The sequence below is a fragment of the Cyprinodon tularosa genome, unplaced genomic scaffold (genome assembly GCF_016077235.1).
Source record: "Cyprinodon tularosa strain WSP-4 unplaced genomic scaffold, ASM1607723v1 ctg287, whole genome shotgun sequence".
NCBI lineage: Eukaryota > Metazoa > Chordata > Actinopteri > Cyprinodontiformes > Cyprinodontidae > Cyprinodon > Cyprinodon tularosa.
The window spans coordinates 198264-324689 of NW_024038993.1; the positions used below are offsets into that span (position 1 = coordinate 198264).

At 38.5% G+C, this 126426-nt stretch overlaps 6 protein-coding genes across 11 annotated transcripts; 2 read left to right on the forward strand and 4 right to left on the reverse strand.

Annotated features, from left to right (window-relative positions):
* The first annotated feature begins 5035 nt into the window (after positions 1-5035).
* Positions 5036-11143, forward strand: LOC119787102 (ras-related protein Rab-40C-like). The gene is made up of 6 exons (XM_038290732.1): positions 5036-5724; positions 5812-5872; positions 5955-6015; positions 8350-8427; positions 9967-10189; positions 10744-11143. Exons 1-6 carry the CDS (start codon positions 5571-5573, stop codon positions 11064-11066), a joined length of 900 nt encoding a protein of 299 aa, XP_038146660.1. The 5' UTR covers positions 5036-5570; the 3' UTR covers positions 11067-11143.
* A 3699-nt stretch (positions 11144-14842) lies between these two features.
* Positions 14843-20247, forward strand: wfikkn1 (WAP, follistatin/kazal, immunoglobulin, kunitz and netrin domain containing 1). Its single transcript, XM_038290717.1, has 2 exons — positions 14843-15314; positions 18059-20247. The coding sequence occupies exons 1-2, from the start codon at positions 15066-15068 to the stop codon at positions 19565-19567; spliced, it is 1758 nt and encodes a 585-aa protein (XP_038146645.1). The 5' UTR covers positions 14843-15065; the 3' UTR covers positions 19568-20247.
* Positions 19653-26455, reverse strand: mettl26 (methyltransferase like 26). The gene is made up of 6 exons (XM_038290718.1): positions 26121-26455; positions 25783-25945; positions 21739-21798; positions 21589-21656; positions 20339-20417; positions 19653-20235 (listed from the first exon to the last, which is right to left on the reverse strand). Exons 1-6 carry the CDS (start codon positions 26312-26314, stop codon positions 20179-20181), a joined length of 621 nt encoding a protein of 206 aa, XP_038146646.1. The 5' UTR covers positions 26315-26455; the 3' UTR covers positions 19653-20178.
* Positions 26456-27095: 640 nt separating this feature from the next.
* LOC119787108 (girdin-like) lies at positions 27096-61867 on the reverse strand. Of its 3 annotated transcripts, XM_038290739.1 has the most exons (29): positions 61588-61867; positions 57975-58066; positions 56735-56840; positions 55657-55726; positions 55024-55082; positions 54851-54934; positions 54625-54765; positions 51467-51642; positions 46992-47073; positions 44118-44276; positions 43837-43983; positions 43535-43679; positions 42047-42664; positions 41756-41961; positions 41454-41648; positions 40207-40328; positions 39974-40112; positions 38579-38752; positions 37232-37393; positions 36831-37108; positions 36556-36699; positions 36292-36478; positions 36006-36151; positions 35635-35727; positions 34961-35160; positions 34420-34500; positions 32520-32726; positions 32346-32411; positions 27096-29686 (listed from the first exon to the last, which is right to left on the reverse strand). In XM_038290739.1, exons 1-29 carry the CDS (start codon positions 61648-61650, stop codon positions 28650-28652), a joined length of 5379 nt encoding a protein of 1792 aa, XP_038146667.1. In that variant the 5' UTR covers positions 61651-61867; the 3' UTR covers positions 27096-28649. The 3 variants fall into 3 exon arrangements, with proteins under 3 accessions (XP_038146667.1, XP_038146668.1, XP_038146670.1); XM_038290740.1 differs by lacking the exons at positions 57975-58066; positions 61588-61867 and adding an exon at positions 57208-57254; XM_038290742.1 differs by lacking the exons at positions 32520-32726; positions 34420-34500.
* A 2189-nt stretch (positions 61868-64056) lies between these two features.
* Positions 64057-96047, reverse strand: pld5 (phospholipase D family member 5). Of its 2 annotated transcripts, XM_038290708.1 has the most exons (11): positions 95917-96047; positions 95605-95775; positions 80047-80183; positions 77262-77445; positions 76951-77059; positions 72251-72378; positions 70165-70362; positions 65974-66125; positions 65654-65819; positions 65465-65555; positions 64057-64661 (listed from the first exon to the last, which is right to left on the reverse strand). In XM_038290708.1, the coding sequence occupies exons 2-11, from the start codon at positions 95749-95751 to the stop codon at positions 64405-64407; spliced, it is 1569 nt and encodes a 522-aa protein (XP_038146636.1). In that variant the 5' UTR covers positions 95752-95775; positions 95917-96047; the 3' UTR covers positions 64057-64404. The 2 variants fall into 2 exon arrangements, with proteins under 2 accessions (XP_038146636.1, XP_038146637.1); XM_038290709.1 differs by lacking the exons at positions 95605-95775; positions 95917-96047 and adding an exon at positions 81974-82232.
* Positions 96048-104599: 8552 nt separating this feature from the next.
* Positions 104600-122311, reverse strand: cep170ab (centrosomal protein 170Ab). Of its 3 annotated transcripts, XM_038290727.1 has the most exons (20): positions 122185-122311; positions 119186-119332; positions 119004-119093; positions 118430-118508; positions 118173-118231; positions 117274-117436; positions 115854-115991; positions 115269-115724; positions 114815-115179; positions 114617-114736; positions 114393-114525; positions 111944-113356; positions 110475-110718; positions 110102-110210; positions 109764-109925; positions 108984-109072; positions 108533-108626; positions 107454-107505; positions 107125-107301; positions 104600-105544 (listed from the first exon to the last, which is right to left on the reverse strand). In XM_038290727.1, exons 2-20 carry the CDS (start codon positions 119288-119290, stop codon positions 105516-105518), a joined length of 4077 nt encoding a protein of 1358 aa, XP_038146655.1. In that variant the 5' UTR covers positions 119291-119332; positions 122185-122311; the 3' UTR covers positions 104600-105515. The 3 variants fall into 3 exon arrangements, with proteins under 3 accessions (XP_038146655.1, XP_038146654.1, XP_038146653.1); XM_038290726.1 differs by having other exon boundaries at positions 104600-107301; positions 122190-122311; XM_038290725.1 differs by having other exon boundaries at positions 104600-107301.
* Between the last annotated feature and the right edge of the window lie 4115 nt (positions 122312-126426).

Below are 126426 nucleotides of genomic sequence, written 5' to 3' on the forward strand. Positions count from 1 at the left end.
ATGCATAAAGGGTTGTCACCAAAGAAAGCTCTCAGCATTTAATCACTTCTCACTTTAACAGGGTACTAGTGAACACGACTTGAAGAAGTATACCATCTAGAGGAGAAATGCAGAAGCTGCGGTTTAGTTAAAGAACTCTGTATACTGTACCTCCTTTCCAGTTGGGATGAAAGCCGACTTTGCAAGAGTATAACAATCAACAAAAATAGATAAGATAAATATTTATGGTAGGGGCATATTGGATGATCCCATCACCTTAAGGAAAAAAAGTCTAACTTGTGATATTTGCACTGCAGTGGAATGTAATGTCATTTCCCTTAAAACTGGACCAGTTGACTTATAGTTGAGGATGATTTTGATTCAGTTCAATTCAATTCAGTTTATTTATACAATGCCAATTCCCCAATTGGCAAAGCATGCATGTAGCGACAGTGGTGAAAAAGGAAAACTCCCTTTTAACAAAAAGAAACCTCCAGCAGAATCAGGCTCAGTGTGTGTGGCCATCTGCAGAGGCCGGCTTAGGTTCAAGGAGACAGAATTAAAGATACAAAAAGAAGCAGAAATACAAAAGGCACCTGTAAACGAGCTCCACAGGTGGCCCCATCCAGGAAACACGCAGCGAGGCAGACAAGCTCCGAGCCAGCCCCCATGTTAGAGGATGAAAGAGAGCACATCCAGTTAGTCACAGTCAGAGAGACAGGACTACACTGAAAAAAAGGCCAAGCTCCAACTTCTATAGAAAAGGCATTGGTGGCAGCAGCACAGCTGATATTTCTCTCCAGGATGGTGTCACAGCCAAACCGGAACAGACCAGATGAAGCTACTGTGAGAAAAAAAGCTGAGAGAGGAGTCTAGTCTTAAAAGTAGACAAGGTGTCTGTCTTACAGACTAAAACTGGTTATTGGTTCCACAGGAGAGAAGCCTGTTAACTAAAAGAAGCTTCCCATTCTACTTTTAGAAATAGGAATCACTAGTAAACCTGCAGATTGAGAGCAAAGTCCTCTGTTAGGAACATAAGGAATGATGAGATAAAGCCAGGCTTTAACAATTAAGGCTTTAAATGTGAGAGGGAGTATTTTAAATTCTTCAGAACTCTGGGTGCAGCATTTTTTTTAATCAGCAGAGGGCTTTTAACAACCGACTTCCTGATAGTGGACAATCACAATAGTCCAACTTTGAAGTAACAAATGAATGTGTTGTTTTCTCTGCAAAAATTGTCATTATAGGTGGAAGTTAATGACCCATCTGAATCTCCTTACGACCATTACACCCCCCAGGTGACCTCCATGGCCAGTCCAGTAGGAGGGGCCTAAGCCACCTTTTGTCCCCGTAATTCTTTATTACACCTACAATATATTAATGTAGGTGCTCTGGAGGCCTATAAACATTCACAAATAGGGCTCAGACAGGGCCTTGTACTTGGATAGCAGGATTTTCAAAAGATTCAAAGTCACCCAGGATCACCTTTCTACCATTTAGTGAATCATTAGTAATAAGTAACCTAGATATTTTTTTGTAAAATTGCCAGAATACTTCCATCTGGGAGCTGGTAACCCTGGGATACATACTTTTGTATACCTGGCAATACTTTAGAATATGAACTAGACCAGGCATCCCCAACCTCGGTATGCGAGGCCCGCTGTCCTGCAGATTTTAGAGGTTTCCTTGCTCTAGCACAGCTGATTTTAACTGAAAGCTGATTAACAGGCTTTTGGTCTACTGCAATCATTATAATCAGCTGTGCTAAAGCAGGGAAACCTCTAAAACCTGCAGGACAGCGGGCCTCAAGGACCGAGGTTGGGGATGCCTGAACTAGACATACACTACTTCATTTTGGTAAGGGATTCAAAGTATAGATGAAATGAGTAAATTTGTTTTGTGTTGTCTTTTGCATTGTACTTATACAAAGGGCAGGGAATTTATAATAACACATGTCTTATGAGATTTATTGTTTTCTTGCTCTTTGTTCACTCATGTCTTTGGTGTTTTGTGTGTTAATGACAAAAATGCATCTCATATTTGTAGGCTGTTAAAAGACTTAAGATCAACTGATACATTTGAAGCACCTATGTTCTTCTTACAATTTGATATGGTTTTTTTCTCTCTATTTTAAAGTATATTATCCTAAGTCTTTCTAACATTTAAACTTATATCATATTGTTTAAAATAAATTATCGAATTTAATGAAATTCTGCTTTTATCTCGAAAAATAAATGGCTGCATTACCATTTAAAATTATTGTATGGGAAGTGATGTAGTAAACGGGTTGATGGGAGGTCCATGTTCGAGAACGGCATGTTTCTAAAAAAAAAAAAAAAAAAAACATTTCTCCACTTCACTTAGTGAGGAAACAGGAAGCGATTGTTGTGGGATGGAAGAAGGAAATAGGGAAACAAAGAAGATTGGAATAGCATAGAGTAAAAAAATTAGAAAAAGTGAACCCTTTCTCTCATACTTTGGTGGCCTCCGAGAACTTCCTCCAACATTGCATTAGATTGAAAGATTCTATGGTTTCAATTAAAAAGCTGAGCATACACAAAAGCTTACTTTGTTGGACAAGAGGACCTTGGAATGCAGATCGAGCTATTCACCTACTGTTTTAATTTGTTTATTCTGATGCCTGCCCACATTTAACAAACAAAAACTGAAGTCTACTGTCGGTGCAGTGTTTTTTTTTTTTTTTGGTTTGTTTTTTGATTCATTACAATCACAACTATTGTAATTACTTTTGGGTCCAGTCTGGGTGGGGGGAGGGTGTGGTTTTTCTGAATGTGTATAAAGTCTGAAAAATGGAAAGTCTTTTGTAACCATAAAGACTATCTATTGTTTCTACCTCTGACTTTTCAATAAAAAGATTTGGGAAAAAAAATGAGAAAAAGTGGAAAAAGCAGAAACCAAATGAAGGGGAGTCTCATTCAGAACAATCAAGTGATGAACAATCTAGAAATTCCACAGAAAAACAAAATTATTACAAAATCCACAATATTTAATCAGGGAGGCTCTTTTGCAGATTGGAATCTGATGAAGTTCCGAAAATGATAAAAAAAAAAAAAACTTGTAGAAGTCCAAGGTGCCAAAATATTGTATAGTGGAGACGCATTCATAAACTGAAGAGACAGCGCTCAACAAGGCAAAGCTATACGGATTAACAAGGTCAAGGGGTAAAGGCTTCAGTGGAGCTTGGTAGAGAACAAAAGGATTAGCAGGAGTGTCATTGAAGGAGTTCCTCTAAAAGTAACTGACCAAGAGATTCTAGAAAATATAATTGGTGCAAAAGTAAAAGAAGTGAAATTGTTAAAAACAACAACAAATAGAGAAAGGTGTGACAGCTTAGAGATGTTGATCATATTTGAAGAAGAGCAGATACCCAGTAAGGTTTTCATTGGATATATGAGCTACAAAGGTGAAAATGTACAATCCTCCACCTCTGAAAAGCTTCAAATGCCAAAAAAGTGGTCATACAGTATAGTCAAAGTATATAAGGGAAAACAATGATTTGGAAGGTGTGCTGGAGAGTACGTATATGGAAAGTGTGGTAAAGAAGTTCAAATTAAATGCTGTAACTGTGGTGGAGAACATACTGCTGCATATCAAGGTCGTAAAGTGAGCAAAAGATCTGGAGATACAAAACGTGAAATTGGAGCTCGGAATAAGTTATGCTGAAGCTGCAAAAAGAATCCCATCCCAGTCAGAAAGACCCAAAGCAACATATAAGCAAATGACAAGTGCAAAACCTCTGGAGGAGTGTCCCAACATTGCGCATATAGGCGTGAGAGGAAATGAAAAGGCTGACAAGAAAGTTAAAGAGTCGACAAACCAGAATGAGAGTGATATGAAAATGAACATGAATAAATCAGAGGTTAAAATTGTTATCAACCTCTCGAAACCCACGTTTGAAAGTGTTTACAAATAATAACTCAGAATGCATGAAAATTACACTGGTAAAATGTTTACCAATATAGACATGTTAGACACCATTGGAAAGCTTAGATTCCCCCCAATTCAACTAACTAGATTATTTTATGGACATAGCGAGCACCGAAGCACAATTAACACAGATATAGCAGCATGTCAAAATGTACCATGACAAAGCAGCCACAACAAGCAAGCATGTCTTTATAACTGCTGTTCAAAAAAGACTTATTATTTTCGAGAATAAAAAAAACAACTTTGAGTCTTGTTTGAACTGATGCAGCTTGCGTGTTTTACTCACCCAATTTTTAGGTATATATTTAGAAATTAGAAGGTGTATCACACATGTAATTTGGGCTTACAGTTCGTAAGTTATTTGCTTTTCCATTTGGGTATGCAAAATAGGCAAGAATTTCCCAAAATGAGGTGGATATTAAGAGGGTAAAAGAAAGATTCAAGATAAATGGCAAAAACAGTGGGAAGAAGAAATAAAGGGAAGATGGCTTCACAGAATACAAAGGAAGGTGGAGAAGCTTGAGGAAGGAATAGAATACAGTAAAGAATAATAACTAGGCTAGGGTTGGGACATACAGGACTTAATTCAATGTTACAGTTAATAAGGGAAACATTAAAAAGGAAGATTTGACGTCTCTGAAGAAACTGAAACAATAGTACCTGTAGGAAATATATTCAAAGAATACAATTGAAAAAGAGTCTTAGACATGAAAAAGAGCAGTTTAGTCAGGTAAACATTTTAAGGAAAAAAGCTTATGATACGTCTATATAAGAGTCTGTTTCATTATTTATTGGAAACAGGATAAGTTTTTGTATTTTTATGAGCATCTTTTTTTTTTATCCACTGCCAACCACCATTAAAATTAAGAAGAAGGCGAAGAAGAACACGACTTAGCAAACGGTGTCACTAGCATGTGCATATACACACATACTCATTTATATGTGAGTTTGTGTGGATATAGATTGATAGATAATATGCAGATTGGTGCATATCATTGAGGTATTAATTAATAACTTCCCTCTGACATCATTGATGATCACACCCCGGTCTGGTAGGTGGCGCTAAATGCACCTTAAGTCGATTGCCACCCACCAATAGAAAACATAAGAAGAAGAAGAAGCATCGGCGTCACTGCCCTGCGGTTCCCTCACAGCGTCGGTACTGTCGGAGAGGCCTTGGTTTGACTTCAACATTTTATTCTTTCTCTGATTAAAACACGGCTTACACAGATCGTTGGTTGATTTAGTATAGTTAAATGCTAGAGAAGACGAGGTAGTTTTAACTTTACCGCTGTTTAAATAATGTAGCGCTAACATTTATCTTCGCTGGCTAGCTAACGGGTAAGCTAGCAGCCAATGTTGTTGTTTAGATCGCTGACTAAAACGAGAGTCTAATACTAGACGCCTGGAATAATATTTGTGTATTTAAGTTCGGTAAGAAATATCATGTATAACGCTTAAGCAATAGAGGCAAACAAATAAATATTTAGATACTAATTGGAATACTAGCTAGCCAGCGCTAACGTCAAACAGCTGTCTACTGGCGTCCGCTGACTCTCTGGGGACCCTTCGGGTTGTCCTTTAACACCGAGCCCACTGATAGTTCCTGGGGAGCTTCTAAAGCTCTCAGTAAACCTGATCCAATGCGTGGTATGATGGGAACTCAAACCAGTCCAGTCAAGAGCTACGATTATCTCCTGAAATTTCTCCTGGTGGGGGACAGTGACGTCGGTAAAGGCGAAATCTTGGAGAGTTTGCAGGACGGATCTGTTGAGTCTCCATACGCCTACAGCAGTGGTAAATATCTGTTATTGGGTGCTTTATAGTCGGTTGCCTAGAGTGAAATTGGTAATCTAATTGCATCTATTTTTTGTACGCACATAGGCATTGATTACAAGACCACCACTATTCTTCTGGACGGAAGACGAGTGAAGCTGGAGCTATGGTGAGGTTCTAGACTTATTAAATTACCGGTCTGTTGTGGTTCCATCATTTTGTTTAGATCCACGGTTCTACATCTTTAACAGGGATACATCTGGGCAAGGCAGGTTCTGCACCATCTTCAGGTCTTACTCTCGTGGAGCACAGGTAATATATAAAGACGTTTCAATCTGTGTCTTTATTAAGTTACATGTCCAACAAGTTGATTGCATCAGATACATGTTCAAATAGCCCGTATGCTCATTTTATGGCATAACTGGCATCATTTGCTTGGATTCATGTCTGATTCATAAAATCTTGTGTGTATTGGCCAACATGTGGCTCTGTATGTCTTATGTGTTCGTAAATAAGGATATAGCTGTATATAGTTGTTTACATTCCAAACTTGTACTATGTTAAGGTGATGTAATCTCCGACAACATGGTTTTAACTAGGGCTGAAATAATTAATTGATTATTAAAGTATTGGTCAACTAATTTTGTAATTGATTGTTAACTGGAGTGTTGACACTCTTAAAACTTGACTATACCTGACAGAGCAACACACTTTGAGCAGTAATTATACAAAAATTGTAAATAAATTTAAACATTTTGCATTTAAGAAAAAAAAAAGTCTTTTCTATCAGTATGCTCTATCCAGAACATATACTTTGCGATCCTTAATTGATAAATCAAAAAATGTTTGACCGAATAATCGATGAGCCAAATTATATTTAGTTGCAGCCCTAGCTTTATTCACAAATATACAAAACAAAGTTAAAAATAAATATATGTTTTTTGTATTCACACTATTGTAGCAATCTAATAGCGCGGTCCGCAACCTGGCTGACAGCAGTTTATTGTTTTGGGCTTTAAAAATAAAAAAGTAACTGTTCTCTCAGAACTTTAGAGAACTGTGCCATGATACAGAACATCAAGCTTTTCCATCTAACATAAATTCCTTACTTTAGTGAAAAGTAGAGTTGTCAAAAGTATAGATACTCAAAAAAGTATCGATACTGAAATGTTGTATCCGGATACAATACTCGTTTTTAAAAGTATCGATACAGTGTCACCATCCGTGGCAACTAAACAGTCATTCATCTAAAGTGCAGAATAGAGGAAAATGCACTTTCAGAACACTGTGTGATTGAATAATTCTGTGCACTTTTCAGTTTCAGACCTTTTTTTTGTAAGAGGTGCAGCTGCTGAGAATTATTTTTGCTTGTTAACTGGTTTGGCTAGTGTCATTGCTATGTGTGCAAAGCATAGCCAAGGAAGGAACACTTAATTTTATAAGTTTTTTTATCAAGCTTGCTTAATATTGTGCACAGCAAACAACCTCAAAATATTGTTCTAATTATTTATTGTATTTATTTATTTTATCTATTAATGAAAATATTTCTTTAGAATTTTGGAGTCTTTGTTTTTATTGTTGTGGTATCGAAAATGGTATCGAGTATCGAATATTTTCCTTAAAATCGGTATCGAGTTGAAAAGTTTAGTATCGTGACAACCCTAGTGAAAAGAAGTTGCTAGAGGCAGCTGAATAGTTGCTAAGTTGGACACAGTGTTGGACAGTCGTCTAGTTTTTCCAGAGGCAGGAGAGCGTAGTGTTGGTTTTCAAAATATATTGAATTTTAATATTATTCTGATTATGATTAGTGTCTGCTTTACATTGTTTTAATGTAAATGTATAGAAAATCATTATTTGCAAGGTGTGGCGGTGCCTTTTGATCAATTTGAAGTAGAGAAAAACTGCATTTTGAAAAGTACATAAAGAGCTGCTGCAAATGGTCAAAATAGTAAAGCTTAACTACTGCTTACTGGAGAATGACCGATGCATGGGCTGATAGTTTAGGCCAGTTCTTGTTTTTATATCAGTTACTATGTGCAAGCATTTGCCAATTAATTAATTTAATTAGTAGCATGCCTTAAGATCACAAGCAGTGCATACATTGCTGCTCCCCCTATTTCCTACCCATTCTTAATGTTTTGGTTTTTAATATTGTTGTTTCTTCTTTTTTTATATCTTATAGACTTATGTAAGAGTAATTGTGATTGGCCTTAAAAAAATTCTGCATCAGTCAATCTCTACCGTTCATGCAAGTAGCATTCATTTTGAATGCGGAACTCGGGTACCATCCTGTTGCAACCAAGTTTCTGACTTGAATTTTAGACTTTAAGGGTCATTCCAGTTTAAATTTTCTTGAAACTTGGACATTTGGACTTCCATTGATAAATCCCATTGTTATGGGGGTGTGACACAGAATTTGTAATGTAGATAAAGAGTGTTGGTTAGTACTTGGAAAGAAAAAACAGTCAAACTTATCCAAACCAATTTTAAGATTTTCTTTTTTTTTTTTTTTCTTTTTTTTTTTGTTGTAATAAAAAAAAATACCTTTTTGACAATTTTTATCCGATACAACTGTTGGAGCTTATGTCCATCCTTATTCACAGTAAAATCCTCTAAACTATTGATGTGAACTTCTTTTCTGGTCAGGGCATCCTGCTTGTATATGACATCACTAATGGCTGGTCGTTTGATGGGATTGATCGCTGGATCCGGGAAATTGATGAGGTAATCACCCTAACCTATGCACAGTTGACTGAAAAACGAACTTACTGTTACTGACTGTGCATTCCCTTGCAGAGATATTCACCTCCCTTGAGCCTTTTTCTTTTTTGAAGCAAACTTAAGTCTGTGATGAAATTTTGCTGGATGATAAATCGTCCAAACGTGGCATAAGCCAGATTGATAAGTGTAATTCATTCTGAATTCGACACAGATCGATCAGGGAAGCCTCCTGTAGAAAGTGCTCGCAAAAGGGAGGAACATTCAGTAGTATTCTCCGAGCTGATTGAGTACCTGCCTCCCATGTCATTTTTTTTTTAGCCAATCACAGCAGCAGTAGCAGCTGAGACAAATCACTTTTTTTTATTTGTTTCATGGAGTTAACTGATGAATCAAAATTTTACCAAATCCGGTTGGGAGAAACGCATAAACATGCAACATAATCTTCCTGTCCAAAAAGGTAAAAAAATTGCCTCCTTTTGCTCATCTTCCAAAAAGAACTGGAGGGTATTCCAGCTGTTAGCGCAGCCATGTTTGTTTTGCTTCAGCCCTCCATCTCTAATTGATGCGATCTCACTATACGTGTCACTGGTCCAAAACATTTCTGTATCGAGGCGAACACTTCTGCTGGCTCCTGACAAGATGTATTTTCAGGAGTTTGTGAATTCACAAATCTTATGACAATTCATCAGTTATCCCAGGACTGACTGTGGTAAATGATAACAATGTAGTTCAGTTTGAATCCAAATTGCTCCAAGACTGTAGCTTTCTAATTCTGATTTAAAACCAATTCCTTCTGTTTACCCAAATTTCAACTAGCATTTCTCTCTGACTTGCTACTCCTCAGTCATGTGGCTCTCACTCTAAGGAAAGGAGAGGATTGGTGGGTGTATTTAGTCATTCAGTCTAGTAAAAAGATGGAGATGCAAGGTATAGAAACAAGCATGTCCACGGAAATGATTGAGCTAAATGATTGAATTATTTATCACGACGGATCAAAGCACACCTACACAAAGCAGAGAGACTTGTAAAGAAGAAAATGGTGTTTTAGAAATGAAAATCTGAAGTGCCTTCTGGTATTTTTGCATTCAGCACCCTTTAATAGACCTTATAATGAAGCTTTCCCTTTTCTTAAATTTCTGTTCATTGAAGTGTTCTGATTTGTAACTGGACTGTGCTTTAGCTACGTCTCTACAGAGAACGGGGAACATCTTCAGTCTGTAGATTAGCAAAAGCTGGAAGAAATGCACTAGATAGTGGTTCCACAAAGCACTAACCAATGCTTATACTGAACTTATGGATAATTTTTCTTTCTTTTTCAACTTTAAACAATACTTTGTGGTGATCTCTTGCAGTGATGTAATAAAAGATGCTGCTGACTTTGGTTGTTACTTTAATTGTTTTGTTGTTTTTTTCACAAGAGATTGTTTTTTCCTTACTATCCTAATGTGGTTTGAAGTCTATGCCTAGAAGATGAGTGAAGTCATTCAGTAGGTAGAAGTGACTGAAACCCAGAGTCACAGCAGCTTTTCCTTTGTCTTTCAGCACGCTCCAGGCGTTCCCAGGATCCTTGTAGGGAACCGGCTTCACCTGGCCTTTAAGCGGCAAGTGCCTACGGAGCAGGCGAGGGCTTACGCTGAAAAGAACAGCATGACCTTTTTTGAAGTCAGCCCTCTCTGCAACTTCAACGTTATCGAGTCCTTCACTGAGCTGTCGCGTATCGTGCTAATGAGACACGGGATGGAGAAATTTTGGAGGCCCAACAGAGGTGAGTCTGTCAACCGCTTTTTTTTTTTGTGTGTGCATTTTTTTCTGTTTCAAAATGAACATAATAAAAAATACATTATTGAATATTTGCAGAGAAAAAATTCTTATACAGATTATATTTACAACTTTTTTTATTTGAATATAAATTGAGAAAGTTTATGTAAGTCAAAACTGCCACAATTTTTACAAAAAATTAAATGAGAAAAAGGTTTTAAGTGTGAAAAAAGTTCTCTGATGTATGCCTCTATTGGGTCAGTAACATTTACTGGAGGAGAATGGAAAATTGAAATAAGAATAGTAAAAACAAAAAGGCTTCTGTTTTTATTTTCTATTGTCTTTAAAAGTAAAGTCCAAAGTTTTTATTCTGCTGGCTAAAATTTCCAAATTAAAAGCGTTAAGAAAACTCTGACATGGTTCAGAAAACAGTCTCACACATTTGCCTTACTAACAGAACGATGCTTTCTTATTTAATCTAGAAAACACTACTAGTCTTATGGCAAACTAATTGAATACCTTGTTTGGAAAAACTCTTATCCAAGTTAATCTTTTTCACAGTCTTCAGCCTCCAGGATCTCTGCTGCAGATCGATTGTCTCCTGCACACCAGTGCACCTCATCGACAAGCTGCCGCTTCCCGTTGCAATAAAATCCCACCTTAAGTCCTTCTCTATGGCCAATGGCATGAACGCCGTCATGATGCATGGACGCTCGTACTCGGTAGCTAACAGCACAGCTTCAGGTGGCAGTGGCGGTGGAAGCAAAGCCAACAGTCTCAAACGCTCAAAGTCCTTTAAATCTCCTCAGAGTCCACCAAAGTACTCATCATCCTCGTCATCGTCCACCTCCTCCTCCTCCAAGAGCAACTGTAAAATCTCATAGTGACAGAGGGCGGTGGAATCTTCCCTCCACTTTGCTGATATTGAAGCTGCTGCTCCAAGAGATCATGAGGCTGATGAGATCACACCAGTCAGAGGTGAATCAAGAAATGAACTTATTTGATGATGGGGGGTGAAGCTGGGCTGAGGGACTGATTTCTGTTCTCCTTTTGCTCACCGATGCCACCTTGTGGATGTTCGGTTAAATGTTCTCTATCAAGTAAAGGATGATTTCCTGGGGACCAACTAATGTGAATCAATGGTTATCGCTCACCAGTTAACACTACAGATGATTCCCTTCTGTGAGGCAAAATATTGTTTATTGGTATTTAAAGCTAGACTTGAAGTTATACGTGTACATATATACATGTATGTTTGTAAATGGGTGGCTTTCATGTTAAAGAGCTTCTGATGTTTTATGTCTTGCTTTGGCAGACGTGCTTCAATATTATGTGTCTTGTGGCCTTTCTGTACAGGAAAAAAACTCACAGCTGATGTGCTATTTATTCAAAGCTGAGTTTGATTTTTAATGTTTGATAATGAAGTGGAATTTAATGGAGAGAAAAAAAAACTACAGCTCCTGGTTTTCAAAACTATTAATTCATCTTGGACCGCTCATTGGTTCACTTGCCAATACATGATGTCTTGACTTTTTAAACCTCCTAAATATGACCGGCTTTTTTTATTTACTTTTTTTTTTTAACTATCAAAGGCATGGTTGGTTTTTATTTCTGCGCAGCTCTTATTAAAAACACACCTTGTACAAACTAGTGCACTGTTTGGTATTTTTCTCTGGTCTGATTCATTCATATTCACTTTATTCAGGGGATCATTTCCATACCCTTCCGTAAGGAAACCGATGTACGATATATTAAGTTTTTGTTATGTAAATTTAAAGGGTATTGTTTGTTTCAGCTGTCTGAACAGCAACAAGTGGAGGTGGGGCAGCTATAGCAAGTTTGATAATATAACTTTAACCCATTATAGGACAAGTTACTGTTTTTGATCACTTGCCTACCCCTTACAAATGGAGCTTCAGTGAGTTCTAGAAGCACTAGATCTGTATCCAGCCATTCAGCAAAGTTACTGCTACGTGGCTATACATCTTATTTTGGCATTTGACCAATTAGATGAGCCCTAAATTGATATACAACAAACTGTAAATTAAGCTGGAGAAAAAAAAGAAAGGTAAAAAGCAAATTGAAAAGATAATAAGCCTAGTTAAGAATTACATTTAATTTTATAAACCAAAAAATGTAAGTGCCAGTATCGGCATTAATGCCTCTAAGGTTACGTTGGACCAGAAAAGGTTTCTTTTACACTTTTTAATGAATTTCTTATAGAAGCACTTTTGTTATTTTTCTTAATATATTCAACCAAGTTTGTGTTTGTTATTACATTGACATTAATTTTTGACATAAAAAAATCCATATTTTTTAATGTTACAAAGTTAATAAGTTCTTGTCCTGGATTCCAATAACACTATTGGCCTGAAATTGGGATTGTCAAAGTATTTCACCGATTGCCCTACAAAGAGTTAAAACTGTTTAACCAGAGAGCAGCCGATGATGCCTGCTAGACTCCATTCTTTAAGATTTCCCCATATTTCATTTGAAGGCATTTCAGAAAGTGACAGATGACGTAATTTTTTTTTTCATAAACAACATGCAAAGTGTTTTCTGTGATCTTTTCTGAAATATATAAATGGAAACTAAAATATCATCTACTCCATCTAAAAGTCAAATACCAAGCAGATAATGTTGGTGTTTTAATTATTTCAGCTCTCATGTTTCCACGGTTCCTCTTCATGGCAAGTGTGAGATCAGAACAATGCTCCAGAACCATATTTGCACATTTAGGCCAAGATGATTGATCCAAATGTTAGACAGATGTCACTGAAATTACTTAAACATAAAAAGATGAGACAGGTTTTATTTATTTCATGTATAATTTTCTCTCCAATTCAAACATGTATCAGAGCCCCTGACTGTGGGAACTGGGGGAGTCATTTCCCCCTCTTCCCCAAGGACGTAGGTTTGATTTCAACTTTGGTAGGGACACTATTGATCTGATGTCATTGGTCCTGTGCAAAAATATGCATGTTTTTTTTTTTATGCTATGAAAAGCAGCATTTCTTGCTACATTTGTATAAATTTTATAAGCGCTACACACACTAGATGCTGTTTATCGATGTTTGAAGCATCACCAGCTGAATGAGGAATTATGTTTTTTTTCCACTTTGAAAAAGGTTTGCATTTGAAATTACCAGCAACTAAGACAGAAAGCAAATCTGTGCTTATTTAACAAAATATAGTCTAAATATTTCTGTTATATGTGCATTTATCCTGTTTTTTTCTTTTGAAGATATAGAATTGTGCAGAGGTAAACCCCACTCTTATCTTTCAAATATTCTCTTTGTATCATGAATCAAAGCAAAAATAATAGATTAAAAGGATGCCAAATAAATTTATTGTATTTACATGTGCACTGGAACTGACACTGAGTATTTAGAATATTAATTTCAGTCTACAAGTCATCAAGGCTGTAGGTACTCTATTTAAACCATATCATGAATTTCATCTTTGCCTGAAACAATAGGAATAATCGATTATTGAAATGTCAACAAATTTAGTAATTTATTAATCGTTAACTGGAGTATAGAGACTCTAAAAGTCAGTCCTTGAGGGCCACTGTCCTGCTGGTTTTAGAGTTTTCCTTGGTCCATTACAGCTGATTTTAATTAAAAGCTGATTAACAGGCTTTTGTTGAACTGCAATTGTCATAATCAGCTGTGCTAAAGCAGAGAAACCTCTAAAACCTGCAGGACAGCGGCCCTCCTTTGGGGATGCCTGCTCTAAAACTTGTCTTTAGCTCACAGAGCGGACCCACTTACAGCAGGGTTATACCAAAATTGTAAAAAAAATAAATAAATAAACATTTTGCATTTTAGACCAAAAATGTTTTCGTCTGTCAACATTCTCCATCCAGAACTCCTCTACTGCTGCAACAGCTATTGTAAATTATAAACATGTTATTCACATCTAATTGTTGGTAGGGACATGTTCCTATGGTCCCTATGCAAATCTACGCCCATGCTCCTTCCCTTTGTCCAGTGCAGGGCTGCTGGTGTTAAAGTGCTTTAAACCTGTGGGTGAGGGGGAGCTGAATTGATTAGCAGCTATTGGCCAGTGAGGGATAACCGAGGTGGGGTGAGGGGAGGGGGTCAGAAGTCACGTAAAGGTTGCAGGGTCACTGCCAATGAAAAGATGAGCAGGAAGGAGGCCTGCAAAGGAACCGAGGGGGTGGGTGGGGGGTATAACAAAGCTGAGTCACACCCTGCTGAAAATGAGGCTCTTTACGCCTTCCCACCTGGCCGAGGCATCTCTGAGCCAAGCGTCAATGAGGCCTCGGTGCTAAACTGACCCCATGTCTAGACAAGAAAAGGGCGCAAAGGAAGACACGCTGCGACACACCCTCTGTTTGGCCTCCTTTGCACTGCTGGGAAGAAAATCATGAGAAATTTACGTATCACACCAATAATCCACTATATTTAAATATATAAAGAAAATGCTTTGTAATTATCACGTTAATGGGTTTCTCCTCTAAATATGCCCCATTTTTTCTTCTCAATTAGCCGACTTTGATGTTTTTACTATGTTTGTGCAGTTGCGTTGCTCTCGGTGCTGCTTCATAAGAGTTTCGGACCCTGGTCGGCCATGGGGGGGGGGGGGGGGGGGGGGGGGCGGGGGCTGCCCTCTCCACCTCCATTCCCACTGCCTGCTGCTGCCTCCCCTCTGTCTCCCACTGTGGACAGTCTGCGTCCTCCTCCTGTCCCTCAGGGTTCTCCTCTTTGTCGCTGTGGACCTTAATTATCCGGGGAGCATATCTTAAAGCGGCCCAATTAGCACGCGCTCATTCCAAAACTCATCAAACATCACGCGCTTTTTTGTTTATTTATTTTTGTTCGTTGGAGGGATGGAATTACTGGTTGAAAACAGCCACAATGTCTGAGATATTTCTCCAACTTTTGCAATTCGGGCTGTCAAGAGACAAAAGGAGGCAAAACAAAGTGCCGTGGACGTGGACGCGCGTGTTATTGTGGGTGCTTTTGATGTGTAGTTGTGTGGATGTTTCTCTAAGTGGTGTGGCAGGATCCACGGCTGAACACGAAGGATTTTGTCCAAACAAGCTGAACTCTAATCTTTGGGTTGATGCGCAAAGCACCTGCGAGAGGGAATGCAGCGTCGATGAGGTGAGATCCCTGAAAGCAGTGAGATTATAATCTAGATTAACGTTTAGTTGATTCATTTTTGCGCTGCTTGACAGAGGCGTAGCCAGGAAATTTTAAAAAAGGGTGGCCAGGCAATAACCAATGTATACTGAGGGGTGGCCAAAAGCGGATAGGCACCAGAAACTTAGGGTCAATCTACACTGTTCCAAAAGGAAACAACAACATCCATATTTTCTAAATAAAGACAATTTTACAAATAGACGCATATATTTAAATATATCAAAATTAAAGGTGTAGTGGACAAAATTCTTTCAGTTTTGAGCTCTGTGGCGACATTTTATTAATCGTCTTACTTACCTACTTTTATTAATAATCGTTCTGCATAAAATTAATATTTACATGTACTAATATCTACTTAAAATGGATTATTGTTAAAGTAGTTATTTATCTCTGATTTTATTGAAGAATCCTAGACAACTTGCAGAGACATAATTTTCTCTTTACCCCATATGACACAAAATCTAGTTCTGAAAGGAGCATGATTTCTATATTTATCTTTAATGTTAGTATATTGATGCGCATAATTAACCACACTGTTTTTGTTGTAAGGTTATTGTTTAAATATAGAAAATTAAAATGTAAAATAAGTTAGACCATTCCATTTGAGAGTATACCGTCTGTATTAAAGGGAGAAAATGGTAGGGGTGGCCACAGATTGGGTAAGGGTGGCCATGACCACCCCTGGCCCCCCATCTAGCTCCGCTGCTGCTGCTCCACAATAGAAAAAAAGAAAAAATTCCAAGGTTTGTTAAAGGCCTGCTTTTTCCTCTGACATTTTACTCCCACAAACGAGGGGAAGTGAAAGGAGAATCCAAATATTAACCCATTAACACTTCCGAGGCTTCCTGAGCTGGTTGAGGTACAAATACATTTGGGGCTAAATCACCAAGTTCCTTGTCAAGGCGCAAAATTATTGGCTTAATTTTGTTGTCCCTTTAAATCTGCTAATAACAATAGTTGTCATTGCAAGTACAAATTACCAGATGGTGAATAGAGATCTGTCTAGGGACAAAATAGTCAAAAAAATAATCCTGATCATATTTATTTAAACAACACTTTAGGAACTAAATACTTGGGAGTGGTATGGTAGCATACCAGGAAATTGGATCCTAAGTTGGCTTCCAACCTTTAGCATTTTAGACAACTTTACCATTATCAGGTGGGGGCAACTAGTGCTGCAATCGCAAAAACCATTATGCTGATTATGAAAGTTGAATTCCTCATACATGCCCCATATGTCTATTCATGGTAATTGCAAATGAAAAGAAACTAGAGCTGCACATCATCTTAAATGGAAATCATCTTTAAAACTGCATTTCTGCACATGGTGATTTTGCATCTCCACTTTGAATTCAACTTATTGTGCAGATCATGTTGCTTTATTTGTGCAGATGCACATGTACTCTTATCCAAAAAAAAATTCATTAATTCCATCCCTGCAAACACTCATATTGCAATGCTGTTTAATTGTGCAGCCTTTAAAAATACTTCTTAGTATGAGCTGACATAGATGCATATACAGTATAGGTGTGGCTAACCAAACTAAATGAGAATAACTAGCGCTTGGCCATGAGTATTCACCTTTGAAAACTAATGACCTCCAGCTTCACCTCCTGAAGCAAGAAACCACCAACAGGTCTGTCAGTATTTGATGGCTGCTATTCCTCTGTTGAACAAGTAATTCAGCAACAAACATTAAAATAAAAAAAAGCATCACACAATTTATATAGTCTTATTTGCATATCTGAAAATTTTAAAAACAAAGGTCTAGTCTTAGCTCTAGAAAAACAATTTTTTTCAGTAATTTAGCTTCATACTAAATACTTTACTTAACCACAGCGTGTTGTACATCAGTGATACAACTGAGCAACAAGTAAATAAAAATCTATAAAGAATGAACACAATAAATTAAAAAAATAAATCTCAATTTCAATAATTTTTATTAAAGTACCGGTAAGTATATTAGAACAGGACAACACAGACACACAAAGGACAATTAGGCATACACATACTGATATTGAAAGGAAAATTCACAGAGACCAATTAATCATGAATTTCTCTAGCTATATAAAAAATCTATATAACATTTTGATTATTTAAAATATATCAGTAAACATAACAGAAACTGTGAGATGTAGACTTCTTTAAACTGAGTTGACTGAATAATACTGACGACATAAAAAAAATAGGCTACTACTTTTCTATAGGAGGTCCTGCAATTGAAACATATGTTAAAAGGGCCTGATGCAGCCAAATATACACAGAAATTAGTAAATGTTTGTACAACTTTATTTTCTGAGAGAAAAAATAAAAAATAAAGATGAAGCTTGAACTGTGCCATTTATTTTTACCTATTTCCTCACTTTTTGTGTGGTCATGCTAAAGACCCACTTGTTTCTGTAGACAGGAGAGGCTGCAAGTAGCACAGCATTCTAGAACATTCCATGAAAAAAAACATGATGCATATTTTATATTATAGACCTGTGCTTCACAAGGGTAAAAACAATTCTTAAAACACTAAATTCACGTTTACGTGTTAAGCAGTAGACCTTTGTGTAAAGTTTTAAAGTAATGTAGCTTTATCTGTTGCTAATTTTCATTTTATTTGCATGGAAAATCTGCTTATCATACATTTGTACATATATATTTTTTTAATCTATTAAACTGGCTTTTTGAATGCTGATCTGAATTTTCTGTCTGCTCAGGACTGCGCAGAACATGAGAAATGCTGCACCAATGTGTGTGGCCTCAATAGCTGTGTTTCTGCACGTTTCTCTGATGGCACCCCTGCTCAGCCGGGTGGGAAGGAAGGAGACAGTGGAGATAATTCCTCCATTGCAACCTGTGATGGTTTCATCTGCAGCCAGCAGGGGGCGACCTGTGACATCTGGGATGGACAGCCCATCTGTAAGTGCCAGGACCGCTGTGAGAAAGAGCCCTACTTTACCTGTGCGTCGGACGGCCTCACTTACTTCAACCGCTGCTACATGGACGCAGAAGCCTGCATCAGGGGAGTGACTTTGACTGTGATCCCTTGCCGTTTCTACCTCGCTGGTCCACATACGAGTCCTTTTCCTCTAGATACAACAGTTTCTCCAACCCCCACATCCTCCCAGGAGGACCCAATGCCTCCAACGCTGTACTCTAACCCTCACCATCAATCCATCTATGTCGGAGGCACAGTTAGCTTTCACTGCAATGTGATCGGCGTTCCAAGGCCTGATGTGACGTGGGAGAAGCAGAGCGAAAGGCGTGAGCGGCTAGTCATGAGGCCAGACCAGATGTATGGGAATGTAGTCATAACCAACATTGGACAGCTAGTGGTGTACAATGCCCAGGTCTGGGACACCGGCCTATACACATGTATCGCAAGGAACTCTGTCGGAGTTCTCCAAGCAGACTACCCGCTGTCTGTTATCCGCCGAGCGGATGATTTTTCAGAGGATCCTGAGTTGCCCATGGGGCGACCGTTCTCTCCAGCAGACTGCCTGGCTGAGGTTGACACTAAAGTCTGCAGCGGGGAGCGTCACGTGGACTGGTATTACGACAGCAAGCTGGGCTCCTGCATGACCTTCAGCAGTGGCGGCTGCGACGACAGTCGTAATCGTTTTGAGACGTACGAGGAATGCAAGGCGTCCTGTCAGAGAGAGGGAATGGGGATCTGCTCCCTGCCAGCGGTTCAAGGTCCGTGCAAAAACTGGGAGGCCCGCTGGGCCTGGAATTCCTTGATGAAACAGTGCCAGCCGTTTGCTTACGGCGGATGCCAGGGAAATGCCAATAGCTTTCGCACTAAAAAGGAATGTGAGGCAAACTGTCCGCAGGCCAAACGGAAACCATGCAGGACTTGTCGGATGAGGGGGAAAATGATGCCCACCTTGTGCCGCAGCGACTTCGCCATCGTTGGGCGGCTAATGGAGCTCATCGAGGACCTCGATTCTGGTTTGGCTCGCTTTAGCCTGGACGAGGTACTGAGGGATGAAAAGATGGGCCTAACTTTCTTCAACACTAAAAACTTGGAGGTGACCATCATCAAGATCGACTGGAGCTGTCCCTGTCCCAACATCACCATGGAGCACAACCCCTTGTTGGTGATGGGTATGGTGCAGGATGGCATGGCTATCATCCAGCCAGACAGCTACGTGAAAGCCATAACTGAAAGAAGGCTCCGCAGGCTCAGGGATGCCATCAATAAAAAAGCATGTGAGAAATTGTAGAGAATGATAGGACACAGTTGCAGATATTACAGTCTTCAAGAATATAAGTGACTACACAATATTATTTAAAGTAAGAGATCAGATGTAGGTAGTCCAAGAGAGTTTTTATTACATTCAGGATATTGTGAGCTATTTATGCAGAGTTATAATGCTATTTTAAACATTACATTGATTACAAATAAAAAAAGATATGCTGATTAAAATCAATTCTGTAACATCCGGATTAGGACCCTTCCATATCAGCGGTAGTCTGTTTATGTTATGTGCTCTTAAAAACATTTTTGAGTGTATTGCTCGTATAGTCACATCTTTTGTTGTGTGATGTACATTTTCTAATATGTACTTCTAAATAGCACTTATGCTTAGTAACTAATATAACAGCTAAGTCTTAGGGTAGAAACAGTACATATTGATGTAAGGGTTTAACTGTGCAATACATGATAGTAGTTTGCCGTAAATAATACCAGATTAAATAAATGAGTGTCAAGTTGTTATGATCCCATGTGTTTGTTATGCAGGCAACATATGTTATTCAGGCAACAATTAGATGATTTAAGTAGAAGTTAAGGTGTTTAGACCGCCCTGCTTCTTAGAAGGATCACCTGGACAGCTCACACCAAACTCTCTTTTCTGAACAGGAGACATTTATTGTTTGCTGGCATTTCCACCTAAAAACAAAAACAAAAAAAACCCAAAACATTTTCTTTTAGTTTAAAAACAGACATTTGATTTAGCTTTCAGTTTCTTTCTTTCAATTCTGCAAATACTTACTATTTTCTCCAGGAATAAACCATTTTTTTGTGCCACTGAATCGAGAAATGAGATATCCTTCAAGCCCCATTCTGGATTCCTGCGAGATTAAATATTAAGTTAAAGCAAGCCCTACATGTTTTAAGAAAGTTGTTTCTAAACTACAGTTGGTTAGATACAAGCGACAAATCTATAGAGAGAGAAGAGAGTACTAAAGAGGATTTTTTTTAATATTCTGACTAATAATGATTTTAAAGTATGACTTTAGGTAATCTGTTTTTGCTAATTGTTTGGTAACTTTTGTGATACATTTTTAATTTCAAACCAATGTTCTTCTATTCTGAACAGTGCATGTATACTGAGATAATTAGCGTGGCATTCAGAGTCCTGCTATGCCATGAACAGTGATGTTACTTTACTAATGCTTAAACTGTTTTTTATTTTCTTTATATAAACTGACCATGTGGGAACAAACTTTCAAAGCTCTGTCTATGAGTGCCCCCAAGTGGTCTGATAATTGTAAAACAATAAGAAAGTCGGTCAAGAATCCAGCATACCAGTTTGAGTAAATCAAATTCTCAAGTACTGCATGAGATTTTATAGAATCATTATTGGCTCACTGCTGTGACCTCCAAGTAGGAGGCTCATTAATTACATTACTGTGGTGCACGTGCAGTATACATGATGTTTAAAAGCTAAAATCCTCCTGCTTTACAGCTTAACTCATAATCAACTTGCATAATTTTATAGAAAGGTAAAGTTGGAGCTCCTTAATCTCCCATGGCATTATTTTTTACCCCCACAGCAATGAAGCAAAAGCAGAGGAATGCAGAAATGCAAGGGAGAAATGAGGATAGTTTTTGATGGATTCTGGCCAAGAATCATAAGCCTTCAAATGTGTTATAATTACTTTCTTCAGATGTATTTAGGCCAAAATAAATTGAATTATACACATTATGTAAGTTTGTCAAATTTAATACAATTAAGTTATACATAAGGCGGTAAAGATTTGGGCTGCATGGTGGTTCATTTTGTAGCACTTGTAGTCCTTGAAACAACGAGGTCTGTATGTCTCTGTGTGGTCTTAGGTGACTATTGATTGAATAATTACAGAAAAAACTCAACTTCAAAGAAATATACTTTGGTACACAATGGTTGAAATTAGTGTTTAAATGGAGGAAATTTACAGCTTTCTTTTTATTATGCATTTTGCAACAAGCTAATCACAAAGTGAAAGTGCATTTATTTCAATAAACAACAGACCACCTTACCTCTGCCTTAGACTATAGTCAAAGTCCACATTGCTTTGGGGGGTGATCTGTCCGTTTACTGCATACGGCTGAGAGAGTATCCAAAAACCTTTATTAATCGTTAGGGGTCATGAGCGGTTCTACTAAAGGCATGAAATGTTTTTCACTTACCCCGTATGTCAACAGAAGACCCTGTGGCTTCAGCAGCACTCCAGCCCCTTTGAATAGACCCTAGATGAGAGCAGTGAGGCCTTTAGGCTACTGGAATTACATCACATGAAGTGGAGGCAGGAAAATGGAAAACCACTAAAACCTTCTTGTGGAGAGCTGCCTCCAGTTAATATCTGAGAACTCGGATCTGAAGAGCTGCAAAGCAAATATGCTCAAGGGGAGCTTTATTCTTTTCGTGACTTAATCATTTAGCCAAACCAGGTCAGTTTATTAAAAGATAAAAAAAATACCATGCACAATTTAAAACACTAAATACAACCTCTCTTCTACTGCAATATTATATTCAGGTCTCCTTTGAAACAGAGGTTGTTAATCTCAGTGGTGACTTTCTTGGAGAAATAAAGGCTTATTAAAGGGATCATAGAATGAAAAACCGAGTTTACATTGTCGTAGATAAATAACGATAGTTCAGTGGGTGAAATGGACGTAGAGAGAAGTTCAAACCCCATCGATACCTCTTTTCTCTGCAAATCTCACAATTCTAAACTTCCACCATAAAACGGGCGAATCCAAACGAAGCCCCGAGTTGTACCTGTGGTAAAACGTGCAGCTTTACAGCAGCCTGATGTAAGGCCATTGGTGTCAACAGCCACACACTGCATCTTTCATTTGGAGGTCTATGGCTTGGCGAAGCTAATAACCCCTTTTTTAAAGGAGGAAAGGAAGAAAAAACAAGGGTCAGATAGGAAAGGGCTCACAGATAAGAGAATTTGGGTACAAAGTTTTTTTTCTTTGTGGCGAGACCTCAAAGCAAAGCCTGGATGCTAAACTGATGCAGACCAAAACTGCTAACCTCTGTTAGTGTTACCATTGTGACTCTAGAGTAATTTTCGGGGTTCCATTATAAAACATGGAGAGGCTTAATCACCTTATGAGCTCAGAAAACCAAACAAAAAAACAGTTTAACCTAAACGCAGACTTACACCTAACTGATTTGTAAAGTGATGGTGTAGTGGTTTGAGCAGTGCTTGTGCTCTGAGAAGGGTGCAAGTACCCGGTTTGATCCCTAAAGCTTGCACTCTGGGTTCCTGAGCAAAACCCTTAACCCCACAATGCTCCCGGGCGCCACACAATGGCAGCCCACTGCTCCCCAAGGGGCGGGGTCAAATGCAGAGAGTGAATTTCCCCATTGTGGGACAATAACGGGATTTTCATCAGAACTTATATTTTCATCGTAATTAAACAGAAAAACAAAAAACAGCCCAAATGAATCAATCATGTACATTAAATTTGTAAAAAAAAAAAAAAAGAGAAAGAAGTAAAGGACAATAAAAATGAAATGATAAAAAAAACATATACTAAAGCTGTGTGTTTTTTGACATAGAGCTGCCCTACATCTGGAGTTTAAATGGAAGCCAATAATCCCCATGTCCCTTTAAACCCATAAATCATCCTTTAAAGTCTTAATCTGCCTAAAGACCAAACCTCTCCAGTAAAAAAAAAAAAGCATGAAATACTTCTATAAGATAATATAACATGAAAATGTAAAAGAATAGCTACTATTTTCAAGAATAAATAAGCCCTAAATGGTTGTTTTTGCTCATACAAACGGGGCCTTTTGGGTGCCATCTTTATGTCAGTTTGAAAATTGTAACCTTTTTGGGGTTAACTCGTTAAATTTTGCAATATCTGGCCTAAAACTGCCTTAGTGTTGACCTATATGATTTGAAGAGTTCCTGTGGCTGTTGAGCTTTCCTATTGGTTCAAAAGTAAATGTCTCCATTCCAGCCAAGTGCTTGGATATAACAGTGCTCCCGATTTACCTCAGAGTTTGGAAATGGGAGCGATGTAATCTCAGAAGTGGTAGAACTCAGTTTTATGCTTGTGGATGTCCATCTATGGACATTATAACCCACATGGTTATAGCCAGAACATTGACAAAAAATCACTCTTCTATGTGTTGCTTCAACTTCAGAGTATAAAAAGAACACACCATTTCCCTCAAACTTCAATTCATGTGGAGCCAGGAGTTGAATTGAATTTTTCAGGTGAGCATTTCCTCACCTGTTAGTGTGGTGTTTTATTTTAGGTACTTGGACTATGTAGTCATGTTAGATTCACTGCTGCTTTCCCTCATCCCGTTCACACCACCGATTAACTCCCTCCACTCGTCCCCACACTTGGCCATTCCGCTCAGTGTATCTTAGTACTGCCTGCTTTGGTGGAAGTTTTCAAAATCTGTCTGGGGGTGAGGTTATTTTACAGGAAATAGAGTAATAAATGATGAAATAATTATATTCCCTTTTTCGAACGAAAAAATCATATTTATTTACGGACAATATAATTAATTACATATTTATTAAATAAATTCTGTATTTCCAGTTTTAATAAATTAAAGACGCATTTAAATCATTATTTCACAATTTATTCAGTTACACCTGTCATTTAAATCCCATATCAAAGGGGTTTCTAGAATTTCATGAGGCAGATATTTTAGTTATCAGGCTCCTCTCCTGTGGAACCAACTACCAGTTTTAGTCTGTGAGGCAGACACCCTGTCTACTTTTAAGACTAGGCTTAAAACTTTCCTTTTTGATAAAGCTTATAGATAGAGTAGCTCAGGTTATCCTGAGGTATCTCAATAGTTATGTTGCTATATGGTTAGACTGCTGGAGGACATATGGACCTCTTTTCGTCATGCTATCTCTATTCTCAGACTCTGGAGAATTTTTTTGTTCAATCTCTAAAATTATGCTCTCTGTTTTTTCTTATAGTAGCTTAAAATTTGGTCTGTTCCTGTTTGACTGTGAGACCATTTTGTAGAAAAATATCAGCTGTTCTGCTGCCATCAACACCATTGCTTATAGATGTTGGAGATCTGCCTGTTTTTTCTCTGACTGTGACTAACTGGATGTATTCAATTCAGTTTATTTATATAGCGCCAATTTGCAACACATGTACTCTCTTTCATCCTCTGACATGGGACCTGACTCGGAGCTCGTCTGCCTGGCTTTGTGTTTCCTGGACGGGGCCGCCTATTGACCCGGTCGACAGTTGCCTTTTGTATCTCTGCTTCAGACTCATTGAACCCCTGTTGGCCTCGGCAGATGGCTGCTCACACTGAGCCTGGCTCTGCTGGATGTTTCTTCCTGTGTAAAAATACAGTTTTCCTTCCCACTGTCGCTACAAGAAATCAGCTGGTTTTCCTTAGATAGAAAACTTTGAATCAATCTGACTGTACGATCTGGTTGAACTGTCTCTGCCTTGATTAAGGCTATGTTGACACTGCAGGCCTTACGATTTTTTTGTGAAATACCTTTTTTTTTTTTTTGTGTTGCCGTTGACATTTCCAAATATATGCAACCTGTATGTCTACAGGACTGTATGACTGCAGTCATACAACACAAGTGTCCCGCTTGCGTAGTAGAGCAGGCAATGACGTCACAGGCCTGTGTGCTCTGTGTTTACGGAAGTAAACGTGGATGGTAGCGCTGGAGCGCATCTAGCGATCTTTCATAACCATAAAAAACACAATCTTCTCAAGATGGTTAAACATAAATATCGCTCTCCGCATCTTCATTCACCATTTGTCTGGTACTAATGGTGTTCAGGTCGGACGAATGTGACCTGGCCGTTCAGACATATTTGAAAAGATCAGATTCGTATTAGAATCAGGACCAAATAGCCAAGTGGCCTGGGTCGCATCGGAACAAATTGGATCTGTGTTGTTCAGACTGTCATTAAAAGATCAGATCCAGGTTGCATATGGTCCAAAAAAATCAGATTTGGGTCACTTCAGGCTGCAGTGTGAATGTAGCTTATATGTGTTGTGAATTGGCGCTATATAAATAAACTGAATTGTAGTATAAAGTATAGTATAAAGGCACCCGTTATCCTCCATACTCATCAGCCTTAATCATTCAACATCCAAAACGCCTTAGTTATAAAAAAAAAAAGAAGAAAAAAAAAGTTTCTATGTATTGAGTGTTAAACAATCTCTGTATTTTATGGACATAAGAAGCTAAAATAATTGAGCCGCCTGACCTCAGTGCAGGATAATGGAGAAATATGAATCATGTTGATGTTGAGGACCAGGTCAAGGCTTTCAGGCTGAATCCCCCCCCAGCACTGGTGGGGCTGGGAAGCATCCAGATGGATGGCAGGCTTCACATTGTGCAGCTGGTAGTGAGCTCTGTAGGCTTCTATACTGAAAGTAGAACGCACACATTTACAATGATACACAAAGCACCGATTAGATCAACGGAAAATGACTTTTCAAAACTCACTGGCGGTTTGTTTTAACAATTAGATAGACTATAATACATGAACAACACCTGTAGGGTATTTATAACCCACATATTACAGTATATAGCTGTGCTTACCTGACTAGAGACTGGCAGTCATACTCAGAAGGTTGCCAAATTATATTCCTCAAAGCCTTTGCGAAGTGAACGACATGCTGCCCGGTGCCGGAAGATATCTCCAGAGCCTGCAGGGCTCTCTCATGGTTTACACTCTCCCGAAGCACCGACAGGATAGGTTCCTTGTTCCTCTCTGCGGCGGCGGCGTTCAGCATCGTGCCAAAGCCCGGGAACAAGCGCTGAGTTGTTCGATAGAGTTTATGTAACCACTCCAGTTGGCCGAGCGGCGATGTACCCCACACAAAAACACCCACGAACCTGTAGGTTTTACGTTTGAATTGGTCACTTCCGCATTTGGTCACGTGCGAGGTGTAAAAGCCAATCAGAATGTGGGGGGGCGGACACGAGGACTTGAGAGTAAAAACACCAATTTGTAACCTATTTTTATGTTTTTATTATAGGAAAATACCATCCAGATGCACATTTTATCACAAATAAACTGTTATAAGAGGTTGCAAGTAATACTTTAGGAAGGGAGACAGAACATTTAATGAGGTTGTACAAAAGAAGAAAAAAAAATCAGTTCAAAGGATAGTCACAAAAAGTTAAGGTAAAATAAAATATTTATATAAAATAACAATTACAATAAATAAAAATAAAAATCAGAAAGTGTAAATTGTTCTTTTCTGTTTAGTCGTGGAACCTGGAAATATGAGTTGGGTTCTTAAGCAGTTAATTAATTCAACGCTTTGTTGATACCTGTCAACAAAAGGTTTTCGTACACATGTACTCTAGCTATTGCACATTATTCTTCAAGTGCAGATGTTTTATTTCAAATAAAAAGATAAATAATAATAAATGCAAATCTCTCAAAAAATATTAAATTTTACCTTATCTTAATACTTTCTAAAAATGCTGGAGGGATGCTGGAGGTTTTGTGGATTCCCATTTTGCAACTTTGAACTTTTATTTGTTTTCCACTGGTCTGATTTCAGGAGAAATGGTGATGCTTCTGCAAGATGTTTCGTACTGACTAAAAGTCCCTTATTACAGCAAAGGAACTGGGTGTTGTAACTCCAAATCAATAATATCTAACAGCAGGAGTTTACTTTGAGTTTTTTGGGTTTAAGGGTCTCCCATTATGCAGAATTCACATTATACAGGTTATGTGTCCAAAACCTGTGTATGAGGTTCACAAATGGGGGAAAAAAACATGTCCCTTATGATGTCATAAGGGGAAATAAGCTATCCAGAGTAGCAGCATATCCGCCAAGCTATGGTCTTCATCTAATGTATTATTCCGCTCCTCTAGCCACTTCCTTTACAAACTCAAACTTAATGTCATGGTAGCGGGTTGTGGGGGCGTGGCCTTCCAGGGGATGGCGTGTGGGGAACCAAACAGCTCATCCACACGAGGGCTGAATAAGGAGGTTTTTGGTACACGCTGTCTGGCTAATCTGAGAGGAATTTCCCAGCAAAACTTAGAAAAACATGCTCAAGGGGCTTTCTTTTTTAAAATGTACAATATTTTAGGACCTTTAATACAGTAACCTGGACGAAACAGAGCTCTGGAATAAAAGATATTTACGTTTTAAACATCAACTGGCTATCGCCAGACCCCTGAAGAGATTGCTGCCAAACTGAGCTAATAGATCAGCTATTTAATTCTGTGTTCAAACAGCAAATCAATAAAATACGAACTGGCCCAAAATGACTGGAAATCACTCCCACTTTGAAGCACCATGTTTGCTCAAATGTACGAAATGTGGAAGGGAAAGGGAGTGACACTAAGCTGTTTTCGATGCTTTAAGCTAGGTGATTTATGGCAAAAAGAGATTTGAACAACCAGTTAATCTGAAGTAGTTCTGAACAACCTCCAACTGGCAGATATTTTTTGCTATCAAATTGCCCAGTAGATCAAAGAACGGTGTTTTAAGTTATTGTCAGTACAAACACTGCTTTACGGGGGGTCAAAAATAAGTACAAAACGATTACTCTCACCATCCTCAACTGCATAATGAGATGTTTCTACAACATCTTCAAAACATTGTAAAGGGTGCAGAAGTTTTGTATTTGAGCTTCTGATGGATTATGTCATATAACATAAATGGGGCACAGAAAGCTGTGCAACACCTGTTAGTGAAAATTAAACAGTATTGCAAAAATAATGTGGTGGAGAACACTATAATCTGCTGCTATGGCTCAATGTGATTGTCTTTCCAAGTGGCAAATGAAAGCATGTTAAGTTGGGTTCATCATCTTTCCAGATTTACGACTCGAGATAAACAGAACAACACTTAGCTCCTAGTCTACTGCCTGAATACATAAATGTGCTAGATTAAAAACAACTATAGTGCTAAATACAATAAAAAAACAAAACAAAAATAGTCTTAACGTACTTTAGCTATGCCTAATTTAAAAAAGAATTAAGGAAAAAAAAATATCTGAAAATCCATTAGGAAAAATAAACCTGATGACTTTGAAGTAACCATGAATGTATGTGTTTAGTGACTGCAAGGAGACACTGCTGTTTGAGCCCTCCTGTAAGATCTAGCATATTGCTTCGGTTTCCTTTTTTTCAGAGCTAAGCAATGTTTGTGGTGTCTTCTCAGCAGTTTCTTGTCTCTCAACGAGAGAGGTACTCCCTGAAGATGGATCAGGACAGAAGAAATGTGTGCGCATGTCAATCATATCTAGGATGGCTGTAGTGGTGAGTTCAGAATCACTGAAGATTGTGTCTGAGAACACAGAGTTAAAAGTGAAAGACGAACCAAGGGATGGCTCCTGCAAACTGGATTCATAGTGTTTTGTTGGTACAATAACTGCTGGATCCCGGGGAGGTTTGGCAGGAGGAATGGACTCCGGCTCCCTGTTTCCTGAGTCTGGGTTTCGCTCTTCCTTCTGAAACTCTATTTGCTCCAGCGTAGAGTTTTTTTCAACAGTCTGCACTTGGTCAGTTTGGAAAGTCCCCTTGCATTCACTGCCGACACTCGAGCGTCGAGAAGAACCCTCTGCTGAAGAAATCACACTGCTGGCCCGGGGGAGACTTCTAGGACACCTGAACTCTCCCAATTGTCCCTCTTTCACGAGAGGGGTCGAGAAGCAGTTCAGGCAGCCAGACATAGAGGATGATTTACCCTGAACATACAGCACTGTGATTGGGGAACAAGCAGAGGCTTGCGTTGTTTCAGCTTTCAAGCTTAACCTTTTCAGTTCTGAGTTAGTTTTTCCTGTACCGCATATGTCTGATGAGCGTCGAAACCCTTTTCCCTGACACCCCCTTTGGATGGTTTTTGTGCCTCTTGTGAGCCAGAAGTCCTGAGACAGCACTGGATCTCTTTGCCTTTGCAACCTATCTGAGTTCAGGCTATTGTCAGCTTGCATGGTGGAGGTTTGGTCCGCAGGCTGCTGCAGCTGTGAATGGGGTTGTGGGGTGGACACATCACTGGGTGGTTGATAGGAAGAGGAGTTAGGTGAGGGGGGCTTCTGGACAGGACTGCTGCCGTTTGACCAAGGCTCATTCTCTAGGCTCAGGCTCAACTCGCCGCTGCTTTCACTCCGTGCTCGAACTTGAACTGCATCCATCCCTGGAAATTCACATAGATAGAATAACTGTTACAGCTTTTAATTAATTTATAAAATTATCATAAATTGATTCAAAACATTTTACTCCTTAGACAATATATTTCTATTGGGCTTATGATATGGCACCACATTTCAGTTACAACCCAGGTAATCCCTAGTTACATGTAATAAATTGGATGCACAAATGGAACGTATAATGATAAACTTAAGAAACTGAAGTACAGGATGGCATAGAAAGCCGGTGTAGGTACCAGATCTGCTCGGGTGGTCAGATCTGCTCGGGTCCTGCACATGCCAGTGATGTTACACTACATGATTGGTGAAACGTTGCCATATGATGTAAAACATTGTGGTTGCCCAGACAACGATAATAATACCACACAGAGTCGGGAGCATCTGTAGTGTTGTGTTGTGTTTGTAGCATGTCTAACGATCGATGAAGTTTTACCTGATCGTTAACAAAACTGAAAAAAAAAATGTTTACGGTGACCAAAGTAACTGCAAGACCGTGGTGTAAAGGGGAAGAGCAGGGTAGCTTTGTGACTAGCTGCGTTCAGTAGCTAACAGGTTAGCCTCTTTTAGCTGTGCTTTTAGCTCGGTCAGTTAGCCATATTAAGCTACACTACTTTGAATTTTGTGTCAACAACAACCGTTAGTTCTCTACAAGTAGAATAACTGTTTTATTTGTCTAAAATCTCTACGAAAGACATTTTTAAGATGCCCCATTTGTCCTCCAGTGCCCTCAGATCTTAATAAAACAATGAAAATAAGCTGAGACTTTTTTGTCACCTTGTTAAATGCCAGAGCTCAGTCTTAGAGCGCACTTTCTTTTACTTTCCTTCAAGACTGACAATGATTGTGTTCTACTTTTGGCTACTTCAGATCACGAATGCAATGTAAAATAATAGCAAATATAGGTAATAATATCCTGAGACTCCAAAAGAGATTTGATCCTTAAATGCAGTTTTTCCCGAGTGGAATGGCCATATGTTGACGGGGACCCGATCTGCGGGGACCCGAGTAGATCTGGTACCTACACCGGGAATATTGCTGATATATGCCACCAACCAGCAGCAGGTCAGTTCAGACTGATGGCCTAAAAAAATTTGTATTTTTACACACGGGTCTCACAAGAAGGTCATTGACTCTAAGGTCTCCATAGAGTTGAAAAATATTCGGATAGGAGTGAAGTTTCAAATAGTTTTTATATTAAGCCTTTTTGGTATCAGCAAGAGGGCCAGTTGCAGGTGTATAAATGAAACCTTAGATTTCAACATTCACTTATAAAAACACACTGTTCTGCTTATATAACTTTAATAACATTATTGCGAAATTTTATGCACTGTACACATCGAAAGAACACATGCCTCTCCTTTATGACATGTTATACCTTTTTTGGCTCTTGATGGCAGAATAAATAGCTGTGACAGGACGGATTTGGTCGCAGGCGTTGAGCAATATTTCTACATTTCTGAATGTTCCACTTAGTGTTTTCTTAGGACAAAATCTATTAGTATACAGAACATTTCACAATAAACCATCATCAACAAGGTGATCCCCACAAGACTTGTCAAAGACTTATTTGGGAGCTAATTAACTCACTGAAACTAGTAAGTGCATTTTTTCAAATAAAACAATAATTAATACGCTCAACTAAGGTGACCTACATGATTTGTCACTGCACCAGACTCCCTAAAATAAGTTAAAACATGTTGTAGCTTGTTTAAATTCAGCTGCAGAACATTTGAACAACCCAATAAACAATTGGAAGAGTATAGTTTGGTAAGATGGGATGTCATTGCAAACCATGGTTAAAAAATGGTTCTACATGCAAGAAAAAAAAGAAAAAAAGAAAAGAAAATATCCTTATAAAGGGGTCAGAGCTTCATGATATTGGCTTTTTTTTTAGCTATAGGCACTGGTAAATGTCCGTCAGTAGAAAGGAAGATGATTAGAGAAATATTCTGGGACATCCTTTAAAAACTTGCTGATTTAACATGGCTAGAGTTCTGAGCTAGACAATTATCTAACTCTACAGCTTAGTAATTTGTCTTCACCTATTTATAGAGAAAGAAAATACAGTTGCTATAAAGCCGACTCATTTTCCTGACTATGATCTACCTTATGATTTATGGAAATAACTTAAGATGGCAGTGCATTGAAGATGTCTGCATAAACTTCCAAATTAAAGTAAAATGCTGTGGAAGAATTAAACAACATCCCATCTGAGTAATAAAGGTGACTAGTTTCACCATACAGGTTTGAAGCAGTCATTAACACCCAAGGCTTTTCTGCTAAGAATTTAACCAGTTTCAGGTGACTTGTTTAAAATGTCTTATTCCACTGTAATTTAGGGATTTATATTGGTTGATGTTTCGAAATGTGGTTGGAATTTTACTGTTAATTGGACGGTCCTGTGATCAAAAAGCATAGCATTAAATGCGTTCCATATTCAAAAATTGGCGAAGTAAATTATAATGGCCAACAGGGAGCAGCAGGGTAGAGCTTCCTCTGTCTAGTTGATGGCTTCCATGATAAGCAAAGAGATTAATTCAAAACAGGGTCATGATTGCAGTTTGAGGGATTTAGTCTAATTCCTGAGCTGGCTGCACATCTGCAGGCTGACGGAATCCTCTAAACAGGAATCAAGAAGGTTTTTACCATGGTTTGGCATCCCGTCGCCATCATCACATCCAGATTGCACAGTGCTGCCACTTGAATCTTTGTCTGTATGGAGCAAAAATAATAAATCACCACAAGGCAACAAGAACACAATTTACAGTTTCAGCTTCTATAATTAAATCTGACACAACAGCAGTTTCTGGATTCCTCTACCTGTCAGCCACTGCTCAGAAACATGTAGGCCAATGTCAGGGGTTTTGTTGCGGTGGTCAAATGGAGAAGTTGTTGGGTGATGATGATGGAGGATGGACAATGTGGAGGTACTGAGAGATGAGGTCAGCAGCTTCTCTTGGCCTTTGTCCACATTAGTGTCCTGCCTTGCTTCAAATGAGGTCAATGGGTGGGATAAGCTGCTCAAGGCTACATTGAAGGATGAAGGGGTGGTAAGGAGTGGATGAGGGGAATGGACAGACAGGCCAAACTGTTATGCATGCTAGGTCAGTTTTGCCCTCTGATCAAATGAGAAGAACAGAACTTTTGAGAGGTGATTTAGATGCAGCTGCCACCTGGAAGGGCAAAGGCATGCAGCAGCACAATGTTCCTGCAATGCAGCATTTCTTTGTTTTCTCCTGTTCTATTAAATCATGGTTAGTAGTCTCTGCTGCTAAACATAAATGGCACTCAAAGCTATAGTTATTTAGAAAATGAGTAAAGTTTTAATGAAATGAGACTAGAGGATCTGTGATGTCTTTATTACTGCTAGTTCTGGAGAATGTCCCAAAAATATCCACAACACCTGAAACTTTTATGCAGTGTTTTGGGTTACAATGACTAACTTCTTTGTATTGCTGGGATTTTCTGTATTAGGCAAAGCAAATGTATAACAATTCATATGCAACCCCAAATGCCATGTTTATGTTTGAATGACCGGACCCATGTACTTCTAGCATACACACTTGGACCAAATTGTTGGTGCCCCTAATTTAATGAAATAAAAATCCGTAAAGGTCACAGAAATAATTTGAATCTGACTAAAGAATTAATAGGTAAAATTTATGTGAGAATGATCAAATGAATATCAGACATTGCTTGTTTGGTATGTTTCAAATGAATTACTAAAAAATAACTCATAAAACAGACCTGGACAGATATGATGGTACCCTTAACTTAATATTTTGAGGCAATCACTGCAATCAAACAATTCATGTAACTGCCAGTGATACTTCTGCTCTTCTCTGCAGGTATTCTGGCCCACTCTTAATGAACAGACTTTGAAGGGTGCCTTTTCCAGGTAGCATGGTTTCAGGAGGACTTAGGTCAGAAGTCATAAGAGGCCACTTCAGAATAGTCAAATGTTTTCATCATAGCGATTCTTGGCTTTTTTTTAGCTGTGTGTTTTGAATCAATATCCTGTTGAAGACCTGTGACTGAGACCAAGCTTCCTGACACTGAGCAGAACATTTCTCTTAAATCCATTGATAGTCTGAGATTTGATTGAACCCTGCAGAGATTCAAGATACTCTGAGTCAAATGAAAGATACTCTGACTCAAATGAAGCAAAGCAGCCCCAAAGCATAACAGAGCCTCCTCCATGTTTCCTAGTAGGGACAGTGTTCTTTTTTTAATATGCTTCATTTTTCCACAAACAAACATAGAGATGATTTGCCATGCTAAAAAGATACATTTTTGTCTCATTTGTCCATAGGATGTTCTCCCAGAAACTGTGGGGCTTGCCAACATGTTGTTTTGCAAATTAAATTTTTAAATAATGGTGGCCTCCCTTGCTGGATAACATATTTTTAGAGATAACACAGAGAAGAGGGCTGAGTATGATGCACACCTCATGTTTCAGCTGTGTTATGAAACATTAAAAGCCATTTAACGTCATCCTAACAGTTCTTTGCTAACTTTTAATGGTTTAACAAATAAATAGCAATCCAATGTCAGGAGGCATGTAGTGTGATAAAGTGTTGCAAGGCACCATGTGCAATAATCAAGCACAAGATGACAGAGTAGCATAAAGAAAAAAAGGTAATTCTGAAATTATCGCTATAAAAGCCAAGTCAGAGACAGGTTAAAATGAGAGCAGGCGGCAGACACTGTTTTATCTTACACAAAGAACGACGGAAGATGGACTTGACTCTGTCTCTCTCCTTTAGCCTGTTCCTTAAACGGGGAAAGTTTTTCAGAGCGACTTTTTCAAAGCAACAGAGTGACCACAACAGACAGATGGCGGATGGGTGACAGGAGGGAAGCAGGAGAGGAAACGGATTCCAAAGGTTGACAGAGGGTAGAAATAAATCGATATAAACAACAAAAGAGACAAGAGCAGGACAGTTAGGAATATTGAAGAGAACACACACACACACACACACACAAACACACACTCACACACACACATTAAGAAAAATGAGCCGTATTCCAGGAAATTGCATGCAAGATTTACTTGATCTGAAACACACCAACTTATGCTGAGAGAAAATGTTCAGGTGAGCGTTATTCATATCTAAAGCAATAACAATGTTATAACAACTATAATAACAATTTTCCTATAACTAACAGTCAGATTTCAGTGGTTTGATTCTTTAAAATGGGAAATATCCTCTCTGACAATCGCAGGCCTGATCTGGTGAGTTTCAGACCCACATACTCACTGCTGCTACGCTGCTGTGTGGTAATGTCTCTGGCTAAAGTGGAGGCCGAACATCCAGATCCATCAAAGCTGATGAAGGAGCTATTGTCGTTGGAGCAAAGGTGGTGCTCCGCCGCAACCACGTGTGGGGTGTCAGGCTCGTTATCACGGCTGCTGGATTTCATCAGCTTCTTCAGTTTCTGAGTTATCCAGTTGCCACGTCTGTGATTACACATAACATAACTGTTACACAAGGTGGCAGGGTAATAGCCCTGATTGCATGTTAAATGGCAACCAGTAATAGTGGTGTTGCTCTTGATAATTGCAATGTTAACACCCACTGGCATGCACCCATGTTTTTCTTAATCTTCTTTATGTTTTCCATCATCACAATTTGCCAATTACTTGAACTTGAATGTTTTTGAATCCATATTTGAAATATAGCAAACTATGAGAAACTAAGCATCTAAGCAGTCCAGAGAGACTGTGATTTACACACATTTATATTGAGATGACGATTGCAGGTAGATGTATCATTCAGATCTATAAACCATGGAAAGCAAACCTTCCAAAATTACAAACTGAAATATTAAGCTAATAATAAAAAGCAAGAAGCTGCCAAAATCAAACATTTCTTCTGATAACGTTTAACCTAAGTATCTTGCAGAGCATGTTTCAGTAGCAGATGGTGCTTACCTGCGAGGAGGTGAGGGCTCATAGAACTTATACTGATCCATTATCTTCTCCTCCAGTTTCTCCTTCTGCCTTCTCAAGTCATTGAGCTTGTCACTGAGCAAATATGGAGACATCTTTAAGATATTATTTACATTTCTTTATTGTGTATTTCTGTCACTCATAATTGAATCTTTCCTTTTGCTGTAAGTAACATTTTCATTGCCAAACTACTAATTCAAAGCTAATGTTTGATGCTGCGTTTGAACATGTGCTAATTATTTTTTCTTAATTGTGAGTACATCTGTAGAAGGATTTTTAAAGCTGGAACTGCCAGACAGGAGGCCTAGAGGCAAACAAATTAGGAGATTTATTATTTTTTTTGTGCTACTTACATGTATTGTCGTTCTTCAACATGAAACAGATCCTTGCTTTCCATATTCTGCTCCAACAAGGTTCGGTTCTGCAGCATTAGCGTCTCGATTTGACTGATGAGATGCCGATTTTCTTCCTCAAGGTTCCCTTTGAGCTGACTCAGCAACTAAACACCATAAGTAGACATCTTTAGCTCACTGACATCTAGTTATACAAAGGTTGGTAGATTAAAAGCAATGAAATAATCATAGAGGACTCATTTAAAAGCTTGTAGAAGCCCATTCATAGATGGTGTTTTTCTTGCACCTCACACTGGTTGGCCAGTTTTGTGGAGGAGATGTCGAGATCCTGAAAGTCCTTTTTGTGTTTGGAGATGTCGGCCTCCAGCCAGGTGTGCTTCAGGTTGGCCTCGTTCAGCTGGCTCTTGAGCAGCTTGTGTTCATCTTTCAGTGTCTCATTATCGTTTTGTAGCTGATGGTACATTCGGCTGAGCCTTTAGTTAAAGAATCATAGCAACATCAGTGCTGGTTGGATACTCCGGGGTCTGTGTATGCTCTTGATTTTTCTTACCAGTCCTTCTCATCACGCAGTCTGCAACATTCAGCCTCTGTTGACTGATGCTGTTCTTTATCCAGAGAGATCCTCATCTGCTCCTCCTTCAAGGTTTTCTCCAGCTCCTCTAGTTTAGTTCTCTGCTGCACCAAGTTGTTATTCCTTCAAATATCACCCAACAGAAGTGCATAAGTACAGACCAGGAAACTTTGCAGTACACCATAATGTAAAAAAAAATCCAAGTGTATGAAAATTACAGTATTTTGTTATTAATTATAATTGGTCTCTCTGACCTGTCCTGCAAAGTACGATGCTCCAACTCTAGTGTGCGGTGGACATTTTTCAGACAGGTATGTTTACCCATCAGAGCCTCATACTCCATGGCTTGTCGCTCGTGCAGCACCGTCAGACGCTCATGATCTCGCAGAAGTTGCTCGTGAGCACCACGCAGCTCTTCCCGTTCCTGTGTAGCGGTGTCTCGCTCACTTTCTATTCCTGACTTTTGTTGCTGCAGATGAGCGTTCTGGGCCATGAGGGAGGCACTCTGTGAATTTAGTGTTGACTTCTCTACCTGCAGAGCGAAATACTCAAGTTAATGTTGACTAAATGGCTTGTGTGGTTTTGCTGGCAATGGATAAATGTTATCATCCAGTGTTTTAGTTATTTCATTATCTAAGGAGTTCTGAGATGGGACCTGGAGGTTTGCATTGAGTGTCTGCAGGGCTGTGTTGCTTTCTTGCAAGGAGGCAGCCTGCCTCTGCAGGGCGAGGATTTGAGCCTGCTGGCTGTCACACTGACTCTCCAGTTGTCTCTGTTGGACCTGCGCAGCCTGGCGCTCAGCCTCTAGAGTAGCATTCTTCAAAAGAGACAAAAAGGAAATGATTTCTCAGGTATTCCTCAATATACTCTAGTTCAAAAATACTCTTTTTGAATCACAGAGTAAAATGAAATGTAGCTGTACAGTGCATCCGGAAAATATTTAGAGCTGCACTTCATCCACATTTTATTGTTACAGCCGTATTTAAAATGATACTAATCTCTTTCCTCAAAGTTCACCTTGTTTCAAAAATGAAAGAGTTTTTTAAGATCTTTTTAAATGTATTAGTCAAATAACTCACTAGCCACTAAACACAACAAATGCAATGCTACTAAAAGTGAAAAGTTTGACATACTTACCATATATATATATATATATATATATATATATATATATATATATATATATATATATATATATATATATATATATATATATATATATATATATATATATATATATATATATATATATATATATATATCAGAGTGAAATCTAAATCTAAATGTAAAATATAACAATATTATAATATACAAATGTGCTATGGGCAAAAGTCAATATTTACGGATTTATGATAAATATTTTATGTCTTCCTATCCGCTTGGCTGTTTAGAATAAAAAAGACCACCACACTGAAAATACTTTACCTTGTAAAGCTGATATATGAGGCATACCTAATAACTTATTTGTTTCTGTCCTACCGTCATAAACATGTGGATTTTAGTGGTTCAGTCAGGTGAGACTCAGGCTGAGCATTAAAAAAACAATGGATGAATATATAAAAAAGAACAACTTTGGTTCACATTTAAGCACAATAAAAAATTAAAACAGCAATGAAACTTCATTATCCTTTAGACACAATCTATTTGTAGTTGGACTATATTGATTATAATCAGATTAAATCCCAAATTGTCCAATTTCCATAAAGTGCAGCCAATCCTGTCATGTTCCAATCCTGCTCTGACCTATTTAAGGCCATGGTGAGTGGAAGGCTACCACAATTTCGCTGGTTTGTGTGTTTGCGTAACGGGGGTAGCTACACCCCAGTGGGACCATTGATCTTCCTAAACATGCATGGATCAATTTCTAATAACAGAGAGGAGACCTTTTTTTTTACTGTAAAAGACCTCTGGCAGAATCAGATTCAGAAAGGGCAGCCATTGGCCTTGATAACCGTAATACCACAGCATCTATCCCATTTATTGACAGAAACAAACTACCTACACTTCTCTCGACTTCAATGAGGTGGTCTTTGAGCCTCAGCAGCTCTCTGGTCGCTTCTTGGCTTTCACGCAGCCACTCGGTCATAGCCTTGTTGGTCTGTGCTGGAGGGCTGGATCTTAATGCCGTCTGCTCTTCCTCCTGCCGCTGTTGCAGGGCCTCATAGTTCAGCTTCACCTGTCACATTTGAGAGGTTTAAAGCTCAAATGATAATCAGCTAATTCTCTAGAAGGAATTCTCTGTTATAATGTCCACCGCAAACCTGGATAGGTTCACTGAAATTAAAACTTACAAGGAAACTGATTAATACTAAAAACTGGAGTCACCTTAATCACTTTTTTATGTAAGCAAAAATATATTTTTGTCATTTATTTTAATTTTAAGTATTTCAACTTTAAGTTAATGTGTATAGCTTCTTTTTAAGTCCAGGTAACTAAAGATTTATTAAAACCAGTTACAAAATGATAAGAGAAATTATGCTTGTAAATCTCGGAAGTTACTTTTAGTAAAACAATGTGGTTAGTTGACTGAGGACTGAGTCCATTATGAACTTGTTTAGCTCCGCTAACTTAAAATTTCTGCCCATTTAGACAACATTTGTCTCACTTTATAGAGTTTATAGCTACCCAGAGTGCAATTTTTAGCATAATGTATTACTTAGAGCTGCACCTAACAATCATTTTGCTCATAGATTAATCAGTCAGTTTTTTAATGATTAATTGATTAATATTTCGATAGCAAAGATTCTTTAAAGAATACTTACTACAGAACTTAAACTGGGTGAAACAAAAACTTTGGTGCATACTGATGGACAAAAACATTTCTTTATCTAAAATGCCAATGATTGTAACAGTAACCATACTTACAGTGTTGTATTTCTGTCCACGCCTACTGCCAAATAGTTTAGCATAGAGGTCACAATCTGATGTTGATCTCAGCAGTCTGAGCCTGCCTCAGGTTCCTTATTAGTGAGTGAACCATCTAACGCTTGGTGAATTCTGCTTCACAATGACAGGAAGAGTCGACATCGAAGGATCGAAAGGTGACATCGCTATGAACACTTTTTTTGGATGGACTCAACTTAAATACGTGCAATCCTCATGGTCCTGCAGTTTACTTTACTTATTTAAGATTAGTTCAACAAGTTGATGTGAATTGAGCTCTGTTAACTTAAAATATTTTAGTACACTAAAAATTAGGTTTTACAGTGGTACAAACATGTAGCACTGATACCCACTAAAAGAAATTGCTGGTAAACTTAAGGGGAGGACTGGACTTTTTTTGCTACATTAAGAAAAGCTAAATATTTAATTTTACAGAACATTTAGACTGTTTTGATTAAATCTGAATTGTTCAAAATTTAATACACAAAGATCTGAGATATTTGACGTCACTTACAGTTTTCAGCTCTTTTTGAAGCTGCTGGTTTAGAAAGGAGGATTCCTGCAGACGAGCCTCCAGAGCAGCCATCTTGTCGTCTTTAATTTGCAGGGACCTCTTCAGGGAAAACTCCAGATCTGATTCTAGCATCTTGACTCTATCTCAGGAGAATAGCATAAACTGAAATAAAGTCTGAACATAAAAAAAAAATGCTGAAAATGTAGATGTTCCTGCGAATAGTTTTTATGCACCTGCTATCTGGTGCTTCCAGCTGTATGCTTTCCAGGATAGGGACTTTCATCTCCAGCTCAAGGGCCAGTTTCTCCAGGTCCCTGTCTCTCTGCTGAGTTTTTAGCTTCTCGCTAACCAGCTCCTGAGGTGGGATATAATTTTAATCAATGCTGCCTTGGAAAACAACTACAGGTAATAGTCACATTTAGTCACATTGCAGAACAACTTTAATGTACTTTACTTGGATTTGGCAGACCAACACAACACAGTGCAGAACTGTAATATGGATATTGCCTTAGAGGCTAAAGCAGCTTTAAACTTATATATATTTTCTTTTTGACCCATCTTCTGGGTTCCTTGATCTTCATAATGATTTTTGTTCATTATTATTCTTCACTAAATGTCTGGCACCTTCATAGAACAGTTGGATTTATTTTCATTTGACCTTAATTTACAAGAAAGTCCTGAGGCTGCCTGTTCCTGTTCTGATCTGTTTGCCTGACCTGTCTTCCAACTCCTGCTGGATTGTGTCTGTTTACCAAACCTGGAACTGCTTTCTGACACCGTCCTGGATTTCCCTTTGGTACCTATTCGGATCTCTGTCTGTTCTGGCCCAAACTCCTGTGTACCTTCTTGACACCGGCTTTTGCTTTTCCCCTTAGGATGATCCTGCCTTCCTTTGTCTGCTGAGATCTGATCTCATGGTTGTTCACCGGTCCCATGGGCTTCAACGTCTGCGACTCTCTGGGCAGCGTCCGCCACGTCTTGTCGTAAGCTGACCGGCTGGAACCAACTTTGTCCTCTGAGCATGGACTGCACTTTAAGACCAGGTTAGTGACTCACACGTACATAATCTTCCTCCAGCAGATTATCGTGGTCACTAACCTGCAGAGGTTCATGCAGAGGTTCCTGCATTAGACGCCCTAGCTTTTCACTGTAAATCCGTCTCTTTATTTAAACACTATATCATACTATCTGTTTGCCTGAATACTGGGTTATTTTTTCTGAGCCTTGACAATGAGGTTTATATTGATAAAAAACGTGAAACCATGCCATATCCCACTGAGATCATCCTGCATTTTTTTTGCATTGGTTGAACACATTACAATTCAATACAATATTTTAAAGTCAGATGTTATAACATATGATAAGGTTTAAAGCATATTAATTATTTCATAGATAACAGTAATGAAATGTTCACATTCAGATTTGTTTTGTCTTCCTGTCAGGATTTCTTGTACTGTCTAATAGAATATGTTGTCTTCACCTCTCTGAGGGTTGCCAGGGTCTTCTGGTCGATAGCAGCTTGTTTGGTCAGCTCTCTGTTTTCTCTCTCCAAGCTTTTCACTCTCTCAGACGTTTCTCTTAACCCTTCCACCTCCTTCACTAGCAAACGCATTTCTCTCTCCAAGCTTGCAATGCAAGCATTGCGGCTGTCTAAGTTGGCTTCCTGAATTTCAGCCTGGGAAAGATGAAAAATTGCAACTATTTTCAGAAGAGGACCACTGTATTTTTATAAATTATTTTTTTGTTAGCATTGTATTAACAAATATAATTTGTGATTTCTACCTGCTGTTTAAGCCTCCGATTTTCTTTCTCTAGTTGCCGTTTGTCTCTCTCCAGTGAGGTGGTTTCATGCTCCAGGTTCTGTTTCTCAGTTTCCAGCTGCTCTAGATGTCTTGCTGAGATCCGAAGTTTTTCAAATGATCCCTGGAGTGCATGGTTCTCTGCTTCCAGCTCTTGAACCTCAGCTTCTAAATGCTGAACTTTACGTTCTAAAAAGAGAAAAGTAAAAAACAAACTTTAAACACTTGTTTTGATTGGCTATGTGACTACATAAGGTGACGTTACTGAACATACCGCTATTGTAGAGAGAAGTTTGTAGCTGCTGGTTAAGCGTGTCCAGACCCCTACATTTAACCTCCAGTCGTTGTGTGTGCTTGCTAGTAGCGGAACGTCCTGGGAGACCTGTGGAAGTGCTATCATGGTATGGGCCTCCGTTCTGCGAGCCTGGGTAGGGATCACATGGTCTAACAAAGCCATGGAACTGATTATGGTTATTTTCTAAGATTTCCAGCTGTGATATTCTGTCCTTGTCTGGATCCTGTAGGTGCCCGTTCTCAATGCCACAGTCTGCAAGATCTGCAAGAAGGATCTGAGTTTGGCCTCCCTCCAGCTCTTTTGTGACGAGTTGCTGTCGGCAGTTAGAATCTCCATTTTGGATCTGCAGCCTTTGTGCATCGGAGGGGTTTTCAGTGACTGAGCTGAAGATTTTCGTCATTGAGGATTGCTCTTCTAATGATGTACTTTGGTGGGTGTTGCCTGCTAAATGCTGAATGTGTTTGGTCTTTCTGCATCCGTTATGAAGTGCAGCTCTCAGATCCTCAATAGTCCTCAGGAGCCTTTGGTTTTCCTTCTCCAGCTTTAAAATCTGACTTTGGGTTCTCTCTCCGACCTCTTCGCTCAATGTCTGCCGCTCTTTAAAACAAACACACCACAGCTTGTAACTTTGTGGCTCTAAAAACATAATTGATACTAGCCTTTTATCTTATCGGTCAAGTTTTATAAAGGAACCGTTTTTTTTCAAGTAATTCAAATAAACAAGTGGTTACACTGTAAATGAACATTTTCAAAATTATATATCATGGGAAATGTAGGAAAATTGCTATTTAAACTGATTATCAGGGATTTAACACTGATAAGTCAAAGGATTATACTGTAGAGCAATTGCAGGAAAAGTAAACCCACAAAACAATATCTAAACTGCCCTGAATGACTCGGAAGCCTACTTTTGATTAATGGCAAAAAGAAGAACTATGTTGTGATTAAATGAAGTTTTCAAGTTTGAGTCAAATTTTCATTTATATATATATAAAAAAAAGCTACCCAGAGGTTGAATGGGACTTTGGTTCGCTATTCCTGAAATTAAAATTTACTAGGGAGCTATTAATGAGGAAGTTGCTTCATTTTTGTTCAGAGAGGAATCGGCCTGGTTAAATTTTAAGCGACATCAAAGGAGAAAACTGGAATTCTGTTGTTCTTTGAGGCGTTTCAGAAGCACTGAAGAACGTCTTCAAGAAGCAAAATATGAAAGCTGGTGTCCTTGTACTGGAGCACTTATGTTTGTCAACCTGCACCACTGGAATGCCTGGTTAAATATTGATTCTCTGTACTTATTTTATGGCATTGAAAAATTTTTTTTTAAATTAAAGGTTTATTAAAATAGATATTTAAAGGTTAACATAAAAATGAAGTCAATCTGAGAGACCCCATTGAAAATATCCTGACTAAATCTCATAACATTTGCTCCATATAACACCCACTAACAGAGACCCTGATTGTCGTCACCTTGGGAGTTTTCTGCCGTTTTAGAGAGCTGCTCCAGCTCCCAGCCTAGATGTTGCGACTCTTCCATGCTCCTCCTCTGTGCCAAACACAAAGCCAGGTTCTCCTCCTGAAGCTCCTTCATCCTCTGTATGTCTGCTTCTTTCTCCTAGAGTAAACAATTGTCAGCGCACAACAAAAATGAAAAGAATAGAGATTGTAAAATAGTCTTCTGTATAACCCTCTTATTATTTTTGGACAAATATCCCTTTCTTAGCAGGGGAAACTGAAAAGATCTTGCTAATTGTACATAAAACATGTCCAACCTGCTCCATGTCATGGAGGCGGGCCGTTAGCAGCAGATTGTGCTTCTCCAGCTGGTGGATTTTATCTGTTCGGGACCTCCAGCCTTCCAGCTGATCCTCCAACACCTCCTTGGTCTCTTGGAGGACCCTGTTGTCCTCCTTTAGCTCCTGTTAAATGTAAAAGAGATTCATATAATTATTCAGTTTAACATTTTGTACCTTAGATCATAACATCATGTTTCTTTCAAACCAGTGTAAATAAAAGTAAAGCATAAGCTGGAAACAAGTTCATCTTCCTCCACCTCCACTTTGGCTTTATAGAACTCCATCTTGTGCAGCTGCTCCCTGTAGCGGCCAACTTCGCTCTCCAGCTTGTCCGCCTTCATGGCTCGCTCTCTAAGGGCATCAAGCTCGTCCCGGTAGGTACGGGCAGCGCGGGCATCTACTTGCAGCTGGGAGTTCTGGTTGAGGGTCACACACATCATTTCTTTTTAGAGCCAGTATTGAACACACATTAAATACACCTTTTCATTTACAAACAACTGGATATTCACTCTACCATGTGAAATTCAAAAAACCTCCTTCCTAATGCAATTTATAGATATCGTAAAACAGAGTAACAAAAAAATATATTGTATTATTTTCTTTGCATCAGTCAAACAGCTCAACAATCCTAAAGCTCACAGTTTGTTGTTGGAATAAATAAAGATAATAAGAATTGATAAAGGATTTTGATGTGATACATAATCCCCTTATACTAGGGCTTGATCCGTATCCCCTTGATCCGTGAATTTAATAGTCCATAGATCACTTGAGCAATTCACTTCAAGAAGGCTTAGTCAGTCCAGCTGGTTAAATGTCCTCTGTCTCCTGTAAAAGACAGACTTTATTAATGGGTCTATTTAAGAATCCAGTCCTTGTCTCGATCCGAAGATAATGAACAAATCCTTTTTCGTCCTGAATAATCTCTTCAATTTTTCCAGTTATCCAGGAATTCCTTGGCACAGAGTCATTCACTATGATCACAATGTCTCCTGGCATAAAATCTAATTTTGGGTTGCACCACGTCTGTCTTTGTTGGAGTTGTGGAAGACATTCCATAATCCATCTTTTCCAAAAAAGATCTGACATACATTGCCTCCATCTGCTGTGAGCATATATGTCATTGTTTTGAAAACATCCTGGTGGAAGTAATGGTGCCATATTAGGAAGCAACAGGTGGCTTGGAGTAAGTGCTTCAAGGTAATATGGATCTTTAGAAGCCTTTGTGATGGGTCTGGAGTTCAGACACATTTAAAGTTGAATTAAGAACTTTTCTCACAGATCTTATAAGCCTTTCCCATATACCTCCACGATGTGAGCCTGTTGACGGATGGAACCTCCATTTAATACTCTTTTCCAGCAGTGTATTGTGTATTTGACTTTGATACCAGTCCTTTATTGTCTCTTTCCTAACATTGAGCTCTCACAAAATTGGTGCCGTTGTTGGATCACAGTTCTTTTACTTATACACGTCTGGCAATAAAACGACGAAGGGCATTGATAAAAGAGTCTGTCTCCAGTGATGATGCAATTTCAATATGACTAGCTCATGAGGCTAAACATATGAATATTACACCATAGATTTTCATTATAGTTCTTCCACATTTGACTGGAAAATGTCCAAAGTACTCAATTCCAGTGTATGGAAATGGTGGTTCATCAGACATTACTCCATATAGAGGCAAGTCTGCCATTTGCTGTTGTCCTGGCGAAGCATTATGCGCCGACACACAATACATTTAGCCACAGTTTTTATGATTAGTACTGTGACTCCAGGAATCCAGTATTTTTGAGGCAGTTTAGACAACATGTGGTTACGACCCCCATGACCCACCCCAGAATGAATATGTTGAAGGATTAGGTTGGAGATGTGAAAGTCTTTAGCCAGAATTACAGGATGTTTAATTTCTTCTGGCATTACTGCCCTGCCGAGTCATCCACCAACTCTCAATATACCTTCCTCCTTGCACAAAGGAGCAGATACAGGTCCTACTGATGGGTTGTAGACCTTCTATGGCCCTGTCCAGCTCTCCTGGAGTAACTGCCTCTCTCCTGGAATCTCCTCCATGCTCTTGAGGTTGTGGTGGTAGACACAGTAAACCTTCTGGCAATGTCACGTATTGATGTGCCATCCTGGAGGAGTTGGACTGCCTGTGCAACCTCTGTAGGGACCAGGTAGCGCCTCATGCTAACAGTAGTGACAGTGACCATAGCCAAATGTAAAACTGGTGAAAAAGAGTCAGAAAAGATGAGGAGGGGAAAAAATGTCAGTGGCCTCCACCTGTAAAACCATTCCTGTTTTGATGGTCGTCTCGTTGTTGCTCCTCTAGAGCACCTGTTGTTATTTTCATTAACACCAAAGAAGCTAAAACTGATTAACAACCCCCTCTGCTACTTACCTGACCAAATTAATATCCCAGAAGTTTTATTAACTTGATGCGGTACTCTGATTACAAAGTGTTCCTTTACTTTTTTTGAGTAGTGTATTTTGTTATGCGTCCAAACCAGTCAATAAGTATCTTGCTCATGGTAGGGGGATTGGTAGGGGGATTGAGAGGAGAGATGTTGCTGTCTGGTTTGCTGAAGTTGCACAATTAATCAGAAGAAGTTACAATTCTGAGCTTTATAAGGACTTTTTTTTTATTCTCAGAAACAAGGTTTTTAAAGTGTAAGATTGTTGGTGGAATATTCAATTGTTTTGAGCGATTCTGCACAGTAAGTTAAGGGTTTATTTCAGTGAGAATTTATTTTCTCTATATGGTCTACTGTATGTGGTGGTGGCGTTCTTTCTATTCTTAACCTTCTAGAAAATTAACAGGGCTCCCTTAAGAATGTGAAATTCCCTGTTAAGATGGGCCTTGTTACAACTATTTAATGATTCAATGTGAGTGTAAAAAAAAAAGAGATAAGATTCCAGCACACACATGCAAAGTTAAAGAAACATTCACCTTCTCGCATGGTTTTCAGTTTGACATACTCCAGCTATTGTGGGGTTTTTTTACTCTCTCTTCAGTTTTTAGAGCTTATTCCTGCCCAGTTGTGTAACATCTAATCTGCGGCTTGTCATTCTTTGTGGTAAATGTGCAAGAAGTAACTTGTAAGCTGTCACGTCTTAGTCTTCAGTGACTTCCTACCTCCTGCTGAATCCTCTTCAGTTCACTCTCCATGTTTTCCAGCTCATGTCTGCAGTCAAGTATCTGCTCGCTCTTCTCCTCACTGTTGTTAAACCACAGAAGAGAAAATAACAAAGACAGGCTTAGACCATGAAAACCAAACTTTTTCAAAAAGACAGATAATGTGTTATTTTAAAGAGATTATATCAAACACACTAAATTTGGCTAAATGTATTAGCAATTCATTAAAAGGACAAAGTAAACATGTGCCTGAGATCACTTTTTGATATTTTCTTATTTGCTCAGAGGCAGCTGGATGTAGAGCTGGATGCATTATCCCACCAACAAGAGAGGATAATACGGAAAAGACAACTGGATGGAGGGAACTGGTGGAATTGAGACCTGGATTGGATCGGGGTTAATACGCAACTCTATATGTGTGTGTGTGTGTGTGTGTGTGTGGTATCCACTGAAATAGACAGCAAATGTGGGTCAGTCATAGTGCACTGCAATATAACCTGCCAAGCAGGCAGCAATGTGGGCCAAACTCTGCAGGGCATCTCTTATCCTGCAATCTCTGCCTCATTCACTCTGGACCAGCAGCTCCAACAGAACGGGGATTTTACTGCTCATTAATTACTGGTTCAAGATAAAAAATAAAGAAAAAGTGATTGGAGATGCATCAAATAATGAACAGAAAATTGATCTGTTTAGCTGAAATGTGGAAATAAGATTCTACTTGTGTTATAGTGGCTTAAACAACTAATATATGTCAGTTATCTGTTTATTGAAAGGTCACAGTATCTTTGCTATTCTGCAAATAATCAGCAAATGGCCATAAAAAGATGAGTTTAGAGAAGCGTTACTTTCAGCACTTCAATTATATACATTTGGCCACAGCTACAGTTCTGTGAAAATATGAGCCTGAATGATAGCTAGCTCAATAGTATACAGTGTAATCAACATATATTGTCACCTAGGTATGCAGTCTAATCCTCTAATGAGTGATATTGTGTTCTTCTTGTGATCTTCTGCTTATAGATGCTGTATCTTCATTATTATTTCTTGCAGTTTTGAGTCATTTTAATTTACTAACTGCTTTAAATGCAAATGTGGGAAAGTTAAGACAAGTAGGTATTTTTTTTGAAGCCATTGCTACATTTATGAAGGTGATTCCCTTTAAATAATGGAGTCCTATTTTTACAAGCTACTAAAAGAAATTGGCTACATTGCAGGCTCCCATGTCTACATTTAAGGTAAGTAGAAATTTCAGGTATATCGATCTAACAGTTTCTGGTCAACATAGAAAGTAAATAATACAATAAAATGATTTAGTTGATTTTTCTTCATAGACTTTTATAAGTTCAAAATAAATACCGCATATGTTGTGGGTGTGAGATTATGATACTCTGGTGAAAGGATCCTTTTATTTGATACTATTGATAATTTCCTTGTACAGCACTTGACTGGTTTAAATCCTACATGAAAGACACTGACTTATATGTATCAGTAGGGAACCTTAACTAAGACTCCAGCAAAATCACATGCTGGGTTCTTCCTAATCAGAATCTACATGCTTCCTTTAGCTAAGACTATAGCAAATAACACCTGTTACCATAAATATGCAGACTACACACAGCTAGATGCTTAGAACAGATCAATATATGATCCAAAGTTGGCTCACAGCTTCAGCTACTACAACAAGAAACTACTGATTAGAGAAATATTGAGAAATCATAATCTTGATAGAAAGATCAAACCTTCAAAGGCAGTTACTAAGTCAGCCTTTTATCACCTGAAGAATATCTCTATGATTAAAGCATTAATGTCCAAGAGGAAAACACATGCATGAATTTGTCTTTAGTAGAATTGATTACTGCAACAGTGTTTTCATTAGTTTGTCTAAAAAGTCCATGCAGCTGATCCAAAATTCTGCAGCCCGAGTTCTCACTAGAACTAAGAAAGTAGAACACATCAGTCCATTTCTGAAGTCCTTCCACTTACACCCTGTAGCTCAGAGAACAGTCTTTAAAATCTTTCTATTAGTCTATAAATAATCGAATGGATCAGTACCTCAATTAATAACAGATTTGTTGTCAGTGTATTAACCTCCCAGCCCACTCAGGTCTTTTAGTTCCAGTCTACACTGTACTAAGATTGGGTGATATGTAAAATTTTTCCAAGTGATTTTCATCTGTCTAATTCATGCAGGTGAAACAGCCCCTAAGAGCGCCTCTTCTGTTCCACTCCTAATATTCTTAACCACCTGTGCACACTGCTAAAACCCAGTTAGCTCCAAAAAGCGTATGTTTCATTCAGTGGGAATAGTTTCCTCTTTTCCAGTTGTTCTATGTTATGAGACATTGTAGTTTTTATTTTTATTTTTAATCTTTATTCATTTGTTTATCTGAATGAGCTAAATCGAACTGACTGAAAACTGGGGTGGAGATTTTTTTAATTTATTAATGGAAAGTGCAGAACTTATTTATTTATTTTTTTACAGTTTAATTCTGTATTTGTTGTAATAAAAACAAATCTGTAACAGACAGAGTGGCCTCTAAACACAGTTCTAAAACTGCCTCTCTCTTGTTCTGGTTCAGCTGTTTAGAATCCTTATATTAAGAGTTATTTACAGTATTTTCACGACTATAAGGCGCACTTAAACGTCTTTTTTTTCCCTCAAAATGTGCTGTGCGCCCTTTGGTGCGGTGCGCCCTATGTGTGTTGTAACTGCGACTTTTGAGACCACCTCATTGAGGAGATGATGAAAGAGTGGCTGAATGTAAGGAGACCAGGTGTTTTTTTTCCACTCATCACCATCGCTGTTAATATGTAACTCCATGCGTGCCCATCTCACAGCTGATGTGAAAAACATGGGGAAACAAATTAACGCTGTGCTCGCTGTTCAACCGCTCAACATCGGTGTGAACAGGACCCAGCAGGTGCAGCAGAAGCAGCGAGTTTACATGCAAAGTCAATGGTTGACGCGCGTATAGGTGCAGCAAAAGGTCCCGCAGCCTTTAAGCATCTGACGCACCGCCAACGCGCTGCTGCTCGAGATGGAAAAATTGAAGTTTTGCTGCTGGACGCGCCGCATCAACCAATCAGAGAAGCTGATCTGGGAGCTGACAGCGAGACAGACACAGCGCTCTGATGACATTAACGCAAATGAAAAAGGCTGGATGGATGAGGAGATGATGAAAGCGTAGCTGAGGGAGGTGTATGTGAGGAGACCAGGTGGTTTTTTTCCACGCATCACCATCGCTGTGTGCCCATCCCACAGCCGATGTGAAAAAAAAGGTGAATCAAATGAACGCTGTGCTCACCGGGTCTGACAAAGGAACTTCAACCGCTCGACATCGGTGTGAAGCGGCCGTTCAAAGTAAGGCTGCGAGCGGCGTGGGAGCGATGGATGACAGACGGAGACCACAGTTTCAGGATAAGTGGAAGGCAGCGCCGGGCAAGTTACGCCACAGTTTGCGGATGGATTGTAGATGCTTGGACTAACGTGTCTGCTGGCTCTGTTGTTCCAGCTTTTGCAAAAGCCGGCATTATTTCTGAGGAGCTGCGCTGCACGGAAAGTGACTGACAGCGAAGAAGGGGAAACTGGCATGTCTGATTTAGCGCAGCTGTTTAATTCAGAAACAGAGGATGATGACTTTGATGGGTTTGATTAATACTTTGTAATAAATACATGAATAAAGCACAATCATACTCAGTTTTGCTCCCGCTCTATTTTTCTACCTGAAAACTTAATTCAACAGCAGCCTCTGGGCCGGGTCTCCTCCTCTTCACCGCGGTGGCTGGCAGGTGTTTTTTCATCTAAATAATCTAAATCTTGCAGCTATATTTGCTGTGATCAGTGGGAATAAAGTAGTTTTAATATGTTTTTAAGTGAGAAAGGCCACCTGAAAACTTCATAATTGCAGTCAGTTCATCCAGATTATCTATTTCTGTCGGAGGCGCTCAGACCCCCACATACCAGCGGTGCACCGACAGTAGAAATCCCTTCATCAGCAGCCTCTAGGCTGGGCAGCCTCCGGGTTTACCACGGAGGCTGGCAGGTGTTTTTCATCTAAATAATTTAAACTGCAGGCACCAGGATACCGGTAATAAAAGCGAACAAATTCCGTCGGCAGGTTTCAGGATTTTAAGTTAATTTAGGAGTGATCACAGCGCTGTGTCATCTGCGATGTGTCTGTCTCACGGCCAGCTCCCAGGTTTGATTAATACTTTGTAATAAATACATGAATAAAGCACAATCATACTCAGTTTTGCCCCCGCTGTATTTTTAAATATGCAGTAGAGGTATTTAAAGGTAGTAGAGGACATGTACCTGTATATAAAAGACGCGCCCTATAGTCCGGTGCGCCTTATGTGTGTGTTAAATACAGAAATGGGACACATAACTGAGAGTGCGCCTTTTAGCCTTATGGTCGTGAAAATACGGTATGTCAAAATAGATCTTTAATTTTTTTTACCTCTGGCTTACTTACACTTCTTGTCTAAGTCGTCTGATCTTTGCCTTAGAGTCAGCCAGCTCCACTGCCAGGTGCTGCATCCCTGTCTGCTGCTGCTGAATGCTTGGGGAACAGCTTGCAGACTGCGGGCTGGATGGGCTGCTGAGCAAGGTAACAGTTCCTTCTCTTTCCTGCATTAGTTCCACTATTGCCTGCAGAGATGAAGGGAATAGAATTCGGGCTGTTAAAAAACATTGCACCTCAGTTTTCAACTGTTTGTTAAATATATGTACCTTTAAGTTATATAGAAAAGTTGATAAAGAATTAGTAATTTCATGCTAATTTTGTATTTTAGGTAATTTGGATTGAAAGTCTCAACAGTGAGCAAAGATTTTTGAACAGATCTGTTATTTTGTTTGTGTTACGGCCCCTGGCCTTTTAAGACTGTGCAGGCTTTTTCTTATGCAGGTTCAGCTCTGACAGAACTCCCTTGGTGGCTGCCTGAGGACTGCAGTGACATGATTGGACCAGCAGAAGAGTGTCAAGCCAATCGGGGTGCTGATGAGGCCCACCTGCACCTTATAAAAGGCTCCTGAAAAGCTTTCAGTTTGGGGACAGCTATTAGGAGGGTTTTTGTTAAGCTGTTCCCCCATCTTGTTTTGCATCTGTTTTTGGGAAGAAAGAGCTCTTTGCCCTGGCTTTGTATGTACTTTTCTTAGTCTGCTTTAGGTGGACTTGTTCATGCTAGTAGCTTGTGTTTGGGAGGTTTGGTGCTCCCTTTGTCTTTTCATTTGGTTTGTTTTTTGTGTTAAAACTTAGTCTGACTGGTTTTTGGCAGTTTGTAATTTTATTTGCTCTTGGCCAATCTTGAATCTGTTTGCCCTTACATTTTTTGTTTTGTTTTAACTGAGTTAAGCTATATTGTGTTTTGGGACTGTTTAACCATCTTTTTTTGTAATAAATAATTTTTAACTTCCCCCGAACTACTCCAGACATTATTTATGTTGCTTCCCCAAGACCCCTAGACCTTGGGGGCGTAACAGTTTGATTTTTAAAGATGACCAATATGAATTTTAGCCAGTCCTGATTTATTTTAAGACCTCTTTTTAAGAGCATTCAGAAAAAGTATCATTATTCTTCTTGCAGCAAAGGGGTACTAACCATTTATGGAAAAGTAGAGAAGGTGATAATAACTTGGGAAGTAACACTGACAGTCAATTTTACATGTTGTGCAAATGGAATAGACAACAGGTGGAATTATTGGCAACTAGCAAGATACACTCAATGAAGGAGTGGTTCTGCAGGTGGGGAGGACAGACCACTTCTCAGTACCTATACTTTCTGGTTGATGAATTTGGGTCACTTTTGAATGTTAGTGGTGCTTTCACACTCGTGGTAGCATGAAACAGACTCTACAACCCACATATGTGCCTCAGGTAGTGCAGCTCCTGCAGGATGGCATGTCAATGCTAGCTGTCGCTAGAAGGTTTGCTGTGACTGTCAGTGTAGTGTCCAGAGGCTGAAGGCGCAATGAGGAAACAGGAGACATAGGAGACATAGAAGAGGCTGGAGGAGGGCAACGACGTAGCAACAGGATTGCTACCTAAGCCTTTGTTCAAGGAGGAACAGGAGGAGCACTGTCAGAGCCCTGCAAAATCCAGGAGGCAACAAATGTGCATTTGTCTGCTCAAACGGTTAGAAACCAACTCCATAAAGATAGTATGAGGGCCTGATGTCCACAGATTGGGGTTTTGCTCACAGCCTAACACCCTGCAGTACGCTTGTCATTTGCCAGAGAACACCAGGATTGACAAATTCACCACTAGCACCCAGTGTGCTTCCCAGATCAAAGCAGGTTTACACTCAACACATGTGACAGACATGACAGAGTCTGGAGACACTGTGGAGAGTGATCTGCTGTCTGCAACATCCTTCAGCATGACTAGTTTGGCAGTGGGTCAGTAATGGTGTGGGGTGGCATTTCTTTGGAGGGCTGCACAGCCCTCCGTGAGCTCGCAAGAGGTAGAATGACTGCCATTAGGTACAGCGATGAGATCCTCAGACCCTTTGTAAGAGCATATGCTGGTGCGGTTGGCCCTGGATTCCGCCTAAAGAAGGACAATGGTAGACCTCATGTGGCTAGAGTGTGTCAGCAGTTCTTGAAAGATGAAGGCATTGAAGCTATGGACTGGCCCGTACGTTCCCCAGACCTAAATCCGATTGAACACAACTGGGACATCATGTCTAGATCTATAGACCAATGTCATATTAGACCACAGACTGTACAGGGTTTAGTTTTAGTCTAGATCGGAGTAGATCCCTCAGGAGACCATCCATCACATCATCAGGAGCATGCCCAAGCGTTGTGTATGGAGGTCATACAGGCACATGGAGGTCACAGACAATTTTGTGTGTGACCCCAAATCCAGGCCTCCATTGATTTATGTAAATATGATTTCCAAAATGATGATTATTGTGTCATTTTGTTGTCAGCACATTAAACTTTGTACAGAACAAAGTATTCAATGAGAATATGTAATTGATTCAGATCTAGGATCATTTATTTGAGTGTTCCCTTTAGTTTTTTTGAGCAGTGTAAAATTCTAGAGTGGGTGTTGTTTAAAATGAGCACAATCAATATGACCAGATGTATTCATTCTATTTGGATAATAAGTTTAATTAAGGTTAAAAATCTCTTGAACAGCATAAAAGTTTTTTTCCCCTATGGGAATGTGTTTTTAATTTAATAGATAGATATGGATTTGCGTGGTTTGGTCATTAGAATATCATCTGCATGTTGACGAAGGGACTGGACTCCAGCCACTGCTTTACACGTGGAGTCTGCCAAAAAACAAACACACATCCCATTCTTTGAATATCTGCTCTGCATCTACAGACACATTTTCACCTTTTTTAAGACATGCAAAACTTATGAAAATCAGTCCCTATATGTCTGTAGAAGACTTTTGCTGTTTTTTTCTAACTAACTTTAACTCATAATATTTCCCAAAGGCTACCAGCATTTTGTCATTCAGGTTGATAGGAAAAAAATCTGTTTTTTAGGATCCAAATAGACATTCTAATCGCAGTGTCAGTCAAACTAAAATTTACTTTGTCACTGCCTGATTCTTCTGTGCATCTTTACAAAGCGATATAGAGTAACTTATAGAGAAAACATTCAAGTAAAGCTGTACCTCCAGATGGTTGTCTCTTTGGTCCAGAACGCAGTGAAGGTGTGTTGTCAAGTTCCTAAGAACAGTTTCCATCTCCTCTGGCTGAACGTCACCGGTGTCCAGCCACTGCAGATCCAGCACATTTTCCTGACTGTGGGTCAGCTTTTCATCAAGAGAGGAACAGTCAGTAAGAGAAGCGAGAAATGGACAACATGGATTAAGACAAGAAGGAGTAAATATCCGATACCTCCTGAATATGTGCAGCTATTGCAGCTTTCGTATCAAAGTCAAGTGTCTGGATCCTCTCGATGTACTCCTCCTTTTTCTCACACTGCAAACAAAGAAATAAGAACTAAGTTCCTAAAGGACTTTATCATGACACACAGCACATAGGTACCAATGTGTCCACAGCAAAATTACCTGAACTGCACAACCCAACAGTAACAGCAGAAGCTTCTTCATTTCTTCCAAACTTTGTTCTGCAGAGTAAAAAAAAAGTAAATGATCCGGTTTGAATCCTCTACAGATCATGTAGGAAAGATTTCTACCATGGAGTTCATCTGAGTGGAGATTGGGCTGGTGAATATGGGTCAATATTTTCCAGACTCTTGCTATAACAAGCCAGTGCACTTATTAGACTGATTGTGCAATTGAATAAAATGGTTCTGGAAGGAAAAATATTGACTGTTGTGGTTTTACAATTCTCTGCATCCAGAGTCCTATTAATTACCGTTCACTGCAGGGACATTCTGTTTTAATGTTACATACATCTTTTAAGAACAAAAAATACAATGATTTCATTGCATGACCTTGTTTAAAAAAAAAATTCTCCAAATTGAGTTATATGATAACGTTGAGTTCTGCGTTATCATTTCTAATTAGTTGCGAGACTGAAAACTCAGATCTTGTGACTATCCAGCTTGCAGCCCAAGGTTATCTTTTGTGTTGAGCATCAGTAAAACAAAGAGGGGGTACTGAGATCCCACCCATGTTGCAAAGGTCCAACAGAATATGAAGAACATAAAATTTGTGAGGAGTCTTTAAGAAGCCTACCACAATAGGGAGTCCTGCCAAGCAGCAATACATCTGGCAAAGGAATCATGATTAACTGTTTCAGATGATCCTGCAAAAAAGAAAAGAAAAGAAAACGATGGAGAAGATAGAGACTTTAAAACAGGATGCATTTTGTCTTGGGAAAGCCAGGTTTGATCAATTTCTAGACATATAGATGAATTATTCAATATTTTTGGTTCACATGAATGCAGAAACCAAACTAATAAATATCTTTTAAAGTTAGTCTAGCTTTGTTTTTTTTCTGGTGCAGCACTGCAGAAAATTGTCTTTTGCTATAGTTAGCTTATTTTGCAAACAGCCCGAATAACTGCTGACCAGGGTAAGGCAAGAATACCAAAGGCTTTTCAAAGAGGAACAAAATGTTTTTATAATGCAAGATGCGGTTTTATTTAGTCTTTAATGCAACACTGTGTTGCTTTTGACCTAAGTATGAGCTTAATTTGAGATATATTCAATAATATTTCAGGTCAACCTTATGGTTATAATGTTACAACTGTTTCAGTTCTAATGCATCACCAATGTTGCAGCTTTGAAAATTTGCTGATACTCATATTGACCCGATATGATGCCGACTGATGTAACCCAATATTTAGGTTTCTGGTTTATGTCCCAACGATATATTATATTAATATTGGATCAAGACACTCCTAGTCAATATACAGTTCTACAACAATTTAAACCTAACAGTCATATTTTTAATTGAGGTAGGAAACCGAAGAATCGGAGAGAACCCATGCATGCACAGAGAGAACATAAAAAGAGTGCCAGAGCAAGATTATTCACAAACTCATTTTAAAACAGGTGCTCTATCAAAGCTCTATCAGTCAACAGCTGTATTCTGTTCATCTTACTGCTGTGTTGTAACCATCTTCTGGGACGATTACACAGCATTTAACATGCCCATTTGGGCCAGACAGCCACAAAACTGGCACCCCAATGTAAAGCTGGAATAGCACTGGAGACATGTAAGGATCCAATTCAGAAAAATGTTACGAGATAACGTTCTTTATATCATTTGTAACAGAGAAAAGGTACCAGGAGACATCTAAAAGCTCACCAGATAATAGCCCCTGATTTGTTGGACAAGGCAGTTCAGGTTCTGGATCCTCTGACCTGGATCTCTGCAGACTTTATTTGCTGACTGATGTGCAGCTGAAGGATTTCTGAAAATAGAAAGATATGAAGCAAAAATTTTAAGTGAGATAAAGTATCTGCTGTTTGCAAACAGAAAAAAAGCACAATGCAGGCTGTTATGCATCTGGCCCCAGAGCCTTCCATAAAAACATGACTAAGGTCCCCATTCATTCCCAACTTTAGCTCGTGTGACATCATCGACTGGGGTGGTTTTGAGCCTAATGGAGATGTTTCATCACACACTGAATTTGCTGTTTAGCAATTGGTGATACTGGATTGAGTACTGAGAAGCTTCCAGTTGAGTTAATGAGAGCATGAATCCTTAATGATCAAAAACATGTCATTTGGAATCACAGTTTTCTTGCAGAGCGGTATGCTCATGCCTGGGCTGCTTACCTTGCATTTCACACTGTCTGTCCTCTAGCTGGACCCTTCTCTCCCATCTGTGTCCCACTGCTACTAAACTGCAGGTCCTAATCCCAAAAGGGTCTCCCAATCCGAGGGATTATCCCGCCTCATCCCCTCCCTTCCTTGCAACATTGTTTTTTACACTAGAAGCGGTTGGACAATGAGGGGGGTTGAGTGGGATGAATGCTGGCAAAATGGTATGAGTGGAGTGTGAGGTCATCAGGAGCAGTCTTCTTTTTCTCTTTGAGTCGTTACTTTGCTCAGACATGAAGGCAAAACACATGAACCCTGTCAGTTAGGGCTTTTGATAAAAGATGAGGGTAAAACTGCCAGAACAGAAGGCCAGTAAATCATAATCTCTTAAGTAGCATCTTGACAGTGTGAATGATGTCCATTATGTTTTGGCAGATCTAATTAGTTTGTTTTTCTGCAGCCAGTGTGCTCAGCCTTGCTGCATTACTTTTATTCTATTTCTAACTTTTTCTGAGAAACACTGATGTGTAGGTAATACGGAAGTTATATTTAAAGTCTGTTGCTGACAACAAAGATCATCTTTATTTCTGCAGATGGACAATACCAGTACTGTCGATGTCAGCATGCAGAATGATCCTGCACCATCAGTAACTGAATTAGGCTACATTTCCTCTCCTAAACATCTACAATGCTGAAAAGGTACACGATTTCACGCACATGTTTACGATGCTACTAGTTTGAAACTGTGATCTAAAGGTATTGACATTCATAAGATGACTTACATTTTAGCCATTATCTTGTTCAAAATGACTCCATCCAGTAGGTCAGAAAAGTCCAAGTGGATGCCCTCATCAGATGGAATAAATGTCTTCACCTGCTCACAAAACAGAGATACAGAAGCTCTAAGACTATTTTTTGAACCCCAAACTTGCATAAAAAAAACTTGATTACCTTTAAACCAGTAAAAATAGTGTAAAAATTATTATTTTTTTTTTTTTTTAGATGTAATGCCAAGAGTCAAGCTCTGCACAATGGGAGATAGGGCCTTCCAGGCAGTTGCCCCACAACTCTGGAATGGCCTCCCAGAGTCCCTTAGGGTCCCACAGAGTGTGGAGGCGTTCAAGAAAGGCCTCAAGACATTTTTATTTAAAAAAGCCTATGAACATTAGTTAGTATTTTATCTGTGTGGTTTTATGGTTATTTTACTGTTTTGTTTTTACTACGTATGTTATTTTACTGTAATGTCTCATTTTAACTATGTATACTGTTTTTATTATACGGTTTTGTTTTAACTATGAATTTTGTAGCACTTTGAGATTTTTTTAAATGTAAAGTGCAATACAAATAAAATGTATTATTATTATTAATCAATTGTTCTGAGTTGAAACTGCATAACCGAAAAGGTGCATAAAAAAAATTATTATATTTGAATCATTGCTTATAATGGGTATAATATCTTTTGCTGTTTTGTATTGCCTATGAAATAAATTATACCACAGGAAATATTACTCAGTTTAGACCAATCAATCATACTAGTATGACCACTGATAGCTGTATCTTTCTATCTTAACATTTTCAGGTGATTTTTAAAACGACCCGCCCTCTCCTTTTCTTAAATAAAAATGCTCATGCACAACTCTATACCCTCTCCCAAGAGGGAACGCCTGTTAAACACGTGCGAGAGCATGAAGGAGGCCATTTCTCCTTGTGCACGCTCTGGTTAAAAATAGCTATTTGCATTGCTCATACAAGCTTACTTTCCAAAAGATTTGCAATTTTTCCACCATGTCAGACTCACCACCGGTAAGAGAAAATGGGAACAAGCACGTAGGACGGCCTTACATAAACATATCACCAGAATGATTGACAATTAGGGGGACCACTAATTTTAATTATCGAACCCGAAAAAGAACATCCTCCCCTATACCTGTAGGAGACTCCATAGTTGACAATGAAAAATGAATTACGAATTCTAAACTGCTTCACCACAGTTAAGATAACATTTAAGCAGAGCGATTAGAGCCTTCTATCTTTTTCTTGTAAATGAAAAAAATACATTCTCCTGGATTTTCAAGTAAATCCAAGTGGAATATATTCCCTTTATATGTATCCTTTCTTTTCTTTCACGGTTCGGATGCACTGTCTGTCTCCCAGCCAGCTTCTCTGATTCATTGATCTAGGCTACCGTATCCAGCTGAAAAAGTTCAGATTGTCAAACTCCAGTATCTGATTAGAACAAATTTGATTCAATGGGACATCCAACATAACAGGATATCAGGCCAAGACAATCCGATAAGAGCAGTGGCAACATTCTACCAAGCAGACCCAATCCCTCTAACACACAAACACGGCAGTATTATGTCTCTCATTATTGGGCCAGAGAGGAGAAGACTGGACCAGAAATCGGAACGATTATTTTTTAAAATAATGGATCCTTTATTATTTATAAGTGGCAGCACGTTGCTGGATTAAGGTTGTGTGGGGTCTCAGGAAAAAATCACATGGGGGCTTTATTCCTGTTAAAAACATCAGCTTTACTAACAGCAGTTTAATAAAGATCTCTGATAGATTCTTGGCCCCATCTAGCAGACAGAACCAATAAGTACCTGGAGAAAACCTGCCTATGCTGTGGGAGAATTTGCTAACTCTATGCAGAAAGACCCCTTTGTCGGGGCTCAAACTCAAAACCTTGCTAGAAACTCTAGTAAATAAAATGTAAAGTCTATTATCATTATCAATAGGCTCACATGTTTATCTGAGGCTCATGATGGTTTGGGGGACCTAAGTAGCAACAGAGTTTATTTTATGGTGACTTTGGGGTGCCATTTTTTTGGGGGCAAATAAGAAAACGTGAATACTTAAGCAAGTTTGATTGATTGGGAAGATCTCAGTCTGCTCTGGTCAATCCAACATAAAAGACCACTGAAAGACTGAAGGTAAATTGGCCAAACTTTCTTAGATCGCAAAGGCCCACCGATGCATGTGAGGAGAAAAGGCTGACATGTATGGTCAGGTCCTTAGTATGATTTCCTGTAGTTCAGACAACTTAATAAAGATATTATTTATGTAATTTTGTATAACTTTTATCTAACAGAAAAGACTATTTGAGCTCAAAGATCTGATTGAAAATGCATTTTTATCTCGAGACAGGCAGGAGAAGCACAAAAAAAAGTTTTTAATGTTTAAAACATTTGATATGCAATAATCAAGACAGAGTAACTATTGAAACATGCTGGAAAAAACATCCAGGCTAAAAGCAGGTCTAAATGAAAAATATGTAACCATTTTAATAATAGAACCAGGAACATATTGAAGATAACTAGTTCCTAAACATTTAAGGAACTAAACATTTTGCAGTTTATTTAATGCACAGGAAAATATAACACTTCATAGCCCAGAAGAGACCTGTCCTGTAATGATGGAAGCACACCAAACTATGTCATATAAATTAAGATATACCAGCGATTCATTCTCAGGCAGACAAGGATGGCCACTCAGCCCAAGCAGACCTTTAAAGCTTGAGAGATGACTTTGTGCTTTATGATAGCCAGAATCTAGAGTGTGTAAGTGAATGCTGGTTCTGATACAACGCTGTCAGAATGTGAACTCGTTTGCTGAATATCGAGCTGTGTAACCAACCATAGGCCAGGGTGCCAATGCTGATCATGATGTTAAACCTAATCAGAGTGTTGTATACATCAAATGTCCACAGTTCCTTAAAAGAAAACACAACAGGAATACATTGTATATTTAGAGTAGCTCAATTCAGATTTCTTCCCTTTTTATTTGTGTGGTTTTATTTGATTTTATTTGTCTTCAGTGTTGGCTTGCTAAGTATTTTTGAGTGAATATTATTGTCATATTATTATCATATGCTTAAATTATTTTATGCACAATTAAAACTAAATAGAGCAATCAGGGTTTGCCCCCCCTGCATCTTTCAGTCTGCAGTGCACAGATATTATTTATCGAGTTGATATATTTGAAAATGTATGTAGCCTATATGTGATTTATAAAGAGATAATAGAAGCTGCCAAAACTAAATCTGCTTTTTAGCCAAAGGGGCACAGCATAAATCGTAAATATTATAGTTTTTAAATAGTCTAACTAAATCTGGATATAAACTATATCAACTTTTTATAAAGTTTAAACTAGATTTTAAGGTTTCTTGGTTACTCAAAAACTTATGATATATTTATTGTATTATTATGCAACTCATATAAATACATTACCTCAATATTCTGACAATAATTAGATGAAAAAATGTATTCATAATGTTTATGTTTGATTTATAGGCAAAATCAAAGTATTAGAGTAAAGCATTCATAATATCCATTTACAAATTAATATTTTTTATCTGGAAAAAAAAAAAAAAAATTTTATATTGCTACTTACCCAAGTGACAAGGGGGCTCAGCATGAATTGATCCAAGGAAGCCAGGAAAACTCCACTCTCCATCGTCCCAAAAGGCTTGTGTTTTATCCCAACAGGAAGTCCAGCTCCTTTCAATCTAGATTGCGACGCTTATTTGGAGTCGTTCCCTCCATGTCATTTGGGAAACATACGAGTTGCATTTTTCTTATCATAACTAATATATAATAAAGGTTTGCGCATTTGATCCCAAAACAACAACCAGACACAAACAGACATCCTTCCTGCCAGATTGCTGCAAAGGCATCTGCCGTCTGTATCCTCCCCTCTCCTCCCCCTCCCGACCCTCCTCACCGGGACAATCCGCACTGATATGTCAACGATATTTAAACAACCGAACAGCAACTAAAATAGCAAAACTATTACAAATAAAAAAATGTATATGTATATAATAAAAATGTATCCTCTTTGTTTTTAAGTTTCTACGGCAAACGTGCTGTTAGAGCGAGCTGGTCGTTTATCTGTTACCATGGAGACCAACCCACTCGTCAAAACAACCAATCTCTTATCCAAACAGACAGGAGAGAAATATTATTATGAAGTTTCTTAGTGGTCCACATTAATCACTGTGAAGGAAAAAGGAAATTACTGCAGCAAACTTTTGCTGCAAGGGGCTGTGGTTTGGTGAAACGATGGCACCATCTTGTGACCACAATTAGAAACCACACAACTAGTGTTTTAATGTTAATATATACTTTGTATGTATCTGGTGTATAGTATATTGTTAACTTTTTGCTTAAATATTAATCTTATATCACAAAATACTGAGTACCATAATGCAGATTGTAAAGGGGGAGCCATTAAGCCTTGTCCTTCAACTGTCTCTTCTTGGTATTGTTCCTTGCTTCTAATCAGGGGGCCACCAGGAATTTGGGGCCTCGTGAAAGACAGTGATATGCTCGCCCCACTGCGGGGGGGGAATCATCTGTTTATATGATGGAGATGGGAGAAGGACAGTTATATTTAATGTAAATATCTTGCTAAACATCTACTAGGGTTTACCTGATGTTAGCCCTCTGAGGACTATGATGTTTCCTTAAGTCTGGTCTGGTTGATAAAGGTCAATTCTCAGCTCGGTGTTCCTCTGTGTTATTTACAGACACACAACAGGCTCATTAAATACTAGATTAATCCTGATTTATTTTTTCTTGAAAACTAAAAATGAAAGACAACAAAATAATAATGAAAAACTTGCAATCATGCTCTGTTTCTGACAACATCTTTACTGATGTGATTCCCCACCGCCAGTTAGGAAGAATAACTACGTAGTTGTATCGAGCAGATAGCTATATTATTTTACTCAACGGGTTAATAATCTATTGCTAATTTGAGTTATTTAGTTAAGAAACACTTCTGAAAAAAACGAGAGGGGGGAAAAATTGGGTCAGGGTATCGGATGCCTTCTCCGTCTCTCTTCTTTCTCCTTCCTTTCCATTCCTTTTTAAAACATGGCTGCATTTTTATGTTTTTACCACACTGCTGCTTATTTACAAGCTTTCATTATCACTACGACAAACATGGTGTCAACATATTCATGCTTTGTTTCACTGTTTACTTCTGAAAAATTAGAGAGAACATGAACAGTATTTATTTTACTACTGTATTTTCTTTTTATAATTAAAAAATATAGCGGGGCGAATATTTTCTACTTCTTTTACCCCAATCCCCCCCTTACCCCTTAGTCAAGGGCCCTTAAAACCATCCTATTGTAGGCATTCTTTTAAACCAGCATTTCAGATTATGCATAACTACGGAAATTCTTATTATTTCATGTCCTGTTTTTTAAATGAAAGCCTATGGTATTTTGACACCATATGCACTATCATGGAATTTTCGCTATCTTATGCATTTTACAATTTAATTAGCCGACAACCGACACAGTTTATTCCTATACTTACAGACAATATGTGGGTTTTCTCCCATCTTTCCTGTCATTGCAAATACCAGTTCAGCTATCTGTTTCTGAAATTTGTGACAGTTAGTTGTGTGCATGTGACCCACTTGCATAACCCTCAATTGTTTGTCACCCAAACTGCGCATTATATATTAATGGATTGTACTGGTGGAGGGATCAATATCAGCAAATTAGCTCTAAAGCTAATATCAGCCAATGCTGATCGCATGAATATGATATTGTGCATCAATAATATGTGAAAAAATGTATTACCCCTCAACCCAATGTTTGTTTTCTGCCATCCCCAAACAAACAAAAAAAAAAGACAGACAAAGGGAAACCTTTTTCATTCTGATGGTTCTCATGGTATGAAATAATCATGTCAATCTGTGGATGTCATTTAAGGGATGCAATGGGTTACACCTAGAGGTTACATGATGTGAAATTAAAAAGGATTAATTCTTTGGTCACCCAAACAGTGTAACTGTATAAACCTAAACAAAATGAAAGGAAATGATGGATCGTTAAGGAAAATCGAATATAGTTGGTCAGTTTACTGGGCTTCAGAAACAGCACACATTCTTCTTATGATGTTGCTTGCATATATACTGTTGTGCAGTTGAATATTGATTGCATCCATCATGCAGAAGTACATTCTAACATCCCAGCTTATAACTCACTGAGTACATATATTAGCTGCCACTCTTGCATTTTGCAGCTGTGTCAAAGATACATTTTGATTGAATGTTTTACATTAATGTAACAAAGTTACAATAAGGTCTATTAGTATGGATTTACACTTCCATAAGTGTACATGTACATTTTAATTCTGCAGTGCTCAGCATATACAGCATTTAACTGAATGTGTTTTATTGCACATTCTTAACTTATAAAGGTTCGTTCCACTCATGCTCCTCCTTGGTTTCCCAGTGATTTTTAGACCACTGCAAGAGTTTGTATTTTCCCTGCTGATCTTTGCTCCTTGGTTGGTTCTTTGCATAACGTGATCTCCAGTCTCTCTCAAATGAAGATTTAATATGTTCTAGGATTGTGGCTCCTCTGTCTTTGGCACTGTCCTTCATTCTGACAACCAGTCCAACTCCTGCATTTATTGCAAAGTCGCTCCCGACCCAGTCATGGTTTCCTGTGGACGAAATGGAGGGGAGATTTAGCTTAAGTAGCTTATCTGTAATATATAAGTTAGCTTATCTGTAATATTTCTTATTATAATAAACATGTTCTTTTTACAACATCAGAAAAAAATTTGAATATTTTACATAGATTCATTAATACTTTAATGTATCTCTTGTTAAAATTCATACCCTATATCTCAGTTGTTTTGCCTGCTCCAGGCTGTTTCAAATCCCCCATACTGATTTATGAAATAATCAGTATACATTTTTGTAGGATATGTAAAGAAAAAATTTGAAAGCTTACAAACTGTAAACACATTATAGAGCGATTGTAATTTTATAGCTTGAACTTTTCCACATTTTCACATATTTTATGGAGTTTTATAGGGGTTTAAGGTGATAATTCAAACCAACCGAATTTTTGTTTTGCATTTTTTTTTTTTTTACATCCATCCACAATTATTTATTAAGGGTTGTGGTGGGGGCAGTGCCTATCTCCAGCGGGCTATGGGTGTTAGGCGGGGTGCACCCTTGACTGTTGCACGGCAATGCAGAGACACACAACAATGCAGACACAACTAAGGAAAACTTTAGCAATGCAAATTAACCTAACAGTCATGTTTTAGGAATGTCAGGGGAAGCAAAAATACCAGGAGAGAACCCAAACATGCACAGGGAGAACATGCAACTAAATGATTAAGACCCGTCTGAAATGTTATTGTCTCTTCTTTTAGTATTCCCCTCTATATATATAATGTTTTGCATTTGATTTACAAGTAGTATCCACAAAAAAAAAATCTTTCACATAACCTACCAAGGTATACAGCATTGTCGGTCACCATGTACTTGTTATGATTGAGTCCCAGTTGAAAGTCATCATTCTGCTCCTTGTGGCTGAAAAACTTCTGTGATTACAGGAAATAAATTTGATTTTATTCAGTCAAGGAAAAATTGGAAAAAAGGTAGAATGAATAGGTTGCAGCATACACCTGCATACACCTACCACCTCCAGGGAACAGTTGTGAAGCTGCATGCAGAGAGATTTCAGTGAGGTCACGAAATTAAAGGTAAGGGGATGAGTTTTCTTCCAGAAGCTTATGAGCAGGCGGACCTTGACTCTCCGGAGCATCACAGCTTCTCTGATCAGTTCATCGATAGTTGACCAGTATCTGCAGACAGTTTTGGAAACAAATCATCCCTCGAATAAGTCATCTAATAACCTATGTGTTTTAAAGAAGATGCTCAAACACAAACCAGATTCATAACTACTAAAAAAAAATAAGACAATAATCTGAATTTCAAAGCTTTTCCAAGTTTACATACCTTGTGACAAAAGTTCCTCTGGAACTCCTTTCTAACAAAGGGAGATAATCGGTCACAGAAATGTAGATAAACGTCTTTGCGCTCTGGATGACTTGATAGATGGCGTCTAAATCTCTGGTGCGATCTTTGGGGCAGAAGAGTTCAGGGGAGGTCTGCAGAAAGGATGCAGCACTTTGACATACACACATCTAAACATTACAGAAGAATTCAAGATTATCCAGGTCAGCGTTAAAAGAACTATCTAAACATTATTTTTTTGTTTCTGTGTTTTTATTCTAGTCTTAGTGTGGGCTATGAGACTTATGAACTAAACTGTTTTTTTTTTTTTTATTTCTCGAATAGAGAAATTGGCAGGAAACCAACAATGTCCCCTTCTGTAGCCAGGGATTATTATTAGAGGAAGCAGGGCTAAAGAGGCATCTGGAGCATCCAGAGTCCTGTGACAGCATGGCTCCATTAGCTTCTATGGGATAAATGCTGTGCTAAATACAACTGATAAGGTTTGTATAGCTTGGAGAGAAGCCAGAATAATCACAGTCAAATTAGATTATATTACTTAGATAGTCAGAGTCAGGATGTAGCTCAGTGGGATATTGACAAGATAAATCATCTCCTGTGTGCACGTGTTGTTAGGTTGTAATGAACGGTTTGATAAAGGCAGTCACAAACAGGATAAATATAATAATTTTTATTTCTTATGGAGTCAAAAAAACAGTGAAGAGTTTGTATCTATCCACATATTATGCAGTGAATTAAGGTAGGTCTAAATTTAGTGATAAAAGTCGTAGCACTATTAATCGGTTATAAAGTAAAGACAGAATTGGATTCGGTGTATTCAGGGACTACCCTTTTTGAACTGGATGTGTGTACTTGAATCCTTGTGCAATAAAGGCCTTTGATTTAGGTTGAATGAGTTGTGTAAGGCTATATTTCTCTTAAGACTTATAGTAAAGTAGATCCATGCAATGACATTTTTTTTATATTAACTCTTCTTGAACCATGTTCTTTTTCTCTCTTTAATAGGGAATTTGGAATATTTCTTGTATTGATGGATCATGCTTCTGTTGTAAAATGTATTTTGTGTTCTCTGTATTAATCCTTTGTGAAAACAGCCCTTAATTTAGATAAGAAACAAATCCAAGTAGAGATCGATAGCGTATTTTATCACATATATATATACAGTGCAACAGCCAGTTACAAGTTACTTTTTCCAATAAGTAACTTTGTAAATAACTCAGTCACAGCCCTACCAAAGAAACTATTTATTATAGAACGTTAACTATGCCGTTATTTTGATGATATATAGTTTAACTTACTTCCTTGTTATTGTAACTTTAAATACAACTGTAGCATTTTAGAATTTAAGTAACGTTCCTGAAAATAAAAGTAATTCGATTACTCTGTTACCAAACAAAATAAAGTAATTTATCCAATAGTGACCAACACTGTTCACAACATAAAATATTGTGTATTACAAATCTTAATCACATTGTCAGTATCATGTCTTACAAAACTGTATCACATAGTATCATACTGTTTAATTTTACATTACCTTACATTAGTATTGTTTATTTCCTTTCACCTCCTCCACAGCAACTCATTACAACTGGCTCTAAGACTTGCTAAAGTTTTTACACTGGATTTCCTTCCTGATGGAACCCTTGGTCTCCAGCATCACATTAATAGACTTTAACCTCTTCTAGTGTTGCACCGATACCAGTATCGGGCGGACCCCGATCCAGCACTAAAATGGTGTTATCGGTATCGGTGTATTCCAACAAATAGGGCACCAATACCTTTATGAGACCCAAAGGTTTATTCAACTATTGTCACCCATTCCAGGTAGGCAAAAAAAAATTCTACTGGATTCACTTTGTATTAGTCTTTTTCCTGCTTCACAAAGGTAGATAGCAGATATTGGTATCGGGGCCAAAAAATGGCACCAGGGAAACAACCTCTTCTCCATGGGGACTATTTATATGGCAAAATGTGTAACCATATATTTATTATGGAATACCATGCTGCACCATAGTGCATTGCTGTGTATTTTGTTGTTTGGCATGTCATTATAGACATTACATCATACGTACCACACAAGATTGTGTTGCACTAAATTGTATTGCATTTTATGGAAGTGTAAGATAAAGTGCTGTAATGCAGTATATAATAACAGATCATGGAGTTCTGTGCAGTGGTCTATTTCTTTAAGATATTTATTCCACGGTTTTAATATGTATGAATATTCAGTATATGCATTGGAATTATTTTGTATCTCATTATATTTCATCTTATTGTGTGGTATTGTATCACTGTATGTGTTCTGCTGGTACAGTGTTCTGCTTTATTGTTTTGCATTGCATCTGGCTGTTTCCTGCAGTGTCCCTCTCTATTTGTTCTTGCTGTATGTGTGATCTTTTATATGAACCTGAGTTACATAAAATCATTAAATTGTAATTGGAAATAGCATTTTTCACTAGTCCTGAAAAAATGTATTTTGCCCTTTGTATGTATGCTTAATTTAACCAGCTATTGTCTGAATGAGATTACAAGCTTTTTCAAAAGGGTGAGAAAGGAGAATTTATTTTTTCTATCATTGTGTCAGATGTGTGTGTGTGAGTGTGTGTGTGTGTGTGTGTGTATATATATATATATATATATATATATATATATATATATATATATATATATATATATATATATATATATATATATATATATATATATACACACTGCCTGGCCAAAAAAAATGTCGCCACCTGGATTCAACTAAGCAAATAGGTAGGAGCCTCCTATTGGATAATTACTGCATGGGAGATTATCCTTTTGCTGGCAAAAAGTTATTTAACCCCAACTGGTGCAATGACTTGCTTCTCATTTCCTAAACAACCATGTTGAAAGACACATCCCGTGGTCGTGGAAAAGATGTTAGTCTGTTTGAGAAGGGTCAAATCATTGGCATGCATCAAGCAGAGAAAACATCTAAAGAGATTGCAGAAACTACTAAAATTGGGTTAAGAACTGTCCAACTCATTATTAAAAACTGGAAGGATAGTGGGGACCCATCATCTTCAAGGAAGAAATGTGGCCGGAAAAAAATCCTGAATGATCGTGATCGGCGATCACTTAAACGTTTGGTGAGATCAAATCGAAGAAAAACAACAGTAGAACTCAGGGCTATGTTTAATACTGAAAGTAAGAGCATTTCCACACGCACAATGCGAAGGGAACTCAAGGGATTGGGAATGAACAGCTGTGTAGCCGTAAGAAAACCACTAATCAGTGAGGCTAACCGGAAAAAAAGGCTTCAATTTGCTAGGGAGCATAAAGATTGGACTGTGGAGCAATGGAAGAAGGTCATGTGGTCTGATGAGTCCAGATTTACCCTGTTCCAGAGTGATGGGCGAATCAGGGTAAGAAGAGAGGCAGGTGAAGTGATGCACCCACCATGCCTAGTGCCTACTGTACAAGCCTGTGGGGGCGGTGTTATGATCTGGGATTGCTGCAGTTGGTCAGGTCTAGGTTCAGCAACAGTATGTGCTCAAAGAATGAGGTCAACTGACTACCTGAATATACTGAATGACCAGGTTATTCCATCAATGGACTTTTTCTTCCCTGATGGCACAGGCATATTCCAAGATGACAATGCCAGGATTCATCGGGCTCAGATTGTGAAAGACTGGTTCAGGGAGCATGACACATCATTTTCACACATGGATTGGCCACCACAGAGTCCAGACCTCAACCCCATTGAGAATCTTTGGGACGTGCTAGAGAGGGCTTTGCGCAGCGGTCAGACTCTACCATCATCAATGCAAGATCTTGATGAAAAATTAATGCAACACTGGATGGAAATAAATCTTTTGACATTGCAGAAGCTTATCGAAACAATGCCACAGCGAATGCGTGCCGTAATCAAAGCTAAAGGCGGTCCAACAAAGTATTAGAGTGAATGAACCTTTTTTTTGGCCAGGAAGTGTGTATATATATATATATATATATATATATATATATATATATATATATATATATATATATATATATATATATATAGATGTATACTTTCTATATGTGTAGACAGGTATAGGAGTGGTTAAGTTTGAGAAAAGTTAGACCAGGATAATAAATGAAATGTAACCTCTAAGGATATAAACAAATAATAAATCTTCTTTTCATCAATATAGAGCCCCTTACAGACAAGTAAGCTGTAGCCGGCGTTGCATTAAGCTGCAGCTCCAGGGCCTGGTGTTTTCCATAGAGGGCTGTAACTCTCTTCGACCAGATGGAGGGGATATAGTCCCTGTCGTGAAGCTGCCAGTAAAATGAGAAAACTCTGTGGAGGTCCAGGGCGAGACAGCTGCAGTTATACACAACCACTCCAAGTTCTTTCCTCTTTGGGGTGTGACAGGAAAAAGAGAAAAAAAAATGATGCAGAAAAAAAGTTGGTGTCTCTAGTGTACACCCTTTCTAAAGGTTAGACAGAATGAGGAACAACTACATATCTTGAGTATCGTCACAGGAAAATAAAGTACACTCCATCATAAAATAGATTGCAGAACCAACCTTTTAATGTAGCAATCTCTAAAACAGCTTTCAGTTGTTGTTGTTGTGGTTTCTCTCGCTCTTCTCCACAACTTTGATTTTTTTTCTTCTTTCTTTTTAGGTTTACAATTTTTTTGTTGCTATTTTTCTTGCATAGCTTATGTCCTAGTTTAGGTTTGGACTTTTACTGGACCTCAACGGCCTGATGATTTTTTTATTTTCTGTCATTCAGTTTGAGATCAACTGCTGTGTAATCAATGTTAAACTATTTTGGGATAATAAATACAATTTTTTAGACAGATTTCTGTCGTCCAGTGTTCATTAAACAAGTCCAAATCCTGTCTGGCAGCTAGAATTAAACATTAGCAGTGATTTGTTTAGTTTTCTCCAATCATGTTACTGAGCTTTATAGCCAAACCTCTCCTCTGCCCGACAGACAGTCTTTAACTAAATTCCGCTGTAGCTTTAATTCTAAGTCTTATTGCATTAGTCTCTCAGACCTTCTTCTGCCAACTCTTTTGAGCTCATCATGCTCAGCTTTTATTTGAATGAACTTAGGTCAATTTTATCATCAACCAACCCCGCTATATCTGACATGAACCTCTTATTTTAATGCTAATCTCTGAGCTTTGCATGGTTCGCCTTGGGTGAGTTTGCAAAAATATCTACTATATTCTACTATTGGGATTATTTGCAGCTACCTTAAATAATAAAAGGATCGAAGCACTAAAAAAAGGTTCTAAAAAAATCTATTCGCTATTAGAATATTACATTAAAATGGTCGGCAACTGAAGTGATAATTCCTTAGGTCAGTTGGTGACCAAGGTTAATGCTAATGTCTTCCTTACCTGGCATTTTGTTAAGACACAGCTATGTGCACCAAACCAGTAAAACCCCTCAAAATCATCGGCTCTATGTTCTGCCCTGCAGATTTTAGATGCATCCTTGCTTAAACACAGTAAATTCAAATGACAGAGTTACTACTTCACTAAGCCATCAAGTTTGGGAAAGGCCTAGTAACGAGCCATTCGTTTGAATTAGCTGTGTTGGAGAAGGGAAAGTATCTAAAACCTGCAGGAAGACAGTGGATATTAGATCTTAAAGAATAGGGTTGGAGACCCCTAATCTAAACTGTTAAGTTTACTGGCTGCCTCTTATTGTTTGTTCATCAATGGAATTATTTATTCTATGACACTGTGCTGTTTCTAAAAATGAAACCTAGACACATTAGTTCTTCATCTGCACTTGCATGGTCAATCACTGAGCATCAAAGCTTTGTTGTGGGTTCATTTCAAATCATATGTGCCTCCAAAAGAAACACAAAAAGACCTTTCTATTTACATTTATTTTTGCCCGATGCTTCCTGTTTTCCCTCTCCTTGATCAACGGGTTTCTCCTGTACACCAAATGTATATTCTCTCACATTTATACCTGTCTGTTTTCCTCCCCTCTGGCTGCTTATTTTATTACACCCAGCTCTGGTTCTTGCTCCATACAGCGCTGACACATCAAAAGAGCCCGATAATCAGTTCAGTGTTACAGTTTTACCTTATTAATATTTAATGGTCTTTCCTCTACTTTGAATTACAAGATAAATAAAAAGAGACGGCATTAGAAGCCCCTTTAAAAGATGCAGATATAGTGTAGATCTGAATTTCAATAGATTTTCTGTTTGACTGCAAGACTTGAACAACTCAGAAGCTAATAAAAAGCAAGCTCAGCTGATGGATGTTGTTACCTTAGACAGCGACCTCCAGTCCATTTCAGCGCTTCCAATGTAAATGTGCGTCCGATCCACTATCCAGAATGAGGAGTGTAGACCTCCTTTAGTCAAAGCTGTCATGTTTACAAAATGAACCTGTGCATCTACAGACAGTGGAGGGAGAAGCAGTTTTACTGGGAAAATTGTAACAGTATTATGAGACGAGAAAGGTGGAAACATGCTCACCAGCTGTGCTCCCTGACGTGTTTTTTGACTTATGATAAATGAGGAGACCAGTCAGCTGATATGCACAATAACATGCTAAAGCATTTAAAGGGCAACGCCGTTTTTCTTTTACATTGGGCCCTTGATTTTACGTCATTACGTCATGTTCTACTCACCCATGTGAGTTTTGTGTCATTTGGGGCTGTTCTGAAGATATTCCGTTAGGTTATATCCAAGTAACGTCTTCCTATGGGCAACGACTTGAAGGCACGAACTAAACTGTTCATAATTTGTTCTTTATGGTACGCCATCATTCATAACATATAGGTGAATCACTGTCCCCCAGACATCCGCAAGTATATTTTTTTATATTTGTATTTTTTTAAAACAAGGCGGAGTGTGTACGACATCATCCGAATAAATTATGAACAGTTTAGTTTGTGCCTTAAAGTCCCCATAGGAAGACGTTACTTGGATCACAAAACCGAATATCTTCAGAACAGCTTCAAATGACACACAACTCATATGGGTGAGTAGAACATGATCTGATAATAAAATCAAGGGCCCAATGTAGAAAAAAAAACGGCTTTCCCCCTTAAGTCCTTTGAATTTTTACATACTTTTTCTGTTAATACAAACCTTTATTGTTTTGTAATAGCCCAGCATAAAGTAGTGGAAATTCTGAAGTGGCAAATAACTGACTCATGGTTTACTATTTGTATATATATATATATATATATATATATATATATATATATATATATATATATATATATATATATATATATATATATATATATATATATATATATATATATATATATATATATATACAGTGGTGTGAAAAAGTGTTTGCCCCCTTTCTCATTTCCTGTTTTTTCGCATGTTTGTCACACTTAAGTTTTTCGGAACATCAAACCAATTTAAACAATAGTCAAGGACAACACAAGTAAACACAAAATGCAATTTGTAGATGAAAGTGTTTATTATTAAAGGAGAAAAAAATCCAAACCATCATGGCGCTGTGTGAAAAAGTGATTGCCCCCTAAACCCTAATAACTGGTTGGGCCACCCTTAGCAGCAACAACTGCAACCAAGGGTTTGTGATAACTTGCAATGAGTCTTTTACAGTGCTCTGGAGGGATTTTGGCCCACTCATCTTTGCAGAATTGTTCTAATTCAGTTACATTAGAGGGTTTTCCAGCATGAACGGCCTTTTTAAGGTCATACCACAACATCTCAATAGGATTTAGGTCAGGACTTTGGCTAGGCCACTCCAAAGTCTTCATTTTGTTTTTCTTCAGCCATTCAGTGGTGCACTTACTGGTGTGTTTAGGATCATTGTCCTGCTGCAGAACCCAAGTTCGTTTCAGCTTGAGTTCACAAACAGATGGTCGGATATTCTCCTTCAAGATCTTTTGGTAGACAGCAGAATTCATAGTTTCATTTATCACAGCAAGTCTTCCAGGTCCTGACGCAGCAAAACAGCCCCAGACCATCACACTACCACCTCCATATTTTACTGTTGTATAATGTTCTTTTTCTGAAATGCAGTGTTCCTTTTACGTCAAATGTAATGGGACACACACCATCCAAAGAGTTCCACTTTTGTCTCATCGGTCCACAGAATGTTTTCCCAAAAGTCTTTGGGATCATCAAGATGTGTTTTGGAAAAATTGAGACGAGCTTTAATGTTGTTTTTGCTCAGCAGTGGTTTTCTTCTTGGAACCCTGCCATGCAGGCCATTTATGCCCAGTCTTTTCTGATGGTGGAGGCATGAATGCTGACCTTAACTGAGGCAAGTGAGGCCTGCAGTTCTTTGGACTCTGTTGTGGAGTCTTTTGTGACCTCTTGGATGAGTCGTCTCTGTGCTCTTGGGGTAATTTTGGGTGGCCGGCCACACCTGGAAAGGTGCACCACTGTTCCATGTCTTCACCATTTGTGGATAATGACTCTCACTGTGGTTCGCTGGATTCCCAAAGCTTTGAAAATGGCTTTTTAACCCTTTCCAGACTGATAGATCTTAATTATTTTCTTTCTCAATTGTTCCTGGATTTCTTTGGATCTTTGGCATGATGGGTAGCTTTTAAGGATCTTTTGGTGGACTTTACTGTGTCAGGCAGCTCCTATTTAAGTGATGTCTTGATTGAAAACAGGTGTGGCAATAATCAGGCCTGGGTGTGGCTAGAAAAATTTAACTCAGCTGTTTAAAACCACAGTTATAATATATTTTAATGAGGGGGGCAATCACTTTTTCACACAGGGCCATGATGGTTTGGATTTTTTTTTCTCCTTTGATAATAAACACCTTCATTTACAAATTGTATTTTGTGTTTACTTGTGTTGTCCTTGACTATTGTTTAAATTGGTTTGATGTTCCGAAACCATTAAGTGTGACAAACATGCAAAAAAAACAGGAAATGAGGAAGGGGGCAAACACTTTTTCACACCACTGTATATATATATATATATATATATATATATATATACACACACACACACACATCTACTTATCTGACTTATGGTCACCACTTCTATGGCTTGTCAGACTGTGGTGGGATGGTAATTTTTTGGTATATTTGAATTTTTACCCTACTTTTGTCGTTTCACCTAATCTTCTTATTGTCAGGATGTTTAGAAGTTAGCAGATGGACCCAAAATGCAGAAGCGGAGGCAGAGGCGAGTTCTTGTACATTTAATGATGAAGTCAGAGGTATTATAAATCCACAAGTAATCAGGCAATGAACAAAAGGCCTAGAACAGGGAACACGGGAGGTGGCTGACAGGAGCTGATGCGGACATGAAATAAAGACGACAAACCAGCAAAGACAAACTGCAGAGGAGGGTTTGATATATGCTTGAGAAGAGACTAACAGGACAAAGATTGAAGTAAAGATCTGAGTGGGAAAAGGTGAGCAGAGAAAATCCAGAAGGTGACACCAGGGCAATGAATAGTAACTGGGAAATATAACCTAAAGATAACTGTAAATAATAAAATAAAACTAAGAATAAGGAATAAGACTAACTTAAACAAAACTAAACAGGAGAGGAAGTAATTAAAAAATGATATAACATTTAACGGTAAAAAACAGAATAACATAAATCGAAGCCTGACTGAAAACCCAAAGTGAAAACTGAACAGAACCAATAATGCCAGAATGGTAGATTTTTGTCCCTTAACTATCTGCTGTGTTCCTTGGTTTAAATGCTTTTCCCTAATGATCTTTAACAAAGCTCTGAATGCATCACACAGCAGGCGGATTCGCTACGAGACAAAGTCTCACACACACACAACATATCTGAGAGAAATTGGTTGCACTGGATTTCGTTTAGGTGTATCAGATTTTAATCAATTGGACATTTTAGAGCTTTGTCTCTGATGGTGACGAGTCCGCCTACAGGTGGGAGGGTGACCATCCGACGACCTGGTGCAGGGAGAACAATCTGGAGCTCAACGCTTTAAAAACAGAGAAGATGGTTGTGGACTTCAGGAAGAACTCCACAGTTGACACTGTGGAGTCATTCCGCTTCTTTGGAACTATCATCGCGCTGGACCTAACGTGAGAGCTGAACATCAACTCCATCCCTCACCAAGAAAGCCCAGCAAAGCAGCTGAACAAAAATTCAACCTGCCCAGGACAATGACGGTGCAGTTCTACTCCTCAATCATTGAGTCCATCCTCACCTCCTTCATCACCATCTGGTAAACTGTTGCCACCATTAAGGACAAGGGCAGACTGCAGCGGGTCATCCGGTCTGCAGAGAAGGTGATTGGCTGCAATCTTCCATCTCTCCAGGATCTGTATGCCTCCAGGACTCTGGGGCCTGCAGATAACATTGTGGCTGATCTCTCGTACTCCCAGCCAAAAACTATTTCAGTCACTTTCCTCTGGCAGGAGGCCATCTGAACCAAAACCTCATGGTACAAGAACAGTTTCTTTCCATCCGCTACCAACCTTATCAACAAGGCCCAACGACCCCCGTGACACTTGACACAGCCTTTCTCCCTCCGCTGTTCAGGACCTAGAAGCTAAACCAACGTAGCATCTCCAGACCTCCTCTGTTACATTTAAAGCGTAGCTAACTGTGTATATAGTGAATAGCTATATACTATATATAGTATATTGCATGTTTTATATTGTATATACCTATAGATTTAGTATTCTGTATATATATCTAATTTTTCTGCATCATCAACACCAAGTCAAATAAGTGCAAACCTACTTGGCAAAAAAAAATTGATTCTGATTATTTTTAAAAGGTAGAAAACCATTAATCATTTTTCCACCATAATTTGCAAGGCACTGCAATATGAACCTCAGTTTGCTCCAAGACAAACTAAGTTCGGTGCATGTAGCACCATTTTTCCAAACTCTCTACATAACAGCAAAAAAGTTTAAAAAGTAGGAAATGGCTGCAGATTGCTGGGTGATGACATAAGCCACAGTCATCATTTGTCACAGTAGTATAAGAAATAGACATTATAAGATCAGAATGTGACAGTAACTCACTGTGTGCTGCCAAAGATTTCAGCTCAGAAGAGTTTGTCAGACTACTAGCAATCTTCAGTTTAACCCCACGAGATTTCAGCCTGAGCAGTCTCTGGAACAGAAGCTGACCCTGAGGAAGAGAAAAAAATGTTCTATCCTGCTGTAAGCAAGGATTTCAGTAATGTTTCAGTCTTCCAAAAGGGCAACACTCACATCTAAGCAGCTGTAACCTCATTAAAAATATGACACAGGTTTTTAATTAAACAGTAATTGGGTTTGCTCTGTTAGGACACTTAAAAATTAAAGATTACTTTCTGCATAAAGATACATACCTGTGCTGCTGCACTGGATGTTGGCTCCACATCCCAAGCATTTAAATCCCAGACAGATGACACCACCTCCACTGAGAGTTTTGCTTGTTCCAGTAATGTTTGGAAGGCAACAGAAAGAGGAATGTGATGCCTGCCATCCATGTGGAGAGAGAAGTCATCTGGGATGTTCTCCACCACGACGATTCTGTAAGGAACCATTTCTTTACTCCTTTTGTACACTAAAAAAGTATTTGCCACTGAAGAGTATTTGCCATAATTTCTACTCCGTATTTTTAAGCTATAGTAAAAACTAGAGTTTGTGAAATAAAACTAAACTTTTTTGTTTTAATATAATACATTAATTTTGGGGAAAGAGTAAGTTTTACTTAGATTTCCTTATACTATTGAAATGTTTAATAGCAGTATGTACATAAACCAAAAAATACTACAGAAACTTTACTCTAAATATGTAGCGTTTTGAAATGCACACACGGCGCATGTGCACTGTAGCTTATAGCAGGAATGTTTCTGCTCCGAGTCCAGACGTTACAGGATCACACACAGAGCAAGAGGTAGTCCCGATGACAATCATTGTGGCAGGGTGCAACAGTACAGCAAAAGCCTGCTCGCTGCTATTGGGACTGATATACCCTCCCACTGGCATACCCTCCCACTTTGTGCTACGCTTGTGAAGTCTTCCAAAAACTTTTCCCGAAGTTGGATGGATTTAAACTGTCCCCAAAAGTAAACACCCTAAAGTTGAAGTTGCTTTTCTAAATGCATTCATGACTTTGTCATCTTAGGGTAGGAAAATGTGGCATCAAATGCCAACAATTAGTAGTGGGTTCCAGTTAATCTTAGTGGAAGATTTCCTGTAATTAATATTTCTTATTTCTTGTCAAATAATGTATATGTTATCTGACCAAAAAATAAAAGATACCTTTATTCAAATATCTAGTAGACATTTTATTCTTCATTGAGAGTTGATAGACGGTTGAAGCTGGTAATTTTAATTGTGTTGATTTTGTTTCATTAATGTTGTAATTGCATTCCTAAAAGTCCACTAGTCTAGACGACTGGTTTAAATGTTGAATTTGCACTGTTTCAGTTTGTGTGTTTGTAAGATTTTTATCGCATATTTCAGTAGTGACTATATTAGCAGATCTGTGTCGGATGTGGTGCATTTTTGATCATACATTACATACGAGTATACTTCTGTAACTAACGTTTCAGAGGGTTTAGATGTTTTATTGCATATTTGAAAAGTTAGAGAGCTGCTCAGAAGCGCAGTGGGTGGCACTGCCGCTTTGCACCAAGAAGGTTCCGGGATTGATTCCCGGCCCGGGGTCTCTCTGCATGGACTTTCTGCATGTTCTCCCTGTGCGTGCATGGGTTCTCTTTGGGTACTCCGGCTTCCTCCCACAGTCCAAAAACATTATGTTAGGTTAACTGGCTTCTCTACATTTTCCTTAGGTGTGAGGGTCTGAATGGTTGTTTATCTCCGTGTTGCCTTAAAATTTTGAGTAAAATGCAGTTTTTGCCTATGAAAGACACATACCGTACACTTTACTTAATTTGTTTAAATAAATCTAACATACAACTTGGATGTAATTAAGTAACTGCTAGTTAATATCTTCACAACTGTTATGTCATAAGGAAGCTAAAATTCACTTTATACTGGCAAGTGTTACTTAATATTGCAGCATTACATTTTACTTAAATCAATTGCGTGCCAATACTTACAATCTATTTTTTAAGTAAATCTTTTTTGTTGTTTTTTTCAGTGTAGTTTCTTTGAGAGCTGTAGTGACCAATTTCTTAATTGTACAAAACAAGCATGTATTATTTTCATTAACAACTGAGAAAGAAAGCACTGCTAAGTGGAGGAGAATTTTTATTGCTGGATTTAAAATATGCAGCTTTTTGACGGCTCACAACAGATATAGCTGAATACCTCGCATTAGTGAATAATCTGTATTAATGTTGATCAAATTCACATTTGAGCATGTATTATATTTATGACTGTGTGATAAAACAGACTGTCCATTGGAGTACAGGGCTGTCTTCTTTATTTGTTTCATGGAAAAGCTTACCCCGTATTCTAGCTCTCCTTATTTAAGTGTAATGTATGTAATCTAAAGTGTTACATAACCTTTTTATGTCCATCCATTTTCTGTTCCTTATCTGATCTCAATGTGGTCTATCAGCGACAGGTGAGGTACATTCTGGACAAGAGCCATTGCAGGGCAACACAGGGACAGTTATGGTGGCACATTTATTTCAACAAAATAAACATACTGGCAAACTACTTCTGCGCATGGTTTATATACCACCGCACAACAAAATCACACATGCACAAGAAACTGCCACTTAGAGAGGAGAAAATCGTTCTCCATGCTCGCCAGCTCCTCCCTTGCGCTTTCGGGATCGTGCTGGGGATCTCACCGATTTTCATGATTTTCTATACAGTGGCCACGCTCAAGGACAGCTACATGCTCAAAAGCGTCTCTGCCCTCGGACTGATTTTCTCCTTGTGTAAAAGAAAATGCGTTTTGACATCTTCTGTAAGCCTTCTACTGATTGGGTTTTGCAGACACAATCACATGGGATGTAGTGTCAGGAAGCCTTTGACTGACACTTACCACTTACCCCACGTACCGCAAAATGGATGACGACCTGTCAGTCAATTGATTCCTGTCATTACTTCCCGTGTGATCATGTCTGCAAGGCCCAGTCAGGAGGAGGCTTACAGACTCTGTAGAGAAGGCCACTCACTCAGGCCGCCCCTGTTTACAGAACTTCTCACCTACAGTCTCGGCTGCAGTTTTCCTCTGTGATCCCATCCTCGCTGTCTACCCAGAAGTCCACAGAGGAGAAGATCAGGACCATTAGAACAGCAGAGCAGCAGAAGAGGGCAAGCGTGGCGATGCACTTCTGCTGGGTCTGGAAGAAGAGTTAGACAGACACACAACATTAATTGAAGTCACACCACATCATTAGTTGTTAGGAGAGGGGGTTGCAACCAGGGAAAATGATCAGCCTTTGAATGTTAATGTCTTTGGTCAATGCCATCGATTAGAGGTTAGGAGTCATGATCGATGCAAGTACTATGCGACAGTTGGAATCCCTTAGATTCAGAAAGAGTGCAGTGCAGAGTTCATGGCACCTCATCTTAGTCCAACTAGGTATAAGAAAAGTGCAGCTAAAAAGTGAATTGCGAAAGTGAGACACTGTCTAGCCGAGGCAGTTATAAAGGCACATACTGTGGATCTCTGTATTTCTCCTAATTTGTTGTCCAACACATCCTCAGGTGAAAAGAAACTTATGAGTTCTGTCCCAGGATGGGCAGAGACAGCGTTGCTTTTCTGAAAAGCAATATCAAAGGCTGTATTTGTGTGCATAAACATACCTGTGCTGTATTTGGTACACAGCAGTTGCAATATGTTTTGAGTGACAGCCAGCTTTGTGGTTGGAAGTTATAACAGTACAACCCTGATCCATCATAACGAGGGTTGGATCTCTTAGTTTTAGAAGTGCAGTGAGGTACCTCGGTTTTGCTTACAGCTGCAGGATTTCCCTCAGCTCATTCCCGTTTGGCTGTGTTGGTTTGGGAGCTGTCAAGGTCCCATTACTTATTCTCTTTTGAGCGTTTGTTCAGTCCAGTCAATTTCATCCCACTGATGAACTCGTCTGTGCATGCAGCGAGAAAGAAATAAGACCACTCATGCACGCCCGCACCTCCGAAGGCAACAACTTTCATCAACGAAAAATAAAAAACATTATTCAGCTGCCTGGCATGGAGATGCAGTTTGCAGGATATTTTTGAACATCACTCCTTCCCTTAAGGTTTGTCTCGTAATAAGGCTTAGCTTCTCAGCTCCTCCGCTGTCGAAGGAGACCATTGGAGCTCTTCAATTCATTTAGTGAAGGACGAAACATGACACGTGGATTTCTGCATGGTCACGAAGGAAATAAAACTTAATAAAGTACAACTGGACTGAAAGGCAGAGACAGTCCAGTATGTCACACCCTCCTGAGTCACCCCAAAAACACAGGAGTAAGTCTAGAGAGGCCAGTAAAACCAGCTGACTTGGCTGGAAACTGGCAGAATTAATACAAATTATTTTTTTTATCAAATTCCTCTAAATCCGGACATGTAAGATACAAAACATATGAAATGTTTTAGTTCTATATAGATTTTATAGTCTAAATTATGATGAAAGTTTATTTTACAGAAAACTTTCATCATTACATTAATCTTACAAATGTATTGTTAACTTTCTCAATTTTCAATATTTCGATTAAATTAGATTAGGTTATTATTTTTACCTAATGAACTCTATGATATACTTTTTTCTTTTCGTTTATTCATCAGATTTATACATTTCTATATTTCTATGAGATCTGGATGCAGAGGTAGCAGATATGTATTCGAAACATATTTAAAACTGTCCTCTATTTTCCCAAATTACATTTTTTCTTGCCTTTGAAAAAGATTAGACTGACAAATAGATAAAACAATATCTGTCACAACCCAGTTAATAGCATTCAATCCCAAAATAAATCTGGTAGAGAAAGCTACACTTTTTATCTATTTAAATCCAATGCAGTAAATGCACTCTATTGGTATTTGGAGTGAAAAAAATGTGTTAAATAATTTCTTTAATCCTAGTTTTGAAAGAAATGCAATAAATTTCAATCTATGTACAAGGCGAGAGTTACTAATACATCACCTTTACGGGCTCCTGTGGAGTGGGTCCTGCCATGAGAGCAACACCCGTTCAAACTTCTCGTACAGATGTGAAACAGCAGCTCAGTCCCTCATCCCTCTGCAGCTCTCCATCTCTATTCCAACCCTCCACCTCAGACCGTCACTCTTTGCTGCTGTCTCCATCTCTGCTTTTTCATCGAACTAAAAGGTTGCGTCTTTTCCTCAGCTCTTGGTTCTTCACATATCCTCAGTCGGTTCAGGCTTGCTATGTTTCTACCACTCGCTCAACCTTGTGTTGGAGGAAGAGAGAAAGGAGGACCGACCCCTCTTACTGTAATGACCAATACAGAGCTTCTTTGCCTCCTCCCTCCTCTTCTTCTTCCTTCTTGTTTTCAGTAAAACTCTTCTGAAGGTACGGATGGGACAGATTCTTTAAGACTTTGAAACTATTCAAGACTCTCATTAGCTGCTTGCACATTTTTCCCACAAAGTTGTTTCATTTCAGTGAAATATCCTCCAAGAGAATGAACATTACTGCTTAAAACAAGCACATCTTTTTTCAGTAACATTTCCCTGCACGTACTTGCATTTCACTTCTGCTGCATCAGTTTTAAAGAAGTGTCTCTTCATGTGGCACAGGCACACTTCGGAGGAATTCTGATGAAATATGTTATTTAACTCCCCTCTTCCCTCACAGATAAACACAGCACTGCCTGACAGGAAAATAACAACATATGCTGCTGACTGCAGGCCATCTGCACCTCTGTTCACCAGCCCAGAACTTTTTGCTGAGAAGAGGAGAACAAATGTAAATTTCGAAATGAAATTTTCTTAAGTTTACTGTAGAGCTATAGTTACTAGACAGAGAAAAACACAACCATAGGCAATATAAACAGGCTGTTTTAATGAGACATTGGACTATTAGTTAAGTTTGTTAGTTTCATTTCCTACACTGCAAAAAAACGTACCGGTAAATCTAAATAAGTAATTATTTCTTAAAATAAGTGCATTGAGGAGGCAAGTGAGGCACTTTGTCAGTGGAACAAGACAATTTACACTTAAACAAAGTAAATATAATTGCTTTGTCTTATTTTACGAGCACATTTTCTAATTATCTTATTTTAAGAGTAAACAATCTTATTCCATTGGCAGATCTTCTTATTTACCTACTCAAATTAGGGTCAAATTTACTTAATTTCAGACATTTTTTTACTTATTTCTAGATTGTTTTTGCAGTGTATTTTGTATTTTAGCTATATATTCCTTCCTAATGCAGCCCCATCCGGTGACATCCTTTTTAAGCCAGTCCCAAACCTGGAAAAATGCTGAGGGATGCGTCATGAAGGAGATCCGGCATAAAAAATCCGAAATTAACAATAAAAGTCAATCAATTATTTCCATGCATGGGCTGATGTAGGGGATAGGGTTAGATAGAGACAGATGTCTCACTGTGGGGAGCACTGAAAGGGAAAAGCCAAAAGATGATGAAGAAGAATGGAAGCTGGTCACAATGAGGCAATGTTAACCAACAAATATACATTATGTGTTGGTGACAGTACTGAGATTAAAGATTCTCTGAGTAAAATTTATAGTCAATGATCAGTTTGCCATTTACAGTTCTTTAACTGCTTGCTTACATTTAGCAAATCAGTCAGTTACATTGCAGCACCCGAAAGTATCAAGTCCTGTAAATGTGGATTAATGCAATCTGCCGAAGAAAGGGGATTTTGTTGGCTGTTGGTGTATGACAGGTTTGCTTGATTATTTCAAGGAGAAAATAGGAATATACAGTGAGCAAACATCTGGATAAAATGTCTTGTTTTTAAAGTCAGCAGACAATGAGCAGACCAGTTCCAGATAATAGAAAGGCAAGAATAGCTTAAATACAAATGTGCTGAATCCAAGATATGCAGAATACTTAAAGGGGAACACTGTTTTTTTTTTATATTGACCCCCTTGATTTTAGGTTATTACATCATGCTGTACTAATCCATATTAGCTTTGTGTCAATTGGAGCTGTTCTGAAGATATTCGGTTTTGCTATATCCAAGTAACATCTTCCTATGGGCAACGAGTTAAAGGCACAAACTAAACTGTTCATAATTTATTCTTTATGGTACGCCAGCATTCATAACATGTAGGCGGATCACTGTCCCCCAGACATCTTCAGCTCCAAATGACACAAAACTAATATGGGAGAGTGGAACATGATGTAATAACTAGTGTTGCGCCGATGCTATTTTTTGGCCCCAATACCGATACCCGATACCTGGCTGTGCAGTATCTGGCGATACCGATACCATAATAATGTAAAATAATTGCCATCATGGCTTTGTCAACCTGCTGCCTACCTTTGTGAAGCAGGAAAAAATCTAATACAAAGTGAATCCAGTAGAACTTTTTATTGCCTACCTGGAGTGGGTGACAATAGTTGAATAAACTTTTGGCTCTCAAAATGGTATCGGTGCCCTATTTGTTGGTACTCGCCGATACCGATACCACCATTTTAGTGCTGGATTGGGGCCCCGCCCGATACTGGTATCGGTATCGGTGCAACACTAGTAATAACGTAAAATCAAGGGCCAAATGTAAAAAAACTGTGTTCCCCTTTAACAGTGAACATACAACATGGAGCAAATGTGTGATGGTATCACATTAGGATGACCCAAAATATTCATAGGATGTTTCAAACACATTTTTGATTTTTCTTTTTTTAGCTCTGAATGGAGATCAACTCAACAGCAATGGACCCCAAATGTTTTGATCACAAAGTACTTGTTTCAAATGGATTTAAATTCTACATTACCAAGGCTTGTATAACTGATTTTTGTATCAGTAAGCCTGCTGACATAATTTGGTCTAGATGGATGATCACTAAAGCGACAGTCTTTCATGTAAAGCAGATCAATAGCTGCTTAAATCTCAAAGCATTTAATTAAACAACAGTTAATTTGTGTGAACAACCATAATCTTTGTTTTTTTGCTACAGGATTTAGGTTTTTCATAACATTTTCCTTTTCTTTTTGACTGTATGACGGCATAGTACGCTTTTAATAGCTCAGTGTATGAATATTGGTTTGAAAATCAACAGACATTTTTTTACAACCTACGGGATAAAAAAACCAATGTCAAATTTATAAATTGTGAAATTTCCTCTTCAAGGCCCTGTCCCACCTTGACGTTTTAGCCAGTGTATGCCTGACGTATGAAAAATCTGGCAAAAATGCTGGCATATGTTGGACAAGTTATGGGTTAATTTGGTATTAAGTTATAGGTATGCTGAAGTACGCTGAAGTACATCGAAATGTATACCAGCGTATTCTCATACATTGGCCATAAGTTACAGGTATGTCATCCTTGCCCTACGTTGAGTGTAATTTACTAATTAGTCATGTGTTTTTTACTTGTGCTTGTAACTTGTGCATAACTTATGCGTAACTTATCTAGAACTTATCTCCAACACATAACGTATTTGATGTGTTCCAGACAACCACTGAATGCGTTTCTAACTTACAGCTACTGTATAATGGCGTATTGACAGTGTTTTTGGTATAAAAGGGGGTTCACAGGATGAAACCGTATGTTTTCCTCCAGACTTCATGGTGAGCAGACATTCCACAAGAGATGGAGGATCCAGCAAGGCTGAGACAGGAATACATACTAGCTGTCCTCCAACATCAGTCATATCAGTTAGACTCTGGTCCAGTTGTTGGATGAGCATGAAGGTGAATGTGATGGATCCTCCCTGAGATTAACACAGCAATCAAAGAAATCTTTTTATGCAGGCCAGGCGCCTCCACACGCATCACTGCCCCCCTCAGGACATTGGCTTATGACATATCATGGGCATTACGCTGCCGTGAATGATGCATAAGTTAGGCTGTCGTTCGACATAAGTTCTGGACTCGTTATTAATACTCTATGTTTAAGCCCAGATTTGAAAAAATACATAGGAAGTTCAGCATATGCCAGTGTGTTAGAAGATTCTGGGACATCAGATATATACCGGGTAAATCATCAACGCTTTACTTATTTGCTCCTGAATCCCTGCCAGACAATATCACTACTGGATGGATGAACTTTCTTTCAGCCATTGCAACTAACCCCTTAGGTAACCTTCAATCCAATAAAACATTTAGTTTTAAAACTCTGTTTACTTTTCCACTTTTTGTTCAATCCCACTAGTCATACCATAGGAGAGCAGAGCTTTATTAATTGAATTTTAATTATAAAGACCTACAGAGCACTCTGTTAGGTTGGAGATAAAGACAAAGTCATGGCAGGGAAAATGCTGTGTTGAGGACAGGTGCCCTCTGCATGTCACAATGTGTGTGAGGGAGAGAGAGGGAGAAAGAGCAACAACAGGGTTAGACAGAGGTGACGGAAGTGTCTGAATCTCTCCCAGGAGAGGTGAAGGTTTGCTTGTGGGCCCAAACATAAATTTAAAGCTCAGTGAAAAGCAGACGGAACAATCTATATCCTCTCTCGCAAACAGTAACATTGTTTGACTCTAAAGCTTTTAATCATTGTCATGTTAGGAGATTGTTTATCCTCTGCATAGTCACTACAATTACCAACTTGAACTGCTATTTTTGCACTTAACTCTCAATGAGGAACCTTGTTATCTTCAACAAAAAAAGGTCAGTTAATACTCCTTATCCTCACTATTTAAGCTCTGTGCCCCTTCCTGACATTGCATGAAAATGTACAAATCAAAACACACTGAACTTTAACAATATGTCAGCATAATGTTGAGAGATCCTTCTTTTAGAAATCTGAAAATAAATAAATAAATAAATATAATGCTAAGGTAATTGTGAGTACAGAACCAATTCCATATCCGGTATTTATTTCACATAAATATTTCTAAGTTAGGTATAGAAAGGAAACTTGCAAAACAGAAATTCCCTCTCAGAGCTCCAGAGGTCAGTTAGATGGAGAGACAGAGTCTGCACAATGCTGGAGGGCTGGTTTTTCTAATTGTCTGGATGTGCTCTACCAAAAAGGTTCATGTTTCCCAGTCAGTTAGCCTTTTCTTCATGCACCTTTGACCTAGCTACAGACTCTTGTGACTGTTTTTGTGAACTTTTTCCCATTTTGTCTTGCTCTATTAACCACACCTATTATATTCTAGTGGGAATCAATTTGCTAGACCTACAAAAAGAAGTGTTTTATTGTGAATGAGGGAAATGTTATACATGGTCTTGAAAATTTTTTAAATAAAAGATCTGCTCATATATGTGTGTGTGGTTGTGTGTGTATATATATATATATATATATATATATATATATATATATATATATATATATATATATATATATATATATATATATATATATATATATATATATACACACTACCGTTTAAAAGTTTGGGGTCAGCTAAACAATTTTGTGTTTTTCCTGAAAAGGCACAGTTATTCACCACCATACATTGGGAAATGAATAGAAAATAGAGTCAAGACATTGACTAGGTTAGAAATAATGATTTGTATTTGAAATAAGATTTTTTTTTTTTTTTTTTTTTTACATCAAACTTTGCTTTCAATCAAAGAATCCTCCATTTGCAGCAATTACAGCATTGCAGACCTTTGGCATTCTAGCTGTTAATTTGTTGAGGTAATCTGGAGAAATTGCACCCCACGCTTCCAGAAGCAGCTCCCACAAGTTGAATTGGTTGGATGGGCACTTCTTGCGTACCATACGGTCAAGCTGCTCCCACAACAGCTCAATGGGGTTCAGATCTGGTGACTGCGCTGGCCACTCAGTGCCGATAGAATACCAGCTGCCTGCTTCTGCTCTAAATAGTTCTTGCACAATTTGGAGGTGTGTTTAGGGTCATTGTCCTGTTGTAGGATGAAATTGGCTCCAATCAGGCGCTGTCCACTGGGTATGGCATGACATTGCAAAATGGAGTGATAGCCTTCCTTATTCAGAATCCCTTTTACCCTGTACAAATCTCCCACCTTATCAGCACCAAAGCAACCCCAGACCATCACATTACCTCCACCATACTTAACAGATGGCGTCAGGCATTCTTCCAGCATCTTTTTAGATGTTCTGCATCTCACAAACGTTCTTCTTTGTGATCCAAACACCTCAAACTTGCATTAATCCGTCCACAACACTTTTTTCCAGTCTTCCTCTGTCCAAAGTCTGTGTTCTTTAGCCCATCTTAATGTTTTTCTTTTATTGGCCAGTCTCAGATATGGCTTTTTCTTTGCCACTCTGCCCTGAAGCCTAGAATCCCGCAGCCGCCTCTTCACTGTAGATGTTGACACTGGTGTTTTACGGGTACTATTAAATGAAGATGCCAGTTGGGGGCCTGTGATGCATCTGTTTGTAGAGACTCTAATGTACTTATCTTCTTGCTCAGTTGTGCAACACGGCCTCCCACTTCTTTTTCTACTCTGGTTAGAGCCTGTTTGTGCTGTCCTCTGAACGGAGTAGTACACACCGTTGTAGGAAATCTTCAATTTCTTAGCAATTTCTCGCATGGAATAGCCTTCATTTCTAAGAACAAGAATAGACTGTAGTTTCAGATGAAAGTTCTCTTTTTCTGGCCATTTTGAGCGTCTATTTGACCCCACAAATGTGATGCTCCAGAAACTCAATCTGCTCAAAGGAAGGTCAGTTTTGTAGCTTCTGTAATGAGCTAAACTGTTTTCAGATGTGTGAACATGATTGCACAAGGGTTTTTTAATCATCAACTAGCCTTCTGAGCCAATGAGCAAACACATTGTACCATTAGAACACTGGAGTGATAGTTGCTGGAAATGGGCCTCTATATACCTATGTAAATATTGCACCAAAAATCAGATATTTGCAGTTAGAATTTACCACATTAGCAATGTATTTCTTTAAAGCAGTGTATTTCTTTAAAGTTAAGACTAGTTTAAAGTTATCTTGATTGAAAAGTACGGTACAGTGCTTTTCCTTAAAAAATAAGGACATTTCAATGTGTGTATATATATATATATATATATATATATATATATATATATACATATACAAATACACACACCCACACATATATATGTCTGTTTCATTCTTCCTTTGTATTTTTTTTACCCCCTTTATTTCTCCAATACTATTTATTTCTGCCTGTAGTTTTTACATTTCTGTATGCATTTCTGCCTCATTATGCAAATGAGGAGGGGTGTGTCTTAGAGGGTCTTCAAAGAGATATTTATGTCTCACTGTATAATTTAATAGCTAGCATTTATTTGTGTATTGTATTTTCGTGGGCAATTAATTGTATGCTTATTTATTTATTGAGCATGTATTTATTTCTGTATTTATCTTTAAATATGTCCGAATTGGTCATTCATATATATATATATATATATATATATATATATATATATATATATATGTTCATTCTGAAACTGTTTTTAATTTTGTTTTATTTCTATACTATTCAAAATTTAAATGTTACTGTTTTTTCTTGAACCCCTTTCCCTTTAATAAAAGAATGAAATGCATGTTTTCTTTTGCTTTTATAAATAGGTTTTTGCAGGTATTTAGCAACTTTTCTGATTTAAGATCAGAAATGACCTGCAGATGACTATACAGGCTCTTCACTCGTTGTTCAGCATGATTTACTGTCTTCATTTCATTCTATATGGATGTCAGCTACTCTTCCTATTGGATGTCTGCTCCTGTGAAGCACAGTTCTCTGTTGGCATTTAACCTTCACACCACAGGCTGGGTTTGCATATGTGAAGAGGATATGGACTTTGATAACAGCACAGTTTCAGGCACGTATGTCTGGGAAAAGTGGCATGAGCAGAGTTTGGTCACAATAACATGACCTTAAGACCCTGGTTTTTACATTTAAAACAAACCCCTGTACTGAACCCTTTGAGAAACAAAGTTGTACTTTGTTTATTTTTACTTCTCGTTATTATGAACAAATCCCTTTGCCAGTGGTCAATGAGAGTGATGCCAGGAAATCGTTGACATAAACAGTTTGCCAACTGCAGTCGCTGCATTGCTGCAGCTGTGAATACTAATGAACAAACTGCCAACCCGATCAGTTTCTCTTTGGGTCACAGATCAAGAAGCATTCCTTCATGTGCAGCGTTTTGAGCATTGCTGTGTGCAGGAGGATTCAGAGGTCACATAGCGTGTCCTGTAGCCTTGTGCAGGATGTCACCGTTCGACAATGTATGGCATGACTTTCTGACTCAAGGGAATAATTTAAAGCTTTAATGCTAGAGGCCACACAAAGAGGAAAACTCAGTTTAATGGCAGCTTATGAAGCCACATAAAAAACAAACAAATATTACAGTGCTTATTAACACTGCTCATTAAACTGTGAGAAATGGAAGAATATCAGTGCGCTGTTTATTTTTTATTTACGGTTTCCCACATATCATTTCTGATGTACTAATGATATAGCATGCTGGAAAGAACAGTGAATAAACATTTAAACCCCCAGGCCAGACTTTGCTTTATAGTTAACCATATATAGTTCACTATCGATTTAGTTTTTTTATATTTAAGTCTGTCTTTCATTGTAAATTATTATTGCACTAGATGAAATCTAACCTAAGAATAATAAAACTGGATTTTATGCACATACCTTCAGCATAAAGCAATGCTATGATATTCTAACATGCTCAAAGTCTATATATTTTAGAATTTTATGTATGTTTAAAGTTCTTCTGTTGAATTTAAACCTCTGAGGCACAACTTAAAAAACTGCACACTGTAGATCTTAAAGCAAAAATCACATGGAAATGGTTCATAGCCCTGGGAATGTTTTAATAGAAATTGTTGGTAATATACCACCTATACTGTTTATACTGCAAAAATCTGAAAAGAAACAATCTTTCCCTAAAATGGCGGATACTGATTGGTAAGTAGATTAGCTGATGATCGGTCCAGTGCAACCAGTAAGCCCCACTATGACTTCACTGGCCATAAAACCAATATAATAATCATCACTGTTATAACAATTGGTATTTTTTTTAGCAGTGACAGTGAGCATTATCAACTGGTGGTTTAAACAGAAGGAGCTTGGAGGCAGTAAATTAAGGCACATCAGTTTTGCACTGAGCACAAAATTTACTTTTCTTCTCTATTCATGCACTTACAGTAGTGTGTCTAATTATAGAATATTGGTTGATGTGAGTGTAAACTGCATGGGTGTTGTGGTAATATCACCTCACTAGTTCAAACAGTGTTGGGGGCTGACAGTAGGTGCAGCTACAGACAGAAGGTCCTGGATCTGAACACTGGCTGGTGGCTATGATGTTTGCCAGTTAATTCCTGCTCTCACTTCCTCTCATATTCTAGAAACATGTAAGGTAATTTGATCAATATAGACTGTCCAAAGTTTTGAGCATGTGTGCATGTTGTTTGTCAAAATTGTGTGTGGATATACTCTGCCTGAGACTGGCACTGTGACCCTGCAAGTGTAAGCAGGTATAGACAATGGACTGATACATGGATAACCGATGTAACACCAGCAAAACATGACACTTACAGGTGTACATGCTTCCTAATCTATCAACTGAACTACTTCAATCAGCAAGATAAATACCAGTAGGCTGAAGCTCATTTGTTACAACATCTCACACAAGTGATTTTTTGATCTATCCTGAACTTGCACCTTTTTTATAAATTGAGTTTTACACAAGGCTGTCTTAAGGTTAACTCATCAAGAATATTTTTTAAAGACCACTGCCTCTAAGTGGTAATAATACAATCAATCCAGTGTTCATAGATGTGAGCTGGTGGAGGCACTAGTCTAGGAGATAGATTAAAAAGGAATTAAGATGTTCTGTAACAGAGAAAGGGAGAAAGCTAAATCTTAAGCATTATATAATTTAATATTTAAAATTGGGACTCTGCTCTAAAGATCGTTGCAGTACATACAGAAGAAAGATTTTAAGAAAAAGAAATTCTATATATGTATATAATATTTTATTGGGGTGAATGTCATGATCATTGCGTGGATCACTGGCTTAATTACTCATTCCATTCACTTGTCTAACTCTGCCCAGTTTCTCATCACTGCTCATTTGATCCACCTGCTCCTGCCTCTATTTAATGTGCTTGTACCTGGAACAAGCGCCTCAAATAATTACTTAAATAACTTAAATTCCAGGTACTTGGAAATTCACTCGCATACAGAAAGCCCATATTCTTATCTTAAGGTAACACAGAGTACATGTCAGATTAAATAATACTACTTATACTTCAGCGATGGTACCTAGGTGTTGTTTATTATTTGTCTCGTACCATATCCGTTGGTTGTGCTGTTCTTTTTACATCTCTTTGCAGGTGATAAAGCAGACTGAAAATGTTTTATCATTATCTCCCTTTTATCTCCTCTTTCTTTCATCTTTTCTCCTTTTTTCTGTTTTTACCTTCCTGTTCTACTTACATTGTAGTGTCCATATAATGTGTAAAACTCCCTGCATAATTATAATAAAGCAATTTATATGCATAAAACAAATGGCACACTATGGCGATAGCCGTACTGCTCCACTTGTGAAAGTAAAATCTGTTGGGCTCTTTTTGGCATCAAGACAATTATTCGTATTGCTACATCGCCAGAAAAATAAAAAATAAAATAATATATATATATGTATTTTTTTTTATTTGAGTTGCTTGTATCCAGTCATCAGAGCGGTATTATTCTTGTTCTCTCTAGCCATTGGTGAGAGTGTTTTTAGCATTCCTGAGGGTTTGCTATTACCTGATCCTGACCTGTTCTGCCTCTTAACCACTGAGCCTGCCTGCTCCTGTTCTGATCTGTTTGCCTGACCTGACTTCGGATTCCTGGATCTTTGAACCTGCCTCTTGCTGTTGTGATCCGTTTGCCTAACCTGGCTACTGACTCCTGGACCTCTGAGCCTGCCTGTTCCTGTTCAGATTCATTTGCCTGACCCGACTTTGGACTCCTGGACCTCCGGGCCTTCCTGTTATGAACTGTTTGCCTGACCCGGCTCCACCAGTTGGATCCTACCTTGTTCTCTGCCTATGGACTGAACCAGTAAACCAGGTTAGTGACTCATGTTCATAATTTTCCTCCATTAGATGTACTTGCTCACAAACCTGTGTTTTCCTGTCTCCAGAGTTTCCTGCCTTAAGTTGCCCTAGCCGCTGCGACCCGATCTGCTGTTTATCTCCATAAATGCTTTTGAGTAATCCCACTGCCTGTCTCGCCAGAATACTGAGTCTTTCTGTTCTGAGTCGTGACAATACAGTAGAATTAGGATATATCTTCTGGCAATGTAGAATAAAATAAAGGTGTCAGAATGAATATGAATTAATATATAGACAGTGCAATTAAGATGGTAAAGATAACTTACTGTCTGGATGACTTTGTACTGTTCACTGAAGAGAAATTATGTTAAAAATGTGCATAAAGCTGGTCAGCACTTAAAAAATGTGTTTCATTGCTTTGACATCAGTACAAGTGTCTTCATTGATTATTGAGAAGAATGTAATTTTTTACATCTTTTTGGAAGATAATGTAAAAGAGGAACAATTTTTGTTTTCTACTCATAACAGGACATATCATTATATTTTGATATTCTACCTATAAAAGTCCAATTAAATCTTTATCACCCGGAGTACTAAATCATTTTGGCCTAAACATTATTCAGTTTTTATCTTGATGTTATTGGCGACCTGTTTCATGCCCTCCATTTATCTGGTCTAGCAACAGATGTGCGTTTTCAAATATTAAGTTAAAAACTTTTTGTAATATACTCAGGAGTCATTTTTATTTATTTATTTTTAATCGGCCAACATAAATATGGTGATCTGCCTTTTGGATTTCTGGATCTCTGACCCGCTTATGTATGTAGGATGTGGGTTATCAAGCATGTGTTTATGGATTGGTTTATACTGATTGGGAAAGCTCTCCATATTAAGTTCCAATAATCACAACAATACCATCTTAAAGCAAAACATGCATATTTTTTTTTAACCAGCTAACTGAGCCATAAACTAACGACATCTATCTTTAACAAAAGTAGAACATCAATATTTCCACGTTTATTTAGTTAGAATTGAGGGAGAGCTGACCAGATTTGATCTTCCTGTGGAACCGTGTAAAGTTTTCTCAGATTCTCCAGTTCTTGCCCAAACTTGAAAAGGCCTAGCCACAACCAAAAGGATGCCGGGACAACTCAACTTAGTATGGTTTCCTTATTTGTCTTTTCCCTTGATTCAGACATATCTCACAAACATGTGAGTAGGTTGATAACCTACAAAGAAAAATGCACACCAGAAATTACAATAAAATCTCTTGAATGTTTTACATTTCCAACCAGCTTTTACAACTTAACTGTAAATGAAATCAACCAACAATAATTGCATATTGCAAGCGATACATACCATGATGTCCACAATCTCAACTATTTAAGACATACTGTCAAACAAACTAAATTTCTTTTGGTTTTACTGCACAAAATACTAATCATGTAAAATACTTTTTACTGTCCATTTGAATAAACATATGTTCTCATTATCTCCTACCAGTGGTTAGTGGTAATTCTTTGCTGGTTGTGTCATTCTTCTGTGAAGCCCAGGTGAGCAGGGTTTTTTCTAAATTAGGTGTTTGGCTTGAGGTGGGAGAGCACTTGATTTTATGTTAAATGCACTCCCGGCGGGTGGACATTAGAAACTGTCACTTGCCCTTTACTGGTTTATCTTCACAAACAGGGACAACTATCTTGGCAGAACACCTTCTGTGACACTGATGGCACTTAATGGAGGGCTTCCATTAACCTTTTTAACCTAGAAGTGTCAGAATCAAGGCCAGAAAAAAAAAAAGAAATGTGATACAATCATCACAAGTCAGCAACTTGAATTGTTAAAAACAATTTAAAGTGCAGTAAGCTATACCTGTTAACAATATAAGCATAGTTCCCACTTTATGGTTAAAGTTTGGGGGGATAACATCATCGATTTTATGACATATCCATACTTATTCTCAATGACAACAGAAATTGTAGTTTTTGACAGGACTTAATGCATAGCAATTTTTCTGGATGTTGAAGTCTCTAGCTATAGCGGTGTCCTATATAGTAGCATAACAATGGCACAGATGTTTCCAACAAAACGGTTTGTGTCTTATAGTTTCCAACAGCATATAAACAAAGAAAATCAACTAAATTAATAGAATCAATACCAAAATAGATTAGACACAAAGTAATGTAAAAAATAAATTCTCAATATTTTTTTTTAACCTCATAAGTATGACACAATTATGCATTTTATTGATCAATACAATAATTATGCTGTTGTTTGATGTTAAGGTCTTTGACATGGGTGCTTGCCTTTTAAAGGGTGCAGTTAAAGTAAATGAAAAGTGCTGATCAATTTTCATACTAGACAGAGGAGCTCAGCTGCATGTAAACACAATACTCCAGCATGAAGACAGATGAACGGCAGGCTCACATACTAAACAGCATTCCAGTAGAGTAAATGTTATGTTATGTTCCGTTTATTTATATTAAGTTGGAATTACATACATGCACATACTGTCAGATACAATTTGGGTTCCTAGCTTTCCTTATTTGTAATTTGTATTTTGGTGATTTTAATTCAGTTGAAAACACCTTTTGACTCTCCAAAAAGCAAAGCCCCAGATTTCAGGATTTCTAAGACAACTGTCAGTCTGCTTACCTGTTCTAGTTTTTCTTTATTCTGTAGTACGATGGTTGCAGAGTAGCCCTGCTGCTGGATGGCACTGAAGCTGCTGCTTTTCACCTGGATCAAATGTGAAGGGGCTTCATCTTGTCGCTCCAAACGAATATCAGTGGACAGCTCCATTAATGACCTGTGGACTGATGCCGTCTGCTGGGGATGAAGAAACACTCTGCTTACACACACGAAGATGCTATCACCCCTGTTCTCCCTTCTTCTCTTTTTAATGTGTCTTCCAGAAGCTGAATCAGCTGCTTTTGTCCTATGCACTGTCTAACGCTCGGTACACACCTCGCTTGTTTGTAGCCAGAAAACCAGAACATGTTCGCTCACCCACACTCACAGGGGAGAGGGTGTGTGTGTGTCTTTGAGTGTGTGTAGTAAATGCAATACAGCTTCCCCGGTGGGAGGAGAGAGACAGTTGGCTCTGGTCTGCTCTTTTACTAAAGGAGGGAGGTGCAAGAAAAGCTGCTGCCTGACTGTAGCTTAGCGGACTGTGATGGGAAATAATCTGATTGAGAGAAGTCTAAGAAGACTTTCCAACATAATGAGATATATGCTGCTAATATCACTGACCTTTCTTGAAGATTGGCTCCTGGTAGTGAGTGCTCAAGTGGGGGCTTTAGGGAGTAAAGAGTCTGCCTAGAGTGACATTGAATTATTTGTGAAGAAAGAAGCAGGCAACAAAAAGGTCAGGCAAATGTGATTGTTTAGAAATGTTTGCATGTTTTTAGTTTTTAGGGTACAATCAGTCCTATAAGTAAAAAAAACACAGATTTTTCTACAAAGCTGTCATTATCTCAGCACCGATTCCTGGTCTGATTACTCATTTCACACACCTGCTTAGCTCCACCCAGTTCTCATTACCCGCACATCTTATCCACTTGCATTAGTCTCTATTTAACCAGCCTTAAGAGCAGTCATCATTGCCAGATTATTTCAAGCCATTGGTGAGACTTATTCTATTGTTGTCATGGTTTTGGTTATGCTATGCTTTACTTTGCTCCTTGTTTTCTAGTTTGTATTGGTTTAATTCCTATTTTGTTGTAATTTCTAGATTTATGTTAGTTCTCATGTTGTCCTCTGTTGCCCTCTTGTGTGTATGTGTGTTCCTTTCCCCTTGGCTCCCTTGTTGTCTCCTCACACCTGCTCCTTGTCAGCTCGTTAGCCCTCCCTCTCTGTCAGCTATTTATGCTCTCCCTCTGCTCTCACTCTTTGTTGGTTCCTCTGTTGTTGCTGGTCCTGTCATCGCTGCAATTGTCTCCCCTCGTCTCTCCCTGGCTCCTTCTACGTGTTTTCCCTTAATGTCTCCATGGTTCTGGTCTGTTACTTTTTAGTTGGATTTTTGGACTGCCTTTGTTAACCATTTTCATAAGTAAACTACAAGTATTTACCTCAGCCTCTCTGCCTCTGCATTTGGGTCCTCCAAACCTCAACCAAACCCTGACAATTGTTCCTGTGTTCAGACTACCTTAGCCTGACCTGTTATGCCTCTCGATCTCTTAGCCTGCCTGTTCCCATCTAATCTGTTTGCCTGACCTGTCGTCTGACTCCTGGTCAGACTCCTGGCTCTTACAACCGAATGAGCCCGCTCTGTGCCGTCCAGCGACCCCTGAGCCCGCTCTGTGCCATCCAGCGACCCCTGAGCCAACTAACAAAAGGGCCTCAGAGTTAAAGCTCAGCGGGCGCTCCAAGCCTCCAAGAGCCCTCTGCGGGCGCTCCAAGCCTCCAAGAGCCCTCTGCGGGCGCTCCAAGCCCCTCGGAGGCTGTACCTGAGCCGCAGTGGGCGGCCCCTTCCGAGTCTGTTCCTGAGCCGCAGTGGGTGGAGCCCCCCTCCGTGGTTCCTGCAGCGTCGTCAGAGACGTTGTCGGCGACCTCCTTCAGAGACCCTCCGTCGTGAGAGACGGCGTCGCCGTCGGCCGCCTCCAGAGCTTCTGCCTCGTCTCCGGCCCCGCGGCCGGCCTCCAGAGCTTCTGCCTCGCCTCCGGCCCCGCAGCCGGCCTCCTGAGACTCTGCCTCCCCTCCGGCCCCGCGGCCGGCCTCCTGAGACTTTGATTCTCCTCCGCCCACCCTGGGTGGGTTGTTTTGTTTTTTGGACTCTGACTTTTGTTTTGTGTTTCTTGCCCTCCTTCCTGGTTCCCCCTCTGCCCACCCTAGGTGGGTTGTTTTTTGTTTCTGGACATTTTAGGGCGTCTGGGATCTGCCCTTATGTGGGGGGTACTGTCATGGTTTTGGTTATGTTATGCTTTACATTGCTTCTTGTTTTCTAGTGTTTATTGGTTTAATTCCTATTTTGTTGTAATTTCTAGATTTATGTTAGTTCTCATGTTGTCCTCTGTTGCCCTCTTGTGTGTATGTGTGTTCCTTTCCCCTTGGCTCCCTTGTTGTCTCCTCACACCTGCTCCTTGTCAGCTCGTTAGCCCTCCCTTTGTCTCTGTCAGCTATTTATGCTCTCTCTCTGCTCTCACTCTTTGTTGGTTCCTCTGTTGTTGCTGTTCCTGTCATCGCTGCAATTGTCTCCCCTCGTCTCTCCCTGGCTCCTTCTACGTGTTTTCCCTTTATGTCTCCATGGTTCTGGTCTGTTACTTTTTAGTTGGATTTTTGGACTGCCTTTGTTAACCATTTTCATAATTAAACTACAAGTATTCACCTCAGCCTCTCTGCCTCTGCATTTGGGTCCTCCAAACCTCAACCAAACCCTGACAATTGTTCCTGTGTTCAGACTACCTTAGCCTGACCTGTTATGCCTCTCGATCTCTTAGCCTGCCTGTTCCCATCTAATCTGTTTGCCTGACCTGTCGTCTGACTCCTTGTCAGACTCCTGGAGGCGTCAGACTCCCAACCGAAAACATCCCTGACATATGCTCTGGCTTTGCCCTCTGGATTATTCTGCCTACATCCATCTGCTTGGTTCTTATCTCCTGCTTGTCGCCTGCCCTCTGATATATCTGCGTCTGGGGCTCCCTGTGCGGCAACCCCTGCCCCATGTTGGCAGCCAGCCCGCTGGAACAATCCTCTACCTCTGGACTCATACAGAACTAGAAGACCAGGTTAGTGTATCACTTGTTCATGATCATCCACTTCCAGAAAGACGTGGTCACTAACCTTCTGTCTCCACCTACAAAGGTTCCTTCGTTAGATGACGATGCTGCCCACTCCGATTCAGTTTTCAATAAATGCTCTGAGAGATCTGTTTTTCCACCTTGAATACTAGATCCTTCAGTTCTGAGCCTGGCACCAAGCATTTCCCCCTCTGTTGTTTAGTCAAAACTTCTTATCCCTGTTCTGATTTTTCTTAGTCTTGTCCTTGTATTATTTTCAGGGACGTCCGGATCAAGTTTTTTTTTTTTTTTGCCTCCAATAACAAATCTCAGGGATTTATGGGTAATCAGAGATATTTTTGACATCAGTGCCATAAATATGATTTAAACGGCACGACATTTATATAACTGGCCATAAATCTGAAAACCAAGACCAAAGTAGAATGTTTTTTCACTGTGTTGAATATATTGGCATAGCCAGTTTTAATATATAAATGTTTTTCTGCAAATCCTCTGTTTACTGTGTAAAAAGTTTCAGATCTAAACAAAGCAACTCCTGCATTCCAGGCATATAAACTCAGAAACATCACAGGGTTTAGAATGAGAAGGGAAATTCACTTGTAGGATGATGATATTTTATGTCCCCATTTTAATTTTACCTCTCTCTATGAAACACTTTAGGCATATTACCTGTGGCTGCAGAAAACCCTTGAATCATAGGATGAGAAGAAGAGCTTGAGCCAAAGTAATGTTTTCATTTTGGGATATTGAGGGATTGTCGCACACTATAGTCAACACAGCACCCGGTTCAATTATGAGCAAGTAGTGAAATTAAGTTCGCTCACCCAGTATAACACAACAGGCAAGAGCAAAATTAACAAATCCATTATTTGAGAGGGTGTGTTGATGTAGGCATGTTTCACTGTCACATATAAAGGGCATGCTTGCTGGCTTGGATGAGAATTAATCAGAAACAGGGTAACCTTGCTGGATGTGATATTTTCTATTGACTGTTTCATATAATAATTGTTTTGAATCTGTGCAGTGTTTGTCTTTGTCATAATTAGTTTTTCAATAAGTTTTAGAAAATCAATGGATTTTGGAATAAAATAAAATGATCACAGCAGATTTAGAAGTGGTCTGGAGTTTGTTTGGAGTATGTCTTACATAGATACTTTATGTGAGGTTAGCTTGCATTGGCCCTCAATTATTAGTTTTACTGCATAATCAAGCAGACTTGTCTGTTGTATGTAATGCATGTAAATGCATCAATCAAATGAAAAGTAGAAACAGAAACAAATTTCAGATACATTATGGATAGTTTCCTACCAGTAAATTTTCTAAGGACTTATTTGTTCCACCACTTGTTTCAGCCTCTCAGTAGCATCTGTTACTGCTCATAAAAAAGTTGCTTATTAAGCGCAGTATAATAATGGCAGCAAATAAATCCAAAATGCAAATCTTGCTCATCAGAAATTATAACCATCTATCTCACTATCTATCACCACAAATATATGTTGCTTCAATCTCTCCTATCTCTTTCTGTTTTTTGTATTTTTTGGAAAATGTTTTGTCTGCAATACTTCACACTAGAAGCTGGACATCATTTGTCTTATTAATCTGTAACTCCTTCCTAACCACCTGGATTTTAACTTTATTGCAAAGCATTTTGTTTTCTTCTCCCCCAGTTTTTCCCTGTAATTGCACCATTAATAAGAAGACAAACTAGAATATTTAAAAGCAAATGTAAGGTGTAGCATCATTAATCTAGATTAAGTGTGAGGATGTAGAAGTTCTAAATCATCAGTGATACCTTACATTTCACTGACTACAACACAAAGCACCTCTACATTTTGCAACAAGATCACTGTTTATATTTTGATTCATGTTTATTATTGTTTTAGCTAATGTGACATCATATTAATATATTAGCTTATGATTTAAAGTTCAGAAAGAGCTACGAGAGTAGAAATTCCTACCGCAGTTTGAAGTTATTATTTCTGGGACACAAGTAGTGAAGAAATGGGTAGTAGAGGGAAACTGAGTTTGCAAAAAAGAAAAGTTCTTGTTTTATTTCCCACGCTGATGAACATTTGATGAGGCGCTGGGTTGTTCCAAAATCTGTATAAAGCTGCTTCCAGCTAGAGAAAAAAATCCTGACATGGCTTTCAAGAACTCAGGAACAGAAATTTGGAGACACACGATAAGCTGTGTGTTCAGGCATACAAAGGAACGGGATGGTTAGAGACGAAACATCAAAGACCAAAGAGGTGTTCTGGGATGAGAAAAAGGCTATAGGGAACACAAAGGTACTCTTTAGCTTAGATCTAAGACCTGCTGACATTTTACCACCTGTTTTATTTGAAACCCATAGTGAATTAAACTTTTTTTTTTTTTTCATATTAATTTCCTATTGAGATCCAAATGCATGGGTTACAAAACCACAGCTTTTTAAAGACCTTTGATGAGGTCATATATGCATTCTTTCGACAGCTTTGCACTTTACTCATTAAGATAATAGACTTGTTTTACATTAAGAAACAAAAAAACAACCAGACATCAAGCCATTTCATCTTAGTTTTATCCAACCACACAACTTGCCTCAAAACATTTTTGTCATGAAGTGAATTTAAAAAGTCTAATCTGACTTTTTATAGTGATCTTTGAGTAATGTCTTCTTCCTTGCTGAGTTGCATTTTGTTTTAGGTTGATTCATGACTCATATCACTGTGGATAAAGACACTGTCACACCACCTTTCACCAGCATCTTTGCAAGCCTCTTTGCTTTCCTTGTGGTGTTGATAAACATGTATCGATGGGAGGGGAAAAAGTGTTCCCTCTCTGGGACACAGAGCCCTTCTCTTTTCTGGGCCTCTAAGTGCCCTTTCTGTTAATATAAAAACATGTATCAGTAATATTATTCTCCATGGTATTTTGTAAGAGAAATAACATAAGAACACCCCCTAGTAAGAAACAAAACGAATGTAACAGTAAAACAGATGCAGCAAAACAAAGAAGCATAAAAAAATCCCAACTGCTCCTTATGCTTGAATATGGATACCTGCTGTTTCTTATGGTCTGAATTTAATCACATTTATCAGCTTATTTAGATTTTTAAACGAATCCCTGGAGCAGGCATCCCCAATGCTATAAATTAATACTAAATTAATACCCTGGTAAAGTGAAAAGGTAGGGTAAACTATAGCTCTTATAAAATGTATGTAATGACTGAGGGAGTAACGTATTAAAAACATGGTTTATGTTTTGGTAACAAAAATAAATTCTTCTTCTTCTTCTATTCTATATTCTGTGATGTGATTAGCTTTAATATTTTCATTTAATGAATCTAGGAATTACACATCCAAAATAGAGTAAAAGAGTTGACCTCATGTTTCTGTTTTTTAGATTTAAAATTTTTTTTTTTTAATACTTAAAAAACAGTAGTATATTAAAATACTGACACACCAGGAATGTGCAAAGATGTGAAAAAGCATTTCAAATAATTACATTGTTACTGCAATGAAAGTATGGAGCTAACGTAGGGCCATTCAAAGGAAAGAGAATGAAATTGAAATAATATGTTTAATCCCCCTCTGGTAGCTGTACAATTTCTCTTTCCGCTTGATCTAACGGCTGCTTTTGAAACAGTGAACCATCATATTTTAAAAAATCATCTGAATCAATTAGTAGGGATCCACCACACTGCTCTTCATCCGTTCAGCTCACATCTGACCGACCGATCTTTCTATGTCAAAATTGGCAACAGCGAATCGTCAAGTGCTTCTTTATCATTCGGAGTCCCACAAGGCTCAATTTTAGGGCCCCTGCTCTTGTCTCTGTATCTGCTGCCACTCAGTTCCATACTGAGAAGACATGGGCTTTATTTCCAATTTTATGTTGATGACTTCAAAATCTATTTGCCCCTAAAGCAGGGAGATGGTTTTTCAGTGAAGTCTCTATTGAATTGTTTTGATAACCTTAAAGCCTGGCTTGCCCTAAACTTTTTAAATTTTAACGAGAATAAAACTGAGCTTATAGTGTTTTGACCCAATCGCCCTTGTGACTCCACTACTATAGACCTACAGTAGGTCCCCTTACACCATGTTCTAAATTGACTGCCACAAACTTGGGTTTTAAGGTGGAGAGTCATTTTAAAATAGAAAAGCAAATTAGAGCAGTTTTCAGATATTGCTTTTATCAGTTAAAGGTGCAGTGGGAGATCTTTTCTGACACATTTTTTTATCATGTGGCTTCAAGATCTCCTCACAGCCGCTTAGCAAGCAGTGAAATAGAAGGTCTGGAAGTGAAAATAAATTAAATACTGCAGTGAGAAATCAATGAATAACCTAAACCGATCACACAAGACCGTCCGTTGTACACAATTGGTTCCATGACATGTCAATCATGGTCGTCTGCTAGTTCCTCCTCCCTGTGCGCGTACCCTGACACATGAATGAATCGACCCCGCATTGCTCATGCAGGGCACCATAGCTGGAAGTTAGCCACTGTTATGCAACGTTCACACCTATGGTGACCAAATTTCAGTTTCTGAAAAGGAGGAGCTACTGTCACCGGATCAGTTTCGGTCACTCTGTTCACAGCCCCGACCAGCCCAGGAGCTCACGGCTCGGTTCTGCTGCACTGTAGTCGACCAAAATCCCATACAATTTTCACACCTAAAGCAGCAAGAGCAGCAAAAACACGCTTGTTGCTTAATTTTTTATGCTTGTAAAAGTTTAGTCCTGATGCGCGGTTGAAGCAGCTTTGCTACTATGGCTGCGGGGCCGGAAAAAAATAGGTCTGACGCGCGTTGGGCGGAGCTACCCTATCCTTTCTTTACCTGTAACAATGGCAGCTATATTCGCTGTGATCAGTGGGTAAAAAGTTGTTTGAATCTATTTTTAAGTGAGAAAGTCCACCTGAAAACATCATCAGTGCAGTCAGTTCATCAACATTACCATCTTCCCTTCAAATATTATTTCTGTCGCAGCTGCTCAGAATGCTGTACACTGGCAGTGTGCTATCACTAGTAGGAATCCCGTTCAACAACAGCCTATGGCCCGGTCGCCTCCTCACGGTTTGCCGCGGAGGCTGGAAGGCATTTTTCATGTATGTAATCGAAAGGCACCATGATAATAAAAGCAAACATTTTTCCAGGCAGATTTCGGCATTTTAAGTGAATTTAGGAGTTAATAAACTGTTTCAGAGGAATGATAATAGCACTCTGCATCGCTGCATCAGCGCTGCAGACAGCATGCACAATCATGGGTTTTGTATCTTTATGGTCTGCAGGGAGAGGCATAGTTGTGTATGTTCAAAAAATAGCTTGCAGGAACTGTTTTTCCAAGATCTCCTACAGCACCTTTAAGACAATTGGCAAAGCTAAACCTTTTCTTTCAAGGATACCCTTTGAAACAGTTATCCATGCTTTTATTTAATCTCGATTGAAATAACATTCCACTTGGGAGTATTGCTGCTGCAACCTCTTGGTTTAGAGGGAAAATGTTTGTCCCGGAGGTGGAGAATTAGGTCAACATTGGGACAAGAAAACACCTAGTTAATAGCGCTCATGAGTTGCCCAAGCATTGGCTATGAGGGTGGCCACGGCCACCGCCCCTGGTGGCCTCCTCTTTGTTTTCTCCCCAGTCAGAGGTTTCATTATACCAAGTGTGAGAACGCACCAGGAGTTCTGACCATAGCCATCAGTTGCTGTCACTTTGCAGATTAAGTGCTACTTTAAAACAGCCACTTTGACTCCACCTTGAATAGAAATGATTGTGCTCTCCCTTACTTCATAATCGCCGTTTTTTTGTAAAGTTGTTAATATTTGCATATTAGTTCAAAATCAAAAATTTCTAAAATGTAGATTAACATATAAAAGAATTAATTGAAACATCTATACCGTTTGAGAAAAAAAGTACTCAAAAAGTAGCTCAAGATGATCATGCATTTTATTGTAAATGAGACAAACAAGACATTTATTGTAAGGTCAACATTTAAGCAAACAACATGAAAAAAAAGACATACAAACATCTAAAAAAGAAATATCTTCAAACAAATTAGCAGAATTATAGAGGAAGTGTGCTGAGCACACTGTTATTCCTCTCTAATAAAGTCATTTTGCTAAAGTTTTTTACAGCAGTTCTTATCAGGGTACATTCAAGTGTAAACATTGGTATCAGGCAAGACATAACAGCTTGGTTGCATTATTAGTAGTAAAATGCAGGACTCAGAGGTAGTCCCTGTTGGTTCCAACACAATATTGTGTCTGCAGTCAGTCTGTGAGAACTTTCATGTCCTGATAGCTGGTTTTTAACCCTGCTTTTGGTAAACATCATAAACATGATAAGTGTGTGTCATTTAGGAACATTATGCCTTGGTCCCGCAAAGATTAATACAAATGTACAAGTTAATCAGTACTTATAGTGTGCAAGGACACAAAGTCCACTTCCTTCTCTCCTCTGTCTTTGTTCTCTCTTAAATGATTGTTTTGTCTAGGGCACTTGTGACAAAAGTTTGCAAGAGAAAAATTGACTACTTGAGCTACATTTCACTTTATAGTTTCTAATAACAACCGAGTTCTGTTCAAAAGTACACTTAACTTTAAGGACTTCAACACAAAGAATGGATAGAGATTTAAACTTTAGATATCTTGCATTGCCAGTTTATTTCCTTTCAGGATATTGTTTTGGAGATTTGTGATTGGAAATTGACAAAAAAAAAACTAATAAACAGGAAAAAAGGGAAACAGGCTTAATATTTATTTAAATAAGCTCTATGGCAGAAAGGAAGGACACTTATTTTACACCATTTCCTTTTGGTTTCTATTATGATAAAATTTATCCTCTTTTAAGGGCAAATATCTTCACGTCTTGGAGCTGTAAAATATAGAAAAACATGGAGGGCATAAAACATAAAATAATAAAAACATCCAAATAATTTATTTTATTTTAATTGGATTGTTTTTGACAGCAAAAAAGGTCATTTAAAACAGCAAGGGAATATTGCATGTGGATGATAACCTGTAATCTGGATGCTAATTTCTTGATATAATTTAATTTAACATTGGGGAATAAACTGTTTATTGATGTAAACAACCTTTCTAATGGAAATACATGTTACCACCTACACCACTGAAGCTCCTTTTGAGCATTACATGTATCAGATATAAAAGTTATGACTTTTACAGCATTTTTCTCAACATCTACTATTGGCTGCAGATCACATTAAATAATAACAGTTGTTGGGGCTGTTTTCAGTGACTTATCTGTTTTTTCACATTTTCTTGCCTTTGATTGCAAATGAAATACATTTATGAAGTTAGATTTTTTCTTTTGTACCTAAGCAAAGAGAAGGGCTTTTGACTGCAAGTGCCATCTGATAACTTCTAAGTATTTCAAGTTTTATTCAATTTAGTTGGAGCATAATTAATTGATCACAAAAGAAAGTTAAATCAATCTCTTTGGTAAAAACAGAATTCTAAGTAAAGCATAAACTGATTGATTAAATAAAAAAAAGTTCATTAGAAAGTGGTTTATTGTTGTAACATAGTTTATGGGAGAACCAGCACCTTTGTTAGAATAAGGATATGCTTAGAAATCCAGTTACTTAAGCAGCCCTGAATGCTACCATAACTAAATTATTTTAAATCAAAATGTTTTTTCCAGCATGTCATCCGGCACTTTAGCTCTTTAACACTTTTTTTTAATTCCCTCTGCAGATTGCTTACATGTTAGGTGTAGAGATCCCAAATTAAATTCATTAGAATCCAGATCTTTATAATAGGTCTTTACTTTAGATCAAGATATTAGGAACACAAATTTTGTCTTGGATGGAAATGGTGTTATGCACTGATTTGCAAGGTTGACAATTGAATCATTAATGTCAAAAAAATGCTAGCTATTATTGCATTTTTCTTATGCTTTTCTTTATATTATTACTTTTGTTTTGGTCATGACTGAATTGAAAAGGAAAAGCTATAAAATGGATGTTAAATGCCCTTTAAATAAGAATTTTCTCTCTGCTTTACTTTGTTTGTTTATAGACTTATATGCCTTTAACAGGGATTTGAGAGTAAAAAACCTTTAAACCGCATCAATAGTTTTGATTTTTGTCTTGAAGAATATCTCGGTAAAAATTGGCTGCAACAGAAAAACATGGTTCATGGTAAATACTCTAGTCTCCTCTTAACGTATTTCCTTCGGACAGACCGCAAAGGAGCTGACAACAGGGTCAACGAACTTTACTATGATAAAGTTTCATTCACCTTCCAATACTTTCCCTTAGAAAAGAAAAACTAACAAAAAAATGACTAGACCCGACACCAGTGTCCTTTCCAAGGACTTCCTGTCAGTTCTTACATTAAAAAGAATGATTGGATATTATTTTATTAAGGATCAAACACCCTTATGAGGGTTCTTTGTCTCTTCTGCATGCTTGGATGATCCACATGGCTCACCAGAAAATTCTTCAACCTTGGCTGCTGACAGTTTGCTGGATATCTGGGCTCCCGTATGTGATAATGGTGCCCCCTGCTGAGCACCAGGACTGGTCTTCGGGTCACTTACAGGACTTGTCAGACCCATGCTGGAAAGAGCGTCCAGGGTGCCATCTGGGTCCACCATCATGTCGATAACTGTTTGTTTAGAGTAGCACAAACATGCAAGAACACAATAAATTTACATTGATTACAGGACAGCAGTAACACACCCATATTAATCATAATGACCTATTGTTTTGGCTATTTCATATAGCTTTTTCATATTTCTGTTGAAAAAATGGAAATACCTGAAAGTTGCCTTTCCACTCTTTTCAGGTCTTGAATAACTGTTGAAATCTCCTGTTAAAAACATAACATAAAAGATGAAGGCTGCCTGAGGAGTGATTAAGTCTAGCAGAACTTCATGCACTGAATAAAACAGCTCAATTAATCTTCTCTGCTCCAGAGAAGGATTTGGAGTGAAGCCCTTAACAATGAATAATACTTTATGAGCTTTGTGACTTGGTCAGACCTTTTTCTCTCAGGATCATCTGAGGACAATCTGTAAAATGTATATCCCTGTCCCCGAAAAAAAAAAGTTTTATGAGGCTAAGTTTGGAATCTGTTTACTCTCCATACTTCGTGGGAAGTCTCTTTCAGTGAGCCCCAGGGCAGCTGTGGCTACAATGTAGTTTGCCACCATCAGTGTGTGAATGGGTGAATGACTGAATGTAGTGTAAAGTGCTTTGGTCAAGTCTCCTGACTTGAAAAAGCGCTATGTAAGTACAGGCCATTTACCGTTTACTATAAATATTGAATTGGAATCAAATTACAATGTCTTTCAAAAGTATTTGGCTCTCTTAAGGAACCCAATGTAAAAGCAAAACCCCTCTCCCCTTGACAATAAAAAAAAATCTACCAAAGTTGGCAGTGCCAGGAGCCTGCGAGGGATTCGGCAAAGAGTATGAATGAGCTGAGGAGTTTAAGTAAGGGTGTGAACAAGAAAGTGACAGTGAATTTAATATAACAAAGCACCTAAATAAAAATGAGGGAAAGGCAATACAATGCTCACCAATGCTACCAATCAATTATTTTATGATTTCAACATTTAATTTTCCTGCATTTTATGTTCAGACGGGTTTTACTAGAGAAACATGATAACTTTAGTTTTCATTGTCGCTAGAATAAGACTTGCTTTCTATAAACTCAGTATCAGACAAAAATCTCAAATAGGACAACTTCATGCAAGCAGTGGACTAATTACATTTTGTACTGTCTCCTAGGAGAGCATTTAAATATGCTGTTAGCTTTCTTGAGGAAAGCCTGCTTAAAGACCATGCTGTATAATCAAGACTAAATAATAGAAAAGGACTGAAGGAGCCATCACCTTGTTGGAGCTTTTGAGAACTAAGGAGTCATGTTCTGCCTGCAGTTTGGTCTCAATCTCGTCCCATTTCCGTTCCTTATCCTTGAAGAGGATCCTGGTTGCAGAGTAGTAATAAAAATAGATGAAAGCACATTTGAAGAAAGATGCTTAATAAAGTAATCGTTAGATGTACTGGCTGACAGTTCAAGTCATTTGTTTCTGGCAATGTCTGCAAATTGAAAAACAATAAAACATTTGAGCTGTCACCATAATGAGCAATGTGCTTTTGTCTGACAGAGTAAAGCTCTGTGATATACTATTCAGATTGTACCAGTTGGTCAAGTTAGAACAGGAAACGCAGACTAGAACATAAATATTACAAAATACTATAATATGTGTCAACAGAGTGCATTCAATATTTCCTCTGAAAACAAGGTGACAAGACACAGAGGAATTATGGTACGTGGCTTACCTGACTTTACAGGCAGTTTTGTCCACAGACTGCCGTATTCTGGTCGAGAGTTGAGTCACAGAAGTGAGCAGCACATTGTCAAAATACAGCTGATGGATAAAGATAAAAAAGACCAAGTATTCTAAGTGTATTTACTCTTGTGGGGATGTTCCTGTAACTTCTTTACATTTTAAATTAAGTTGAAACAGAATAAACACAAGGATTTTGTAAAGCAATGAATTCAACAGTACTTTGACTTGGACAATGTGATGAGCGTTCTTTTCCTAAATATTTGACAATTAGCAATTGTTTATGAAGGCGCACAGTATGTGCGAGACGTTTTTTTTTCTTTGCAGGTTGAGGAAACTGAAAACCTGACCCAGTTTATGTGACCATATTGGTGATGGAATGCATAATGTGGGATTTTGTAAACTGAAATCAAACCCACTTCCATTGCAAGTTCTTCCAGGACTGCCCTATAGTGACTGTAGCAGTGTCCATCTTTAAATTAATTCTAATGTGTTTCCCTTTCACAATTGAGGGAAAGGATCCCCACACCATGATGCTCCCCCCACTATGGTCACTTATCTATTAAACGTTAGTCGATCAATGACATCATTCGTATTCATGCATTGACAACTTGTATCCACATTATCTATGAAAGAAGCCAACATGACTGCACCAAGTTATTGATCTTACAGAAATGTGTCCTCCCCAGCAGCACTGTTATATTTGAAAACACCTGTTCCAATGTTCAACTAATTTTGGATAATGTTAGATAATGGTCTAACTTAGACTCACATCATCTCTATTCCATGTTTGCCGCCGGATAGAGCGAGAGCTCTGTTCATTTGAACTGCGTTGTCGGAGCTCCACAGCTTGCCCATCAGCTCCCAGAATCCCACTCTGCTCTGCAGTGGGACCTCCCAGATCCACAACATCATTAAATACAGACTCCTTTAGCTGAAAGAAAATAAAAAATTATTCTATGAGGTAAGTTAGAGCAGTATAAAATGGATGAGAAAAATATTTGTTTCCTTAGCAGTTCCTAAATAGTAAAGCTGATGTTCTGAAGTTAAAGCATGCAAAAAAAGAAGATCTGTACTGCCAATGTTTCTTATGTAATGCAACATGAATACCAGAGCTCCAGGGTCAGTAGCTGCAGGGCTGACTGAGTCAATCTCTCCAGCCACATCATGAATCTCTTGGGCCAGCATGGCTAAATCTTTAGCTAAATCCTGGCTGATCCTGATTTACAAATAAAAAGTAATGCCATCAGAAACATGAAACCTTACAAACATTAACTTTAATGTTATTTTGCTATATTTATTATCCACACTTCATTTGTAGACATACCAGTCTATCAGCATAACTGCACAAATAAAAAGCAATCAAAATACTCTATTTTTTAAAAGCAGGAAAAACATCTTTGAAGAGAGGTAACATTACTCATTCCTGCATAAAAAAATGAACTTTATATTTAATGCTTTTGAACTCTTCTTCCACACATACCTGGCTATTTCTTCACTGTGTGCTGTCCAGTCTCTCATGTAGTCATCCTGCTCCCTGGAATTTTGCTTCAAGCTGGCCAGACCTGCAGGGTTGGGTGTAGCTGGAGCTGATCCTCCTAACTGGGCCACTCTGGTTGAAGGGAACGGCCTCGTTTGCCCCTGTTTAGATGTGTGGCGATTTGAGCCATACTCATCCTCTGAGGTGGACGCATACTCTACAGGAACACGGCGCCACCGAGTTCCAGCTGAACAGAATATGCAAAGGGATTAAACGTCTAATGCTCAAACATGCTTCTTAACGAAGAATATGTGAAAGTATCAACTAGGCATCGCTAGATTTGCTAGTATCAAGGTAAATCTATTTTTTAAATAATAGTAAAAAGAATAGAATAAGATTACCATCATAACATTAAGATGGGTTAACCTGTGCTGAACTATTTTTTCAGGCTGCAAAATAAAATTTAAAAAAGTACTGCCCCTGCTCCACCTATTGCTGCAAACTGGAAATCAGGTGGCTAAAAGAAATGCGTTTTACTTTTCTCGTATTTAATTCAAGTAGGATTTAAAAACCCAAATGCCATGAGAAAATAAAAACACCCCCACATACCCTCCTACATTCAAAGGTGTAGCTTATACAACCTAAACATAAAGCCTGGATGTCACCAGGTTATTGGGCATGTTATATATTCAGACCACAAAAATATCTTTGTCAGTATCAGTTTGCGCCTGACTTTCAAATGTACTAAATATAGATAAAAATACTGTGCCTGCAGTTACTTTGAGGATTTAGAAATATATACACTTGCATGTCCTCCACCCTTAAACTTGGATTATTTACATTTAAAACATGATCTGCATGTTTATGAAGGCACACACTGAAAAGTCAGAAAAGTGAAAAGTCTGCATACGCTGTCTGTTGAATTGCACACCAAAACAGCTTTACACCTTCTATAAGGATCTGCTCTGGGTGCAAAGAGGTTTCCACATGTATTAAAAAATGGTAAGCTTTTCAAGATTAAGACCAAGTTAAAATTAAGTAACTAGTTTATGTGGACAAACTTTAGGTTCCTATATCATATACTCTCCAGTCCACAACTCTGCTCTCACAGCAGAAACACATCAAAGGTAACAACATTATGTCACATAGTCACATGATGTGACATATTGTTGTCCAAATTGCACCTTGTTTCTTAAGATTTGAACCAATGGATCACTGTTTTTCTGCTCACCAGCATATACAGGAATGTATGAAGTGCAATGGCAACTTCAAAGAGAAGACAAGCTTCATTTTCCAGCAATATTTCTTCTTGCATAAAAATCCCAAAGAAATGTTAAAGAAATACCCATTGTCAGCATCAGTTTTTTTATCTTCTAAAAACCTCAAGGTTAGAAACTAAAAGCTGACGCCTAGTATCAACCATGATGTTCGTGACAAACAACACATGTTCTAGGGAAATACTCTCAACTTACATGAAGGTGTGATATGCCCATATGATGAAGTTCCTTTAGTTTTATCAGGCAGCTTGGAAGCACTATTAGCTCTGGCTCGAGGTCCGGACAGTGAGCCTACATTTGAACCTCTCAATCCTTGCCGGAGTGCATATTCGCCTGCCGTACTTCGAGCAGCCAGTCCTCTGCTTTTTGCCACAGTTGCTTCTGAGTCGCTCTGGGCAGACGGAGACCCAACTCTAGGTCTCCTTGGCTGTGCTAGAGCCTCTATTCTAGACATTCCCCTTCTTGCAATCCCTGTCCTTGATGTGGAGCTGGCAGTGGATGCCTCAGAAGCTACTGACATCCTGTCAATATCAGCAGGTTCGGTATCTGAGGAATCTCCCAGCCGAGCTCGCCTCAAAAGGGATGTCCGAGTAGGTCTTGGCTTGGGAGCATTACTGCTTTTGCTTTGAGCAGAGGGAACTAAAGCCTGCGTAACCTTAGCCCGGCTGGACTTGGTGCTGGCCCCAACTGTTTGGGATCTATGGTTTGAGACCTTTGATTCTTGTGTGTCAGAGAGGACAGAGTTTGAGTTGATATCATCATCAGTGAGGTCCAGGGAAGTAGAGGGGTGACTTGGCTGTTGAGGGCCAGATGTTTTGCTCTTCCCCCTCCTTTCTTGAGGTGCTCGGCTTCCAGCAGGGCCTTTGTTAGAGGTGCATAATACTGTCCTTTCCTTCTGCTGCCCTGCTAGGATACGGCGTTTCTGAACTACTTTTCTGACACCATCGGCTTGGCTAATCGTGCTTGTTGTATCAACATCTGATTCTGGAGACATGGAACCTTCAATAGATTGACTGGGGGGGTCGCCTTGGTCTGACACAGTGCTCTCTAGAAAAGCGGCCACAGCTTCTGAGTCTTTTTGAAGTGCAACATTATCTACGCCCCCTGCTGTACTATGATTTTTGGTACCTGTATAGGCATCAATACGTGGGATGAGTTCTATTGGTATGCTGGTGCTTGGTTTCTCCACAGTGAAGCTCTCCTGCCTCAGCAATGGTTTCCCAGTGCTATCCCTAGCCTTCTCCTCCTCTTTTTTTCTCCTCCGTGACTCCTCCAGTCTCTTCTGTCCACTGGTAATTGGACATGGAGGGAGCTTTATCAGGACACCTGACTGACTTGATTTACCACCACCACTGTCCTGTGATTTGGCTGGAGAAGATCGACTGGGGCTGCCGACACCCTCGATGCCTTGACCACTATGGATTCTTCCTCTTGACGACCTTTCCTCTGGGTTCTCTTTCTCCTGAAGCTCTGTGTCCTGCTTTTCACCCGTATCTGTGTGCAGACACCCACCGGGGGACCTTCTTCCCAAAGCAAGCTCTTCATCAGGTAGTTGGGGTAAGGTTCTTCTTTTACGTTCTTTGTGTGAAGAGGCTATGTGGCTGGATTCTGCAGACAGGACAGGATATCTTTTTATGAATGTTCAGTAGTGGCAGGTCCTTCACATTGAAAAATTGTCTTTAGGTATGTGTCTTACTACGCAGAAAGGTATAACATTAAAATTGGTGGAACATTTTGAGCTAATGAAATTAAATACAAAATAGGGGTTACTATGTATTTTTAGGGTGTTTGCAATTTAATTTAAACAGTAGAAAAATAGCAGTATGAACATTTTTATTTTGCTTTAAAACAGTTCAATTCAACTGGCAGGCTTTTCCTTGTGGTTTTCAAAAAGAGCAATATGTCCTTCCTTTCTTGACTTTACATATTTTAACCATGATTTTAAAAATGAACAGAACTCTGGAAAACAGAGTCTATGAAGCAGCATTAAATTTAGTATTACCATAACCTATGACTTCTGGATATATTATAATTTTTTTAATCATCAAGTCTATTCAAAATACGACATCCAGACTTCTAATTAAATCAAGTAAGTCCTCCCACCCCACACCAGTCTTACTCTCTTTAGAATGGCCCACAGCTGATTTCAGAGTCTGATTCACAATTCTTGTTCTCACCTAAAGGGACAACATAACCCGGCTGCAAGGCTGAAAACTGCAGGGTAGAAGGTCTTTTAGTTTGTGACTCTGAAATTGTGGAACAGCCTTACATTTAAACTTTGTTTAAATGTCATTTTAAAAAGCCGGGAAACTGTTCTGTTCCACCAGGCTTTTATCTCATATTTTTTCGTGTTTTTTACTGTAGATTTTTCCTGATATTCCTCTGTATCAACGCAGAGGAATAGACTTTACTTACTTAATTTTAAAAGGTTTCTCTCAGTGATTAGGAAATTTTTTTTTAAAGATACCTACATCATTGCTTTAAACAGCCACTACAATAAAAATCCATTGCCAATGGAATTAGAACATTTGGTGCATTTGAGTGTTAGTAGGATGGGAAGACCATGGAAAAAACAATAAGACATTTCAAGACACATCAAGGAAATCATGTGAGTGTTGATCAGAAGTCAACCTTAACTGTGTACCTCTGCTCTCTGAGACCATGGTGTGACTGTCCCCTCCTGACCCTTCAGGGTCTGTACGAATGTGGCTTGCAGCAAGAGTGGCCCACTGTGACACCCAGCGAGGACCACCCACCATCAAATCTTCAGACAAGATCTAAGCCATAAAATAGTTTTTACTTATCTGCTAAAAAGATGTCTAAACTTGTCTAAGTATTTAAATTATAAGTTTAGATATGCTTTTGCACCTCTGCCTCTAGACGTCCAGTCTTTTCTCTGTCTCTTGAACCAGACCTCTGGGAAGACAGTCGCTCTCTTTGGTCAGTTCCTCCCAGCCTAGAAATATGCTGGTCATCCAAACCAAACACCTGAAAGATGGAAGAAATAAAGTCATTTTTGTGATCTGATTGAGGAAAAAGGTAGAGAAAGGAACTTCTAACCTATACCTTGTCAATCAATTTCCGAGCCTCTTTCTCTTCATAGTTCCCATTCTCCAGCTCAATGACGTAAGTTCCTCTGTCACTATATTCATCTCTATGTCCATAACACTCGTCCCGGCCACTCTGGTGATGTGGTGCTGAGCCACGTCGCCTCTCCGCCAACCCACTTTGCCTTTTGGAAGTTGAAGACTTGCAACGCCGTGCAGGACTGTCCTCTTCTGCAAACAGGCCCTCTGGTACATTTGCGCGACCTTCTTTAAAGCCAGCACTGCCCCAAAGCCCCCATGAGCGCTCCTCAACTGCTGTAGCCCTGCGCTTCTCTCCATGAGCATTCTCTGAGTCACTTTGAGTGCCATCCTCATGTTTACTGCCTGGCATGTGTGCAAGAAAGAAAAGGAGTATTACCAGTCACCGTATAAAGGAAGAGATTAACAAAGCACAACATACTTTTATCATGCACCTTTAAGACTCCTAAGATGTACAGGAACATCACTCTTTGCACTCTCTCCATCATCATCTGCTGCTGTCTCTTTCAGAGGCAAAGGAAGCTCATTCTGAGCTAGCCAGTCTGCAACTTTAACCTCCGCTGCCACCATAGCTGTCTGAAGGGGACTCAGCTCCTCCCCAGGGGCCCTTTTTGGTCGGGGGCGTGTCTCTCCTCCCACCTTTGCTACTCGATCCTTGACCATCACTTTACCTGATGCCCCTGGATCAAACTCAATGGTGAATGAGGCATGACCGTGGATGGGTTCCAAGGCAGCAAGAGACGCGTTGGTTCCTTGTTCTTGTGAAGGAAGTTCACTGCTTGTTTTAGATGCTGTGGGAGCATCCTTAGTTGGGATTTCAAAGTAACTAGGTTCTTGATTAGAAGCTGATTGAGAGGAAGACTTTAGAATCTCTGTACTTTTCTTTGTGTCTGTAACAAAAATAAAGGGATTTGACAAAATGATATGAAAAACCTAGAACTTAAGGCTGTTTACTTCCTCAGTAACACTGGGTTGTATATTCACTTAACCATGTGATATTTATTCATAAATGATCATACCTATTTCTGACTTCTCTTTCTTCTTGTCAGAGGTCTTTTCTTCAGGTTTTCCAGAATGTTGATTATCGGTGGCTCCATCTCCCCACCAAGCAGGCTGCCCGTAAAGGGGAGTGCCTCTGTGTAAAACTGCTGTGTCTCCTGATAAAATCAGTTCAATGGTTAAGATTGCTGAATGGAAAATATATTCATTAAAGCATAGATGCAGGTAATGCTGAGAGAAATTTCATGAGAAATTGATTTAGATTGCACAGTTTCCATACTGGAAAATATTAAGAGAGGCACCAAGAAATTACCTGGTGCCTTGAGTCAACCAATTTTTAGCTTGAGCGGCCTTCACTCGGGACCTTTCAGATGGAAACGTTTTCTTCAAAACAGTGATTGCAGTGAGTTAAACTGCTTCCAAGCTGTAGTAAAACCAACAACCTTTGCGCGGACATGTTTGCAGCAGGTGCCAAGGTTGTCAAGTGATTTAAAACTAAACAGTTTTTACTATGAAGGCAAGTTAGCTCTATATTGAGGCTGCTATAACAGTTTGACCTTGGAGGGTGATGGTCCTTCAACTCCATAAACATTCAACTACTATTGCAAGTTTTGTTGTTTTATCTTCAAATGGTTTACAGACAGTGAAAAAGTTGTGTCAAAGGAAATCAGTTTGTACTCAACATAATATATAATTACAATTTATTTATAATTTATATACATACATACATACATACATATATATATATATATATATATATATATATATATATATATATATATATATATATATATATATATATATATATTATACTTTTGTTAGAAACAGGCCAGTTTATATTTATATTTTGTATGTTTGTTTTTATATATATTTATATTATGTACATTTTATATGTATATTTTAGTAAGGTAGAGGTTGGGTTTCTCAGGTTAATTCCAGAAATAGATAAAAGAAGTTAGCTACTTGCCTATATCTGATGTTAGATCACCAATAAAACCTTTTTTTTTCTGGATTCTAGTGGCATTTATTTTTTAAGTAGGCAGAAAGGGATTTTAAATCAGAGAGGGGAGGAAGTCATGCATTAAAGGTCATCAAGCCAGGACTAGAACTTGTGACAGCCATGTTAACCCTTCCATACATGGGTCATGCACTTCACACCTGAACCACCAACACACCCTACTAATATCTTATCTTTTTTCTTTGGAAAATATGTTTCTGCAAAAATATATTTGTTTTTTTAAGCAAGTTTAACAGGAATATCAGGTATCAGGAAAATAATAGGGCTACTGGTGATTATGTCAGCATAGGCTGACATGACAAGCAATCTAAAAATGTTTCTTTTAACAATCATTTATTGCATCGATAAATAACCAAAATAATACCCCAAAACAGTGTGTTTTGTGTTGGTCCTTGCATTGTTCAGTTCAAGTTCAGGCTCACCTATTGACTTATCCTCTGACCTGCTGGACTCTGGTGGTTTGGCGGTGGCCCCATCCGAACCTGATGCCTCAGCTGCGTCTAAAGGCTTCACCCCACATTTGGGTGATTCTGGCTCAGCAGGTTTCCTCTGGATCATCTGAAGTTGGCTACTCAGTTTCTCATGCTGTTGTTTGCATTTATAGAGAGACGATTATCAAAATTATCAAAATATTACCAAACAAACGTTACCCTCAACATCCCCCTTTTGGAAGCATAGACCAGTATCAGATATTGCAAGCTAACAAAGAACCCAACAACTCCCCATTCCTAAGGGCCAGACCCGTTCATCCGGTTCAATTTGCATGTTTTCTAAGCCATAACAAGGCTTTGTTTTTATCCACTCTACAAAGCCACAAACTCAACGCTAATTCTGACATTTTTAGTTAAAAAAGCTTCCTGGATGGGAAGCGAAATGTTTTTAAACTTGGAAAGAAAGTCTATAGGATTGTTTTTTTCACTTTTTTTTACTGTGTGAATTACTGTGACCTGGATGACTGAGAATCTTCACCAGCACATTACCAAACAAAGAAATACGCTGAACTCTGACATTTTTCCTTTACGTACACTATTCCTTTGTGCATGTCATTGAATTCTTATTAACTATTAAAGCTGGAGTTCTGCAAGTTCTTAAAAAAAACTCCTTTACAAAAACCTGGAAAGCTTGACATGATGAAACAGCGCTTTCCTCAGCTATGAAGTTTTAAACTGGTTCAGCAGAACTCTTTGATTTCTCTAACAACAACATCATGAGAAAAAGTACAAGGCTGTCCCGTTTTAATCAGGCAGATCATCTCAGCCTGCAAACATGTTACCTCAAAGCTTTTTGAATGTATTTATCACAGCATAGCTGGTTTTCTAACCTTGAGGGCCTCCTCAGGAATACGTAGCTCTCCTTGAACCACGGTGAAAAGGTTGGTATGTGAGGCAGGTCAAGGAAAACGAGGTCTCTTGGTCACCCAGAAACATGCACTGGTAGCCTTATGTATAATGCAGCAGGCAGAATACAATGAATGCTCACATCTATTCACAAATAGATAAGGTTACACAGCTGACAGTGTCCTCTGTGGGTGAGAGTCATCTTATTGGGATTGTTTTGCACAGAACTTTCAAAGGATATCGTATCCAAATCTAAGTTTGTCATCAGTTTTTAGTGTGACATAAACTTGCTCTTGTATCCTGACGTCATTGACAAAAGTCTGAAAAAAATTTAGAGATATTGTATATATAAGGTTATTTGTGACATAAATGAGCATGAAGATCAACAAGGTATCTTTTCATAAACAGTTATTTTTCACAATGTGAGACCACCCAGTACCAATAAAAACGCTAAAGGTATGTATGCTGGATCCATTGGTAGTGCTGTAACAGTGCCAGAGAAACATCTCTAAACTGCAAAAAAACAAAAGCAAAGGCATATCTATCTATCTATCTATCTATCTATCTATCTGTCTATCTATCTATCTATCTATCGATCTATCTATCTATCTATCTATCTATCTATCTATCTATCTATCTATCTATCTATCTATCTATCTATCTATCTATCTATCTATCTATCTATCTATCTATCTATCTATCTATCTATCATCTATCTATCTATCTATCTATCTATCTATCTATCTATCTATCTATCTATCTATCTATCTATCTATCTATCTATCTATCTAATCAAAGTGCACTCATAAACTCACCCCGTTTAAGCTGCCCAAGTCCTTCACTTTATGTTCATCTGTGTTTGTCTCATAGTTGATGACTGCATGCTGTTTGTCCACGCTGCGGGACTAAATAACATATAACCCAGTCATTCTCTTTAATTTATCTGGACATATGGCAACATGAGTGACGAAAGCTTACTATTTAGTTCATACTGTACCTGCAACATGAGCTCACAATCATCCCGCCCCACAAAGATCATCTCCCGGGGAAGACGATGGCGGGTCCCACTGCTGCTCACCAAAAACCAGGATGTCAGACTCATATCTGCCTCAGAAGGTCACCCTTTGACCCTTAGTGCATCATGCTGAAAATAAAAAGATGAAATAACACATCACAGCATGATCATCAAGTAAGATTTTTTTTTTTCTATGTTCATGTGGTTGGATATCATGTGCATGGCTGCTATTTCTGTTATTGCCCCAGGGCATGAACTCAAATCATCAGTCCCTATGGTGGAGATAAGTAAATCCAAACCATATAAAGGTGAAAATCCACAGCTGTCAGAGTTTCAGACGTCCTTCAAAGTAATCATGTGGATTACTCATAGGACTGTCTTCATGCCATGTCCAGAGGCCATACCATGAAATAAAATGAGTAAGAAAGAAACAGAGGAAAGAAAAAAATGATATTTGATCATTTATGAAGCTGTTATCCAGCAAGGCAAAGATAATGATGTAAACAGTAAGACAGAAAATCCAGTCATATCCAGCAAAACAGATTCTAGAGAAAAAACGTTTCCTTGCTATTTTTAACCCTTATAAATGCTCCCCAGAATCATATGATTTCCATTCAGACCTTGTATTACAGCAAACACTGCTGGGTTATTTTGTCAACCAGGACACATGGGTTAGGCTGTTGGGAGACATGTATGGTATTTGTTTTTAACAAACATTGGGTCTAAAACTGTGACTGGGTGTTAGAAACGTAATTCATTATGGTCTGATGTTTCAATATAAGTTAAACTAGATTATCTGTAGTTGTATTTACATTCAAATATTTACTTTAAACCTTTTACTGCTTATAAGTAGATTTCTGTATTCAGGAAAATAAGGCCTAATTAAGCATAATCTGTATATACGCCCCTTTACTGTATGTGGCATTAACCCACCAAATAGGGTAAGTCCCTTGTGAACTCATGGACTCAGAAATGAATTAGAATGTGATGGAAAGTTCTCCCCTGAAGCTGGTCTTCAGTAAGCCTATCTCACAGGAAACTGCACAGGAACCTTTCCTTTTCAGCATTTACACTGAAGACATTTCCATCAACCTCCCCTGCAGAGGGAGCCATGGCTGCCACCTTTAGAAGTTCTGATATTACTGACATCTTTGGCATCATTACAGATGAGGGGGGTCAGAGTAGAGACAGGGGAGGCAGGATTAACTTCAGCATGTTTGATCATCAAATCACAGATCCCATTAAGTGGTGCATCAGATGTTTGTAAAGTGAGCTTCTAAGGAGTGACAGCGCTGACTGGCAATCACACAAGAAAAGACGGTGGGTCAATTAGGAGCTTGTGGCCGGTTTAAACTCCGGGAAGCAAGCTTCAGCTTGAGCTGCGGATTTCCACTTGGTCCTAGTGCTCGACGAATGTCTATGCACTGTAGCGTAACATTGTTTTTTGGACAGTAAAATGTGCTTGGGACCAAAACGGACATTTGAAAAAGTGCAAGGGACATGTCCCGCCTGCCTCCCCAAAAAATTACATCTATGCTTACACCAGCAAACATCCAGGGAACGGAGAGTGAACAATAAACAAGACTAGAGTGGATTGATTCCTTTAAGTGCAGGGGGCACTATTGAAGAGCTTTCTGCTCCTCTGTGGTGACATCAGCCAACTTATGGTGTACCTTCCTAAAGATTATCTGCCACTGAGAGGAAGAAGTTAAACCAGTAGAAAGGCCAGCAACATCATGGGCATTTATCCTATACACTGTAGCCAGTTAGAGAACTCTAGCAAAAATACTTGGACAACATCTCCCACCACCTGCAAGAAGTTGTTGTGGAGCTGGAGAGATCCGTCAGCGAATGACTCCTGCACCCTAGGTGTACTAAGGAACAATATCACAGATCTTTCCTCCCTGCAGCCAACAGAACTTACTGCTCCCAACAAGTGAGCATCTCTGCTCTTAATTGTACAATTGCAAAAATTAAAGGAAACCTTTAATTTTTGCAATCCTTTCAAACTTTCAATGTAAAGTTGTTCTTCTATAAATGGGTTTATGTGTTTTTAAATTTAGAATTTTGCATTTGGTTTTAGCATGCCACAAAAATAGAACTAAACCAATAATTTCACCTTTAAATCGTATGACTACTTAGTGCACCTGATTATTTTGGTCAAACTTAGGCCTATATCCCAAACTTTAGCTGAAGTTTGAATCAGTTCATATTTAATACAGACTGAAGGTAGCAGAATGATACAAATACAGTTGATATTTCCCCCTGCAGCACCATCAATCCACAGAGAATGCTGACTCACGCAGAAGAAAAAAGACTTTAGTAGAAAAAATCTGGAGATTTACCAACACACACACATTTAAACCAATCCCTGTTGGAATACTAGTAGATGTGGTTCGCTTTCTGTACCCGAGTTCATACAACTGCCCCAGATTTCCTCATAAACCCACTATGTTACGCACGACTTCACTCACAGCACAGTAACTCCCTCCTCAGCCGCGCAAAAAAGCAGCCACAGATGATGATGCTGAATGGGCCAATCGCACAGCCTGTACATTAGCCCAGTTAGGCCATCACTCGGTGCCGCGCTTAGAACGGGGCCATTCAGTCAGGGGCCACATCGGACACATCAATAACCCCATTCTATAAAAGCAGTAGTAAAAAAAAAGGAGATATGAGAATAAACGCGGAGCTACAATGATCCCCAATAGTTAACATGATCATCTATAGGGCGTGCACACTAATCCTTCACATCCACATCTTCCCTTTGGATCTCTTAAGCCAAATAGGCTCATTAAGTGATCATTCTTAGAGTGTTTCAAGAGCTATCCGCTGCTGGTCATCCATGGATCCCCAGCCTTATGGACGACATATCCTGGATGTCTGACCAGCAGCGATGCTCATGTCACCGCCTCCATCCCTAAAAGCCGCACAATCGGAGCCCCGACAACAGCAATAGCAGGAAAATGGATCCATCTCACCGTACAGCTGTATAATGGACACGCAGCATCCGACAGATATACAATAGATGTATGAGGAGGGTTTCTGATGAGCGCAAACCCACTGCCCAGCCCTGCTCCTTCAGCGCTTCTGCGTCTTTGCCTCTCGGTGGCGCTGTGAGCTAAAATGGAGAAAGCAAATGTGATTATGTAACACTAAACCATAGGCAGTGATTGAGTATGACTCGGTGAAATTGTAATTTATAGAAGATGTTTGAAAAAAAAGAGGGGTATTTAGCTCTTTTCATCAAACCTTTTTGAGCGGTATAACTGTGTAACAGGGGCGTCAGCTGACCCAATACTATACAGGGACACAATAGGGCCCTAATTTTTTGGGGGGCAATTATTTATTTAAAAAAAGCATGGACACAGATAATTAATGCAAGCATGCGAGCAAATTTTTCATAGCACTTATTTAATAGTATTTATTATTATAAAGTGTCATAAATAAATTGTGCAATCAGATAGTTATTTTCTGCATCATCCAACATCTACCTGAACCAAACTGAATTCAATTGTCCCACTTGTGAACTTAACTGTATATCTCTAATCCTCTACTGATGAAGGTACAATTTATCTTCATTAAATATCTGTCAGCAAACGTAAACTTGAAAACTGAAAACTTGAAATGTGCAACTTTTCAATTCTAACTAAAGTGGTAGTCTATAGCCCTATTTTAAGGAAAAAAAAATACAAGCATGCATTTTGTTTATTTCCCCATATGCCAGAGAGACAGACTTAAATTATATTAATTGATTAAAAAACCAGTGCCCCAGGCATACCCAGACACAGCAGATCCTCAACGGGGCACGGGCCCCTGTGAAAAGGGTCTGCCGGAAACACATCTGCATGTCTCCAGAAACATTTTAATTTAGAGCAGATTTCCTGAATCAAAGTATCTTTATTGGAGCATATTCATTTATCAATTTTTTCTCTATCTATCTTCCCATCTAACTCATTGTCAAAAATCATTGCCAAAAATGTAATTCTCCCTTTAGGCACTAGATGGGCCCAGAGTATTGCGTACCATCATGTGACCTGGAATAGTTGGTGGTCAGAAATAAAGTATTTGATGTATAAAACGCATTTTAAAAAGCAAGAATATGTTCAAAGATCACATAAACTCGCTTAAAGCAAGGCAATAGTTTATTTGTCCTCAATCAACAGATGTTATTAAATACAAATATAGATTTACAATAACCAAACTTTTTTTATCTGTTTCCTCTTACCGACGAAAACATTTAGTCAGATTTAGTTAAAAATGAACTTCCTGCAAGCATTCAACCTCGTATTACACATGATAATTAGACAAACCTAGTCCGACTGTGTCATGGTTTGATTTCTTATTCAATAAGGTCTAGTGGAAGTAAAACAACCAAAAAAAAAAAGTTACATCGTTCAATAGTTAACAGGGCATATTCATATCCATGCTGAAAAAGTATCTCTGTACAGTGGGCAAGATTGCATTGACAACAAATATGCTCATATTCTAGATTTAAATGTTTTGTGCCATTTTTATTTTTAAAAGTTAAAAACTTCTAGAACTGTTAGGATAAGTATCATTGATTATGTGTGAGTTCATTACACCTTAATATTACCTGCCTGTCGTGTGTCAGAACCAATGTTTTCCCAAGTAGTTTATCTAATTAGGACAGTTTCTCGGTCCGGCTATGTACAGTTATAATCTTCATTCTGCATGAGGCAAAGATTTGGGAATAGAATGAAAGCGGTGTCCTTGATCTAAGAACAAAGTGACATATTGTGATATGGCTGGAGCCATGGATGTCTCCTCATCTACAAAAATTTATGATGTAATGATGTGATGATGTGGCAGACGGGAGTTGTATAAAATGCTTCTTTAAAGGAAAAGTCCGGTCACATTCAGAATACAAACTTCTGAAGGTACTTTGAGTATGGAATTATTACATACTTTTCAATAAATGATAAGTGTTTTTAATTAAAAGTAATTTCATTTGAATATGCTTTACCGGAGACATCCATGTTTATCAAAGAACACTACCTCCACCTACCGGCTTGTGACGTCACAGTGCGGTATCGGCTTTTGAGCAAGTCCCAGTGCTCTATCTGGTGTTTATCACAACGCACTATTATCAATGATTGCGACAACCAGTGCACTAACTGATTAATTATGTGTTTTTTCTATGGCCAGAAGTTGGATGACAAATCCTCCCTCTTCAAGTTGACAATCCAACGAAGAACCTGTGGTGGATGATGAGTTGGAAAAGATTAAATAACCAATTTTTTTCACATCCAACTGCCATGCCATACCTCTCAATAATTTCAATGGTGAAGTCCTCTTGAAATCTTTAATAATTTTTGTTGATTTCAGATGTGTCTTTTGGTTCCCATTGGTTTTGCTTGTAAAGCGATAGAATTGACTTCGGCTTACCGCACGTCACTGCGGGAAAATTTCAGTAGTCAGGAACACACAAGTGTAAACAAAAATAAATTTCATTTAGTACAGCTCTCTAAAATATATCATACCACTATATTTGGTCAAAAATTGCCAGGTCCCAGACTTAGTGATCAAGACGGAAAATATTGTTTTTATTTTTTTGCTGATTAATGCTAAATTAATTAAATCACCACAAATGTACCAGTTTTAGGTTTAACTAATGATCCATTGATCATTCCTTACTTAACGGATTTTCCTTTAAATGTTTATCGGGGCAACTTCCCGAGAGGTGAGCCCGGTTGGTAAGCAGCTGCCTTCTGTAACCCTAAGCAACTTCTCTGATCTGAGTAAAGTTACAATTTCTATCAAAATATGTTGTCATGTCTCATGGTCAGAAGCGGGAGATCAATAGGCAGATTGGAGCTGCGTCTGCTGTGAAGCGTGCGCTGTACCGGTCTGTTGTGGTGAAGAGAGAGCTGAGCCAAAAAGCGAAGCTCTCGATTTACCTGTTGATCTACGTTCCTCATCTATGGTCATGAGCTTTGGGTCATGACCGAAAGAACGAGATCCCGGATACAAGCGGCTGAAATGAGTTTTCTCCAGTGTGTCTGGGCTCTATCTTATAGATAGGGTGAGGAGCTCAGGCATCCAAGGAGGACTCAGAGTAGAGCCGCTGCTCCTCCAAATCGAGAGGAGCCATTTGAGGTGGCTCGGGCATCTGGTTAGGATGCCTCCTGGACGTCTCCCTGGTGAGGTGTTCCAGGCACGTCCCACCGGGAGGAGACCCAGGACACGCTGGAGGGACTATGTTTCTCAGCTGGCCTGGGAATGACTCTGGATTCCCCCAGAGGAGCTGTGAAGAAGCAGATGGATGGATGGATGGATGGATGGATGGATTGATGTCTCATGGTTATAAATACATACACGTTATGAAGTGTTATTTAAAGTGCTCTCTTTTGAGGAAAACAAACCTGAGAGAAAAAGCTTTAAGGTGTGGACACTGAGCTTTCCTTTAACAAAACCTTTGAAAAAAAAATACATTTGCATCACATGCAAGGAAAACACAGTTTTTAATTCAATTTAGTTTATTCATATAGCACCAATTCACAACACATGTCATCTCAAGGCACTTTACAATTAAACCAGATCACACAGTCAAATTGATTCAACATTTTCTATCTAAGGAAAACCAGTTGATTGCATCGACTCATTTCCACTGTAAACATTGTCTTTAAGTTTACCTTAAAAATAAAGTAACTATACTTTATTAGCCACCACAAAAAAGAGAAAAAAAGTCATCAACTACAGAACAAGACAAAAGAACAAATATCAAAAAGATACAAAAATATTTCAAAACGATTCAAGTGTTTTTTTTTTACATTTCCTCTTTCACTGGACAAACGATATAAATAATTAAAACTATCTTTGATTAAATGTATTTACCCTTAATTTGAGTAGGTAAATTAGATAGTTTGCCAATGGAATGGTATATTTACTCTTAAAATAAGATAATTGGATAAGATGCACTTGAAATAAGACAACGCAATTGTGTTTTCTTATTTTAAATAGTAAATTGTCTTGTTCCATCAGGAAAATGTCTCTTTTACCTCCTCAATCCAAGAACAAATGCACTTATTTAAAAAAAAAAATACTTATGTAGATTTTAATTATTAGTATTTTTTTTTACCAGTGTTTGTTTTCTGAAGATTAACATTTTATTGTGAGTTTGTTAGTTTTCCTAACATGAACCCCTGAAGAACCATAAGCTGTTCCCACAACATGTAAAATCCAGACACATGTGAACGCAG

What these genes read in the sequence shown, in the direction of transcription:
- cep170ab (XM_038290726.1), bottom strand. Translation starts at nt 119,290, where the DNA reads ATGAGTCTGACATCCTGGTTTTTGGTGAGCAGCAGTGGGACCCGCCAT. An exon ending in CAAACTTAGATTTGGATACG is followed by an intron (nt 118,232 to 118,429) that starts ATATCCTTTGAA and finishes GACCTGCCTCAC; the next exon opens with ATACCAACCTTTTCACCGTG. An exon ending in GTCAGAGGATAAGTCAATAG is followed by an intron (nt 115,992 to 117,273) that starts GTGAGCCTGAAC and finishes TGATTTTATCAG; the next exon opens with GAGACACAGCAGTTTTACAC.
- LOC119787102 (XM_038290732.1), top strand. Translation starts at nt 5,571, where the DNA reads ATGCGTGGTATGATGGGAACTCAAACCAGTCCAGTCAAGAGCTACGAT. An exon ending in TCCATACGCCTACAGCAGTG is followed by an intron (nt 5,725 to 5,811) that starts GTAAATATCTGT and finishes GTACGCACATAG; the next exon opens with GCATTGATTACAAGACCACC. An exon ending in CGAGTGAAGCTGGAGCTATG is followed by an intron (nt 5,873 to 5,954) that starts GTGAGGTTCTAG and finishes CATCTTTAACAG; the next exon opens with GGATACATCTGGGCAAGGCA.
- LOC119787108 (XM_038290739.1), bottom strand. Translation starts at nt 61,650, where the DNA reads ATGGAGAGTGGAGTTTTCCTGGCTTCCTTGGATCAATTCATGCTGAGC. An exon ending in TGGCAGGACTCCCTATTGTG is followed by an intron (nt 55,083 to 55,656) that starts GTAGGCTTCTTA and finishes TTTACTCTGCAG; the next exon opens with AACAAAGTTTGGAAGAAATG. An exon ending in CGACGGGATGCCAAACCATG is followed by an intron (nt 29,687 to 32,345) that starts GTAAAAACCTTC and finishes GTGAATTTCCAG; the next exon opens with GGATGGATGCAGTTCAAGTT.
- wfikkn1 (XM_038290717.1), top strand. Translation starts at nt 15,066, where the DNA reads ATGTCTGAGATATTTCTCCAACTTTTGCAATTCGGGCTGTCAAGAGAC. An exon ending in GGGAATGCAGCGTCGATGAG is followed by an intron (nt 15,315 to 18,058) that starts GTGAGATCCCTG and finishes CTGTCTGCTCAG; the next exon opens with GACTGCGCAGAACATGAGAA.
- pld5 (XM_038290708.1), bottom strand. Translation starts at nt 95,751, where the DNA reads ATGGAGCTGTCCACTGATATTCGTTTGGAGCGACAAGATGAAGCCCCT. An exon ending in ATAAAGAAAAACTAGAACAG is followed by an intron (nt 80,184 to 95,604) that starts GTAAGCAGACTG and finishes CTCTTCTTCCAG; the next exon opens with ACCCAGCAGAAGTGCATCGC. An exon ending in ACTGGAGGTCGCTGTCTAAG is followed by an intron (nt 70,363 to 72,250) that starts GTAACAACATCC and finishes CACACCCCAAAG; the next exon opens with AGGAAAGAACTTGGAGTGGT.
- mettl26 (XM_038290718.1), bottom strand. Translation starts at nt 26,314, where the DNA reads ATGCTGAACGCCGCCGCCGCAGAGAGGAACAAGGAACCTATCCTGTCG. An exon ending in GACTGCCAGTCTCTAGTCAG is followed by an intron (nt 25,946 to 26,120) that starts GTAAGCACAGCT and finishes TTCTACTTTCAG; the next exon opens with TATAGAAGCCTACAGAGCTC. An exon ending in GACTATAGTCTAAGGCAGAG is followed by an intron (nt 20,418 to 21,588) that starts GTAAGGTGGTCT and finishes TTAATCTCGCAG; the next exon opens with GAATCCAGAATGGGGCTTGA.